The 131,607-nt window shown below is 35.5% G+C and overlaps 1 protein-coding gene across 1 annotated transcript; it reads right to left on the reverse strand.

Moving 5' to 3' along the window:
* Nucleotides 1-2,294: 2,294 nt before the first annotated feature.
* PTPRQ (protein tyrosine phosphatase receptor type Q) lies at nucleotides 2,295-100,797 on the reverse strand. The gene is made up of 45 exons (XM_058023292.1): nucleotides 100,744-100,797; nucleotides 100,175-100,286; nucleotides 99,326-99,552; nucleotides 97,291-97,360; nucleotides 95,057-95,256; nucleotides 93,403-93,652; nucleotides 92,158-92,286; nucleotides 91,274-91,420; nucleotides 89,425-89,597; nucleotides 86,846-87,059; nucleotides 85,034-85,186; nucleotides 84,737-84,916; nucleotides 83,828-83,935; nucleotides 81,147-81,428; nucleotides 80,223-80,405; nucleotides 79,453-79,554; nucleotides 77,066-77,186; nucleotides 73,193-73,353; nucleotides 71,487-71,632; nucleotides 64,444-64,597; nucleotides 63,672-63,962; nucleotides 63,176-63,451; nucleotides 62,259-62,410; nucleotides 60,985-61,126; nucleotides 59,092-59,361; nucleotides 49,773-50,105; nucleotides 43,369-43,490; nucleotides 39,498-39,684; nucleotides 36,927-37,171; nucleotides 36,244-36,310; nucleotides 35,515-35,673; nucleotides 34,111-34,333; nucleotides 33,599-33,672; nucleotides 28,092-28,191; nucleotides 27,171-27,299; nucleotides 19,598-19,624; nucleotides 18,863-18,944; nucleotides 14,423-14,513; nucleotides 12,952-13,028; nucleotides 10,425-10,559; nucleotides 10,183-10,308; nucleotides 7,867-8,015; nucleotides 5,878-6,013; nucleotides 2,620-2,743; nucleotides 2,295-2,332 (listed from the first exon to the last, which is right to left on the reverse strand). The coding sequence occupies exons 1-45, from the start codon at nucleotides 100,795-100,797 to the stop codon at nucleotides 2,295-2,297; spliced, it is 6,921 nt and encodes a 2,306-aa protein (XP_057879275.1).
* Nucleotides 100,798-131,607: the final 30,810 nt, after the last annotated feature.

The following is a 131,607-nucleotide window of genomic DNA, read 5'->3' on the forward strand; positions in this document are numbered from 1 at the left end:
TGATATATGGATGCTCCTCCATCCCTGTAAAGCACTGGCAGACAGACAGGAAGGTTCAAACTACTAAGAACTTGTTCCTGAATGCAGTGTAAGCCACAGTGTAATCATAGGCAGGTCCCCTAAAGGAGTGTATAGAATCTTCACCATTAAGTATTTTATAAAAGCCAGAGGACCCTTTAGCACATTTAGAACTTCTGGAATTGCATCTCTGAGTTGCATAAGGCTTAGCTTTTTCCTGCAGATATTCCACCATTGTGGATATAAGACTATACAAGATTATGACTCTATAATGTCAATTTATCACAGTGCTCCCTGCACTGCTACCAAGTACAACCACAAATCATGAAAAACATCTGTAAGTCCCTATAAGCAATTTGTCAGAATTCTTTAAAGTACATGTATAATAAATGAAGAACACATGTTTCATAGGAACCAAATGAAACTAGAGCTGCACCGAATGCTTTGCCAGAGACCTGAACAGCTGTGGACATCACCTCTCTCTCCCCCTATCAAGCTTTAAAAGGCATTGTTTTCTTTTGAGCCTGACAGGTGATGTTTACAATACCGTTGATCTTCCTAAAAGACAGATTGCCCAAATATCTCTGTAGACCACTTCTACCTCCTTGAATGTTGTCTTTTAATTTTCATTTTAGATATTTGGCACTTTCTGCAAAATTACAAAGGGTCTTCACTGTACCATCCTTGCCAGTTTCTAAAAACACTGTGGTTTGGTTCTGAGAAAATACCACGTTACCTTCTGCATAGCATTTCTCTCTGGAAGCTACAGTGAAGAAATGGAAATGTTTGTTCACTGGATATTCTGTTCAGAGTGTGTGCACACAAGAACAGCCCCTCACATACATATTTCAGGGTTCTAAAGAGTTTTGTCTGACTTCCCTGAGCTTGATGCCTCAACAAGACAGCTTTTGACTTCTTCTGTCTAAACACAATATATAAGATGGCAGTTCCAAAGTCTCTTTGCTACTATGTTTTGCATCTCATATTAAGGTCACAGTTTTGTTGTTATTCAGAATGATGATACATTTCTTTACCTGAGAAAAACTTGGCAATCCACCCTTCCACCCAATAATATCATTTGAATACTGCCACTTTTGTGTAAAACCAGGGCATGCAGTTTCATTATCTCTCTGGTCTTCCTAATCTACAAATTTTTGCTTTCATTCTCAGATACAAGCTTCCTGCCTCTCTCATTTGTGTTTCAGATCTATTTACAATAATACCAATAATCATCATATCATCATCATTGGGAGTGGACGATGTTTTCTCTTATTAAATCTCTAGATATTAACTCCCATAATTTTCAGTGTCTGCAGTGATTTCCCAAATCTGAGAAAGGTGCAAAAACATTTTTACAATCATGTTATAAAATACGTTGATACTAAATTTTGAGCAACCTTTCAAAATGCTGAATAGTGATATATTCAAGAAAGGTGAATGAATTTGAAGCATTCTATTACATAAGTCAATCTAGCATTCACTATAACAGATAATAGATTTATAGTTTTACTTTGTTTTATCTGCTTGAAAAAGTAGCAGGAATGTAAAACACTTTTTTTCTGCCCAGAACATATGCAATCATCATTATGTATTTAAAAAACCCAACCTGCTGATTATAAAATAGTTTAAATAGCCCCAAGTGTCCCTGAAGAGCTACTGTGTGCTGTGTAAAAGCTGAATAATCCTCCCCATGTCAGAAGGTGACTCTTCAGCTGTTCAGGATCATGAGCTGATGTACTACCACTTGTAAAAAAAATATTCAAAACACAAGAACATACAGTTAGGTAAAGATCATTGTGATGGTCTTGGAATTAATCTGCAAGAACTGACAACACTGAAGCCAATCTATCAAGAATGAGTAAAGAAACCTTAACTTTTACTTAAAACCAAAACACACAGAACACAGCAAATTCACTCCAAAGTAGGTTCAATGGAAATATTAAATTTTTACATCCTATTTGGCTCATTTTTCTTTTACAAAGATAGTTTAGAAAAAAGGAATATGTTCAAATACACTTTAAATACATACTGAATGCACTATTTATATAACACCAGAAGTGCAGTTTGTGCAAAAGTACTCCAAACCATTATTCTCAGTGTTCTGAATAAAATACTTTAACTTATTTATGAAGGCACATTGATAGAAGAAAAGATGTCTCAATCATCTGTGTTTCCTTTAATCAACAAAATAGGGGAATTCGCTTTGGCCCCTGTGCTTAGAAAAATATTACTTTGATTTTCAAAATCTCCTTTTCTGTAATATTTACTCCCAGTATTTACATGGTTGTTTCTTCCCATTCAAGCTCCACATCACCTGCAGAAGAAACAGATATATTAAATTAGCCTATGTTGTAAACAAATAGTAACTTATGGCAGATAACTGTTTTTCACTGAATTTAAAAGATCTTGCATGGAAATACGTGGGGAAACTTTAGCAATGACCATTATTGTGAGAGGGAATAAAGAGCAGCAAAAGGCTAGATATTTATACTTTTAAAGCAAAAAATGCATGTCAAAGGACTTTTTTGCTGCTTCTCAGTCTGGAAAAGTCATTGCACCTGCTGTGAAAAAATAATTTGGACACAGTCTGTATCTCCTTACCTTCCATGGCATCCAGAGAGTCCATCTTTTGCAGTGCTGAATAATTTACAAAACATAAGGGCTGACTACTTCCCTTGGTTGTCAACAGATCCAATACACATTGATGCAAAAATATATATTGTGCCTGCAAAATGTGAATTTAAAGGTGCTTGATTAGAAGAAAAATCTACTGCTAATACCAAAAAGGCAATATCTTTTTCTATAACACCTAGAAAAATCTCAAAGTAACTGCAGTTTAACTCAGCAATCTCAGTACTTTGGTGACCATATTGTATATGGCTGATCTGATTTCAATTATTATGAAACATAATGCTTTAAATTTGCCAAAACATATTAATCCTTATGAATAGTAAAATATATTAAATTAGACTGACCATTACTGAGACTAACAGACTACTTCACAATTTTCTGTGGATGTTTTTAATATGAAAAGGCATTTTGCCATGAGATGCAGGCTGAAGAAACTGCACCACATGAATGTAATATCTAGATAAGAAAAATTTCCTCTTTCTACCATAGAGAAAACCAGCAGGGTGCACTCAAATGCAGAAGTTCAAGTAAAACTAAACCTATATGTTCTATGAGATTGCACCAGTGCTAGGAGCAAATCAACCCAGTGTTTTGAGTGATACTTCCCAAGCCCCATTTTTAACATATGACAACACAAAGAGCAGGCAACTAAAGTTAGTTTGATACTTTTAAGGACATAAAGTCTGAAAAGAAGAAAACAAAATAAGGAAATGTAAGAATGAAATAAAGGAATGAAAATAGATAGAAATGTAATAAATTGATTAAACATATATTCACATAGGAAGAGTACTGTATATGTAGATGCAGAAAATAAGCCAGATACATTCAGATTGGAAGACACCTCTTGAGACCACCTGGCGCAATAACCCCCTCCTCAAGCTGGGTCAGCTAAAACATTTTGCCCAGGACCTTGTTGAGACGGATTTGGAATATCTGCACCAAAATCATACTCTTACCCTTGACTTTTGCACGGGTAAAAATATTTATGTAATTTTTTGGCTCAATAATTGCTGTTTTGTTTCAGAACACCCATCAATTTGCAATTCAAGTATCTCAGATATATGAGAGAAATTTGCTTACATAGATAAGAGTTACTGCCACAGCTCCAGAACTGTGGGTAATTAAAACAGCTTTTCACAGGTCCTCTGAAGCATGCAGCACCATTACACCTTTCAATAACTTTCTTAGTGAAATAAATGCATGACATTACTTCAAACCAGCCCTTGTATTTGGCAAGAAGATAAACTTTGAAATGTTTGCTGAACAAGAATGGATTTCTAGAATGAAGGTCTTAAATTTCAGTGGAGTTTAGATTGGTTATTCCAGTTCAGAATGCAGCCTCTGAAAGCTCTGTAATCTCTTGCAGACATACAGCAACTTCTAATGATGTAGAAATAAAAATCTTTCTGGGTTTGCCAGGGGAGAGTGAAGCAGGCTACCTGGGCTATTTATGTCTAACTAGATATTTTCTCAGTTAGAAACAGTCTTAACTATTCTTATCCATTGGTTACAGTAACATATTGTGACTTTGTTAACAAAAGGAATATTATTTATTATTTTGAAACTATAAACAAGCAAAATACAGGTCTAAGAGCAATCAGCTTTTATTTATCTTACTCATAGATCTTAAAGACAGTTTGACTAAGGGATTTCTATACTGAGTTTTGGGAAGGAATTGCTCCTCTCTTTTATATCTTATGTGCTGATCACATAAAAGCTGATTAATAGGCAACTCAACAGTGTTTTATAAGAGAATTCTCAAACAGCTTGACTTTTGAATCTACCATAAAACTTTACAAGATTGATTCCCTTTGGGCAAGTTCTGTTGCTGATCTGACTTTTGTAGTCTTGCAAATATGAGCTAGAAATGACCTGGACAGAGAACAGGCTATCTCAGAATTTTGCAGCTAGCATACAGATGGATACTTGATTTGTTAGAAAATCTGAGCTCTGACGCCATCATCTTGTACTGCATTTTGGCACACCTTTTCCTAGCCCCTGCCAAAACATTCAAATGAAGAGATACAGAAAAATGGTGTATGTTTTAAAAATATAAAATGATATTATTGAATGTCTCACTGTTTCAAGATTTTTTTTTGTGAGTGCTCCCATTAAATTGCCCTCCAGCCTTTGATTTATTTCTTGATGATTCTACTTCTAGTCAAAAATGTAAAACAAGAACGAAAAAGTATTCCCAGAATGCATCATCACAAGAAAGTACTGGCAATTGTTTAGTTGCATCAAACCTTCAAAAGGGAAAATTTAGAGCACATGATATCCAGACTGCACCTTACAAGATACATCATGTCAGAATATCACCAGAATGTTCCATAAAATCTTTTGAAGAAGTATTAACTCAGAATACTGTGTATTCTGACTCACTTTTTGCATATTCTGATGTGACTTGGAGTACCAGAATTTCATTCCAAATGGAGCAAGTCTCCCTATATTAAAATCAATTTAAATCCATCCGCCATGTGGAAGTTCATCCTGAAATTACTCATCCATACTGAGAAGTTGGTAAGTCATGCTGTGGACTCTAAAGCTTCAGGCTGCCCTGGGTTAGATCTGGCCAGCAGGAGACTTATGCCAGAAGCCTTAGCCAAACAAAGCTGCTTTCTGCTCCACTGGGCATTTAGGATCAGCTTTAAATTCTAATATTATTTCTTTACATGTCCTCAGAATTCCAGATGCAGCAGAAGGAAATCTTCCTGACTTCCTTCACTGACTACTGTCCATATAAAATAAGTTCTGGAAATGTACTTTTTCTAGACCCAAAACCCACCATTGATTTTGAACAATTTGAAATCTGTGATTAAATCTATTCATATGTACTATTTTATTTGAAGTGATTGAAAAAGAATCAAGGAATCAATAATGAGATTAATATTTTAAAGTTTGGTGGACTATGCCACATATGCGTACACAAAAAAAAAAAATACACTAAAGAAGTAAATTAAGTCAAATCAAGTAGAGAGTGAGAAATTATAATTTAGGTTTTAAAATAAATAGCACTATTTTCAGCATTTGTCAAGACTTTTCTGGCTAAGTGCACTTAGGTAGATACAGACATTATACTTCCACAGTGCTTAAAATAAATAAAAGCAGGATTTGGTAGAAAATGTATTATACAGAAGATTGTTATTAGCTTTATAGTCCTGTTTTGGAGATCATGTGAAGAGATGACTAATTTTTCAACAACAGAAAAACAGAATGGGTAAGTCTTACCAGGTTTTGTACCATACACATCCTTTCACTTCTTAGCTCAGCTACAAGTCCGTAGATATCCACAAAATCATGGTCATTTACATGTTGGGTTAAATGGTCAAGTGCAATATAAACACCTGTTCTTCCAACACCAGCACTGCAAACATGATAAACAAGATAAAATAAAGCTTTTATGTTAATGCTTTCAGCATTTTCTTAGAATATTCTGGATAAATTGTTTATTGTGAAAAGAAAAACTCTTCAAACAAAACCTAATTTTTTTTTTCAGTATTTACATCTTGTGAATTTCTTTCTGAATTGGATCAAGTGAAATCTGTATTTAAGCCATTTGCTAATTTTGATTTCACATTTTCATAATTTTTGATTTCTCATTTCCATCAGATAAATGAGATATTACTCATTTATATGTTCATATGACCCAAACCTATTTGAGTGGAAAAAGAAAAAAGATCTTACAGCTTTTCTGTGAGTTTACTAGAGCTTATTAAATGAGAGGAAAAAAAATCACAAGATTTTGTGAAATCACACTGGGATTCTGTAATAGTTTTAGTATTTGAGACAAAATAACATGGGATCTAGCAAAAAAAAATTAAAATAAAATGCTTTTAAAAGGAGGATGAGTGTGCAAGACATGCTGGTAGGTAGTGTTTTGTTTCCGGGTCTTATAATGAATAGGATTGTTTCCAAATGACTATCAGACTTCTCTGCAACTGGTGTAATAAATGCAGGGTATATTACTGCAGATAATCAAGAGATGTATAGCAGAATTCTTGAGTTTGCAATGTCTAATGAGGAAAAAGTAATGAATGAGTTTGCTGGATATGAGAATACACAGTAATGCTTTATAACCATCAGGAATTTGAGCACAGGGGGTGTATCAGGACCATGCTGGCCCCTTTACATATCTCCCCTCTGAAAAGAATATAGGGTTCCTGGCAATGAGTCCTCACTATATATAGGTGTCCTGAAAACACGAAGACTGCGTTGTTCTCCACTGTCAGAGTCTCTCTGGCCCTTGCATTAGAGGGAAATGTTCATCAAAGACAGCAATATTAAATGAGTAAGGCTTTACTGCCCTTTGTGGGTGGCACCCTAGGATGCTGAGGACAAATAATAAGAACTCCCATACATGATAAAGTGGAAAAGATTTGTAGCATCAGAGCCATTTTTCCCTTCCACCTATTTCCAGACCCACACCAAGTGAGAATGGGGCAAAGGCTCAGTAGCAGACCTATGAGTTCAGATCCCTTTTATGGAGCATGCCCACACATTCAGTGGGAACACTGACCAGCACAAAATGCAGGTCACACTCCTTGGTTTCCTTAAGACTTAGGCCTCCCCACACACTTACCCTTTGAAACAGAAAGGTGTTAATGAAACCAGTGGAAACTACGACAATTGAACACCTTTAACCACCAGACCATTTATTTAAGAGCTTAAATATAGGTTTTAACTGTTTACAGGCATCCAAGTTTGAAATCTGGCCTATGCAAACCCTTATTTCTATTTGGCATTCTCAGTGGCTTCAAATAGTTTCTTCCTTATGATATGCGACATATACATTTAAAATAAATTTTTAATACTTGCTTCTTAAGAGGAGCTCTAATTATAATTGAAGTAATTTAAACCAATACATGTCATTTGCTATTCCTCTTCTTATGATTAAAGACAAAAATGGAGAAAAATCCAGCAGTACTTTATGGTAAATTTTAGAGGAATTATTTCCCTGACATCACCTCAATGGATTTCCATAAATGCCAGAATAGACACTGGTGTTTTACCTTCTAGAAAGGAGTAAGAAGGACTGCTAGACATTGGTGTTTTACCTTCTATAAAGGACTAAGAAGGACTGCTAGAGAAACGTTCACCTTTGTCCATCCTAGAATCATTACTGTGCACTCAGCCTCCATGGACGTTCTTCTGGCAATTTCCCTGTGCATTATTATTATTATCAAATCTGCCAAATGATGATTTGGTGGATGTACTTACCTGCAGTGCACCACCATCGGTGTGTTATCGTGTGCTCGACTTGCACGGATGAGTTTTACAAAATGGATAAATGGTGCAGTCGTTTCGGGGACTCCATGTTCTGGCCAAGAAGTGAAGTTACACTGCCGCACCATCATGCAGTCTCCATGCTGAAAAATACATAATAATGCAGTTTTTACTGAATAAATGCTATAGAAGGGTCAGTAAGGTACATGTAACCTTCTCAGTATTTTCACATTAAAAATAAAGTTAGAATCACCTAATATTTATAAGATTACTGGCACGAAGGGATAATTTGCTGTGCACAGAAATTCTGGCACATTTTTTGAGGGATGGCATCAAGTCCATCTTTCAGGAAATATTACTATTTTCAGTAGTGACTCTTCATTTTACTTTAGTCATTATATCTACAATTTGTAGATTGCAGGTTGAAATTTCTATGGCTCATTTAGAAATTTAGTGAGTTGGGATGACAAATTTGTTCAGGAAAAAGCAACCACACTAAGAGTGATCCAATGCAATAAAGGCCAACACACAGACTGGGTGAACACAGATATATTTTCTTTCATGCTCTCTCAATGAGAGCAGCAGCAACACTAACCTCAAAAAAGAGGTTATGATTTAATACTTCAAAAGATTACTTTTGAAGGATGTAAAAAATGAAAGAACAGGATCATGCCAAAGGCCTGTCTTCATCAATATGCTCTTTCCAACAGCAGTCAAGAAAAAATGTTAGGGAGCATTATAAAACATGACAACAATGTAGCTGTAGTTCCTTAGAGTATCCCTTCCATTCTTAATAGTTTGTGACTTGTGAACTGCCTCAGTGAGAGGACAGTAAATGGGAATTTAATAGTACTCATCAATATTTTCTTCTAATTTATATAGATTTTTTTAATCCCTGTAAGTTTTTAGCCTTCACAATATCCTGCAGCAAGGAGTACTACAGTTTAATCAACTGTTGTGTAATGAACCAGTTTCTATTTTTTCAAATTGCTTTTGAACCGAGCACTTGCTTCTTTCATATTGTAAGAAATACTGAAAAATGGTGAACAATTATGTGTAGCAACTACTTTGCAGTTGTACTATTATTTTTAAACTGATCAACATAAAAATGCAAGAGAAATTCACAATGGGAATGATTTTGACTTATTTGCCTCACATATGCTTTTTATCTTCACTGGAAGATCATCAAGCATTCACTCATTTGTGAAAGGACGTACAATCTTAAAACCAGCAACACAGCAAATTTAATGACGTGCTTATAAAGGGCATAGCTTCTTGTGCAGGGTGGTTCAGCTACAGTAAATGGATCCCCCAGTCAATTGAGATTATCTTCTTTTCAGCCTCATCCTTGTTAACATGAGTGACTTGGCATTTCACTGGAATTCATTTTTATTCTAAATAGTTCTTTTTCCAGTCTTGCTTATCCATGTTCTATTTTTAGCAGAAAAAAAAAAGGTTTATCTTCTCTGAGTCATTTTTAAATGTTCCATTTCTCTGTACTATGTGCACAGCATATCCCTATGGGGTGACTGCTGAGACCAGCCCTCACCTGCTGTGTGCCCTTTGTCACAAGCATATGCCACAGGATGGTAATGCCTGCATTAGCACAGCCAAATTCAGGTCCTAGGATCTGGCTGCACTACTTTCAACACAGATCAATTCTCGGAGTGCAAAAGAAAACTGACTTAATTTTGGGTCTTTAGTCCCAGATTGCTTTTTGAGCCCACCTCCTGCTCCAAGTTAATACTGGGTTATATTTTTCCAACACATGAAAACTGTAGTTGTGGGGTCATGACAAAGGTGAAGATCTCTGCTGTACCCTGCTCCTCCTTCCCAGCACAAAGAGTAGGAGTAATACTGATGATTCTCATTCTTACTTGGTGAATCTCCTGGGGGTGGAGGCCAATGGCTGGTGGTACAATGCAAAACAGCTGCACCAGAGAATCTTGCCCTTTAATCTGAGAGGGATACATTCAAAGGGATTTGTCTGATCTCAGAATGGTTAAGATTTCTCCTTTCTAGAACAGACACCAATGTGTCCAAGTAGAAACTTCACCTCCCACCAGAAGTTCAGTAACCTTAATAGGCCCTTCATAGCATATTGGATAAATATCTGAGCTCTTTGTGACAAAAATTCTCAGGAAATAAAACATGGATGAAAATAAAATACAGGACAACCAGGCAGTACAATGCATATGCACTAAAAGATTAAAAGAAGAATATTGAGGAAGTAGTTGGGTGGGAAGTAGCATATCTGATGTTCTTTCAGGTGTTGGATGAATTTTTTTCTATCAACTAGTGCTGGCTTACCCTTTCAATTTTTAGGTCTCTGATGGTCCAGTCTATTTGAATATCTTCCATCAATTTAGTAATCACTATATCCCCAAACACAGTCACTGGTTTATTATCTTCTGGCCAGTACTGGTGACATCTTATCTGCAGAGAGATGATTACTAAGTAATTAACAATTATCATGTTATAATCTTGACAGAAACTACATACAGGATTTCCAATTATGTCAAATGCTTTTAATCAGTTCACTGGTAACTTACACGTCCTTTTTCAAAACACTGTGTGAGCATCACAAGTGTTTTAGCTCTTGTCTCCCACACCATTCTCCAGAAATCACCCACTGTTCCTGGTAATGGTCCCTGAGTTGCAATAAACTCGTTTGGACATAAATAGCCCTAAGAAAGAGAAAATGTTTAATACATAATGGTTGGCAAGGAAACAAAAGAGTTTGCATGTGAATCATAGCTGTGCCTATATCTGCCATGCCTAAGGCTAAAATCTTGTCAGACCTGCTAAGCGAATTGGCCTATGCCTCAGTAGTCACTGCACGGCAGGCTGCCTTGGAAAGCTAAAAGAGAAATGGCTTTTTTTGGTAGTCCAGTTATGAACCAATACTCTACTATAGCGTGGGAAGTGCCATGGTAATAGAAATGCATTTAGCAGAGATATTACAGGGACATCAGGTTGTCATTTCCCATTTAAAAGTATCTAAGCCTTCATATTATACTTACTGCAGATCCAGCTAGAGGCCACCAAGAACTGAATCAAGAGGTGGCCAACACAGGAGAATCAAATAGTGCTAAGGAGCACTGGAGCCAGGGAAACAACTAAGGAGCAGTCTGAGAGCCAGTGCAAGTAATACACACACTAATGACCTTGTTCTTTGCTGATTGTCTGGGATCTGCTTGGGGCTGAAGCTCATTGAAATAAATGATCTCCAATTAAAGGTCTTCAAGAAACCTACTGAAGGTGTTGACTTTTATTTTAGTGTTGGCTTTTGCTCTTTGGTTAATTTATAATTTTGTGTAAAACTTGGGAAGAAGGAAGTTTATTGAAAAAATCTATAGATGCTCTGAGTGCATGGTTTGACATGGATCTGGTTCCTCACAGAAGAGAAGTACACCTACAGGAACTATTATGTACTGCACAAACTCTAAAATAACAACAATAGCAATAACAGCAATAAATTTATGGTGTAGAACCTGCAGTTTATAATATCACAGTGTTCTGCTTATTGCTCAAAACAACTGACACAGTGGTTTATAGCACCACCAAAGCTTCTTGTTGGAATTATGGCCCTATAATTCACAGCTGCCTGTTACTTACTCCATCTATAATATAAAGAACAGGTGGCAGTGGGAAAGTATGTTAATCCTCCTTAGTTTAAGAGTGAGGTGAGAAACTGTAATTCAGGGATGCAAAGCTCACAGTTCAGTTACTGACTTTGTTTAACCAATGCAAGTCAAAGTAGCGGCAGAGTTCCCATTTGTACAAGACTTCTCTTTTCCTCTCTTTATGGAGAGAAGTGTGCATATGTAAACGGGCCTAGGTAATTAGATATGTAAATACATATATTGCATGTTTACAGCTATATGCAATCATTTATTTATACATCAACATACATGAAAAGTGAGAGCATATAAAGAGTGAAACTTCAGCCTTGAGAAACCATAACATTGGAATTGTCTATTCACTGATGAATGGTCATCCAAAATGTATGCACACAAGCAAAATCTCAGCAGGGAACACTCTGTAGCTGGGTTTTGCTGCAGCTTTTTGGAAGTTGCTGTTAGTGTTCCCTGCCTAAGGTTTGGCCTGTCAGTAGCAGGAAGAGTAAAGACTAGACCATGTTCCAAGATGCCTCTGCTTTCCTTAGCCATTCTGTGCAGTCCCAGCACCAAGCGGCATGGTTCTTCCTATCTGCTAACTCTCAGAACAAAGACATGGTGGGAATAAATATTGTTTGCTCAAAGAAAGGGAGATCTTCTCAGCTCTACTACTTATTCTCTGTAATATCTCTTAGTTACCTGCAAATAACCATTTCCACTTTCCTTTGTGCTGTCTGTTTTGACTACACTCTGCATGTCTCGCTACATGTTTGAAAAGTCTTTAATATAAATCAAGTCTTGATCTCATGTGAGATCACCAGCCGCTGCTAGAAGAGATTTGATGCATAACTATAATTCACATTTTGAGCTATAACAGGACAAAAGTGAGATTAAAATATAGATGAACAATTTACTGAGCACAAAATAAGAAAATGGGAAAGTCTGTGAAGAAAGATGAGGATGAAAAATATACTATTACTTTCTTCTTCAAGAAGCCTACTTTCATTTTCCTCCATCATAACTTTCACACAATAATAAGGACATGCCAAAACTGTTAGCCATTTCTATGAAAGTTTTCAGTTCAGTTATCTTTGCATTGTCCTATTCATATACAACAACTTTAACTGTTGAATCAAGACACCAAATAACCTATCTAAACAATTTACCTCAGAGGGAGTTCCACTGTTGACTTTTACGAAAATGGTATAAAATAATTTATAAAAAGCAACTTGCTGGACACAGTTTTGATTATTATTGGAAATCATTGCTCAGCAAGGAAAATGAGATATATAATTTTTTAACTTGTAATTTTTAGTGCCGTGGGACTTGAACAATGTCATGGCAACAGTGGCTGTAGTGAATGAAAGAAAAATTAGAATCCTGTTTTTGTTGCAAGTTATTTTTTTAATCTTCTACCAGAAAACAAATACAGTAAAAATATGAGAGACTTTCTACTTACAGACACATAGCTGGCATTAATGTAGTCAGATCCAGGAATACCAGCATCAGGCATCAGCTTTACTCTGTTGTTATTATCTATTATGGAAGTAAAGTCTAGTTAACTAAAAGATTTGTTCAAAAACCATAAACCATGTAAAAAGTGTTCTTGGAGTGCTAAGAAATCAAAAATACTATTATTAGCAGTAACAATATTTGATGGAGTAGAACATTAATTACAAAGGTAATTTAAACATTTTCCATTACTGTATGGTCTTTCTTCAATGTTCCAGACATGCTGCAGATAATACTTTTTAATTTAGTGGTGAATGAGCCAAAACTTCCAATTTGGTGTATGTATGGGAGGATTCTGTACCTAAAAGGAGTCTGTGTACCCCAAGCCATGCTGTCCTAGTACACACAACTTCTGTGTGAATAAGAGGGCAGGGTCAGGGATCTGAGAGTTTTTTCCATTTACTTGCTGCCTAGGTCACTGAGCCAGATTCTGGCACTTTTATATAGTTTTGGGGGTTTTTAAATATAAGGTTAAGTCATTATTTAAAAAAAAAAGTAAAATGTTTAGGGTTTCTGATTTGGTCCCACAGCACATATGCAGAAAATACAAAATCCAAGAAACATATCATGTGTGTAACACCAGAATTTTGGTGTTTGGTCTTCAACTTGGTAAAGAACATTAGAATACAAAGTTAAATATTTATGAAACATATCTGCTTATGCCCTATTGTCTGTCATGAAGATAAATTTTTAGTGACTGTGACTTAGAATACGTCTTGAACAAGGCAGCAGATAGCAGGAACAGCTGCTCTGAAAAGTAAATAGCGCAGAATGTAGCATTATTAACCAAGGAATGCTATGCACTCCATCTCACATCACAGCTAATGCCTAAAATAATAATGACATTTCTTGTCTTATTAACTGAAAAATGAAGCAGTGTTGAGTATAGAGAGACAGACTCCTGTCTCCTGTGATAATATCTAGCCTGGGCTTATAAGTTATCATACAGTCACTCTGATCTTCTGTGGAACCTTTGTAGCACATGTACACATACCCACAAGAAAGCAAATCCAGACTCCTGAGGTAGCTGAATGCACAAACATGTGGATTTTATATGTTTAAAAAATTACTTCTTACTAAAGGGGGGGGGGGGGAAAACCAATGAGGAAGAATTTTAAAGAGTTTGCTACATGGCTTGAATTACAAAGCCAAGAAACTATTGAGGCTACAGTTTCTTGCACCTGCATATTAAAGCTTGTGAGAGCAAGTTAAAAGCTACTTGCAAATAAAACTGTCTTTAAAAAAAAACCCGCAAAGTAAAGACGGATTACTTGACAGAAAATGATTTCATAATGTGGACTTGATTGTGCTGCTATTTCAAAGACAGATCAAACAAAAATACACTTGCATTCCAAATATCTGTTACACTATTGAAAGTAAAGAGCAAAATGGAGGAGTTGGTCAGTAAACACACATACATGGCTTTATGTTTGGGAAACGATTCTTAGACCTGTTCCAAGGCAGATCAGCATCTGTTGAAGCAAGGTCTTCAAGAAACTTGGGAAGTTCCTGCAAAGGAATAAATGTTTGTTGGAAAACTTTTCCACTTAACTTTAAGATATGGCACAATCATCCAGTAAGTAGAAAAACTCCACAGTTTTGCAACAGTGCATTTCTAAGTACAGCTGGAAGCATTACAGAGCTTCCCGCCACACTGTCAACCCCAGTTAAATCAGCAATGTTAGATGCAGCACTGCAGACAATGCTGTCAACTTGAACAATTAAGCTTACATGAACTTTCACCTTTAAAAGCCTGGATAAAGTCAGTCTATCACATCTTGTAGTTTTCTGATTTTTTTTCATGAAGTCACATGCTTGGTTACCATGCCCTACTGATTCAGTCAAATAATGCCTTTTCCTGACTGCTGTAGTTTGGGAGTGTTTGTGGTACAGCATGAGAACTGATAAGAATTCAATTAAGTTGAGACAACTGGCAATTAATTATTGTTCTTGGGACTGTTTGTGAAAGGGGTGGGAAGAGCTATTTTGGGTTGTACTGCAGCTTCATAACTGGCCATTTGTTCTATTACTGGAGAACAGAGATGGATAAATCATTCATGCTGAGGAACTTATTTGATGGGGATGTTTGTGTGCACTAACAGGTATAATTTACAAAGTTGATTAAAAGAGTGGCGACAATTTCAGATCTTGTTAATGAAGAAAATGTGTTAAAGTGATGACTTTGGTGTTAAAAGAATAGAAGGTACAGAAAATCCAGAATTCTAAATACATTGTTAATTTCAATAGAATTTTTCTTTGTTTGACAAATGTTATTCACAAGTCTGTTTTTTATATCTATCTATTTATCTATCTATCTATCTATCTATCTATCTATCTATCTATCTATGGTATAAATTAAGAGGTCTACTTTTTGCTTTGAATGAGAACAATACAAAATTTTGCTGAAATCCCTTCAAATTTGTCTTTTAATATTAGCAGTTACCGTCTGCATGGGCTACTTCCAAAAGTTGGGCAGATAGCCTTACTATGAGGCTCAGTATTAATTATGCCCTTTTGCCAAGGTATTTGAGGCAGTCTGTCTTTTATGAATAAAATTTAATGGGAATCTCCTAGCAAATAAATAAGAGAGGAAATGAAAAATGGAAAACCAGGACTGTTTTATTTCAGTCCTTTTCTCTCATTGTTAATTCAAATATTTTGTCAAATATCCTGGTGTGTAAAACACAGTTAAAGGTGGAGATGTTAAAATTCCTCTAATTCAAAAAGCTGAAACTCTCCCATAAAGTTTCTGTCATTGAATATTTTCAAGAAGGAAGGATATACACTAAATGCCTATTTTGAATAACGTTTTGGGCCATGGAATCCCGTGCCACGTGAACTTTAACTTCCCTCATTTGCCTCACTCCACTGAATTTTAGCTTGCCAGTAAACTACTGTAGAAGTAGCACCCTTATACAGCACTTTGTAGTAGAGAGGAAATAGAGAAGCAGATCTTGTTATTTTCATAAGGATGCTTCTATAACCAAACAAATGCTCAAAGGCCTCATACCAATTCTCTGCATTAATAGGGATTTCAGTCTTATCTATTATTTTCATATTTAGGGGAAGAGTATTTGGGTTCCCAGACTCAGCAACAACTTGTCACAGAAACCGTGTTTCTTTGCAAACTCATAACACTTTGAAATAAAACATTGGCATTTTGTTTACTGTAGTACATTTGTGCCACTGGTGACTCTTTGAAGGACTTCCGTTTTTTTACTCATGAGCAGAACTTATCATAAATCAAATATTATACAAGTATTTCTGTTTCAGTAATTTGCCAGTTATTAGAAAAGCATAAGTTCCCAAATGTATTGAGAGACACAGGAATCAGCCGGAAAGCTGGAAGTAGCTGCAAGTTTGAATAGCAATGAGGTGATGCCCGTCATTAGTTACTTTGGCTCCCTATGGTTTCTTTAAACTTGTCTTTTCTGACAATAAATGGATCCAGGTCCATTCTGAAGTCCAGATTCCCTTCTCATCACATTTACACACAGGTCCTGTCCACCAAGATTGAACCAAGACTGGTCCCTGAAGATGCCCTGGCACTGAAGTTTGGTCAGTCAGGCAAATTAGACAAAACTGGGAATGTCCATGGATTACAAGAGTAAGTGAAATAGAAAGACTCACATTCATGCTGGAAAACTCCAAACCATATTTGTTGTCCACAAACTGCCCATTGTAAATTATCCCTAGTCTACCAAAGCATATCTTGGAATTGTCCAGGAAGACTGTTAGGTGAAACAGTCCAAATCCAACACAGGGAATATACTAGCAGTTTATTGGTGTAAATTATCATATCCTCATATTCCATTCCCAGTAATCTTGAATTAACTCTTCCAAAGACAGACAGAGAGCCCAAGCAAGCTCAGCACTATGCTGTTCATAGAACCATAGATCAATTTGAGTTGCAAGGGACATGAACATAATCTAGCCCAACCCCAGGTCGCCATGGACAACCTTCTTCCAGGTCTGACTGCTCTAAGTCCCCTCTAACCTGGGCTTGGCCACTTCTAGGGATAGGGCATTCACAGCTTCCACAGGAACTTGTTCCAGTTTCACCACTTGTTATGTGCTTCAGATATGAGTTTACATCATGTTCAAGGGTTTATGTCTTAGCTAATCTTTCCTCCACATGTTGCAGGACCCTCAGGTCAAGTCATTTATGTAAAAGTAGAATTATGCATGAGGACAAAAACAACACAGATCATGAGGTCTACTTGTTTATTGCATGCACTGCTTGTTCCTGAGCATTGTCATTACCAATATAATTCCAAGTGTGCTGCCAATCCTATCATTTATCTGTTAAAACATGTGCTACAAAAAACATAGATAGACTAATTTTGAGGGACTGAACATGCCTTCAAATTCTGCCTGCCCTTGGACAAGTCATCTGGGAAGATATCACTACACTCTGAAACATGGCAGCTGAAGGTCAGAGAGTAAAAAGACTGAAAACTTAAATGACATATAAAACTGTCTATTATAGGTTGACTATATACATTATTTTAAGGAGACCTCAGCTTCTTGTATTTCTCTAAATGTTAAGCAGATTGCAGATTGTGGTTTGATAAAACACTGTTGTTTAAGATTTAAGCTGTTGCAATGCAGTAAGGCTTAGCCAACGTGGGTTGCACCTAAAGAAAGTAATACTAGGGACCTTCTAGTAATGAATGTTAATATGTCAAGTGTTACTGATATTGAAACTTTTCATCTGTTCAGTCATGCATAATGTAACTATAATCATTTTTTGGTCAAGTGAAATAACACTTCTACTTTATTGCTCTGAGAATTTTATGGTGCTTTTTATCATTAAATCCAGACAAATTTTACCTAATGAGCATAGCAAAAAACTCTGTAGGTAATACCATTAATATTTATACACTTTTGTTAGTGCTTTCTTGGAAACTGAAATATATCTAAATATATCTAGCAAAAGAAAAGCCAATTGTTAAGTTTTCATTTTTGTTAATCCAACTGGTAAATTATTCATGGTAAATTTATAAAATAATAAAGTCACTGGACACTGACAAATTTTTTTTGGGCAAATGACTGTATGTGTTAAGAAAGATAATGATGATAAAGATTCTGAAATAACAAGAAGTTATTGTTGAGAAAAAAATATGATAGCCATAAAATACTACTTAATGAAAATAGTGAAAACTTTGAGATTTAAATTTGGAATTATACATGTATTATATTATCTGTAATGTATATTTTGAGAATGAGGCCCCTTTCAGAAATGCAGGCTGGCTGTGTTCATCTGCTCATGTAAGGAAATGGAGACTATTCATTTGGAAGCTATTCTCAAGAGCATAAGAAATATGCCCTATTACATGTAGAGGAACAAAAGCCAAAGTACCATGTACAAACCTTTGACTTTCTGCACCAAAATCTATGAAAGAAAAACATCCCTGAGTTTCATGGCAGTATGACTGAGGCCTGAAAATTTTACAGAATGTACATTAACTCTCCTTTTGGAGTCATCAACACTCAGGAAAACAAACATATTTATAGCTGTTAAATACACCTGTATATATGTTAGAAAACTCTTAACTTGTTCTTAGATAACCTACATATGCAAGACTAGATATGTAAAAACATAAATATGGTGGTCTTGAAATGTTGGAGACTAAAGATCATCTTTGGCTGACACTAAGGTGAATAATTCTGACCAGGTTGTAGTATAGGCTGCAGAATCAGTGTACTGTTACTTTCTAAACAATCAACCTGGTAATTGGGTATTGATTATCAAGGCCAGAGTCCTTCATGGCCTTGCCTGCTTAAAATGGACGTGAAATGTGACACATGAAACGACTGAAGGTCTTGCGATGTTGTGACAACTGCTAGCAACATACCGAAAATTCTTCCTGAAACTTTAGGTTGTTGTTTGTGCAAAGCTCTTCAACGTGTTGTAGAAAGGATTTCTTGCTTATTGGCCTGAAAGTAAAGACAGCAGAATTAGAAACCCATAGGGAATATCTTTATCATTCTTTTTATATAACTGTAATTTATTAATAAACAATATTTTCCAGTTCAATGGAAAATGATACTTATAGGCAGAAAATTAGAAATTGCTTACAGCATGCTTATTTGATTTCTTTTCGATCACTTAAAAGAGAAACATTTTATCCCCTTGTTGTTCCCCCTCACAACATTTTTAATTTTGCTAATGTTAACAGTACTGTAGGCTGTGATTGTTTTTATAGGTAACAGCATTTCAAGCGAGGTTTTGACATTAAAGTAAATTTGTTATTGCATCCTAAGGTACATAATACTTCTTTGTCAGACAGAAAACATTTTACACATTGCAAGGTTTTAGACATATAAAATATTGCAGTGACCTCATTCTCATAATGACATGGTTTTTAAATCCTGAGGAGTTTAAATAACCCTGTATTACTTCCCAAGCTAAAACACAGACATGCAGGCTTCACCCCAGAGAGAGAGAAAGCATTTCTCCAGTTACCATGCAATTAGTCATGCTTTTATGATTTATACGCAGCTTGGAGCTTTTTTCTAACATTGAGGAAGGAACCACACATTAAGACTCACCAATGAACACATAACATAAAAATCTTTAGTAAACTTACTTGATGGATTTTCTATAACTAAGCAACCTGAAACAGAGATCTTTGTTAAATGTAGCAAGCTGAGAGTTAACCAATGTTGTGCATTTTAATAGGTTCTAGATTAAATACCATGTACCTAAAGATTGGTTTCTCTTACGGATTCAAATTCAGATACCTTGGGTGATTGTCTTTATTAGTTCTTATCTCAGGTATCAGCAGATATGAATTACATAGTTACAGTTTCTGTCATTTTCTTTAGATCACTTACAGTTCTCTGGCCTCATATGGCCCTGAGAAACCCATACTTGCTGCACACCACTACACACACATTGACAGGCTTCATTTTGCATTCTTGACCCAATGTCATTCTCCTAAAGGCCAGTTCAGAACATCAGGGTAGGATCAATCTGACTGAACACAGACGCCTACTTCTCAGTCACTCTATATTTCTTTTATAATCAATGAGGAGAAATAGGTGTAATTTCATCTCATTTGAAGCAGATATCTAAAATGAGTAAAGATGAGTCATGATACTGGTGTGCCTCTACAGAAACCACAGCTGTGGTTGTTTTCTAAAGATTTTAAAAATTAGTGTCCTGGTTTTATCTTCATTTTTCACATGTTCATGGCTGGTTTTGTATATGCCAATTTTTAAAACTGTGATACATATTAAATCTTTAACTTGATCTCACAGCAGGTTTCATGAAGGTGAAACATGAGCATCTATACTCAGAGGACTTTCAGATGGCCTTGAAACTTGGTCAAAATTGCCTCTGAATGGATTTAGAAACCAAATTTTGAGCACTCAGACTCAGAAAGCTTGTTTAAATGACCAAGTAAAAAGTTTGTAATAATTCAGTTTTAAAGATAACCCACTCCTTCAAAAACTCTGACTACCCGTTTTATATGTCTGTTCCTCTAAATATACATCCTTACAGAAAATATTACAAAAAATGTTCTATAGTACAAAGTCTACTGTATTGCTTCCACAATTTTAGTAGAGAAAGAAAAATTGCTTTAAAAATATTTTATTAAATGATTATTAATTATTTAAATTTTAATTGAGATAAAATGAAATTAATGCAATTGTTGAATAATTTATTCTTAAGCATCAGAAAATTTAATTTCAAAGCTATGAAGAATGCCTTTGTGGTACATATTTTTTTAGAGCAGTTATCCTGAAACAAAGCAAATTGGCTATGAAAACCTCACTAGATCAGTCTCACTGGAGTTAAAAGTATTCACAGAAATAAAGGTGCTTACTAAGAAGGACAACTGAAGGACAGCTTTAGAGTGAAAAAGAAGGCAATAAGATAAGAAAGCATGCCACTCTATTTATTCAGAATGTTTAGACATGTAGCTTGGGCTCATTGTATCACACAAGTTGTTTGCATTATGTGGTAGATGAAACTACCTTCTAGTAATATTGGCAGCATTGTAGAACTAAAGATTCCTAACAAAAATAAGGACTTTCAATAGCTGTACCAAAGTACTGCACACAAATAAATGTTTGTCTTTGACTAGAACAGAAGCATTTGTAGGCTCTTTTGAGGGGTCAAAATTATAAGCTTTATAAGACTTTGAAGGCAAGTTCCACTTCTCTTTCCTTTGAATTCACCTATCTTCACCACAAAACAACAGAAAAAAGTCTTGTCCCAGTTGACATTCCAGTAATTTTTCAAATACTCTCCTCTCACATTTTTAACAATGAGGGGTTTACTGCACATAATTTGCAGTAAAAAAATGCAGTTTGGTCATTAGGAAATTAAAATTATTTCTGTGCTGTGCATAATCAATTCAGGCAGGTAATTCAGTATTTCAGGGCTGAAGGTACATGGATCCAACAGTATAAGTATACTTTTTGTTTATACAGTTTTATACAGTAAAAGTCTAGTTTTTGTTTAAGAAGCAAGGGATCTATGGCTTGACATTTTAACCTATCTGTAGGAATTTAAGTGATTTTTAGAACTACTGAACTGTCAGACTTTTGTCAGTAGCAAGTGCACATAGCAGTAGCTTGGCAGCTCATAAGATGATTTACTTTAAAGGGCTTATAGGAAAGTTAATGTCTAACTTGTCTGACTGTGGCAAAGGTGTTGGCTTTGCTGTGTAAGGACCTTCAGAAGGCATGAATTTTGTGTTCTCACTAAAGACTTCCAGCAATTCCCAATTTCAACATTCTTAGGCCTAAAAAATAGTATTTTTTCTATGTCTCTTGACTTGGAATACATAGTAATAATCTTACAGTATTTTGTCAACGAACAAATACTCATCTGTATGTAATCTTGTCCTCCAGATTTCCCAGTGTTTTGTACAAAACTTAAAATATTAATATCACTAGATCTTTATGAGCACAATTCAGAATCAAGCCATGAAGTTGAAAATGTCCTTATTTCAGCTGGATCATTTCAGATTCCCACTTGCCTGACTTTGATATGAGGAAAGAAAAACATTCTCTAAGATAAAGAATGCTTTATAGCATTAAATCTGATTTTCTTTTAAAACAGTGTATTGTTTCATGTGTGGGGTTTTTTTGAAGACTATCAAAAATCTGAATCCCACTCAGATTACATATGATAGAGCTAGAAAGAAGCCATTTATTTGTGTTGGCAGTGATAACTGAAGACATATTGTCACACAGACTCAGCTTTCTCTCTGGGTCAATCATCTGAAATCCGCAGGGAATTAAAACTTCGTCCAACCAGAAAACTACAGAAATTACTATGTAGGCAAAAGGCTTAACTCATAAGCACCACTGACACTTCCTAGGACCAACAGAGGAACTAATTTTTAACAAGTTAATTGAGAGCAATATTGAGCTTAACCCTTCCTACACATTAAAGGCCTAAGGAAAGAAAACACATGCTCATTTCTTCCATTGAATCAGGACACATAGATCCACAAACCTTGTTCTCCTGGAGCACAAACTTCAGGAAGCCTCTTTTTGATAGCTAATTACTAAAGGGAAACCTGCTAAAGAAAAAGACAAGGCAGAAGCCAAGCCTATTCCTACTCAAAGGAAGACAGGTCTGTCTACACCAAGTATCAAGCTGGTCTATAGGAATAAATGTGTCTGCAAAACTGTTACCTCAAATATAGACACCCATTGAATGCATAGTATATAGGAAAGATGAGATCAGACAATCCTTTTCTTTACAACACTTTGCCATAAGGAGTTCTAATTACCTGGTATTTGCAGGGGCTACAGTGGCTGTCATGCAGAAATATTTCTTCTGACCTCACTTTCTTGACAAGCTGTCTCACACAGAGTGAAACAAAAGCCTAAAATGATCAACCACAAGGTTCAACTTCTCAAGGACAGATTTTTAAAAGTCAGGGATCTAAATGGCTTCATCCTTGCTGTGGAAACCACTGCAAAAGTAGGGTGCCAGAGAAGTTGTCTCCTAGGTAAGCACCTGGAACAGGGAGGAGTAACTTGTATCTCACCAAACCTGGCACACACTGAAAATTTAGGGATAGAGTTTATTCACAGAAGATTAGTGTCTGCCTTGAAGAGTGACTTGGCAAACCCTGTGGACCTGTTCTAAGTCAGGTAAGTGATGAGTGCATCCAGTATATATATATATTCAGTGAGTTTAATGAAACAGTGTTTAATCCAGTTTAGATTGATGGGCTATGTATGTTTTGAACAAAGTTGTTTTTTACTGTTGTCTCACACCATGTCCACCATCATGGAATGCAATGTTTGTCCCAAACATTCAAAGTTGTCATTTGGGATCCATAAAGAAGATCACATTTTCCACTAAATTCTGTAGGACTTAATTCCCTGCATGCCCTCTGAAACTACCTACCATTGGTCAAATGCTTAAGAAAGACTTGTTGAGAGTGAGTGTATATGTGCTAGCTAGAATTAGTAATTTTAGCCACTGAAGTTTGTCAATAATATTTTTAATGATTTTTATTATTTTAAAAGACTAGTATTGATTTTCCTTTAATTTCCTAGTCAAAAAAAAAAAACAGTTACCCACAAAAAAGTTTCAAAATTGTCAAAATGTAATGCTTGGCACTTTTAAATTTCTCTTTCCCTACTCAAATTGACTTTTACAGTGCAAAATACTTCATATTAAAAAATTATAAAAATGTATGAAATATAATGTTTTGATTAACCTATACTGAACATTTGCTGAGCTTCAAGCTGTTGAATTTTTGATCTAAGAATGATGAAAAGTATTTACAGTCATATTCATACAGAAAATAAATTTTTTTCTAATTTATTGTTTTTCTCATGAGATACCAGCTGCAAAATTTTCTGAGAATATGAGCCAAGATCATAAGCTGCAATCCACCAAGTATGAGAGAATGTCTGAGGAGACAATGGATGAGAGACAGGCAAGAGGGATCTCATGGAGCAGTCCAGACTATTTTGATTCTACTCTGTCAGCTGCAAGTGTGTGCCTTTATTGATTTATAGTAGCTGAATAATATAATGTCAGAGTAGTGACAAAAAACCCTGTTTTCCAAAATACCCCCTTCAAATGAGCAGTGAATGGAGTGATTAGTAGCTAGTGAGAATAAATCTATATTGTCCTGTTTTCACCTAGGCTTTTCAAACAAACTCCCCATTGCCCTTTCAGGGTGAAGCTGGACCAGATTTCAGTTGATTTTCTGCTGCCTGAAAAATACAAACTTGCCAGTCTGGAAAAGGAATCTGTCCATCTGTGCCCTCCTCATACACTTGCAAGATGCCACGAACTGCGACACAGCGAGCACTGCAAACACAGCTGAGACAGCTGCCTAAATGCAGCCAATGTAGGGAGTGCAGATGCAGTGATGGCCATCTCAAACACATGGGAAATTTGTGAAGGTTAGACTGCAGTCATCAGCATTAAATACTGTAACTAAACGTGCTGACATGTCACTGCTTTAGCCACAAATCATGAGAATGATCAGGTCAAGATCTGGGACTGTGATTGACTTCAGCATAGCTGTTCCCCAGTTGCAACAGGTACAAAAGTTCTTTTATAATGCAACTGTGGAAGTCTAAAAATGGGAAACAAAAACATTTTAGTCATTAGGTTTTTCAGTAAGCTGCCTTGGTACTGCTGCCATGCTTCTGCCAGCTCCCTGTTACAACTCATCATTACCAGGAAAGATTAACTGTATTAAAGACAGCACTAGAGACACCTAAAATGTCCCTTCTTGTCATTGACTTTACCAGAACAGAATATTACACATAGTGAAAGATTCTTAGAGGCTTAAAAAAACAAAAGCCAAAATAAACTAAAGAATTTTTGATGGATAAAGCACATCCTGCCCCTCATTACTATATGTATGTTATCTAGGAGAGTTCCTCAGGGCACATTTTCTGTCTTCCAGATGAAAAGAAGTCATGAATCCTGTCCTGAGGAGCTCTCAATTAGTGCCTATACTTCATCAGTTTGTCATAATGTTCAGCAAAGGACCTGGGCAAGGAGCCTGCTGTAGGTTCAGTACCAGTGCAGTTTGAAAAATAATAATCCAAAATTTTAACAGCTCCATCCTGTGCCCTACAATGACAGAAGTAGAAAGTCTTTGCTTTTGGCCATTAAAGGACAGTTGGAAAGAGGGAAGAGAAAAATAGAGATGGAAGGACATGGCAAATTGCAAACCAAAAAGTGAGACTGACTCATTAAAATAAGGGTGATGTAACTAAAACTGCTGAAGCACTATCCAGTAAAGGTCTTGCTGTGCATAAATCACATAATGAAGTGTACATAAGTATGAAATATTACAGTTTTCAATTACCCTTTAGAGTGTGAGACTGTAAAAATTTCAAATACAGATAATTCAGACAGAAAAGTGGCAGAATGGTTCTGCAAACCAACAAAGGATTTGACTGTGTGGGTATGTTGCTGAGATTGCAGGAACATAGTATGAAACAGCTGCAGTGTGAGTACAAAAGAAAGTTGAGGGAAAGACCAAATTTCTCTTAAGTATATATATCCTAACTTCCAAAGGAAAGAAGCAGCATGTTTCTTATGTCACATTTACACTGCTTTTGTTTCAAGGATAGGTTGTTTACACCAAGGCTATACTGCCATACTGTGTTATAATTTCCATTTAAAAATTACCCTGATTTATTTGAAAATAGTTGTGGGAGCCCATTAATTCAACATCAGAGACTAACAATATACATGATTTCACTATAAAAAATACCATTGTTTGCCATTAGAATATCTGCAAAGATTGATGCTTCATTCTGATTAGCTATATCATTTCCTATAGTATGATAACACACAGGTGAAGAGAAGAGAATGGAAAGCACACCATGTTGTTTCAATAATACAAAAACTTACTGGATGACAAAAATCTCCTTGCGTCTAAAGAAAAATGAAGAGTATCTGGAAGTAAAATCCATTAACACTTTAGTACATAAACAACATTAGTACTATTCTTATTCAGCTAACAATGTGGAAACAAGGTAATTTTGAAAATCCATGGAGATAATTTATCTGAAGCACAGCTACTGCAGTGCATTGGCAATGGTTCTGCCTTTAGAGGATGCTTTGCACTGTTATTAGCAGTACTAAATTCTGCTATCTGAGCAAGTGCCCCGCACAGGACATACCCCAGCCCTTACATCAATGAGTTCCAGATGATTCCCAGTATGTTTTCTCATCTGTCACCAGCAGCCATTCTTGTGTGCTCTATTTTGAACAGGTTTGTACATGCAATCAACTTACTCTGTACCACACACAGACATACACAAAAACCCCAGGTCAACAGCTACAACCTTTCATCTTCCAGCTATTCCTAGTCTGCAACAGTAGGATATCTGGCTACTAGGACAAGACTATTTTGGGCTTCTCGTCTTTAAGGAGACTGCCTACCACAGTGTTTTGTGAGACAGCAGGGAAAATACAGACAGGTGAAGAACGTTCACCAAATATTTCTAACACAGTTGGATGTCGCATATTATTTATATCACCATTATATTTATATTATAATCATCATTGTATATTTATTTGTTGAATAATATCAACATTTCTGGAACTCAAAAAGCAATTCTTCTAATAAATATCTGTGACAAGATTTCTTGTCAGGTACAAAATGTGAATTGCTGCATGCACCTTAAATGAGTAGATTTTTAGGATAGCCAGTGTGCTGAGCTCCACAGAAACCCAGATGTTATGCCAATCCCTTTTTCAAAAAAGACAAATGTTTTCAAAATGTCAATTAACGATGACAGATTTGCTCTTGAGCTAGTTGATTTGTTCTTGAATTAGTTGTCAGGGACTTCCAGGAGTCTGGCTGTTTCAGAAAGCTTGTGCAATTTTGCAGCCTAAACAAAAAATTGGGCCATTAAAAACACTCAGAAATTCTAAATGTTTAAAACATGTAACCCTTCTTTGGCTAACAATTAAACAGTGATTTGCACTTAGATTTTTATCTTGTTGTAAAAAGGGCTTAAGATTAAGTGATTTTCTAAAAGCTAGTGAGAAGTGTCTTGAGGATGGAGGTCATTCTTTGAAAAAGGATCTCAGTGACCTGTGTAAATAAGAACAGCACAAACACTTCCAAACAAGCAAAGGTCAGAAAGGGGTCATGGCTACAGACCCTTCGGGCTACTGTTTTGCCTAAGGAGTATGCTTACCGTGTAAATCTCTCATCCTTCAGCTCCAGGTCTGCCACTGTGATCAGCTGATCCAGTTTGAATTTTGTGTCAATAATTTCAGCATCTCGTGGGGAGTATGTGCCTCCCTCTTTTTGCTTTTGCCGAATTCTAAATGGAAAATAACAGTGAAAAATACACATGCAAAATATTTAAGGACACATATGTCAATGCTTTGATTTGACAGGCTGAAACTGAAAAATGGTTGCCAAGAATCCTTCCTTGGCTTTTTTTGTTGTCTCCCTCATAACGGTGTAATTTAGTCAAATTTATGTTGCCTAAAATTCAGAGGAAAGAATCTACATGATGTATTCTTTTAGTTTTCCTACATAAATTCTTTGGTAATGCCTGAATAATGCAGCTGAGTAAGAACAGAACTGATGAATGAGGAAACTAGCACCATGTGTGCAGTACACATCCTGCTTCTTTACATGGATATTTTGTTCACTACTTGAATTAAAACTCAATTTGTGTTCCCCATGTGAGAACTCAATGTATTTAACTCATAAATTTATTAGGAAAACAGAAAATATAATTGAAATATTTACTTCATACCCAGCTGTAGATAGTATTAGCCATCATGATAACTACAACCAGCTGACACTCTGATCTGTCAATAGAGAAGTGGCTCTGAAAGGTTAAGAAAGGCCACCACTCTGATTTACCCTCTGGAGAAGTTGAATTTTCTTCATCTATGGAGGTTACCCTCACTAGACTCAATTTTTGTGAGTTCTCTCTCCCTAAAGTTCTACATAAAAAACCAAAACAAAACAACCACCCAACCAAAAAATCAATACATTTTGTAATTACAGATTAGTTGCACTTATAGGACAGTTTCAACTCTTCTTTAAACCATTTTTGAGTGTTTTCAAACCAGCTATGGCAAGAATGTATAAATCTCACCTTGCAAAAGCATATACTGCAGCCACCAAAAGAACAACTGAAATGATACACAAAGTAACAGCAAGGACAACTTCTACAGATCTTCCTGTCAGTCCTTCACCTGCAACAGAAAGCAGAAAGCTAATATATCATAGACTCTTTAGAATTTTTAAATTTCTGACAATATGAAATTAGGGAATAATGAAAGACCCTTTCAGTCTCTGTATAACTGCACCCATGTTATGTTTGTTGAAGAGCTGCTTCAGAAAGAAAAGTATAACAAAACGAGAAAGAGTTTATGTAAGGGTTCCTAAGCATTGCTGATCTATCCAACACATTATTTTAATACAGCTGTATGTGCAGGTGTTGCCTGGTGTTTTTCAGTTTTGCCTGCTGGACAGGTTAAGGTCAGTCTATACTGCAGGAACATCAGTCTGAGCACTGGCCTGAGCTCAGCTCCTGCTTCAGTCTCTGCAGGACTGCTCCAGCTCCTCAAGTGGAAAAGGGAGACACAACTCCAAACAAACAAGACCTGCAGCTGCCACTCACAGACACAAAGAAAAACATACTATTTTTGGAGGTATTTTAAGGGTGCTGAAAGAACTGAACTAATGATGAGATCTCAACTTTCTGGATTAATCTGCCTCACTGACCAATAACTCATGCTCCTGGTTTATGTGAGAATTGGTGATATTGTTAGGAATAACCACCAGTAGTAGATCAAAAGTAATCATAAAGGCCTCTATGATAGCAAAGTAAAGGTGTTAGTATTCTAATCAGTCCTTCCAGGCGAGAATGAAAGCCCATTCAAAAACTGATAAACTATTTAGCTTAGTAGTTTCTAGATCTGAACTTCTATAATGCTAAATTTCTGGGGCTCATTTAACTTCCCACCCTTCCTGTAATCCTGTACCTCAAATGAAACTCACCCTCTTTTTCTCTTAGACAACAGTGAAAATAAGAAAAGTAAGGGAATTCCACTGCTGGTATTGTTCCCTTTTATTGACATTCACCTCCACTTGATGGTCCACTGTAGAAAAACTTAGCTCCTGTTTAGCCTCAGGGAGAAGGAGAAAATGTACTGCTTCCTGCCATATGAAACTATTTCCCAGACAAGGAATGACATCCTCCCAAGGACACACTGTGAAACACCATAGTCTTGGCTTTTTGGATGATTTTTGGATTTGAGAGTATATTGCAAATGATCTGGACTGATGTACACAAGAGAATGTGATTAAAATTCAAAATGATCCTGATTTATCATAAGAAGTCACCTTAAAACAGTAGGATAAACTTTTGTAAGAACAAGTGCATGGTTCTACATGTAGGCAGGAATAATCAGCTACAATAATCAGCTACAGCATAGGAAGCAGTAGGCTAGTTAGAAATTTATCAGAAGAAAGTGCAAGATTATTATAGACTGAGACGGACATTAATAAGCAATATCAGGCCTGTATGAAGTGAGAGACAACAGAATTCAGTATAGTTTGAAAAACACCTGAAACAATACTTCCACTGCATTAGTAAAATTTTAGATGCAACACTGGACATTACAAAGAAAAAGTTTAATATTAGGTTGAGATAATAGGATAGAAAACCAAGTACATACAAAAATATTTCAATGAGAAAAGGAATGAAAAAGTTCCTGCCACTCACTTTTCACAGTGACAGGGCAAAAGTGTTAGCAAAGTGAAAGAAGAGAAGAATATCCAAGAAACCTCTACAAAAGTTATATCTATTTTGCACTGCACATTGAAGTCTATGTTAAAATGTGCAATTAACATTAATCCAAAAAATGCAAATGTTATTAAACAAAACACTGCTGGTAGGATGCCAACCAAGAATTAAAACCCCACATTTTCTCATGCTTCTTTGCAACAAGGGAGAACTAAACATATCTTTATAGGAATGTCTGTAGAGATAATCATGGGCATGGAAAAGGAGACAAAATAGAGAATATCATGATGTATAATTCTGAAGTACTGTACTCAATACATGATGATAAAAAATTGCAATAATAAAATACCTTAAGGTCAGTTTCTACGCAAAAGACAGTGTCAGGAAATCCCATTTTGATTATTTCCTGTCTCATCAGCTTTATATTTAACATGGAAAAGGTGCACTTACACAGAACTACCAGTTGCCCCAGAGTGATCTAAAAAACCATTGGAGTTTACAAAAAGGTTACAAGCTGCCTTAATGTATTACAAGTTTAAACAGTATTTATCACTGTACCTTAATTATCTTATGGAAAAATGCTGACCTTTCATTGTAGCATGGACAATAACTTTGCAATGAGAGTCATGGATTGTGAAGAATAAACTCCCCCTCTCCGGGTCAAAAGAAGGTTGTGGTACAACAAATATGATTGGGTGGGTGGGCGCCCTATTAAAATGCATCCTTTACTATAATTAAAAAACATTTCAGCAGCTGTATATTTCCATGACTTCTGCTTCAGTGTTCCTCCCTAACAAAATTCCTATTATCTACAAGAGCATCTGACATGTCTCACAAAATGATTTCTCATGATTTTCTATATTTTTTTCTGGTTCAAACACATAATATTAAATTGCACCAAAATATTAACTTGCATATTTTCCAAATCAAAGATTTTTTATATCAGTAGATTTAGAAACCAGAGCAATGTAGGATTTTTTGAACTGGTATGAATACATCTGCCAGAATTTAAATTAATGTTTCAGCTCATAAAATGAAAGTATAATGTTGGAAACCTACATTATTATTAAAGATTATTATTAAAGAAGCTATCTGATTTAAAATAAAATTGCAATTTGGATTCCAGGCAGCATAAATTTCTCCTGGAGAGCAGCTGATGTTTTGAGTGCAGTAGAAGTAATTGGGTTGCAAGATTTATAAAAGCTGACTTTTTGGCATTTTTCTGAATTATATTTCTAGAGCAATCTGGAAGTTCCTATAACCAAGCATCTTCTCTAAGGAAACTCTTGGGCAAGGTTCCTCATGCCATGTGTTAAGAGAGTGCTCTATCTTCAGGACCATTCAACTGCAGTAGCTGCATCACTTGTGATATATCAACTTGATGTTGATTTCCCAACACTTGTAAGAAAGCTTTCAAAGAGCTTTTGATTATCTATTCCACATAAGATGGAATTACAATGAAATTTAGAAGCTCTGAAATTTAGAAGCTAAGACCAGACAAAAATATGCTGTAATCTGGCCTTAAAAAGCAGGGCTTGATGTTAAAGTTTAGCATAGAAGGCATTGGATGAGTATGAGGAGACCCATTTCTCCTCATAGCTGGGGAATTTATCCCTGTTTTGGTTTTTTCCCTGCTGCATTTTATTCAGCATACAAACATATCTTGCTTATTTATCATGTACAAGGTAGAAAATGTTGCAAGTTTTCAGTAACAATACATAAGGCAACGAATTACACTATCTCCCTGCCACTAAGTATTGCGGATTTTTCTGTTAGAAAGGAGAAAATTACCCAGAGGATGGGATACAGTTGGACTCATTTCCACTAAATTTGTTTTCCCTGATTGGACACACTATCTTTCCCCTACTGGTAAAAATATTTGCTTCATTTGCTTAAAACTTTTAAACTCAGAACATATAAAGACAACTTTTATGTTGCACTTTCCAAAGCATTCTGGGCTGGAGAAATAGTACCAGATCCTTTCAGATTATTCAGGTAATGAATTAGCATTTCAGGGTCTTCAGTATCAGATCATGTAACAAATTCCTAAAATTGATTAGATGAATAAGGGAGCTCATATCACAGAAGATGAATGCCAAATGAAAAATATGTGCCCACTAAAATTCTTCTGGGTAGTCATCCAGTTGTCTTGATATTCATTTTCAGAAAGTCAGGGCTAAGGCTGAGCTAAGTAAGTTTTTGACTTACAAATATATTAAAAGAACTAACAGATCTTATTGCAATCTGCTACAAGAGATGCCATTCCCAATTTTGGGGGTATATCAACTTGGCCAAGAAGGAATTATGTTTGATTTCCAACCAAATAACTGCTGGCCTATTTGCTAGTGACTTTAGAACCAGATGAATTCTATTAGACAATATTAATTTATTAATTAATATAGAGCTTTTTCTATATCTAAAGGATGAAGGGGCTAAAGGGTCATGCCCTCAAATGACCTGCCATTAAGCTCACTGGAATATAATAATAGAATCATTTAGATTTGAAAAGACCTTTAAGATCATCAAGTCCTACTGCTAACCCAGCACTGCCAAGGCCACCAGAAATCTAGTCTCTAAGTGCCACATCTACACATCTTTGGAATACCTCCAGTGATAGTGACTACCGCTTTCCTTGGCAGCCTGCTCAAATCTTAGCACTATTTCTGTGAAGAAATTTTTCCTTATATCTGACCTAAACGTCCCCTGTCACCACCTTTCCTCTTGTCCTATTGATTGCTACTGGGGAGGAGATTTCGACACCTATCTTGCCACAACCTTCTTTGAGGTAGAGAGTGATAAGGTCTCTCCTGAGCTTCCCTTTCTCCAGCCTAAATGACCCCAGCTCCCTCAGCTGCTCCTCACAGGACTTGTGCTCCAGACCCTTCATCAGCTCCATTACCTTTCCCTGAACATGCTCCAGCACCTCAATGTTTTTTGTACTGAGGAGCTCAGAACTGGGCACAGGACTGAAGGTGTGACCTCACTAGTGCCAAGTACAGGGGGACAATACTTGTACCTGGTCTTGCTGGCCGCACTATTGCTGATCCAGGCCAGGATGCCATTGGCCTTCTCGGCCATGTGGGCACAGCTGGCTCATGTTAGGCTGCTGTTGACCAGCACCCTCAGCTGCTTTATCCCTTGGGCATCATTCTGTACCCAGCCTGCAGCACTGCATGGGGTTGTTGGGACCAAGTGTAGGACCCAGTACTTGGCCTTATTGAACCTCATCCAGTTGGCCTTGGCCTACTGATCCAGCCTGTCCAGAGCCCTCTGCAGAGCCTTCCTGCCCTCCAGCAGATCAACACTCCTGCCAAACTTGTGTTATCTGCAAACTGACTGAGGGTGCCCTAGATCCCCTCAGCCAGGTCATCAACAGGGACATTAAACAGGAGTGGCCAAATACTGAGCCCTGGGGAATTCCACTAGGGACCAGCTGCCAGCCAGATGAACTCCATTCAGCCACCATTCCTTGGTCCAGGGCACCCAGTCAATTTGTCATGCATCCAGTACTTATTCCACATACAACACAGAAGGAAACAGCACAAACAGAACAGCTACTGGCAGTTTGCAAAACAAGATGAACTATCCTGGCAACATTTGTACTGGTATAATTGAATCTCTGCAAACAAACTTTGTCAATAATGCCTCTTCATTTAACAGTCCAGGCTGTAGAATCCCTTGACTACCTCAAAAGGACATACAAGGCAATGGATATATTTCTTCAGTCATTCTAGTTAAACTGCATCCAACAACACAGAGATTACTGACTTAGTGGAAACCACTGTATTAAAAAGAAACATGGAATTGTGTAGACTTTAGAGAAATACTTTAGTAAATTACAGTCTTCTTACCCAATGTTTTGACAGGGTCAGAATAGTCAGAATCTGTAAACTGCCCTTTAATGTTAGTTGCTCTGAACTTAAATCTGTGAAAGAAAACCAGGAGAAGTAATGAAATAAAGTTGATGTGCATTTTCTTAAGTATGGTTTCACTTAAAAACTAAAAAAACATATTTAAGTTTAGTATAACATAATATTAAATCATTTTCCACCTGCAAAAGTGACATTATGACAGACAGCAAGAAGTGTGCCAAAATCTTAAATGTATAAAAAATTCCAGTGTGAATTACTTATCTCAAATTTGGATTTATTTAATTTAAGAACTCAATAAGAATCTTTTTTTGCTTGAAAATTTTGTAAAAAAATTGTCTCACATATCTAGACTCAGGCAAAAATTAAAATTAGATACATATGATGATCAGTTTTCCTCCTTTTCTAATTTAACTATATGTTTTGAGAATTTGCATAAATCTATATTATACTTAAATCTTTTTTTGGACAAACATGAAGACAAATGTACTTACAGGTACTGCCTTCTTGGTTTCAGTGGGCCATTGCATATTTTGTCTTGACTGCCTGGTATCAGACATGTAGTATCAGCACCTATGACATATATCTCTTCTTTCCCACTCAGGTCTTCTTTTCCTTCTATGCATGGTGGGTTTGGAAAACCTTCATTTGTAAAATATGGCCTTGGTCTGTTGAAGTAGGCATCATACCACTTGGTAACATTCCCATCATGCTGAGCTATTGTCAAGAAAAGAAATAATAGATACAATTTACATTCTAACCGGACTGCAATTAAAGAAGTTACATAGGAAATTTATTTTTAAGAGCTTAGCATGCTGTTGGTGCAAGTTACACAAATAAGCCTATAACTGAATTTCCACTTAAACCCAAATTTTCTTACTATCCACACTATCCATGTCTGAGTAAGCCAACTAAATTACAACTAGAAAAACTGAGGGGCATATTCACACAGCAGTTCTGCCTGTAGAGGATATTATTTGCACTCAACTCTGAAACTGAACATGGCTAGCTAGCTAGCAAAGGATTATTTCACAATTAAATTACTAGATATCCATACATGGATAGTACCCAGCAGCTCATGAGAAATATCTTCACAATGTGGCTTAGCATGGTATTCATTTGTCTTTCAGTTCAAGAGACTCTTCACTGCAATAATTATGAACTAAGTGTCATTAGCATTAGTGCTAAAATTCAAAATTCAGAAGGTGAGACACTTAAGGTGTGTTCACTTAATGTGCATACTTTACTTCTATACTTTGAAACCAAGTAAAATAGGGTATTTAAATACCTGGAGTCTGTCCTTCTTAGGTAAAGTAAGCCTGACCATGAGCTGTCCTGTCATAAAACTCCCACTCACATTGGTAAGCAATTACTCAAAAGGTTTCACAGCACTGTTCACACACGTAAATGTTCATCAGCCCATACAAGGGAATAAACATTCTTACCCACAGTGTGCAGAGGGGATTTATATAACTCTCTGCCTCCATAATGAAATGGAAATATCAACTGCACATGGCTGCATTCTTTTACAGGCAACTCTAATAGCAACAGAAGAATAACCTTGCCAAACCCCAAAAGTCTCATATTTATTTATACTCACAAATGTGAAATGCTGGGGTGGTTTTCAACGAAACAGAAAATAAAGAACTGCAGTGATAAAATTAGGGACTGAATAATATCGGTGGCTTCAAACAGCATGGAAGACACTTCACTGGAAAGCATTCCCAGAATCCAATACCCAGCCCACAGGTATTGTGTGCCCTTAGTGCTGTTGCCACAGCAGAAGTGACTTTGTTGTCTGTCCTCTAAAATGAAATTACTGAAATCCAAGAAACAAATTAAAAAGACAAACAGCCTGAACCTGAAAAGAGTTTTCAAGGGAATTTATTAAACTCTACCTCCAGCTTCCACAACAAGAACTTGTATCTTCTTGATAGGGCCATGATCATCACTGTAATAACAAATTGGCATTCTGATTGTAATTGTTGTATCTGTGACAAGTAATGCTCCATTGGTATCATAAACTGGTGCTGGTTTCTTTTTGGGCCTCGGTGGTTCTGTTTTTAAGAAAAGATATACCACAGAGTTCTGTTTTACAATATTTTCATTGGAGGTACGTTGTTAAGGCACACAGCTGAGTTATGCAAAAACAATCTCCAGCATATTTTCAGGGACAACTTAATGTTTCACTTACTATCTTAAGCCTCTAAAAACTATATTCTGATAAATGTCTACATATATAATTTTCAATTAAAAGAAAAAACAATAAAAAGAGTGATTTTAATTTTTCAATTAATATCAATCAATAACTTTGACAACTGTGATACTGCATACTTAGCTATTCCCATGTCATATCCTAAGTTGTTTGATAGTGATTGAAATATTGAACTTGATATGATTATTTCAATGAGTCTGCATGTGTTTGACAGTATGCTTCTGATACAAATAGCAAATGATCAGCAAAACTGAACACTACAATTCAAGGAGATCAATGATACATTCCTGTTCCTACATTATGCATCCCATAAATACTAGCTCAAGGCACACAGCTGTGTAATCACAGGTGGAAGAGCAATTTCTTCAGAATTTATAGAGATTTCAGATACAGCATACTTTATGGGACATACCTTTGATATCCATGGTTATTTTCAATTGAATTTTTGGCCCTGCACCAGCACCATTAATTGCATACACCTTAAAAAAACAAACATTTGTTTTAATGAGTATTGTATTAGCTTCATATTTGACAATTCTGGATATATCTGTAGCAACAAGAAATGCTGAAACACTCCTTTTGTCATTCACACTAGGCTAGAACTTATTTATATTGCTTTGAAATCCTAAGTGTGGTAACACTTCATTGCTTATGACAAAGCTCTTAAAAAAGGAGTAATTAAGTTCACTCAAAGAATGATCATTCTTTGTCTTGTGTCCCAGCCTCTGACTATTTCAAAGTACTTCATGCACATACTTCTAGCAAGCTCTCCTTGCAGAACTGGACCTTCCATGTCCAGTGAGCAATGCCAGTACTGGAATTAAGAGAGACATTTAGTCTTGTGCTTGTGACTATGTGTCACAAATTGCTTTGCTACATGAACTGGTCATCCAAACCAGTGATGCATCCTGCTCCCACTTGCTCTATCCTGTTCATTGCTCCCCTTGTTCCTCACAATTGCCTCTCTTTGCACCCCAGCTAACATTCTTGGCATGAAAATCTCATATTCAGCCAAAGTTTCAAACTAATCTCACGCGTATATCAAAGAAAAAGAGATACTCCCCCCCCTCGCCCAACAAATGTATCAGTTCTTACGCTGACATTATAGGTATGTCCTCCTTTTAGTCCTTCTATCATGGCAGTGACTGACTGATCTTTTTTTTTAATGACACTAAGGTTGTGAATCTGGATGGCAGCAGGGTCATCTTCATTGTAAACCATAGCTTGATACACTTGAATATTTCCATTTGGTTCAGATGGTGGCACAAATGTTACTTGGAATTTTGTTACTTCATCTGGTATCTTCTGAAAAGTTATGTTGTTAGGTGGGTCTTCAGGCACTGAAATAAATATTTCAATGATCCACTTAATCAGTTTACTACTATTACTATTAGAGTAAAACCTGAAAAATTAAAATTATATTTTTTCTATATCAGTATTATTTCATTGATATTTTCTGGTTTGTATTAAAAATTCTCAAATACTTATCGCATATGCAAATATTCATAAACACAATAAAAAGTCAAATATCTACTGAAATCCTTTTCTTAATGATGGCACTGAATGCAACAAACTTTTAAAGTAATGATTAGGTAACTCTCAGTAGTCGCTACTCAGAAAATTTTTTACTGATTATCTATTTAAAAAGCCTGAAAGCATCATTATACCTCAAAACACATCTGGGGTTGACAGATCCTTGCACAAGTTGACAAGCAAGAAGCACGAGTCAGTGAGTATTCCTTTCTGAAAACAGCAGAGTATTCCTCTGTTAACAGCAAGCTCTCTCCCAACATATAAACAAGCCACGGTGCTCCTAAGGGTCTCTGCTTTTCACAACTAAATCTTTGGGAAAATTTTTCCACTAACTGACACCCAGACACAAGCACAACATGCATTTTTCCTGGAGGCAGTATCTTGTCAAATGCTGATTCCAGTAGCTTATTCTTAAGACAGCAGAGGTATAAATCATTTTCCCAATGTCCCTCTCTGAAGGAAAAGGCTGCAACATTCTTTCCAGGCAGCTAAATATTTATTGCTCTACCTGAGAAGACAAGTATGTGGCGTGACCTCTAAATAGTGAAATCAAGCGATGGAAGGTAAACACATTCCCTCAGCCAAGGATTTAGATGCAGTCGTCCTATTTCCCAGGTTTTTTATACCAGCCAACAAATGCTTACTGAGGTTTCTCTGCAGTAAGTCTGTGTCAACTGGTCCTGATTAAGCCATATGCTAAGCTGTACAAACCAGATGAAATGAGGTGGAAAAAAATAAACATGTTCCTCTCCAATTTTACTGCACCTCCTAATGTACCACATATTGATATAAGGAAAAGAGCTACCAGAAAAGGCACCACAGGATGCTGTCTGTCTCAGAATAGACCTAGCTACCACACAGACACACCTTTTTCCACAGCACAAGAGCATATGATCTTCCAGGCATAGAAATAGGTAATGAAATAATTAGAATTTGTCTTATTTAAAGCATTGGAGATTATCTATATCTATATCTATATCTATATCTATATCTATATCTATATCTATATCTATATCTATATCTATATCTATATCTATATCTATGTCTATCTATACACATACATATCATATGCATATAGTATCATTTCAATAGGGACCTTGGATTTTCATACATCAAAGGAAAGATAGATGATAAATAAAGTCACTTTGTAGTACATTTAAATCTGACATTAACCTGAGAATGTAACTAAAAAGCTGTTCTGCATCAGACCCTCTAGAGATAAGGTAATTATGCTTTATACACAGATGATAATTCGTTAAAATGAAACAGAACATCAATACCTCTTGAGAAAATATTTTTAGTGTTTTGCTTGTTTGCTGGTTTAAACAATGGAAAAAATTCAAAAACAGAAAAGAGAGCAGACAGACGATAACCATGATCTATGTATGTAAAGTTAGGACTAAGTTTTCCCCATGTACATATTTATATTTCTGTCCTATTTATAGCTTTCTAAGCAAATGCAAATGCTGTCTACTTTTCTTTAACATCTCATTTCTCAGTTTTATTTCTCTGACTAACTTTACAGCATCATCTACTTTTGTCACCTTAATATCTAGCTCAGTCTCCAGATCATTTAGAATCCATGGAACAGCTAACTCAAGCAGAGTTTCCTATGGGCCTTCACCAGGAACTTCCCTCCACAGAGAATACACAGATAATGTCCTCAAGTCTGCACAGACACCACTTATAAACGGTAGGATTCACTTCACCTAATTTTTAATGTTTAAATTTTGCACCAATACCAAGGATGTTGTGTGAAGTTTTCAGTAGTCTCTTAACAGGTACCTCCACAAAGGAGTCACCCTGACTAAGACAGGTATCTCATATACACTTGGTAATGTGTACATAGAACCTCTCTCTTCATTGCCCATAGAAGTAATCTAGTTGGCTGTGCTCCACAAAGCCAAATTTTACGTGGAGCAAGATAGGATCCAGCATAACTGAAGGTAAATCTTAGTATTTATAACCATTCCTTTTTTGTTGTCTGACAACTTTTTAAATATTAAAGAAAAAATATTGTGAGAACAAATCTGTATTAGAAGCCCACATCGTGTTTAAAGTCCTCATGTATTTGCCAAATTAAAGAAAAACTGTGAATTTTGATCTGTATAAAGTAGAAAAAATATTACAAACCTGCTTCAAAAGTGGAGACAATTACAGGGGAACTAGGCTTGCCTTCTAGGAGTGCAGCATTAACATCCCCTGTGAAGGCAATGATCACTACAGAATACCTTGTAAATGCTTTCAAATCAGAAATTTCTAAGATTTTATCCTCCTCATTTGTCTTCAAAAACTGAGCTTTGTAGTTGTCATTATCCACCTGTAAAAAAACAGTAAAAAAAAAAAAAAAAAAAAAAAAAAAAAAAGTTGTTCCAAGGCTTGAAACAGCAAAAGCAGGAAATTATTATTTTAATATCTTACTAAAGTTTTATTCTTCCACTCCCCTAACTAGTTATATAGAAGGGTTCACAAGGAGTCTCTGGATCCCAAGTGTACAAAGCTGTGCTGGGGAATACACTCCCATCTAACCCATGTGCTCCTTTCTGGCACTTCATGTAGTTTGTGCTTAAGGGAATGGGCTCTTTGGTTGGTGCTGTCTCACACCAAGCAAACGTGAACCAATTTGGAGACACTGGGCCAAGGCAATTATGGTGACCTGAAACAGGCATCAAACTAGGCAAAGATCCAGAAGATGAGCATCTATATATCAGAAGATTGTTTGGAATACAATTAGAAAGTTGGGCAGCAATATATAATATTGATGCAACATTGGAAGGTGCAATTATTCTTTGGATATATTCATAGAAGCTCTTTTTTATGAGACAATTGGGAAGGATTAATTCTCCCAGCAGGAACCTGGAAAGACTTAATGTTCATTCTAAAAATGGGTGGACTATAGGAGACCTAGTAATAACTTTAAAATATAAAAAAAGTATTAATAAACTGAAGATAAGCCACTGTTTACAGTGTTCACGAAAATACAAATAGAAATTTTACTTACCCAAAAACCAAACAGAAATAAAAATTACACAATCTGCATTGATATACCTAAAAATGTAACTAAAGCCATGACTAGGAATCTAGTTATCAGGTAAAATAATATGTTGAGGGTTGCTGAGCAATTTTCAGCACTGGATATTATATGAAAAAGACAATGAATAATTTTGGAGAAATATTTTAGGTACACTTGTTTCTGTGTTAGAGCAGGCTACAGGTTGAATTACACTGTGGATACTTCTGATCTTTACATCTCAAATAATCTGTAGTTCTGTAGAAAAATCTCCTGTGTTGGACTTTATATCCAATTAATCACTTCTAAGGGTATCTTCAAAAACAACAAAAAGGAAAAAATGGGTGCTTTTCTAGTGTTTCATCAAGTATCAATTACAAAATTTTATTTATGTATATTCCCACTGCTTCAGTTAATAATGTTTTTATTATTGTTTCTTCAGTGTGTAATTTGAAAAGGGAATTAGGTAGCTGTACAGTAGTTTTCCCACTGAACAAAATCTGTATTAAATGCAGCTGATAAAACATTAGAACAGCTCAAGCATACCATTTATTTGACAGATAGGCATATATCCCCACTGAGAATTAACCTGAACTAAACTTTCTGATGAATTACACAGACATTCATTTCCTGGGATGGCCATCAAGAGCTGAAACATTTTCTTCTTTCTGACTATCAAGAATCTGGCATATAAATATTTATCCAACAGCTAAAGTACAATCACAGCGCTACATCATTAAATTTATTTCTATTCTTCATGAATTTTAATGGTTAAATTCCATTTTCCTTACCTATTTCCATGAATATTTTATTCAGAAGTACTCATTCAGAATTATAGTATGACAAACTAAAACATGACTATGAGGAAAAATAATGGAGTAGTTTTTAGCTTTTCTGATCCTTAAAGCTGCAAGGCACATCCTAGTAATTTAAGCAGAATCCTAATATTCCTATTCAGTTATGAATACTAATCATTAACTTTTAGTATATAACAGAGGAGAAATCCAAATTATTCTGTTCCATTATGCTATTTTTATAAATATTTAAAGATACTCAGCTGAGAATAAGAACAAGTAAAATTATACATACTGGAAGTTTGTGGAATTTGGAGTCTTCATAGAACTTTCCCACTGGGACAATAAAATATATACTAAAAATTTCACCAAGAAAGAATGGGACAGCTTTACTGGTCTTTAGGAAGGAAGAGGTTTGTCTACTAAAATTCTCCAGAACTGGCACCTGTAGTGCCAGTCATTAGACTGACAACATCTAATTACAGGGAATCCATAAACATAAGCCTGGTTATCTGAAATATACTTTGAAAAAAACCCAAAAAATTCACTTTGTAAACACAGTTTCTCCAAAGTGAAGAATTTTTAAGCTCCTTTCAAATGCTGGCAAGTTCACACGGAACAACAGAACATTTCATAGATCATCTTCCTTCAGGAATTTTATTATAACTTATATTGATAAGGTATTTATAGTATTTTTAGAGTGTAGATTGAGATGATATCATTGGTAACTTTGGAATTATCAGACAGAGAGGAAATTGTTTCAATGCAAATTGATAAAATATTAAATCCCAAAAAATTCAAGCTTTGAAAACTTAATTTTTAAGTTTTATAAAACCCATGAAATGTTCCCCTGCTGATGCACTAAAATGCTGCTTAGTCAAAAATGACAGGAATTCTTTCAAGGAAGAAGTCTTCTCTTACTTTATTAGAGAGGAAATAAAACTTGCTATGTAGTTTTTAGTGACCTACCCGTTGGGCCAAGCAATCATCCCTGTAAGTCCTCCCCTTGTCATACATCCTTCATCCTGCCATTCTATTGCTGCACTAAGCCTGTTCAGAACTGAGCACACTTCTCTCTGCATGTTGTACAATGAACTTAGAGGAAGAGAAGATTACAGGACTACACATTACTCTTTCTTGTAACTTTTCTGAGTAGTTTAAAAATATTTGGTTTTTTTTTTTTTTTACTAATATCCTTAGACATTTTGATAGCAGAAATAGCTCAGCATTAATATATTAGCAGATCAGTACTCCTTATGACAGATTCAGAAAAATTAAATATACACACATAGTCTTACTCTCTTCTCAGAAAACTTAACTTTGTGTTTAAAGGCCTTAAATAGTTTTAAGTAGACTTTAAATTTTTTTTCCTACTATAAAACAGAATGATTAAAAATTTTTGAAGCTGTAAACAGTAACTTTGCTCAGGTAACATCTGGTAAGCTACTTTTTATTTTCACTTACAGCCCTGTCTGTATAATTCCTGGCAGAACATGGAACTTATATTCTACTTCTCATGGGCTTGAACTTAGAAAGATGCCTATCTTGCCACAGGGCAGGAAATGGGATTTATTAATGGTGGGTTTAAGGAGTTTTGTAAGTGCAGTAGAGGATGAAAAGAGAAAAGCCACCAGAGTTTTCCTCTTATGTCAGCTTTTTTGGTTATAAAGATCAAGGAGAAAGAAGTGTTATTACTGTGCTACCAAAATAGGACTAATCTGATGGACAGAGCACCAAGTGCAAAGTGGAAAATCTAGCTTGACTTTAAAGTTTGCCCTCTGGTGCTGTGTAACTTGGTACAAGTAATTTCCTTTTACTAGGCTCTCCATTTTTTTGGTTTGTAAAATCACTGCGATGAACCTTTCCTTCCTCTGAAGAAGAAAAGGTCATTATGGTTAAAAAGAGGTCCACTTCCACTAAGCTCAACTACTATTCTCCTGTGTACATTTACAGGTACACTTTTTTCCCTGCAATCTAAATGTGCTAATCTCTTATTAGCACATTTTCAATATGAACCAATGATTTTATCTCCTATTAATAAATGAATAAATGTACAATTAATTCTTATGAGGAATTTCTGTGGAAATAGACACACTTAAATGGTTTTCAAGCCACTTATGTCTGTCCTGCAATTTCTGTTGCTGTGGTATTGATATCCCCAACCATCTGTACAAGCACTGAGTAAACAGGGTTGCCTTACTGAGGTAACATCTATGAGGTAGCTCGTTGGTCCTGTAATGATGGCAGGTTCACTCCAGCTGACATTAATACTGTGAGGAGATGTAGCTAAAACAGTCACATTTTCTGGAGGACCATCTGGAGCTGTAGGAAAAAAAAGTATATGTGAATGAATCATGGCCAACAAAGTGCGCAAAAAATAACCCAGTATAATTTTAAAGGCCAGTAGAGGTTTGAAAATAAAACTTTATCTCACAATTAAGATTACACACGGCTTAAATAACTATAATTTTTCTCTTTTTTTTCATATGTAAGTCACACCATGTGATTTAGAAATACATCTTTCACTATAACCACTAGAATTTTTCTAGAGTATAGACTGCCTACGACTTCATTTCAAATTGAGACTATGGGGTTATTTAAATACAAGTTCTTTATAAGTATTTCACATGACACAAACATAATATATGCAAATATTTATACAAATAGTCAAGTATAATATATTTGTTTATGTCAAATGAATCATTCCAAGAACAAGAAATTGTGAAAAGACATCAAATTCTGAATGCTAGAAAAAATTTCCAGTAGTATCAGAAAGTAGAAGCAGAAATAATTTTCTGCATTTCCTTTCAATTTATTCTTAGCATGTTGAGAAAATACAGAAAACCCAAACAAAAGAAGTGGTAAGAATTGCAAGTGGGCAAGAATGCTCACATTAAGAAATGAGATTTCCCAAAAATTTCCAATTGTTGAGGTGATATGTGAATTAACCTAGTTATTTCTTATTCATGAACAAGAAAATTATAAAATCATAATAACAACTCAGCAATTCTCAGAAAATTGTATTATTTTTCCATAATAACCATTTAAATTTCAGGGAAATTAAATTTGGAATAGAATGACAACAGATTTGTAGATAATCACCGAACTTGGCTCCAGGGTGCCTTGCTTTTGGATGCACAACAAAAAAAGGACAACTGTGGAAAGTATCACTGAGCAGCCTGGTAAAGAACAAAAAAGTATTTGTGCGTATTTCCACAACTTGCCTTCATTGTGCCTTCTTTTCAATCTACCACAAAAATATCCATATCAGTCAACAGTATATCATAAAAAATTACTAAAGTGATCATAGCTATGCTAATCAGAAGATGCAGCCTCTTTTCTCAAACAAGATTAACACATAAATATGTAGTTTTCCACTATTTAATCATTAGGTAAGAGGGCTAAATGAGGAAAAATGGAGGATGTAAGAAGCTACTTAGTTCTTCAGGAAGAACAGGGTAGGAAAAAGAAAAGAACATGGAAAGAAGTACGTAGCTGTTGCAGTTATGTGTGAAAGATTAATGAGGAAAATAATAAAATTTTGCACTATGAAGGTGAAAATTTGGCACCATCGTTGCAGAATAAAAGAGAAATATTTGGAATTAGGTAAGGTACTAAAATGAATTTGGGATGTTGGATACAGGAATTAGATTCCCGTGCAGGGATTAGCAGGAATATACAAGACTTTATAGGCAGGATCAAATTCAACCATTGGAAGCAGTCCCCAAAAATACTGAAGAGCATGGAACAAATGAATGGAGTGTAACTGAATGAACTGTGAATGCACATGGGGGGTGGCAAAAGAGGAGAGTGCTCAGAGCAGGCTGGCTGTCAAGTGGAGAGCAGCAAAAAATAAAACAAAATACAAGGGAAAGCATTGTCCCTGAAAATTAGAATAAGCACAAATTCTATTTTTCAGGTAATGCATGTCAGGCTTGTTACCAAACACCCTTTCAGTGGAAACAGTGCTTCTAGTAACTATGGCAATGATATTTATCAGCTTTATTGCAAAAGGAAATTTCTGAAAAACAGTATAAAACTATATATATATATATATATATACATATATATACAACGTCTTGGGCCTTAGTTTTCATACAAACCAAGTTTGCAAAGACCATTTTCCATGGTTTTTTATAGAAATAATGGACTCTGCAGTTATGCATTAGATGGTGTGAAATAATTTTAAAGCATAATCTCATCTACAAATTATACAGTCTGCAGTTACTTTTATGGTTAATTTCCATATGAAGTTTATATTTGATGTATTTGTAGATATTTGCAAGAAAATTCTGATTGACTATGCTATATTTAAGTTACTTGTCTAAAGTGCATCTAAATATTAATACATGGTTTATTTTCATTATGCAAAGTAAAATATCAGACATTAACCAAATAATACTGAAATGTAGAAATATTTTCTGAAACTACATGTATAACTGGGGAGAAAACCAGAAAATGAAAGGTATCTGACATGTATTATGCCTTACAAAAACATATTTTTTAATCTGTGTTTGATTCAGTGGATGACTGCCGCATTCTGATTTAGGTTTGTTTGTGAAATGAATCTGGTCAGTATGAAGCCATGATATCACTACCCCCTTTCTCTTATAAATCACAGCAATTTACTCTGGAGAAATGACCTAGTCTTATTCTCTCATTCCCCCATAATCCAATCACTTCCTCTCATAAGCACTTTTCTCCTGGTTTTCACAATAATGCATTTTCTGTAACTAATAACCATCATTTCCTGATTATCATGCTTCTATCCTTGCACAGGAATGTGGGTCTTATGGAGGTCAGGGTCATCTTTCCCATCCATCTGTGTCCTGATGCTAAGGCAGCAGTTAAGTGTGTTGGTTTGAAGATAAGTCTGGATAGCCCATCATTTAGCATAATCTTCAAAAATAAGACTGAATACTCCAGTTTTCTAACAGAAATTCATGCTTGCCAGTTTGGTTAGGATCAGCTCCTTTTTTTCCCTTTCCCAGCAAAAATAAAGTGTGTGCTTCAGTTATTTAATTTTTAATCATCTAGGTTCTTTTTATGTAGTTTTGAACAGTTATATTTTATATTAGCCCATAATTATTTTCAAATGTTTACTTTTGAGGAAATGTAACAAAGAGAAACACATTCTCCCAGGCAAAGCTTTCCAGAAGAAAGAACACATAACAAGACATGAAATCTCGTTGCTTTTCATCACACAGAAACATTTCTTTAATAGTACCAAGCAACTGGGTATCAGCAGGGACTGGGAAAGAAGGCTCTGAAAAGAGAAGCACAACCCTCTGCCCCATGCTTGTATGCCCTGGCCTTCATGGGACATTGGAACATCTGGGATTTTCCTTTGTACCTCAGTGTATCCTGGCATTAGGGGCCTTGGCAGTTTACCAAAAACATTGTATTGTGTAACTGTATGAGATCCAAAATGAGGTCAGTGATCTCACTGTCATTCATTTTCCATCTAACACTGACCCTCCATGATTATTTTTCTCTCAGAAAACCTAAGTTCAGCCAATCTTGTTCTCCTCATAAAAGTGAAACTTGGGGTAAGTGTAGGGGTGAAGGAACAAAGTTTCCATAGCTATGGAAAACATTTCTTGCCCTTTCCCTTACTGTGATACAACACTGTGATCTTCTGTGCTGGTAACTATATAAATCTAAGTTATGATGGAAATATTTAATCTTATAGAATAGATTTGGCTCTTGGGCAATCAATCAGCTAAGCAATAATGGTGCCATCACACTACTTTATGTGAGAGTAAGACAATTCCTGTGAGAGTAATCTGCAGGATGGAAGGCTGAATAGTTTATCTGTGTGATGTGAGAACAGGGCTGCATGAACAATCCACAGTATTTTCACAGAGTAACTCTATGACCACTCTCAGTACAGAACACTGAAATTACTTTTTGTTTGAGACTTGCAAATAAGTTAGAGAATCTTGAAAATAATTCCTATAGCCTTAAATTATTCTTCATAATGAATAACTGAAAAAAAACAGCTAAGATCCTCTCACCCTGGATAGTCAGAATTATTAGGTATTTCTGCTTTAGCACAACAATCAAATCCTCAGAACTTTTAAAAAACATTTAGGAATTATTTTATGTAATTTCTGCTGCTCTTCAGGTTTCTTCTCTTTATATTCTGGGAAATGAGTCTAACAGATTTTACCTTGTATGCTCCTCCTGAATATGATAATAAATAACCTTCTGAATGTGATAGGTGAATATTTTCTTTAGGCTTGAGAGAAACACACATTTCTGAGAACCCAATTAATTATGAAGAAAAAAATCCTTTAACTATTATTTCACAACAAAAGTAACTTTACCTTTGGTAGAAACAATGTCTTACAGAGGCACTTCTTGAAAATCAAGTGAAACAGTGCCTAACTTCTGCCCTCAAATGTGCAAACACAACTCCCATTGATTTTATGGGCTAAGTACTCAGGGTATTTTACATAGCAGCTAAGCACTCTTAAGCCCTAACAGACCAAGTATATTGGCTGTGTATCAGCAGGCTAATCCAGAGGATGCTTGGCCCTGTTCATGAGGGAAAGGAGAGGGAGATCAACACCTGTTTTCTGTTACAAGGCTGCCCAGAGTGCCGATTCTGCTTGGTGCATTCTGAATTGCTCTTTCCTGCTATAGGCTGTAGCCTTTGCAAAAGAAAGAGCAGAACTGAAGAGATTTTTAACAGCAATTCTAAAAACTAGGCTTTGAGAAGTATGGGGTGCCCAGAAACCTGCCCTTGCTAAAGATCAGCCAGTGCTCATGGAGGCTCCTAGCACCGCTGAAGCACGACAGAGCTGCCAGCTGGCTACCCAGATGTGTCATGTCACCTTTGTCTTCATTTTCCTCCTCAGCTGATTGCCATTACCCCAGAAAATGACCAGTGCCCGGACATGACGTTTGGAATAGTGCCATGCTGCCTTGACTCCACAGCGGCGTGTTTTATAGGCAGCTTATCTCCTGATGTGTCACCAGCCTAACTCCCAGGAAATTCATTGCTGCCTACTTCCATCACCACAGATACAGGCCAGCAGCCCCAGACACTGGGCTGGAAGAACTGGTGAAACCTTCATACTTTCCACCCCACCACTTGTAAACCATCTAATAGAACACACAGAGGACCTGCTGCTGAGAATAGCACTGAATTGGAATGGAAAGGGCTCATGCAGTCTATTGAGATGGTTATACTTTGATCTACCATCCTCTCAGTGGGGCTGGATAGGAAAGTAGCTCTCTCTTAAACCAAATCATCACTCTCTGAAGAGGAAATCATAAAAAGCATCCTAACTGTATGCAGTTATATGTGTTTTCATTATCTGCTTCCCCTTCCAGTTTAAATCCCTAATTTTTTTTTTAACTCCGCAACAATTTTTTAAAAGTATTTGCATACATCAGCAGCTGAGTTCTATCATTTTAATAGTAAGAAATCTCCCCAGAGCTGCTGGCTCAAGAGTTGCTCAAGTTGTGGAGAACTTCTGTTATATATTTTCTGCTCCATTTGAGTTTGTTGGGTTTTTCTTTCCCTTAATTTAAAATGTTGCACTGATTTACAGGCAGAGCTTCCCCATGAGATGCCAGACAAAGAGAGTAAGTGCACATGAGAATGACTCTGCAGCTGATTCCAGCACTTCTCAATCCAAAGGACTACTTCTGAGCTTTATAAAAAATCAGGCTTTTATGATGTTTACTATCACAGTGTCCACACATCACATGATTATAAAAACCTGAGTGGGACAAGGCAAATATCTGGACCACTGAGTAGTCCTTGGTAGTACACAGCTCTTTAAGTACCTGGTAGCTATACGTGATTCTCAGTTGTTCTACAGAGGCCAGATCTCAGGTGTTCTCTGTCCTAGGATGGCTGCAAACTGGTAGGGAAGATCATATATTCCCATGACAACTGCCTAAATAATTTATGTTTCATGTCCCCTTCTCTCAAATATTTTGTGCTGACTTATTTATGACAACTACCTCTTCTCTTACTTGGAAATTTAAGTCCTCAGCTGAGGCATGAGAGTTCTAATATATGTCAAGGCAATCCTGTACATGTTTCATGGCTACTCTGATTAGTAAACTCTGTAGGCGGATATGGTTTTAGAAAGAAATCTTAATCCCTCAGAAACTATTGCTTAAATTCCACTGCCAAAAACACACAACAGCATTTCAGGAAAGTTTTACAACTTAATGAACAGACTTTTAGTCAAAGAATTTAAAGAATACTTTTCTTCATTGGCACACCCCGCAGGTGAAATTGTACTGAAAAATGGCCTATCAACTCATACCAGCAAAAATTCAGACTTACCAAGTCTACACATGTAGTACAGCTGAGGATTGAAATACTGTTGGATAAGCAGTAAATATAAAAGAGTACACAAAATACATTGAAATACCAGTCAGTATTAGGTTTGTATACCTACCACACAATTTATATTTTATATATATATATATATAGTAGGTCAAGAGTTGCTATTAATCCTTATTTACTTCACCAGCATTGTAGGTCTATGAAGAAATAATTTCTACAAGATTTCTTGTCATTTAAATGAACATCACAGTGTTATAGCATTATGAGACATGGCAGACATCCTTACTTACAGCCAGGAAGGGTTTGAGTTGAAATCCAGGTTGAAGAACTGCCATAACCAACATTTGTACTGGCAGCAACAGCAAATCTGTACCATCTGTATTTTTTCAGTTCATACACTGTGTCTTCTATCCAGTCATCCATGACATTTTCATATAAATACTGATGCATCTCATATTCAATACATTCCATAGCCTCCCAGTCACTGCAGTGGATGGATTGTAGCTGTGTGGTAATCTTGTAGTTTTGAAAGTAGCCAAGGATAGATTTTGGTGATCTCCAATGCAAGGTCACACTTGTTGATTGCACATTGGAAAATACAATATCTCTGGGTGCACTAGGAACTATAGATTAAAATACTCGTAAGAGACCTTAATTTGAATCAAAAGTGATTGCAACTATATGATTTTATCCACTGTTGAAAACATATTTTAATAAGCATATATAAAGATCAAGATTCAAATTAATATGTTTAATAAGCAATACTTCCAATGGCATAAATCACAGTGTACATATTTAGATAGCATATGTTAACTATAGCTTTTGAAATAAAGAAAAAAATTATTGCAGGCATGGGATGTAGGACCAGTTTAGAGAGATGTTACATTTCTATTTCTACTTTTGGGGCACTGTCTCAACTAATGGAGGGAATATTACACAAAGTTATTTTTCTATGCTAAAAGCCATAGCATGTTTTACTGTGGGTTCTAACTGAGGTTCTTCAGCCCTCATTTAGAAATACTCATGTATCTCCTTCTCTCTTGCTAATATGTGAAATCCTCACACAACACATCAAGGTAAGTTTTGTAAATCTCCTGTTTCACCTTCTGAATGAAAAGTGTCAATACATGCAGTACGTTTATCTGGCATTATAGAAGTGCTTTACAAGAAAATTAAGAGAAAGAAAAGAGCTGAATAAAAGATAAAATAAGCTTCCCACAAACTTTGCTTCCACTTATTTGTATGAAGTTATATTCAGATCCATGAGACAGAAGCAGTGCAGATATGTGCATACATATACATGTACACGCATTTACCCTGTGTATATCGAGTCAGCAGCGTACTCCCAGATTTCACAGACCAGTTGAACATATGGTTTTGTGCTGTATCACATAGTCATAGAGAAAGCTAATATTATCTCTAAGACTCTGTAAGATAATACTAATACTCTCTATGGCAAAAAACTGTGCAGAAAAATCAGCTCAGAAATCATTGTGTGCACATAGCTTTAAAGAGTGCTTTAGAGTCTTTGGGGGAAGAGGTATCACTGGTAAAAGAAAAACACATGATACATCCTCAAACTGAAACTGAAGAAATCCCAAGGCTTACATAAAGAGGAAAAGGATCCCAGACCAATGTTACTGGGGAAGAGAAAACACTCCTTTTTCTTTTCTTTCAGCCCTATGGGAATATCTGATGTTTGATTTTGTCTGCAACAATTTGTTTATTAAAATTATCACAATATAATAAGATAAAACTTCTCCACTAAATATGGATATTTAACAAGAAATATAAATTCTGAATCAGACAAAGATGTGTTGATGAAAAGGTTGAGAAATTAAAATCCCTTCAAATGAACCCAAAACAGGTGGAATATGCAGGAGAAGGAGTAGGCAGAGAACCATAGGCCATCTCTTGTTCTTCCACTGAGCTCTCATGCACAAGTACCCAGCAGCACCCCAACATGCAACAGCCCCATAGGCCCCCATCTCGCTACACACTAACCAGACACAGAACAAAACCAAACCATATTTAAAAAATCTTTGCTAAAGACAACTTCCATCATTATACTCCATGCTATCAAAATTAAAGTTGTTTTCCTCTGCTGCTATTAGCATGAAGATAAGTACAGAAAGTAGAAAAAATATCAAAACATGCAGTACCATTCTTGCTTGCTCAGATTTGGGGATGTAATACTTAATTTATCCCCTTTCAAAAAATAACTGCAATATTGTCATAAAAACTATATAAGCTGTATTAGCTATTTTTGTAAATTACAAGAAATGTCCTAGTTTGACTACTACTTCATGGAAAAAAAGGCAGAGAAATACTACATGGTTAGTAGAAAATACCTGTATTTTTCTTCCATAAATCTTCTAATTTTTGTTGTAATGTATGCTGTTAAGATACTGCAAAAATTTGACTTCTTATACACTCAAATATGATAATGATAAAATGTGGGATATAATAGAAAACTACTCTTAGACTATATTCCAATACAGATACTAGGGTTTGTCATAAAGCAGATAGTAACTGGTTAGTTGCTGGGTGTTAGTAGGAAGGTGGAAATATATACTTTCACTTGCTGAAATGTGCATCTGGTTAAGCCCTGGCTGGCACAACTGCAGTCTCTGCACCTAAACCAAGGCAGGTTAAAGAGGCTGGTCACAGACAAAGGAAGAGCAATGCCCACGATCTAGACACCATGGTGGCCTTTCCTTCTTAAGGAGAGTACCTGGTTCCCTTATTTTCAACATGCATGATGACATCAAAAATAACCAAGTGTTAGCAATTTTGCAGTAAAGAAGGAAAAGACGTTTGGCTTTCACAGAACTAGAGCAGATCAAAGACGTTTGGTCCTAGGGCCCCAGTGAAGAGCAGTGACACCCAGTGGCACAGTGTCTCTTGAACTTGGTGATTGTGTTCAGAGACAATTTCAAGACAGCTATGCTATTGAGTTACAGATATAAAGAGGATTACAATTACTCTAGCACGGAGAATCAGATTTCCATTCCTCAAGAATGACTAAAATTCCCCTAACTTTTTCTCTCCACAGATGGTACTGATTTGAACAAACCATTCCATGCTTCCTAGAGTAATCATGCAGCTTGTCTAAATTTTCTAAACATGACTTAACTATGATGAAGTGATCACTGTTCACACTAAAAATTATGGAAGCCAGAAACTGCATATTTTTCAAATATTATTTCAGGTTACATTGGAGCTGTATAAAGACTTATTATCGATTCTTATACACTGACAATTTGATATGTACCTCACGGGAAGTGTATTATTAATCCAAATTTCCAGAAAGGTGCACTGAAAGAAAGGGCATGAGAAAGGTTATGATTGTGGTATTGTAAGAAACTAATTGCTGAGGACTGTTCTCTGATTGGCTAGTGGAAATTCTCGTCCTAATTCCAAGTTTAAATTTCCCAAGAATCATACATAGGATCCCTTAAGTCTCATCACATATCTCACAGTCTTTCCCTATTGTATTATGTTTACTATAATTCAGCTATCTCTGGGAGTAGGGAGTTTTTCTAAGTCTGAAACATTTGGTGCAATGTACTCCACCTAATTTTCCATTTAATATCTTCTAATTCAGCTTTTGAAAGCCAGCCAGGGAGCTGGCAGAGAGGCTAACCATGAAATGCTGGTGAATTCAGTTTCTGGAATGGAACAGGAATGAGGTATTTTCAGATTCATCTCCCATTATTCATATGATGCCTAAATTTCAATGCAAAGTCAATGAAATCAGATCCGCATGGGATATTAAGCTCCTAAAACCTATTTACATGCCTGAACTCTCACTGAAGTTGACAGAAAGTTAAACACCTAAATAGAAGTTAGTTTGGCAGATCTCAGCCCTATGCTTGTCTGGCTACAATTCTAATCAGTCCTTCCAAAGCTGGTGGACTGCTCTGGAGTAAGTTTTTATTTCATAACATAAATATAAGGAAATTCTTGGTAGAAAAAGCACAGTGGAAAGACTTGTATCAAGTCAAAATTGGCCAGCAGAACCGGTTTAAACTAACAAAAAACACGTGGTAGAAAACACCTTATTCACAATGCAAAGATAACCTGAGGGCAGCAAAGGACACGTACACAAATCTACTGAGAAAAGAGAGGTTATGGCGTTCTGTGGAGACTTTTGTAGAAAGCAACAACTACAGCTGCACAGGCCATGAACAGAAGAAGTAATATGATATTGCATAGTTCCTAACAAAGTTAATAAAAAAAAGCCTGCCTACAGAACAGCTGCTTGTAGCTGGAGTTTGGATTAAAAGGACTGCGGCAGCCTAGAAGTCTGTTGGGCGGAATTAAGAGTGTCAATAGGAGGAAAGTGAAGAACAAAGTAGAACCGACAGCAGTGGGCACACAGCAAAAAAAGTCTTCAGAAAATAGAAATAACTGAAAAGAAATGAAATATTCTTACTGACTATCTCTATTAAATTTTGAAAGCTTAGTTACACAAATGAGTTCCATGGGTTAAGCTGATAACCCTGATCATAATAAATACTAATTGAGTATAGAATGCTAACTTCAGGAGTAGTCATCAGGATACAAAGTCCTGCTCAGTATGAATAAGTACATCATGAATAGGACTCAAATTATTTTGCTAACATAAAAATGTAAAAAACTGTATACTATTTTTCCCATGACTTAGGACTGACATTATCAGACATGCTTTAAAGGAAATTGCACAGTTGAGAGCACATCTTAAAAGAGCCTCTATGGACCATGCTTCTCAGTCCTTAGCACATTAGAAAACTCAGTGTCCAGCCGTGGGATGTAAGTACTGAAAAATAAAATCATGCAAATATAGAGAGAAATGCACTACTTTAAGCTAAAAAGAGTAGTGAAAATCTACCTGTACTCAAGTCTTAAATGTTCAGCTTTCCATTAAACTAAAACATTGTCTGCTATTCAGTAAACATTTGTATTTGACCTGTAGATGGTATACATGTCAGCTTTGTACATATATGTCACCACCATTTCTTATATAGTAATGCAGAGTTGACCTAGTCCCTACAAAAAAATACAGAAATTCCATTATCCTATGCTATATGAATAATCTAATTTATCAACCTTCTTATAAAAATCACACCGGTACAATTTCATTGGCAGCAACCAAGAGATACTGCATTTTTCTAGTGAAGATTTCCCATCAGCCTCAAAGCCATCAACTTAAATTTGGACCAGACAACTAATCATGAGATGTAAAGAAGTCCAAATGTCATAAAGAAAATTACATCTGGGAAAAAAATTAGTCATCTTGGAAAGAAATGTTTCAAAGAATTCACTCTGAAATTTTTGGATGATTTTACTTTAATACAATTTCAAAATGTGAATTTGCAGGAGGGATTGAACACGTGAAACACACTGCCCTTTTCTGCATCAGTGACAGGGGACACTGAAGCTCTGCCATTTCCAACACAGTGGCTCTTCAGCAGGCTGATTCCTCAGGATAACCAGGGCAAACCATCTGCACTGCACATCCTTCTTGCAGCCCTAAGAACCTCTTGAGGGCATGGGTTTAAATATTCTTCCAGTGCATCATGGTCATCTGTCATTTTCTTCACTACTTAATGAGGAAAATCATGTAACTCCAGTTCAGAGCTGTCATGAACTGCCAAATCCTGAGAAAAGGATTTATGGTGAAGGAAACAGCATTTCCTTGGATGTGAAGAAGGCTTTAAGCTCTTGCTATGCTTTGTGCTTCTCAAAGGTCTTGATTAAAAAAGCCCACACTTTCCAGTGGGAACCTGCATACTGGAGATACAAATCCAGAACCTTTCGAGTGCAGAGTGTAAAGACATTTTGTGCACATGTAACAAAAGATGATGCTAATTTGCCACCCCCAGACCAAAAGACCTGAGAAAGTTTCCCATCACCAGTTCCTTTAGGCACTGCTCTTCTTTATTCAGAAGGCATACTTCTGTGTAAAGCTACAAGTTAACGGCCTGGAAAATGAAGCCCAGTTTAAATGAAAAAATGCTTCTTGGGCAAATTTCTAGCCATATTTCTTTTAAATGCAAGTCATCATGAATGCATCTCTGTTTAGCAGAAAACAAATGGTAAGGACTGTCACCAGAGTACAGTGGGGGCCTCAACCTCTTCTTAGACTGTGCTCAGGTATAATATCAGGTATGACTAGCAGTAAGGGGGAGAAGTGGGGAAATTACTCTCTGCGTCTTAGTACTGCAATCAATAGGATTAATATTCTCAGAAAATAGTGAAAAGTCGATAAAGTAAAATCTAAATGAAAAAATTTAAAGCAGAAGGAGGTTTCTTTTCAAGCTTTGCATACCTCAAGTGATTTTTTAATTGTTCTATTTTTATTGTAAACTGAATGACACTTATCCCAGATTTGTGAGTTGCCCAGATTTGTGAGTTAACTGAATATTCACAGCTTTAGTGTGCCTTTTGGAGAAGATTCCTACTGTTTAATGGCTGTATCTTGCTTCTAAAAATTCTTTCAACCTTAATGAAATTTCATTTTAGTAAGTGCATTATCTTGAAAATAATCCAAGGATATATATTCAGTCATAAAATCCTAACTCATTTATGCATGTGTATGTATAGTATATTATCTTTGATATCCCTTATAATGTATTTAATCACAAACTAATACTTTCACTACAAAGCTGACAGCTTTTATGACATACTGCAACCTGACAAAGGTGGTTTGCCATGACAATGGAGCTAGATTAGACAAAAAACACTACTAATCTCCTCATAAATTTAAGTTTTATGATTGTTGTTTAATTGTACCCAGGTATGAACAAATTTACCTCAAAAAAGGCAAACAATCTTGCCAAGAATTTAAAGGTCAAATGCTATGCAGTGAGACACTGAGCCAAATTCGATTTCACTTTATGTCAGAAATAGATGCATTGTCAGTGACTCAGTGCTGGCTACATATTCTGTGACTAATCTTAGACCACCATAAATAAGAAGCTGACAACAGCTATAAAACTGTTTCCATTCCCAACCATGAATCTCCAATTCCTAGTATCCAGTCACTACAAAACAATTCATGCAAACACACAGCTAAAGAAATGTCCTAATAATAACTAGTTTGTTGTAAATATGACTAAGCAACAACGAAGCAAGAAAGGGTCAGTGCAGAGCTTGTGGCAAAAAGCACATGTGTTGTAGTATAAATCCTTCACTTAGGAAAGCTCCTAGTGATAAGACACATGAAACAAATGCTACAAAATAAAGAGTGTAATAAAGTGGGGTTTTTTTCTCCTTGCTAGCACAACTCCTTATAACATGGACCATAGGACACTACCAGTCTTAATCCATAGCTTTCTCAGTCTTTCCTCAAAGACTAATTAATATCCACTCCCAAATTTCTCAGAAATCCCAACAATTAACTTTCTCAGGTGTCAGGCTTCTTTAACACCACTAGAAGCCTTTCCCCCATCCTCCAAGATCAGAGGAAGTCTCCTGTTCTCTTCTGTTACCACAGGGTAACATCCCTCCTAGGCAGCTATCTCCAAGTCTGAACTCCATGCCCAGGTTCAGTCTTGCTCTGGCTATGAGAGTTGGCTCCTCAGCAGCCACAGTGTAAAAGAAAGCTTTGAGTGTTCTGACTGCATTTGTGAAATGTCCAGAAATGCAGGAACACGTATCTAACATTGAGCACAGCAGCTCAACTCACTACATTATTTCCAGCCAACACCGTAAAACGTTGAGTAAGAGTATGCTCATGTCTAATACTTAAACAATGCCTTTGCCTTTTCAAAATTGGATTTTGAGCCCTGCTGATGAACAGAAGTTTCTGAGCAAACCAGAGGACAGATGAACCAGGCATAAGTCTTAAATTGCCAAGGCTCTGGACAGAAGGGGACTATCAGGGATCACAAACTGGGAGCATTTGTAGGGGAGCTGTTGACAAGGAAGCCAATTTAGGCAGAAAATTTTCATCAGAAATGTGTATGAATGTGCCACATCATAGTTCAAATAACAGATGTGGCCAGGCTTTAGTGGGATAGACTGTATCATGAGGAGGGGCAGTCATCAAAGTACAACCCTGGCTATTTTCACAATGCCGGCCAAAATATGCCAGCAAGGGGCTCGTCTTCATTTGGAGCTCATCCATTTGACCTGCAACCAAAGCAGCAGTAGTTCAGCTGACAACACAGACGTGGTCTAGATTCATTCAGACATGCACATCCACAAGTCTAATTTTAAGAAATTTGGAAATCAAAGCTCATAATGGGAGACCAAGGCTTTGTGGAGGGATCCACAGGAGGGATCCAGTGGAGGTGCATGCCACTCAGGAAGCTAGCAACAGGGAATCTAAGAGTAAGGGTAAGTCTGAGCTCCCCCGAGTTCAATGTTTCAGCCGAGCTGCTCCCCTTCATTTGTCATTCTGAACCAAAACCCTGCTCTTGACACAGAGTCTTGTGTTTATTATTTGACAGATCTGAGAAAATTCACTCTTTCTGTTGAAGTATATACAAGTGCTGCAACTCATCTTTAAAGTTATTCAAAAACTTAGTAATAAAGTATTACAAAAGCTAGGTTTGGTTTCTAAGCCTCTGGGGTACAGTAGCGCTCCTCCATCCCACCCCTGTGTTTTCTCGTTACCCAGCTTTTCTGAAATAGAGACCTGCTCAACTCCATTGCATAAATTGATCTCACTTAAGATAACCCAAAAAAAAGAGCTAAATGCAATTATTTCTCCTGTAATTTAGAAGAAACATGAAATCTTACCTGGATGTTTCTTGCCTAATATAATTTTTTTTATTTTTATATTTAACTATCACAAAAGAAGAAAAAAATCCCTAGAAATAGTCCCAAGAGTAACAATTATCCCTGACTGGAGGACTGAAACAGGCCTGTGCTTCCTGGATTCAGATTTGAGCTGCTCTCCACTTTCAGTTTAGAAGATAGGTACACAGCTATTCACATGGAACTAATTCTATTTTGCATAGAATATCATCTCCATGTTTCACATGTCAAGTGAAAGCACTGCCAAGATTAGGTGAAGTGTGAAGTGTGTGTGTGGAGAGAAAAAGGAAGACAGACTTTGGATAACAATTTTTCACTTCAATGCCAGAAAACCTGTCTACATTTTTCTTTGGATTTAGGTCACAATTTTCCTTCTTCCTTTAAAAAATCCTACCCATGATAAGCTATTACAAAGTTTGCTTGTAGAGGCTAAATTCTTCTCAATTTCCTGAATTCTGAACAGCTTTATTGCCATTGAATTCATACCCCTGCAAGTTAGCAAAAGCAAAAAACAAAAATTTCACTCCCAAAAACTTTTTCAGACATAGAGTCTCAAATATGATAAATACTCTAGGAACAAAGCAGATATTATACAGCAACCTAAATGAATAAAGTAACTATTCAAACTCACATAGAAAAAGATGTTCTCACTGTGCTTTTAAAAATGGCAATTTATTCTCATCCCTAGGTGTGTTCTATAACAGGACAAAGAGGAAGCCCTGTTTCTCTTCATTCCTTATTAGCAAGAAATTTAAACAACAGAATGATTTAACTGCCTGTATTGAAGCAGTTTTTCCATGCCTGCTTGTTTCATAGTCATCATTTAAATTAAACAAAAAAATTACTTGAATAATTATTTACCTTTCTCTGGAAGTGTACTGGCATTGCATATCTGTTCTTCACCCTCACCAGCAGACGTTGCAGCTTTTATTTTAATTTGATAAGTAACGTTGGAAAGCAGATTTCTGAAAGTATGCAGTGTACCAGAAGATGAAAAATTTGTAGAATTTCCTTCGACTGCTATGATGTAATGTGTAATTATGCCGTTGGCAGAAGCGGGAGGGTCCCACTGCACTAGGATCGATTGCCAACTCGTGGCGATACAGCGAATGTTCTGTACAGCATCTGGCACTTAAAGGACACACAGGCACCAAAGATTAACATGCACATGCAACTAAAACTGTAATCACACAACAGTATCATTAGAGAAGCAGACACGGTGTTCATAGCAAGAGTCAGACACTGCAGTGTCAGACATTAATAAAAAAACACATCGAAAGAACAAAATTATGACTTTGTCCTCGTTAGATGGTTCCTTTCCAACTACTATGAATGTGACTCATGTTAGTACTTGAGAGAGAAGAGGGCATCTATCTGGCTTCTTCCTAGTTGTGGGCTTCAGTTTTGTTTCCTCAACAAAACCTTTGCTCATATTTCCCCCATGTGTTTTTAAACACAGTGTACTATAACATACACAGTATACATACTCTATGTACCTACTCCATATACATAGCAACAGCATCAACAGTAGAAGTTCCTTATTTGTTTTCTTATATATCTGTCAGCCTTATTTCTTTCAGGCCCTTCTGCACTTTTCTCTGTACAGAAGTCACTGGGCAGATTTCAGAGCTTTCATATCAATTCTTTCAACTTATTGTTTCCCATCTATTTGCTGGTTGTAGCAAAAGAATTTTTTTTAAATGCTCATAAAAATTAATGAAGGTAGAAAATCCTACAATCACTTTGAAAATAGACCAATTATTTATAAACAACTGGTTAAAGATAAATAAAGAAAGTAACACAAGTATGGAATGTCAGTGATGAAATGAAACAACTGGTGGATGACCATGGCTTTTGAGGAGGACCACCTTCAGCTGCCTGAGTCCAACAGACAAACTGAAACAACTCAGTGATGGTCCAGATTTCTGACGGTGTTGTAACTCTTTGGTACAATAAACTTCAAAACTCTTCCCCAGAAACTCTTCTTTACTGGTTCTGGAAAGTGTCTTCACTGGAAGCATGATCCTAGCAGACATGGAGTCATCATATGGGATCTTTTTATTTTGGGATCTGCTCCCTTTGCTAACAGTGTAGAGGACCCTGGGAGCCTCCTAACCCATGCTTGTTCCCTGGCACTGACAGCTCTTACAGAGCCTAGGGGTTGCTCTGACCTGGAAAAGGAGTTTTGTTGTGCAAAACTGGTTTTGCACAACAGCCAGTTTCACAAACCCACAGGTTCTCTTTAGTGAATGTTATGTATTTCAATTTAGTGGCTAGCTTCCTTCCTAAAATAAATTCTAAAAAGAAAAAAAAAAAAAAAGAAGTTTAAAAATTTCTATTTGTCTAATATAATTTCCAGTTCCTTTGCCAATCTTTTATCCAGCTGCTTTTGATACTGCTAATGTTTCAGTTATTTTCACAGGGATCTGAATTATTGCTTTGATCTGCAAAGACTGATACCTATCTAATTTTCTTCCCTTTATCTGTGTTGCTATTAAAAGATTTATAGTAGCCATGTAAGCCTCTCATTTCAGATGAGGACATTTTTAATTCTACACTTCCGAAATCAGACTTCAAACCTAGTCTACAATAGGCATGAGAATCAGTGCTACACAGGCAAGAGACAATGAGTTAGTATTAGGTTATATTTTCTTTGGAGAGAAGAGGAAGACATTTGTTCAATCATACAAGGAAAACAAATAGAAATGTATTTAAAACTGCCAGAACTACAGCTTATAAAAAGTCATATCCAACCTGATTCCATCGTTGTAAAGTGGACAGCATTACTGAACTGATTGCCATTCCCAAGCTTGGTAAACGCAGAGACACTGATGAAATAGGGGCTGTATGGTTCTAATCCAACAATGTTTGCCTCATGGTTTGAACCTGAAATGTTCTTAAGGAAGGAAATATTATTAGTACACAATTAATCTCTAGAAACATTGTAGCCTTCACCTTGAACCTACTGAAATGAACAGAAAATTTACAGCCATAGTTTTGCATCTTCCAATCAGAGTAGCTCTCAAACACTGAAAATTATCTCCAGCTTCACATTAACTCCTTTCACCTTCTGCTTCCTTACAGATCTTTGGTGGTTTCTATGAAACTACCCTAAGAATGTGTTCCCAAAGGTATCTGGCTGTAGAATCCACTGTTTCTCTTTCACATGCTCATAGTGGCCTTCAGCCATTATGGAAGAAACTTCCTCCCACAATGGGGAATAACAGCAGACTTCACTGGAGCATTGTCTTTTCCTGCAGCTTTTACAAGTATCTCAGATGAACAGGGCTCACTATATAGTTTCTAAGCTTGAGATGCAATCCTGACCTCAGCTTGCTGCCTTTGCAGTTCACGGAACATTCCTTGAGGCCACCCAATCAATCAGATTTAAGCCTTTTAAAAATTTTGCATATCATAAAATTATAGATTCATAGAATGGTTTGGGTTGGAAGGTGCCTTTAAAGACCATCCAGTTCCAACCCCCATACTGTGAGCAGGGAATCTTCCATAGGACTGGGTTACTCAGAGCTTCACCCAGCCTGGTCCTGAACATTTATGTAGTATCTACTTCAGTTACAACTTACTCAGTTCTTATTCTTTGATATTTTTTTAAATGAAGACCTCTTAACAGTTTTTTACTATTTTTTAAGATAGTAAAAAATTTTTGGATCTTGAAAGTCCATAGGTACTTAATAGTTAAACAAAGGTAGCCACAAATCAATTAACTTCTGTCATTTTCTAACATCAAGCTTACACTAAAGCACCAAGTAGGAGTAATAAATCTCACTGTCAGTAAAACATTAGAAGCCCAAAGCACGTTAAAACCAAACTATTTTTCCTGTTTAATTTGAAAAATTGAGTTACAGGTACAGTGGGAAGGAAAATAAACTGTCTTAGCAAATAGGAATTTATAGGCACTTCAAAATTCTAGGAGCATAACAGACATTTAAAATATTTTCCATATCTTTTTTCCCCTAAAGCATGAAAAAATACTTTAAAAGATTATACACTCTTAATTATAAACATACCCAAAAAACCAGTTTTTCAGTGTTGTTTTGATAAATCTTAAAATTATATCTCATAATAACACCGTTTGACTGAGGACTTGGATCCCATTTTAGCCACACAGAATCTGCGGTGTAGTTGATAATAGTCAAATTCTGGGGTGGAGCTAATGGCACTGCAAAAGACAAATCACAAATACTTCAGGCAAAACAGTACATGCAGGAGAACATAGGCACTTTTGTTAACATTTGTATCTGAACTCAAGCTAACAGTACTTCATTTCTATTTCAATCTTTTGTCTTCCTCTTTGACATGAAACAAATTCCATTAATCCAGAATACATGTTTAGTCAGCAAGGGATCTTCTTGGAGATCTAACAAATCTATTAATCACTTAAACATCCCTGCTGTCAGAACTAAGACATTTCTCAGAAGTCACATTACATATATAACTGGAATGCAATACACTTTACTTCCTCCGCCCATATATGGACCACAACTCATCATACATTTATAAGATGTGTAATTTACCATGCAGGGGAGAGGAGGTCCATGTACAGGAGAACTGTGTGAATGTGTCAGAAATATTTCCATGTTTTATCATTTTTCAATTACACGGGGGATGAAGAGAAAGGTTCTCTTGTTTGCTTCAAAATCCCTGACATTTTGCAAACCATAACACATTCCAAAGGCAAAAGATATTTCTTCATGGGGTTATTTTTGTATTCCTGTGCAGAATGTGACCTCCTCTTGTGCACTGTGGCAGGAGGAGGAGCACTCAGGAAACACCTGCCTTGCAGTGCTTCCTTCGGCTGAAAGCTCTTCACTCACAGAGCAATGGAATATTAATCCTTCATATCAACAGGTCTGATGCTCAGATCTAAGATGGATGCTGTAATAGAGCTGATATTTTGAAGTTGTTTACAATTGAATTTGCTCACCTGACTCATCTGTGTAGAACTGAAGCACAGCAGAGGGACCAGGTCCTTTTATTGTTCTGGCAGCTGCATAAATGCTGTACAATGTGAATGGCAGAAGATCTTCCAAAATGATAAAATTATTGGTAGTAGAGAATGAGCTATTCCTTTCTGGCCCAAACAAATTTAAATCATAATGTATTATAATACCATTTGGCTTAACAGGAGGGTCCCATGAAAGCATAACTGAGGTAGTTGAGAGATTTGAAAATGTTTTCATTACAGGTGCTAATTCTGGGACTACATGAAGAAATAAGAAAGAGAAAAACAACTATAATCTCAGAAAAATATGAAATGAAAAATTCTATTTCACAGTCTTAAAACAGAAATGTGCAGCAGTTGTTTGTGTCACTGTATTACAAAAACACTCAGTGAAACAAGAAAAATAAACCATTTTTTTCTTTCAGAAAGCTATTTGGGTTTTTTAATAATTTCTTTAGGAATTAATAAAAAGTCTTACCATCTTCATCAGTTCTTATGTGAAGACTCAGAGTATGCCGTTCAGAAGATCCTTTATCAGTGGCTGGTGTGATTTTCAGAATGTAATCAGTGTATTTCTCCAGATCATCAAAAATTATGCTTGTATTGTAAGTAAGGAAAGATAATATCTTACTGGTTCCCAGTTGCATTAAACTTAGAGAAACATGAAAGAAGACTAAGCCATTTGGCTGGGATGGTGGAAGCCAGCTTACATTTACAGAAGATGAGGAAATGTTTTGATAGATCAGATTTTCAACAAAACCTTCTGGGACTATGAGAGATAATAAGCAAAAAATTAAATGCATGGATTACAGTAATAAAACATCCAAACCCCAACCAGAAATAACTACTCAAATATAATTAGTCTGAGTCAGCTGCAACATTTTTTACAACTTTTAAAAATAATTTGTGTTTCAATATCAAAAGCAAAATGGTTGAAGGTATATATGAATAATCATTTCTGTTAAATTTGTTTAGGAAAAGAGTCTTAATGAAAGCTTAAGACAATAATTTTATTGCTTGTATCCACAGAGGCTTGTGCTCCATGTTCTATGTGCTCTAGAGTTTGAAAGACTCAGATCAAAACGCCTTCCTTGCAAAGATAAATATTGCAGCATCAAAAACCACATTTAATGGTATTTTTTAAACTTTGCCATCATAGCAGTAAAATAACTTTTAAGTTAGACAATATTTAATAAATATTTAATAAAAACCCTGATATACAATGAGCTCTAAAAGAGTTATTAACTTACTGTCTTGATCTGTATACACATCTATTTTTTCACTAGTTTTGTTTCCATCTCCAAATGCTGTGCTTGCAGTTAACCACAAAGTGTAATGGCTGTATTTTGCCAAGTCATCCAGCACTACACTGACATTGCTGTCATTACCATAACTTGTGAAATTCTAAAGAGAGAAATAAAAGAAAATGTTACCACATGAAATTATTTTTATTCATTGATTTCTCTTTCTAGTTTCCCATTTAGCCATCACCACCACCACCAGCAGACATGATTCACCATAGCACTCAGAAGACATAAGCCTATGCTTTGACTCCTAATGAGTACTGATTTTTTCTGAGATACTTGATTTTATGATGTCTATTTACACCCCTTGTAAGTACTACAGAGTACATGATTGGCTTCTTCTATTGTTTGTAATTGTTGAATGCCAATTCAGAGATTAAAACTGTAATATTGCAGTATGTTTATCCATATTTCATCAAGAAAATTAACAAAAAACCCAGCATCTGCTAATTGTTTATAGATTACATGAACCACACATGCCTTGGCTGATCATTGATAATCAAATCAAAGGACGTCTCTCTCTTTAATCTATTTTTATGAGAGTAGATTTTGAACTTAAATCTTTCAGTGGCAGAGATCTCATCTCACCCCTTGATAAACTGCTCCTTTTGCTAGTTGTCCCTTGCAGTAACACCATGCCATTATCTCTAAGGAAATGTCTATAGTGAGTGGACTCATGTTAAACTGAAGGCATCAACAGAATTTTTTTCCTCTGTGCAGTTACTTGCTACAGAAAGAATAGGAGAAGATCCCAGTCCCAGGGTCTTTTGAACTATATAAAAAAATTAATACTGTGACTACAACAGCAAGTTAGTGCTCAGATCAGCACCTCTAAGGAGGCCATTCCTATTTAGAATCAACAATTTTGGAACATGAAAAGACAAAATATAAAGGTTATTATTTATGTAAGTTCAGCTACACCACATAAGTTCAAATCAGTTGAAGTTGAATGTGTTGAATCATCCACTGATTTACAGGAACCTGACTTAGATGATCCAACACAGTTTGGTTCATGGTTTGAAAATTGTTGAGAAGTCATTTAGCCCATCAGCATATTCAGCTCAAGCATTGGGTAGCAAGTCAAATCATCAGTGCTGATTCAAAGAGCCAGTAGCATTTCTCTCCAGCAGCCACATTGCCCTATTGAGCAAATGGCATGGGCAGCACTTCTCAGGACCAAAGAAGTCCTAACTTTTCTACACAGAAATATTTTCAGGATGAGATGGATTTTGTCCAACCTCCTGATGAATTCCAGCTATTTCACCTGCCCCCTATTTTTGGTGTTAGATCAAATCCACACCCTCCACTTCTTTAAAAGGCAAGTTAGCTTTCAAGGAATTTTTTTTCTGAAAAAGAGAGGCTGTAAGAGCAAACTTACTAAAGCAAGAGAAAGGCAACAGAAATATTTGGGTATTGAAATTTAGAAATACCTCATATAAGCACAGGAATGCTAAAACTGCACGCTGAAAAATTGATTACCTTTCTCATAAGGAAATTTCTTATTGAAGAAGTCACTGTGATATGCTTTATCACACAGTTGAATCCGTACTGTGCAAACTGATAGTTCAGTATGTAATCTTGATGTCTGTCAGTAATGTCTGTCACATATCAATTTATATATCTCATGCAGCGCTTCACCAATTTTTTGTATGAGCAAAATATTTTTATTTTTGCAGAAAACTATAGGTGACACTCTCATTACTTTCCCTGAGATTTTCATGTCTGTTTTTGAAGACCTAGTTTTGCCTGCAGTCACTAGTACTGACATAACATAAATAAGTAAACAGTTTGTTTTGTCTTTGTTTTGTTAAGCCTTTGTTTTGAATGCAGAACAGAAGCAGCACAAATTTTGAGTATAATTTTTTTTATTTAATGTGTGAGTATCCACTCATTAAATGACTATAAACACACTGTTAGTTTTGCCCAAGAGACTAAGTTAAGTCAAAATCAGTCAAAATACAAAAAAATTCCACCTTAATATAAGACTTTTTTCTAGAAGTAGTTTGAATTTCATACTAGTTGCACACCTAACTGAAAAAGCCTGGAAAGAGCTTTGTGTTATATTTGGTAAGTTAAGATACAGGAAACAGTGGATCAGATACTCAAGCAGGGTATGACAGAAAACATCATCTGGCCCAGAGGAAGCATTCTAATACCCTCTTTTTGTTACTATTGTTATTGTTAGCAAAAGTTAGTTATTTATAACAACATGTAATAATCAGATTTTTTTTAAAATAAGACCTTAAATAATTACCTGAGTTTTAAGGTAAAAATGTCAAGGCTACCACATCAAGCTTTGATCCTAGATTTAATGGGAGTTTATTGATATGAACAGCTGAAAATTCAACTCTTAGTTTAAAAAGGCCTTTACAATTTAGGCAGCTGTCTGGCAGTTAAGGACTCAGTGAACCAACATGAATAACAGGGTTTTGGTGGGTCAACAAAAACTATTTTAAGGTGTAGTTTCTTTACTGTGAGGACCCCAAGGAGATATCTCTAACTACTGATATGACAAAATATTAGGAAAAAATATTAGGTAAATTCCAAAATATCAGGAAAAAAAGGAGCACATAATTAAGAGTAATAGTGAGCAGGAAGAGCTGTGTGGGTACAAACCGAGAAAAGATGAAACTTGCACTAATTGTACCCTGGGGATAGAACACTTTGGGAAGTTTTACAATTAACTGTGGCTGTAGATGAAAGCAAACAGCTTAGGATCTTTGGCTACAGCTGAAGAAATTCTTCCTTCTGTCCCTTTCTTCATCCATACATGAAAGAAGTTTTCACATAGCAAAGTATCAGATTATTAAAAGCAGCTAAGTGTAAGCAATACACTCAAGCCATGAAAGTGTCAGCAGAAACTAGTATCTTCTTCACCTCAGGAAGTGGCAGACATTTCCAGTGACATAAAGCTGTAGTTAGCTGTATAAGGAAAACATGGTGATGCCCTTCTTCACTGTTAAGCTTTTACTTCTGTTCTGTTTTCTTTTTTAGGTTCATTCTATTGCATTCTTGTTTTGAGTCAGAGGATCACGTACTTGCCTCTGGGAATCAGGTGAGAGTGGTGATACTGTGAAGGCTTATCCAAATCATCCTTCAAGGAGTGGAATATTCACTGTTCCATTAAAAAACTAAGTGAAGTTATTTCTTTTTGTCTGCTGTACTATTTTTGAGACCAGCTTTTTAAAAATTTGCAGTGTATTGTAGAGACGTTCCCCTTTTTTATCCCTACTTTAGTCATACAGGTGAAGAAAATGTTTGATTGTTAAGTACTATAGTACATCATTTGCATCCCTTTTCTGGATCCCAGGGGTAGAGCAAGTTGAATTTCACTCTGAACTGTATCCAGTCATATCCATTTTGCTTGGCTTGAGGTAGAGGTTGGATGATTTGGGTCAGATATTCAGTTGCTAGAAGGATCATGGGCTTTTTTTCAGTCCTTGCCCCTGGTTCCCCTTTCTGGTCTGTCAGAGCAGGACAGCTTTCATCTGTACTGAAATTCCTACACTGGGGAAATTTATTGAAGCATATATTTATGTTTGTAATTAGCACCTTTCCACTTTCCTGCTAATCAAAACAGAAATATATAGAGATTGAGTAAGGGAATTCATTCAAGCCAATGATATCTTTCATAGATTCATATTTAGCCATGAGAAAGTTACTTTCATTGAGTCTTTGATTTAGTTTGTGGATAGGACTGAGAATATGGACACTATGATTGCTTCAAGCACCAGGCAAGGCATCGTGGAGCAAAACTTGCAAAGCTGCTATTGCAAACAGTGAAATCTTAAACTGTAGGAACCCGGCAGTGTCACAGAGACGTGAGGTGAAGAAGAGGTACAGTGTCATGTCATCTGTGAAGGAAGCACTCTTTGTCAGCATACATGTCAGATCTTTACTGCACTGGGACAGGGTGTATACACCATGAAGTAGCATTTTCCCTGGACCTATGACAGCAGAAGATGAAAGATAATGCTGAACTGGAACTTAGCCTAATGCAGGTGATGGTTTATTCTAGTTAGCTACCAGCCATTCCTCCCTCTCTGGCACATTTTCTTTTACAACTGTCAGCATCCCCATAGAAACAGTCCACTCATCTACCAAAATCCTTAAATCTAATCTCCATCACTAAATATTTCCTTCTGCTATTCTCGTGTTGAACCTTGGGTCTGAGCATCCCAGGCCTTCTGACTAGACAGCTGCAGTGCTATTTTTCATGTAGACCAGTAAAGCAAAGAAACTATACATTATTTTTCTGACTGAAGAGGGTACATAAATTTTCCCTTTTTGACAGAAAACTCAAATTTCTGCATCATGTCAGGGAATAAACTGTATCTTTTCTCTCAGGTCTTTTTTGTATTTCGTAATTTTTTCCCTAAACAAAATGCTTCACTATGCAACTACTAACTTCCTAGTTTTAACATATTAATAGTCAGTGGTTTATGTTGATTAGGTTTTAATATGCCTGAGCATTTTTAGAATGTGTGAGAAGTGATAAATTGAGACAACAGAATAGCACAGACAGTGATAAATTGAGACAACAGAATAGTTTAGTATGACTTCTGTATCTATTTCAGATTATGAGAGCATTGGGAAATATTAATTTGCTTGATATTCTACAGCAAGGGTGTTTATTCAGGCATCTAGAAGTTATGCTTTAAGACTTGGACCTTTGGCATTATGTCCTGACAAAGACGCAAAGACTGGTAGAGAATGGCTGCCTGCAATGTGAAAATTTGAAATGTGAAAAGATCACCCACTTTTTCAATTCTCCTGTATAATTTCTCCAACTGAAAATACAGTTTGGTTAAATATAATCAGAATGGTGACTTTGACACAGAGTATTTCAGCCAAGGATTCTTTCTTTCCAAATATGTGCAATACAAAACTTAGCAGCAGACCCTGCAATTACATGGTTATAGTTCTAAGTTACAGAAAGCTGTAAGCTATATGTATGCATACTCATGCAGCTTACAACTGTCTGTATGTATCATATACATATATATATATATATAGTCACACATCAGGCTGACTTTCACACATGCATTTCTCTGTTGTAAAAGGAGTAATATAAAATACCTGACAGAAATGAGCTGGCTTTTTTTCACCTGTTTGAAATCTGTCTTGCATCCATAGGAATGCAGATTAGGACTGTAGTGTAGATTTGGTAGTTGCCAAGACAAACAGTGAGCAGACACAATGTGAAGGGCATAAGGAGTTAAAGGGAGTAGACAGATTAAGATTTGATCATGATTCGAGAGATTAATGCTCATATCCCATGGGCAGTAAGAGACAGATGCAACAGCAGCTGAAACTTATCTTCTGAGGGCAGAGGGATGGAATAGTCAAAAGGATGAAAATGGTAGGTTCCACACACAGAGGTAAAACTACTGTCAGCAGTAGCTGACAGAACTACTGTCAGCACTTTTGTCCTGACAACACATAATATGCCGAAGCAGCATTAACTTCCACTTGTGCCACCAACATTTCCTGGCCTAACTACATTACATGATAATAAAACTGGACCCTCACCTTGCTGGGCCAATGCTACTGTGCTCCATCTTCCCTATCTTCCTTCTTTATTTACAGAATCCTGGGCATATCTTGGGGGGTTTTATCTCTCTCTCTCTCTCTCTCTCTCTCTCTCTCTCTCTCTCTCTCTCTCTCTCAGTGTGTCAGCTTTGCCTTACTCATTCATCTCAGAGTTACACCTTCCTAAAGGCAGGAATAGTCCAAGTCCATAGTCCTACTCTAAAATTGCTTGAAGTGTGCTTCATAGGATGAGCTGGTTCAGGTGATGCACTGATGTAAAGTTTTTCCACTTAAATCTTAAATTTGTCCACTTTACATCTTAAATCTCTTAAAGAGATTTAAGAAAAAAGCTGTTGCCATAGCAGTGTGTGCAAACAGAGTCTTTGATCTGAACTGTAGCCCTGATTTTAATCTCATCAGAATGTGAATTCATGGCACAGTCCTGCTTGCACCTGAAACTATGTAGAGCCCAGCAACTACATACTTGCACACAAGTCAGAGACATGTATACACTGAAGTATGTCAGCAATTATTCACTCACAGCTATGTCTAACATTTGTGAATATTTTTTCTAGTTATCCTCAAAAACGTGCATACCTCACCCTAAACATATCTTGATCATAAATTTATGCAGTCAAGGTTGTTTTCCATACATAATTTTCTAAATGAATTTGTATTTCTTGTTTTTCTTCCATATGTGTAAAACTTGTGACCCAAAAACTGTAAAGGAAGCTTATTTCTCTTATTATATTTCTGTACTATAAGATATTCACAGAAAGTAGAATAAAAAGACTATATACAATTAATAAGTGGAGTGCATAACTAAGGATGAAAGCAGCATAAGGAAAAAAAAAACTAAATTAAAATATATCTCCAAAATATTATTTACAGGATTTTGTCTTTTAAGCTTTAACTTCAGAATAACAATCTTTGCTTCAATATACTAAACAGTAATTTCCTTTTGAGAGTAAGAAAAATATGAAAAAAAACATTCCTTACTTTCACATTACCTCCATATTTTCAATACTATACCATTATGTATTCAAAAGTAAAACCAGAAACAGAAATTTACTGAAATTGATAGATTAGACTTAAAGAACACTCTTGGGGGTGTGCCATGCAGGTAGTGGGTCTTGAGTCTATCCACTACATATGCAAAGTGTGTATGTATATTAGGTGTATGTGTACATATATATATATATATATATGTACATATAAACTTTGCATAATGGAATATTACACAAAACCTATTGGCATTAATGCTTATATGATATGAATGCTCAGTGAGATGCACAATGTAAAACATATGATTACAAGATGTACTTCTGTCTTTGTAAGTTTAAAATGAAGGAAATATGAAAAAGCAATTTATTGATAACTATAAAACTGATTTCATCTTTAAGTAATTATTAGAACATTTAATTTACTTCTACAAAATAATATAAAAACACGCTTACCTGTATGAATATTCCTGAGTTGTTTTTGAAATAAACTGAGTAGTACAGTATATTTCCATTAGGCTTTTGAGGAGGAGACCAGAATAGCATTATTGATGTGGAAGAAAGGTTTCTGTATGTAACATCTTTTGGTGGATCACTTGGTGCTGCAAAAATGTTAATTTTAGCATAACTTAAGCTTTTGTACCTCAAGGTTTTTTACACTTAATACCGGAGGTTCATCCACTATAGTAGATTTTACAACATCCTATGGCAAATAAAATGTATTTCTGATTATGGTGTAAAAACTGTTTCACAAAATAATGAACTAAAACTGTATATGTGAAATGAATTTTTAAAACACTTTTTCCATCATATTTGTATTTAGCTGCATTTTTAAAAAGATAAGATTTTTCTTATAGAATTTTTCCTGTACTTACTTCTTTGTGCTCATAGAAAATCTAATTTGTAGACATGGAAGTTGACTGAGTTACGTGTCTATACTCCAAATATAGTTAGTATGGGGAAAAAAAGTGATTTTTTTCACAAAACCTAAATTTAAAGCCTCTTTCTCTCTGATTATAAACAGAATTTAGGCTCCCAACTCATGTAGGTAAACCAGTTACTTAAGCTTGAACAGTATGATAATTTATCTTTTTTCCTCTTTTCTCATCTTATTAAATGTGCAGAAAGACCTCTGTAAGCCTTCTTCCATTAGTCCCTCCTCCTATTTATAAAGAATAGCAGCATATGGTTTCTCTCAGTAACACAGTGATGTAGGAGAGTTAAATTCAATTCCTTAAGTCAGCTTAGGAGGATTTAAATCCATATTTCTCACCATCCAAGAAAGTGCTCTACAGAACTTGCAGTAGAGTACTGAACACTATGAGTTATGTATCTCTCTTGCTTTGTGCTGCTCTAGTTTGTGCAAAATATTAAAATATTAATTGGAGGGGGAACTCCAGCACTAGTTCCTTAAAGTCTGTCCCTATAAAGTAAAATTATATTCCCATACCAGTTTCAACAGCAACTGTGAATATCTACAAGCTGATGATGTAGACAGATTTTGGAGGGATGGTTCAGATAGATGCCATCCTGCCAGTGGTTGTGCATTGGGGAATTGTTGATATCTGTGCAGGATGATTCTGAAGTATGCCTGCATACTATCTGTTTTGCAACAGATTATAGCAATATGATTGATGGAAAACCAGAAACAAAACTTTAACTGAATGACTTCCAAATGACTTCCAGTATATCATATGATCATATAAAAGTCACTTTCCATGTTGGAAGTATAAAATAATTAAAATGAAATATACACTGACAGTGTTCATTTTCAAATTAAAAATATTTCAGACTTAAGAGTGATATTCTAAGAAGTATTTTCCCTATCAGAAATTGTGTCATAGCTGCTTAAAGCAAGGATCTCTTAAAATATATTACAAAAATAATATTAATTATTTCAAAGTTTAGAAAGAAATTATTTGGATCTTGTCTGTCCTAAAGAGAAATATTTTTTTCTCAGTAAATTAGTAGCGATACCTATCATAATTTTATAGAGCCATAGATACATGTATACACAAAGATAGAGGCACAGAGACAGGTAGAATGTCTGTCTTTTACAAGTCAAATGTCACTTCTACTTCAGTGGATTTATTAACTTTAAAAAGGCTGACAGAATTTTAAGGCTGAATGAAAATAAAGGTTCATACTGTATATAAGCTTACCTCCTTCAGAAGTTCTGAATGTTATAGTATCACTTTTTATGTTGCCATCTCCAAATCTTGTACTTGCTGTTAGGTAAGCACTATACTCACAGTTATATTCTAGGTCTGTGAATTCCAGTGATGTTTCTGTTACATTTACACTCATCTTTGACATTTTATTCCTAAAGAAAAATTATTTTATTAATTATATATATACACCATTTCTCTCTCTATATATACACCATTTCTCTCTATATATATAATTACAGCATTTGTAACAAAAATGAAAAATGCAATATTGTGTTAAATACAAGTAATTTAGGTTTTTAAAAGAGGCTAGGATAAATTTTTTTCTTTTATGGTTAAAAGCTAACTTTTGTACCATGGCACACAGTAGGGCTCTTCATGTTGTTTCTTAAAAAAAAAAATAACACCCCAAAACCTCACAGAAATATGTTTGCTAATTACATCAACAAAGACAATGGTTACATGAAATATGAAGGAGAATTATTTCTATCTATTAACTGCTTTCAAATGGTTATGGGGTACCCTTGGGAAGGACACAGTAGGGCATAACTAAACTGTCTCCCTGGACAGGAATAGCGAAATATAAAAAGATTATAGCAGGGAGCATGCCCTACTGTGACTCTGTGAAATTGGTCAGAAGGCTGAAGTTATAAATGGAATAATAGAAGATGATATGGAACAGGAATTAGCTGGTGCTGAGTTAATTCTGGTGGAATGTAGCAGAGGATCAGAATGGAACTCCAGTCAGGTCAAAACCCGCCTAGAAAGACTGCAAGATGTAACATTAATAAAACACTGGTATTAGCATAGGTATGAAATGATTATCAGAAAGTAAAATAAGGTACAGAAAGAGCTAACTTGAATTCAAAAAGTGTTATATTCCTTGTAAAGTTAACATAATCTTTTAAGAAAGAAATAGGAGGAAAATAAAAACCTAACATTCCATTCCTTCAAAGATTTCTTTGAGTAGGTGTAGGTATAGTATGAGTTGGTGTCCTGTGTCTCTAATAGGATTTCATACAGAGATGATAATTTGATAATTAAAAGCAAGTATCTTGCTCCAGAAATCACCGTGAAACTCTTCACAAATGACAATGTGTTCTAATACTAAAAAAAAGAAAAAAGTGATTCAAAATTACTACTTTGATAACTGAATGACTGTCCCATTAGCAAAGATCACCATCTAATATATCTGAAATAAGGTTACGTTAAAAAACCACTGGAATGAGAAAATGTATGAGAATGAAAGAAAAAATCCTTCCTAACCCTCAGATTTTGAGTGGAATGTCACTTGACATGGGAAACACTCTTGGTAGCAGAGAAAGTTTACATTTACATTTTCCCCAAACTTCTGACATTTTTAATAGTCACTAAAATTTACAAGAGATTGCAGCTGCAGTTATCAAACTCTATACAAAGAAAGACATTTTTTCCTGGATCGTTGCCCAATGTATTCTTAGTATGGAAATATGTATCTGGTTATAATTTAAGTGAGAAGAAAATCCACAGCTTAGTGTTGTGAACATTTCTACTCTGAGGAACTGCATTCTTACATATGAGTTGCCAAAAAACATTTCCACAACCAGGCACGGAAAGAAGAGAAAAAACTTGAAGTATTTCAGGGGAAGTTTACTCTGTTTAGAAACTACAAAGATTGCAATAAAAATAAGAAAACATTGATCAAAGTGAGTGCAGCCTTCACAGACAGTGAGGAAGTACCTTGCAGAATAAGTTATGCCAAGAAATTTCACTGAAAAAAATAATATAAGGCTTTAAAACGCTTTTTTTTGTTTTTTAAATGGAGACAACACAGATTCTAAGAAATTGCATAATTCCACTTGACAAAGACAGGTACCATACTGTCTTAAAAATCTATACCTCCAAATAGACCTAGTCAATAAGTATCTTACAAAAATTTGCAGCAAAGGATAATGTCAAAAAAAAAATAGCTACATACAAGTTCAGCAATTTTGTTAATTGCACCTTTAATACTCAAAAATTACATTAAAGGAGTATTAGTTTTTGTGTTCAAGGAAAGAAGAAATTTGCTTTACTATCTACTAGCACCCAAAACCACCTTGTCCTCTGACAAATTCCATGAAATATAACTGAAAACCTTGCAAACATCACCCTTTCTATTCTATTGAATTATGTATTCTTGTTCCAAATCAGCTAAAGAAAGCTTACCAAATTCTCTATAACTGTTGCAAAATATTTAATGAAGTGAAGGAACATTTATTTAACAACTGTAGTAACCTTCTCCTTTCTGCTTCATTGAGAAGCACTGGGATTAACAGTCTCCTCCAAAATATATTGAATACCTCCCAAGAGCAGCAACTATATGGCATGACAAGTTGCCTTGTTAAATCTCCCCCTGCAAGGCATTTGATGAAACTGTATAGACAATTCTTTTAAATACTTAACATTACTCTCCTTCCTCCATACCCCTCGCTCCCTGCCAAGGAAGGAGTGAAGTTGTGACCCCTTTGAAGGCAAAGGGAGTTTTTCTCCAATGTCCTTGCCTTAACATGATACTTAAAGCTAAATTTAGGTATGGCACAGTAAGGAAAGACAAGACAGAGCAAGAAGAATAGGGGCAAGGCTTACAGCAAGAAGTTATGTGGTTGCTTAATTGCAATATTTAGAAATATGGATATTTTAAGAGTTGTTTCTTTTTTAAAAATAATTCTGTCTAAACCTTTTCTTACAGTAATAAAAGCAGTAAGTTATAAGGGAACATAAGGATGCAAAGTTGCATAACCTCAAGTCTTTGAACACAGTGTGCATCAAAACCATAGCCCTTATCATAAAGTAACTTTTCCCTAGCTTGAGGACAGTCATTATTTTAAAGAGCAACAGACGTTCCCAGTAGAGTAGAACTAACAAGAGAAGACAAATTCAACTTTTCTGGAAAGAAGAGCTTTCTTCTCTTCACTTTATCATCAACTTAACTAGAAATTATCATTTAAAAAAAATAGTAGTAACTGAGGCCAAACCCCACCCCAAATAACAATAAAATAATGTAAGCTCAAGAGCAGTACGCCCATAAAAACTGAGGATTTGCTCATCTAGTTCATGTCTTATGCACTTTAGTATTTGCTCCCTGCACCTTAGCAGTGGCAATAAAATGGTAAAACATAAATGCAATATATTAAAACTGATCAATAAAAAACCTTTTCACTTCCAGTAGAAGTTATAGATTTTTGAAGAGATGTCACATTGCTAGACCAAACTATGTTTTGCAAGGAATAGGACAGAAGCTGCAAGTTTTAAAGTAGCAGAATTCCTGTGTAAAGGTGAAAAAATATGACAGGACTAAAAAAATATATAATAGAAATGGTTAGATAGAAAAAACTAGAACACAATAAATGAAAAGTATCTGTTAAAAATATGTGTTTGCTATGAATGGAATAAATACAAAATACAACAGTAGGCATAATTGATAGCACATACAAAAACTCTAAACATGGCTCTTACACACTGTCTATAACAGGAGGCAATATTTCTCTATTTTAAGCCTATTTCAAATCTCCTTGACAATTCAGCATGGGTTTGCACCCTGCCTTGCAGCAGGCCTAATCAGAATATAATGGAAATAAGCACCATGCTCTAGTTTAATTCTGAGTTCACTTACTATAGCATAATCTTTGGAAGAAGATGTTGGAAATTCTTATGAAATGCTGAAATTTTTCCCCCATTTTTTTGCTAGTCTGAATTTTCATATAAAGAAGTCCAGTATTTTAAGTGCTGGATGGATATTTGTTCTCCCAAAACATGTATTCAACATATTGTGTAACAAAAACCTAACATTCCTGATAGGTTACAGATTAACATTTATCCTCAGAAGTACTTCCAGAAAAATCTTACCAGACACAAACTGTGTAATAGAGGATAATTCCATTTGGCTCCAGTGGAGGTTTCCATGACAACTTCACAGTGACACCCAACAAATGTTTTACAGAGAGGGCTTGTGGAGGAGAACTTGGAGCTGTAAAATGAGAGAACAGGACACAACACCTTGTTAAACAGCTAGGATCAGTGGGATACACAGCATCCTTAATTAGGCTTTGAATTATTTGTGATAGGAAGTTAGCCTTGTACCACACTGGTACAGTATCCATCCGCTAATGTTAAGGCACAGCTTCTTTTCCTTTTTCTGACAGATGATAAAAGAAGATTTTGCATGGTGTTGTTAGAACATCTGTTTCTGTGATTCAATGGAAAAAGTACTTCATGAGAAAACAGAGCAATGGCTAGGTCACAGTGATTCACCTACTGCCCAAGTACATTGCTGTAATTTTTTTCCCCTTCTAATAAAAGCAAGAGCTTTATAGATATGAACACATGAAAATACAGCATAATAGTTCCCCTGAGGAAAAGAATGTGCTGTAAAGAATTATACGAAGTGCCAAAAGGTGGAAAAGTGGATAAGCATGGCATTGAGAGATGATAAAATTGTGGGATAGCAGACAGCAGTAAAATCTATTCACTCCATCAAACAAGGACCACATTCATAGATTTAACGTGTCGCAAGGGCAAATGAAAAGATAGGCATTGACTGAGATCCTTAAAATTAATTTTAAGATGATCCCTAGATGACACCATACCCCAGCTCTGCAGGGAAACATTGTAAATAAATTAAAATGTTAGACCACGTTTGTCTTTGTTCTAATGTTCTTATTAATTTTACTGAGGACAAATAACTAAAGCATGCATAAATTATGCTGCTTTATTATCAGCATGTTATTGAGAAATGAATCTTTATCTGCATCTTGATTCATGGACCTATGCATCACCATGAAGTAATATTAGAATTACATTTGTTTTTCTCAAATTAAACCAAAGAGCATCATGCGCTAAAAATTCAGGTCATAGCTGTAGTCATGCATGAAAATTGAAAATATGAGCATAACTATTAGCAAATCTATGAAACATTTGGTCTGAACCTTGGAACACTGTGTTCCTGTGAATACGGAACATGTGGTGTATTATAAATATTGTTGTTTTTCACTACTTGTTCCTTTCACTATCTTGAAAGTTGGCATAAAGGTTTTATAACTCCTTATATTATAGAAAAACTATTTTATATTTTTTCATGGACAAAGGTTTACTGCATTCCGTGAATGTATTTACTGGTGAAAAATGTTGACAGCTGTATTTTGTGTTTTACTTGTTATATTATCCTCAGTGACTACACAATAAAAGATCTGTCATACGGCAAGTGTCATCTTTTTGACATGTCTAGTTAATTCTACAATTCTTATTCATGGAATTATTTTTTTTTCTAAAGAATAGAAACTACATTGGTCTAAATAAAAATAATCTCTGCTAAAAGAATTGATTTATCCAATCTAGCTCTTTTCAGTCTGCTCCAGAAAAATAACTCTTGAGCAAAGTTTTTTTACTGACAGTGTGGCTTATGAGTTGCTTGCGTCAATGCCCCTTTAGATATGTTCCCAGAGATCTCCAACTGAAGCAAAGGAGAGGAACAGACACAGCCTTTTCCAAAATGTCACTCACAGCACCTAAATTAGGATTTTTGCCATGAATTTTTTTTCAGGATTCCCCTGCAGAAACTCGAAAGGTGACCAATGATAACTTTGCACTACAACATTGTGTTCTGAAAGTACAAGCATAATTTTAAGGTTCCTCTGCTGGTTTGTGACCCACTGTAAAAATTAGCAGGGTTTGCAACAACTGTGTTCTACCCTCAGCCTGCACACACCCCAGCTCAATTTGGAAGTCCAGTGCTACAGATGATGGACTTTGGGCATTTTCTTATTATTAATAATTTCATACCTATCTATGTGTACCTGTATGTGCATCTGCTTAGAATAATACAAGAAACCTCACAGAAATGTCCCTGGACCATCCAAACTACCTTTTTGTGGTTTTCCCTGTCCCCAGGTCTCACATGACTGAAAAACCAAGTACAATAATTCTACCATGTCATGTATTAGATTAAAATAGTATGAGTAAATTAAGATACTTCAGATTCATAAGTTATTGTTAAGATCAAAAGTCAGGCACAGCAATTGCAGCATTTCATACAGCTTGTCCTGATAAATATATTGGTAGATAGATGGATAGGTAGATAAATATGTTTGTGTGTAGATACGTAGGCACAGATAGAAATGGAGAGATATAACTTACAACAAAAATGCATAAGACTTAAAAATACCTGACATGAAGTTTAAGAGTAAATTAAGAATACAGGTAGAAAATTATGCACTGAAACTTCTGTTCTGACTTACCATCTTCATCAGTTAGTACATGCAGAGGTGAACTACGAATGCCCTCTCCCATTGTGGTACTAGCAGACACTTCTACAGTATATTCTGTATACTTATTTAAATCTAAACAAACAAAAAAGAATAATTCAATAAAACAACTATTCAATGGAACAAATTAGTTTTTAAATGGATTGCAAGTATTTTTGAAGTGGTGAATAAGCCTATCACACTGATCTGTGTCATTAGAGAATGAAATAAGCATTGGGAAATCTTGGAACACCAAAACCTTGGCAAAAGAAGGGTCAAAGCCCTAATTACCAGTTTATACTTCATATTCCTAGAAATCTTTGCAGTTTGTCCTTGGCTGTAGTCTGAAAATGTAGCCGTGAGGGTACTGAGCTCCCAGCATTAATTGCTGTGCCACATCTCAGAAATAATGACAGAACTTAGGAAAAGATTCAAAGGTGAATGGAAAAGGAATTTTTTTATCCAGAATATGATCAGAAAGATATGCAGGTGACTTAAGGGTTTCCTTTGTTACAATGATATTGAAGTTCCTTGTACTTTAATCATCTAAAATACAATGAAATTTTTGTTAGACTCCACCATTTGAGGCCCATTTCACCACATTATGACAGGACACAAATTATTTTTTCAGGACAGGGAGCAAAAAACTTTCTGTAAGGGCAAGAAGGATCAGGTCCAACCAATGAACTAACATATCTCTGTCTGTTGCACATTTCCCAGAAAAACTGACAGTTGCCCTAAGTTCCAGATCATTATATACTGGCCTGCAATACGTAGTGTCAGAAGGGTAGTGTTTATAACTCTTTGCTCAGTCCCATTAGTCCTCATGAGATATATTGTGTAGGTCTGTATGATTCCATTGGGAATGGTTGGTGGAAAAAATGATAATTCAATTTCCATGGATGAGATGTTCCTATAGGTTATGTTTTCTGGTGCAGAAGCAGGAACTAGAAGAAAAAAAAATAGAAGATTTCAGTCAGTTTCATTGATTTGGAAAGAATTCTTATAAACCAGTTTCAATTAAACACATTGTAAATATTCAGATTTGTATCCTATTTTTTTAATGAAATACATTTTTAAAGAGGCTGAATTTGAAGATCAAAAACACTTAGACACACACAATACCAACAAAGTCTTTTAAAAAAATATAGAAATCATCTTAATTCATATTCATCGCTGTTATGGCTGCGCTTGGCCATGGTCCCACTGATCCAGTCCCTGCCTGACACGGCAGCCCAGCCTCAGCTTGGCTCCCCCACTGCAGGCCTGCCCCACTGTCACTGGGCTCTGTCTGCCTTGGTTATTGTCACTGAACCTGTGAAATTTCTTTCCTGGCTTGATCTCAGACCCGCTGCATCAGCAGGAGGTGTTTGGCACTCCAGACTGGCCCTGGCTGCCGCACCTTGCCTGCTCCATGTGCTTTGCAGTAGGGTGGTGAGACAAGTCCTGGCTAGTGACGCCTCTGCTCATCTGGCCCAGGAACCCTGGGGCTCTTGCTCCCCATCCCTTACCAAGCACCTGGCCTTGCTCTTTTGCTTTGTATAGAAAAGAGAAAAATGGGATTCAAACTCACTGCCTGGCAAAGTAAGAAAATACTTTTTAAATTATTGAAACTTATCTCCTGGACATCAAAGGTTATCATGAAGCAACTTTTTGTCAAAATTTTTCATTCTTTAAAAAGTACTCACCAGTTTCAGAAGTTCTGACCAGAAGCGGAAAAGATGACTGATTCCCATAGCCAAGTCTGGTGAATGCTCTTACTGAGATGTTGTAGAGAGTATATGGCTTCATTTCACTTAGTGATACACTTGTAGATGAGGCATTTTTAATAAAAAAATTGTTGGAATCGCTGTACAGAACTTCATAGTGAGTTATGAGACCATTAGGCTGCACAGGTGGTAACCATCTCAAATTTATTTCTGTTGCAGTTACATTTATTAATTCTAAGTTTTGAGGTGGGGAATCTGGTTCTGCAACACAGAAATCAGAAAAAAACCTTTTCAAATAAAGAATACAGAGCTGAGATCATAAACCTATTGGATCCTGGCGTTGGATCCTAACTGTAACAAAAGGGCTATGCTCATTTTCTCAATCTTGTTCTCAAAGCCTTTTCACTTTTTACCTTAGTTAATTTGGATATGGTTCTTTTTTACCCATAAAATTAGGCATCTTTTTGCATCTTTTTGCATTATGACACTTTAGCTTTTCTGGACTTTCTTTTCTCATCCACTTCTATCTATCTGAAACTGCACTTATTATGAAAAAAATTTCTTCTCTCTATTAGTCTCATGCAGACTGGTCCTTCAAATCCTCTCATTGTCTTCCTCATATTCAGTTCTTTAAACTTGGATTAATGTCCTCTGCTTTTTTTGAAAATAACCACCCTTACTACTTAATCAACTATTGAACCAAGAGAGGGCCTGCATGCAGAGTAACTAAATTCCATTTAGAGAACCCTGTGTAAATCTTGCACACTCTGGTGTGAAGGTCATGCACAAAGCAAGTCCAGCTCCAGGGTGGTGTGTGGTTAAATCCATTGGCACTGTATGAGCTCATGTGACTCCAGTGTGCTAATAAGGCATGGAAGTGCTGAAGAAGTGAGTGGGCTACACTTATGAATAAAATCAGCTCTGAATGTCAACTTTGATTCCTCTGAAGGCTTCACCAATTTACCCCTGAAATAATCTGTAAAATCAATATGAAAATATACTACCTACTCAGGATCATAGAATTCAGTTTGTGTACAAATATCCATTTGAAGATATTTCAGAATTCATTATGAATATTTTTGCCTAAAAGGTCCCACAAATAATTTTCATTCCTGATTTCTGAGCACATGAAAGTGTTAACAGATCACTGCTCTCTGGATGACAAGAGTGCCCACATGAATATTTCCCATGTGAAGAAGATTAATTTTTAATTTAAATGTATTTTGCCATTTATCTGGCATGGTAAAATATTTAAATGCAACAGCCTAGTTTCTTCCATCCTAATGCAAGTTATCTAAGACAGTTGTAGTGAAACTTTTATTTGGAGGCATCTCTCTTTTCAACAGTCAAACAAATTTCTGTTTCTGGGCTAAAATTAGGACACATGAATCTCAGCCTGAATTACTTCAGGAAAGCTAAACAAGAAGAAGAAGATAAACAATTATGGATAGCCTTATAAAAAGGCAAGAATTCTCGGTGGGTTTCTCACTAGTTTCCTCAAGCTGTGCATGGCTCTTTCATGAGTGAATGAACAGTTGGCTGTTGGCTCTGAACAGAGAAACTCTACCACAAAAAATTTCTTTAACACTCTCAGGCAAGGGACTGTAAGCTTTCAGAGAGAAAAATACCGATATAAGTAATTTTCTTCTCTTGTGATATGCCTTTCCTCTGTAAAAATACTGAAAGTATAGGAGAATATAATTTTTTAAAAGATTTGCAACTATTTTAAGTTTCAGCATTTAATCTGATAATTTGTGTGGTTATTCAAGTCACCTAAGATACCACAATACCCATGATTTTTAATCCTGTAGTTGTTTTCTCTCCTTTATTGACACTCAATTATTTTTCTTGTATTATAGTACATTTGAAAATGATAGAGATAAATGAAAATTGGGCAACCACCCTCTGGATTACTTCAGTAAACCTGGAAATAACTGCTGAAACCAGTGAAAATACAGACTTGATGCAAACAAGAAAAGACTAACATTCATGGCTCTGCTCTGCAAATCAAATTCCCATGTTTTCTTTGCAGAAGCCAATGACAACTCCAGCTCTTGCTCCAGTGCCTTCATGGGTTGAAACTGCCTTGCAAGTAAGAAAGGAAGATTCAAAAATCTTTATAATGTAGTATTATACCTGACATTGAAATTATTGAGCAGTCCTAAAATTATTAAAACCTATACAAAAACAACTGCTTATTATATTCAGCATTAAAAAATCATCACTTTATCAGCATCTTTGCCTACAAATAGAAATATGGTCTCTGAATTGTTGAAATGCCCATATGCTTCAAACCAACCTAATTTACACATGATAAAAAGAAAAAGACAATAAAATGGAATCACAAAGATTATTATTTAGATGAGTGCTAGGGACATTGTTTTGAGAGAGGGAGCCTCAGCTCTGCAGCTTTCCTTCCATTTGTCTATCACATTTGAAATTAGTTGATTGCAGGTCATGCTGCAGCTTTCATTACTATTTTTTTAGCACTTACCTAAAAATTATCTGAATGAAGTCACTGCCTGATAGAAGACTAATAATTTCAACATTGGTTTTATCTATACACTTTGTTCCCCCTTTTTTGTGTGTACTAGTCTTCTTTTTGAACAGACACAAACGTCAGTACAGAAAATAAATCATCATTGCAAACAGTGTATTACCGTCCTCAGGGGTTCGCACAAACACCTCATTCTCTTCAGACAAAGCACTTTCTCCAACTGCGGTGGAGGCTGTGACTCTCATTTTATAATCTGTGTACTTTTTTAAACCTGAAAAGATTAATTTAAAACATCTTGATTCTTAACTTCATAGCAAGACTGTTGACTTCTTTTGTCATAGCTGCCTATAAAACTATAGTACTGGATACTGTTCTGAGAGTTTTTGATACATGCTAAAAGAATATGTACAATACTGTTTATTTGGTGACAGTCAAACAGGCATGCAATTAAATCAGCAGATTTTGAAGTAAGTCAGGCAGCTTCAACCCTGTAAATAGCTTAAAGAATTTGTGAAGTATGTCAAAGGATGCATATATGAACATCCAAATATGGGGGTTTAATCAGTATGCATTATTCTGATTAACATCAATGATAAGTGAAACTCTATTAGAATGTGTTTGCTTCAATTACTATAAAGAATACTACCTTAAAATAAGAAAATTGTTATTGATGTCAGATAAATACTGTGAAAAAAAATGCAAATCTGAAAAAGACTTGATGATTTAGGAATATTTTCCTATGGGGAAACAGGAGACTGAGGCAAATATTCCAAGGAGAAATCCATTTCACAGATTACTGCTTGTACCATTTAAAAAATTACTGTTTATCTTAACCAGCCCTCTTCTCCCACCTCACATACCCTACATATTCCTCCACAGTAGACAAGTCTGAGTAGTGTCCCAGCCTTGGTTTTATATGCAGTTTTGTTGTGTGTGTGTGGACGTGTGTGAATGTGTGAGATTTGATCCACATATATTTCAAATGGCTACAAAATAAAATTAGAAAAAATAAGTTTGTAAAATTTACTTGTAAGTTTAAATTTTTATATTTTTTAATTAAATGACACCGTACCTGTCATAAGTAAGCTGTTGTTTGAAGTTGTTTCATGAAATGCTCTTTTTGTATCCAGTTCCATGGCATAAACAGTATAATGAGTGATTTTCCCATTAGGATTTGCTGGAGGATCCCAATACAGCAAGACAGAGGAGGAGCTAATATTCTTGTAAAATATATTTTGTACTGAGCTTGGGACTTAAACAAAAACACAAGAACATACCGTAAGTAAACAAATAAGTAAAAAAAATTCAAACATTCAGTGAAATAAGTAATTAATATATGTCAACTTTGATAATACCAGTTTCAATTTACCTTGTTCACTTGTCCTGACTGTAAGAACTGATGGTGGTCCTTCTCCAACAGCAGTGAAAGCAGACACACTAATTGTGTAATCTGTGAAAGGTGTGAGGCCCTTTATAACATATGACAGTTCTTCAGCCAAAATGTCGATGTTATATTGAATATCTATGAGTCAATAGAGAGAAATTGTTGCTTACTCATAAAGTCATTTTATTTCTTATTCATTCTAAACTCACTTTGGCATGGCAACCTGGAACTATTTTATTCTCAAAGAATTAATTTATATGTCAATTATAAAAATAAAAAGAAAAGTCTGCATTCAACCTTTTAACTTCCCCAAAGGAGAGTCCCTTTTCAGTGTACAATAGATAGGTAGGCTTAGGTAAAAGGAGTAGAATTGTGAGGTTTTGTGAGTAATCCTCTAGAAGCTAGGAGAGGGTACTTTTGTATAAGGTCTAGTCTCTCCAGTGATTTCAGAGCAATGGCTCCTAGACTGATGGAGCTTTTGAGGGGTTTTAAATAGTTTCAATCAAGAAAGACAAATTCCATCTTCCTTGCCCTCCCAATGGTGCTAGAACAACAATACTTGGAAAGGCTGCCTTCACAGATCCCTTCACGCTGGTATTTTTACCAGAAGAGTTGTGGTCAGTAGAATGATGAAGCCATGCATGCCCACAAAGAGAGTGGTGCACTCAAAATAAAGTTCAAAGTCAGCCACAATCCAACTGTGTTAACCAAAACCATCTGCTAAAAAATAGTCATTATGCCAGTGCAACATGAAAAGGTGTGGGCACCTCACATACCTGAATATCAGGCTCAGAATTCAGTGAGAAGGGCATTAAAATAAGGGCATTGAAAAAAACATTAGGCCCTGTTGAAAATTTGGCTGTCAACAGCTTTAACTACTATAATAAGTCCTATAAAACAATACTTGGATGGTAGATCACAAGAGACACTGGCTGAAATAAATTTTCAGCGGCACAGACATCTTTTAGCAACTCAATACCTCAAACTGAATGAGGCCATAAAAAGAAGATTTACATTTAAATGCTGTGCATTTCCTGTGTATGACAAAGAAGATTCTTCAGGATTAACATAGCACAGAAAATATCCACTGTCGTTTAAAATAAAGGATTAAATTCTGGTTTTAGATACTGATGCATGTAGATGAATTCAGTGACTTAATTAAATCATTTTTTAAAAAACAAAACCTGTATTTTCTCCCCACTGTTCAAAACAGCGTAAAAATTTTGAGTGATATTTGAAATCCCTGCCTGTCAGCTGAGGGCTGCTTAATGATTTGTAAATATCCATACTTGGTAAAGAAACAGTGGTCCATTGATAATACAGAACAAGTGTACTCACTAACGACATCACCATGTCATGGGGTCATCTCCACCTGTTTGTAACCCATACAGCAAAGTTGTAACTTTTTGACCTATTTACCTTCACTGACATTTGAAAACCTATTAGTCAAAAGGCTTAGAAAAATCAAGGTCTCTGAAGGGCTTGGAGATATGTTAATCCCTGACAATCACACCTGCTTTGGCAACTGTAATAACTGATTGTCTATGCAGCTTGGCTGGTGGCTCTCGGGTGCTCCTTTCACTAGGAAGAAGGTCAGCTGGGTGACAAGGGGCTAGTTCCTGCCTGTGTGGCATTCCCATTTGCTTCAGAAGGTTATTTGGTAGTAAAAAAATCTGACTCCAGCAAATGACCCATTTATAATTTGCTTGAACCATGTGCTAAAGATCATATCTGGGACAGTGATGAGGGTCCTTCAGCACAAAGAAGCAGGTAGAAAAATATCCTAAAATATCTTACCCAAAGCAGAATGTAGTTCTGTAGCTCCATTTATATCAGGCAAATTATCACCAGATACACTTGTAAATATTACTGGGGAAGTTGTCTGAATGCTGGAAAACATTTCAGCTGAACCTTCATATAAATCATTGTCTGCTTCCATTGAATTCCAAGGGGTAGAAGAAAGTTTGATATTTTCATTTATTGTGTATGGTTCCAAAGAGTCAATCAGATACTATAAATTAGAAATACAAAAGTAAAGCACAAACCTAGTCATCATTAAATTATATAATTGAATTTATATATAATATAGAAGTGATGCTTGTATGTTTGTACATGCAGATAAATACTATATAAATTTTAGCATACAAACATTATTGGTCATTAGAATAATTTTTAAAATATAAGCTTTGTCATAAAAATGTTCAGCTGCCAGTAGCCTACAACATTTCATTCTCGTTATTGTTTAATCAAACACCACCAATGTTTTTTTATTAAAAACAATTCTTAAAATACATATTTTATAATAATGTGACAATTTTAAAGTAAGGCCTTTAATTTTACAGCTATAAATTTAGAGCTATATTGAACACATACACATTTGAACTTGGGAGATTTTATTTGTACTTTCTCCTGAAAGAAGGCAGCAGGCATTGAAAACACAAGGACTTCAGATGGTCCTTCCAGTCCCTCAGGGAAAGGATTAGCAGGCTGACTAAATCTCTGAGGGGGAATAAGAGGAGAGGGAGAAAACCAGAAGCTGATGAAATAAAGGAGAAAGAAAAATAAGGGTGTATATATATGAAAAGGGAGAGTGTAGGGGAGGTAACGTGATATAGGGGCCCGTAAGACAGAAGATGCAAAGAAAAAATTTTGGAAAGGGATGGCAGCAGATATAAGTGGAGCAAGAACAACAAAGAGAGGAGAAACAAAAGCAGAAAAGAGAGAGAGGCTAAAGCATAGGTACAAAATGGTGTGTTAGTACCAGATCTTCATGCCCCTTCAAAATCTGGGACCAGATCCAGGACTCAAGTATCTCCGAATTGTTCTGCTGTCATCTGGAACCCTCCCCACTCACACATATGGCCCACCTCATTGCCAGAAAGACATATTTTTACAGCAATGTAACTAATACACATTAGTCCTTTCCCTATGGACCCTGGGCAGAGAAAGGGCAAAGCCACATTTTTATTCCTTTAACGTGAGGTACATTAGCTGCAGGCACAGACAGAGCATCAATCTCACCTAAGTACCAGGAGGTAAAAACTATCTATGATTCATCTTCACCAGCATTTTATAGCAAAATAGTAGGCAACATAGAAATATTTTGTAGTTCTGAGGATTTTTCACATATAAGACAACAGCTTTTTATTGCTATTCGTTTTTGAGTACCATTAGCACAGTGAGTCTGTCAGTTCAAGCCCTGTAGCCGCTCTAAGCTGTGGTCAATGCAGTTCTAGATAAAGCAAGGTTATTTATGACTTGCTTTGGGTTTTAATTAGAAAAATACATTCTATAAATTATAATAAAGCAGCAATGATACTGCACTGAGAACTCAAAAATTAGGAAATTCCATCACCAAAACATTTTTGCGCAGAACATTTTAATTTTTTGTGTCTGGACTATGATACAATCTATAATTATAGAGTTACATGCTTTCCTTTTCCAAGGATGCCTGTCTGGTTTAATGAATGGATCTTTATCCTAATTCTTTTTCCCCTTGCTCCTTATTTAACATTTGACTCCAGGGCTCTATTTAATGTTTATCATTCAGCTTGAAAGTGAACTCCTTCCTTGAGCCCTACATCAAAAAATTAGATCCAAATCCAGTGAAAGACATCACTGCCTGGAAAAATAAGGAATTATGCAGACTTTGGGCACCTGTTTCCAAAATTCAGCCCAAAAAGCCCTACGCAGAAAGAATTAAATCCTGAGCTGAATGTTTGCCAGGGGTCTGCAGTTCTGTGCTGCATACTCAGAGATGCTCTAAGCACATAAAGCACATCAGCACCCAAAATCCAGAAGCTAGACTGATTGACAGCCTAAGTCCCCTCAGAGATATGATCCCATAGATGTGCACAGACATCCTTAGTATGCAACCACAGCATGGAGTTAAGCATGTAGCATCACACATGTGAATTTAAGGATACAAAAGGAGGCAGAAATGTCTAAGCCTGTCTGCCTTGCTAGTAAAACACTTAGCTAGCATTTGGACACTTTTGCTGAATTCAGAGGGTTCATACCCACGTCTTCTGGAGGTTTGACTGAATGGCTGTGTATCAGTGTAGGCACCCAATTCTTTACTCTTAACAGTCTGGCCACCCTGGCCTGCAAAGAACCCAAGGACTGTGGGCTGTGGCTTCCTGCCTTCAGCAGCTGGATCATTTTACCAGAATGATTTAATTTTTCATGTTGTGGAAACAGTATTACTGGAATCGTTTTGAAAGCCAGTCAGAGAAAGACAGTGGACTGAGGAAGATGGCTTTTAAAAAAACTGACAACTTATCAGTGGGAGCTAGCTCATTCTGTAAATGTCAGATAAGGCAGAGAGCAAATTTAATCTAACATAAAATCCATATTAAAAAAAAAGAAAATAATACCTTATTTTTGTCTCCAAGAACAGTGTTTTCCAGAGTGGCAAGTGTTGCCTGCACATGTACTTTAACTCTGTACTGGGTAATGATTCCATTTGGTTGTTGTGGTTTTCTCCAAGTAATTTTTATATATGTGGCTTCCACTTCTGCTAGTTGTAAATCTGATACAGCACCTGGGACTAAATTTCCAAGAAGAAATTTCAGTTCATTAAACACTTGGGATTTTTACAAGGTTTTTCAGCACTGTATAAAAAGTACAATAGACAGTCCAATTTCACATCCTTATCTTTTGAGTTGATCCTATGCAGAGTAGAGAGTTACTTCATGTGTTCTCTCAGCAAACAAGTTACAGTTCTAAAAATAGGCAGACTTTTTTGAACACATAAGACAACTATGAGTATGGTCAGAGACTAATGAGATGTAAACCAGGATTGCTCTACTGAGATCTACTTGGTTGGAATCAAGCAGGCCTTTGCTATTTTCCTATATGGACTCTTAAGTATTCTTGAAAATAAAAGGTTAGCTCTAAAATCATCAAAGCCATAGAGGAAGGAAGTAAAAAAGCTGTGGAAAAATTAATGTGATACAGCTTGTTAATTTCCCTTTTACAAAAGGTTTATATAATTTTATTTAGGTTTATATAATTTTATTTATATTATATATTTCATAGATGTGTGTAAATATATATATATATATATAATAGATATAAATTACATAATTTCTATAATTTTTTCATTAAAATTTCAGTCTAAATTATATTGTAACTTCCATAGGACTGCCAGAGGTAAAATACATTTATATTCACTAGAATGATATTCAGATTTGATACAAAAAGAATTTTTTTTTCTTAATACACATCAATAAAAGACAATTTTGAAATTACTTGTATAAGGAGGATTTTTAGATTTGGCATTAAAATAAGACACTCTGTGTTATGTTAAAATTACCCCAAACCCACCAAAATTCCCTTTGGTTTCTGTCAGTGCATTTCAACAAAAGACGAACACCTGTACTCAGGTAGGTAATCTCTGGAAATTGTCTCTGAGAGCTACCTGAAGAAGACCGTTCAGGAAAAAATATGATAAATAAATAAAGATAAGTTTTCCTCCCAGTGTTACATCTTAACAAGAAACACTGCCAGCAATCCCTGAGGCAGAGACTTTCTAAATTTTTGTTGTGCAGCATAAAAGTAAGACAGAAATAACCCTCTTGAAGCTCTCAATTTTTCCTCCATGCATCCTCAAATGCTGACCAAGAGTCCTGCACAATCTCACATATAGGTGAGATAAATCTGCATTTCCGTGCAGCCAAGGGTTCCAAGCTGGTGAGTTGGCCATTTGGGACCACAATTCCACAGGACCGAGGGCTCAGAGGCAGAACCAGCCACTTGTACTGGGACAAGCCCTCCATGTGGGGCCTGTCTCACTGCTGAGGGTGGCTCCATCACAGACGGGTCCTGGATTTGGTGAGGATGAGTCAAAGGGGAGATTTCATAAGGAACAGGGGGCTGAACGAGCCAGCAGCAGGAATCTGGGCTGCGCTTTCTTTTCCTCTTGCTGCCATCTAACGGGGCAGAGGGGGCCCTGCAACTTAATTACTGTACCTAAAATTAACTACTTTTGTTAGAAAGACACTACATTTCTTTCACAATCTCTGAAGGCCTTTGATAGCGGATAAATGTACTGACAGAGTATGAACTTAACAAAAACAAAGAAATAAATGTCATTATTTCTTTTCCTCTCTTGTAGGGCTCTTACATCCATTCTCTCCTTTGCAAAGTACCTTAAAGGCTCTGAAGGGAAAACTGAAACCCTTTATCGCGTTCAATCAGGTTTTTTTTCCTCTCTGTGCTTACCATCTGCAGGAGTGAAAACTGTGAGGTTGGTCTTTGGCCCCACCCCAGCGCTTGTCTCAGCACTGACATACACGTCGTAGGTTGTAAACGGCACAAGGTTACTAAACACAAACTTCAGGTCTTTTGTACTGTTATCCAGAACATGACCTGGAATTAAAAACAAAGAGATTTTAGGTCTAAAAGAGAAACAGCCCATGAGTACTTTCTGGTATGATGAACAAATGAAAGGACAAATTTGTTCAGGGAAACGCTAATCAAGAATCAACTTTAGTGGAATAATGCTGAATATATGGGGAATAAAACAACAAACCAATCAATCCACCAATCAACCAAACAAGCCACTTCAAGGAGGTGTGAGTTTTAAGAGATTTTTAAAAATGCATCTTACTTTTCCTGTGTGGTCCCATAAAAACATTAGAATGCAGCTTATGCTTATGTCTTACTTAACTACAGACAGTTCTATAACTTCTGTATTTATATATGTCTGAGTTTTTAAAAAATGCAAAAACATCAAAACAGACTTAAAGTGTTGATTGCATACTGCATGAGAATGAACATTCTCAAGAAATCTTTAACAGAAAGAGAAAAAAGTAAAGATTTAGATATATAAGCACAGCGATTCAGCTATGCTTAACCTGTGCATCTCCTGAAAGATTGTGGAGAAGTTGATTTTTTCTATTCCTAGGAATATCTAATGTGAATTTAACTTTATACTCTTCCTTTTCCCTTAAAATTAATCTACAAACCATTAAAACATATAATACCATAAAGGGATCTATAAGACTGATTTTGACCATCCACTTTTGATTGGCAGGCCCAGAAGAATGTGTAAGGAAATAATCACAAAAAAATCAAAAGAAATGGTAACATCAACTCTGGCTTACCAGATGGTCCATACAGCTCAACTCTGTAACTGAATTTCCCTGTTACTATGGTCGGTGGGTCCCACATCACTGAGAAAGACTTTGCTGTAATGTTGCTCTTGGCAAAATTCTGTGGTGGGTCTTCTGGAACTTAAACAATATTGGGAAAAGTTTTTGAACATAAAATACTTTATATTAGGATGTCCAAGAACCCCATAACAGACAACTCATTTCTAACATAAACATGAAATATTCTGAAGGGCAGCCATAAAAGCATATCATTAAAATAATTTAATTTATGATTTAAGGTAATTCTCAGGGAAGGTATCAAGAGAGTTGATAGCATGGAAACAATCTCTAAAAGACAAAGGTGAAAAATAAACTGGAAAATAGCCCTGAAATCATTAGAAGAGAAACTGACAAAAATTTCATTAACCCTTGAGAGAGCAGCAAACTAAGGCTATTGAAATTCCATCAAAGCAATTCAACTGAACATTTCTAGGAGGAAATAAAATTTCTTCTTCTGAACAGTGCTATCTATTTTGTATGTATGAAAGGGAACTGAGTAACATCAAATCATGTCAAGCAAAAGAATGATAAAGAAAAGAATACCGCTCCTTTGGAATGCTTTTTTTGTATAGCTCTGCTAACAGTGCTCCCACTACCTAAGCCATTATAAAAGTGCTGCTCATGGACCATTGCTTCCAATTCCAGCTTCTCAGTGCATTGCAAGTAATCAAAAATCAACTTCACCTGGTGCTTAAAGATTTCTTCAGCCCTGAACAACTTTCTGCAATAGGTGCAGATTGGCAACAAAAGTACAGGAGTTTTCTTCATTAATGTATTTCTCAACAAAGGCAAAGAAGCCTAAAGTGCATTTCTATGTACACAAAACACATCCTTTTACAATATTATGCCTGACAGTTATGACCCTTCATCTTTATTTTCAATTCTTCTACCATTATTCTATTATTAGCAGTTCTTAAATTGTCCTCAGTTTTTCATAAAATTTGATCTGTCCTGAGTTTCTTGGTATCTTTGACTCCTAACAACAAGTGAACTCTCACTCACCGAACATTATTAGATACATAAATATATATGCATTTTAAATTGTTTCCATCAGGTAAAATTAAGTAATCACGAAAATACAAAAGCATGATACAGATAAAGACAGATTAGGACAGAAGTATCTTGCAGCAGAAAGAAGTTTTTCACACAAATCTGAGAACTTTATTGCCATTTTAGAGCCATATGTATTTAACATACCTGATTCTGGTGTCCGGACAATTGCACTGTCAATGTAGCCTGCTTCAGTGGTAACTGCAGAGACTTCAAAAAGATAGGTGGTGTATGGCCTGAGGTTAGTTACAACAAAGCTGATTGGTTCACTCCAAACAGAGCTCATCTGACTTGCTGCCTCTGCACTTGGTGTCACTGTAGTCTGTGAAAGACTTGTGGATTTCCCAAAAGTAGTTGAAGGAGTGGTAGTACTCCACAAAAAAGATTCACTCTTATCCTATAAGTAAAAATAACAAACATAATAAAGTGCATCTATAACCAATAATTGTAAATAAATGTAAAATAAGGTTGACCATCTTTGAAAGAAATTACCCTGAACTGGTTCTCCTTTTTGTACTTTAGTTTCCAAATTTAGGCAGACTTTGCTAGTGCATCCTCTTAGTGACAGTGTTAGAATTTCCTGCCTTATTCTAGAAGATCTCAAATCTGAATAAACAGAAGCTTCTCTCTAGGATTCATTTAATTATTCCCAGTTTCCATTTTCAGCATTCAGTCTGTCTCTTGAAAAACGTTCCCTAGAGAGGTCCTTTTGCATCACATATATGTTGTATGTGTGTATGTGCACACAGATGCATAACATACATATATGCACACATCATGGATAAAACCAGACAGGAGTTTCTTAATCCATTATATCAGGAGACAACTCTGAAAAATTGCTAGGCATTGTGGTGACCAATGCTTATGGTTCAGTAGGTGGCAGCCTGCTTTCTCAGAGCTGAATTAAACCAGCCTGGTGTTAGGAACCTTTGCAATGTCTAAAACGATCTTTCAAATAAAAACTGAAACCAAATTTATGTTAACTTATGCAATTTAAAATTGTACTTTTCTTTAAAGCGCTAAGTGTAGGAAATTTTTAAAAAAGGTCAAAGGAAAAAAAGTTTGGTTGCTTGACGTTTTGACATTTCTGTAACTGCTAAACTTTGCTCAAAGTAAGAAGGAAAAAGAGAAAAAAAATTCTAGAAGAGAGAATTTTCTTCAAGAAATTCCAAAAGGATTCAATGGTTACAGGTCTGCATTCAACAATAAGAACAATTCTTATTGTTGAACAAAACAGACTGCAACCATATTTTTGAAAATCACTCTGCCAATCATGTTCAGTTTTTATTTTGGTATAAGAAGTATTTTAAATATACTGAAATGTGCAACACAGAATAAAGCATACTTCTAAAATACAAAAATATCACACTATATAAAAAATATCATACTATATAGAAAATAAGATATTAACAGTATGTCTTCATGGACCAAAAAATCCATGTAAATTCTTGGGTTTTTTCTAATTGAATTGTGTGTAAAATAAAAAGATAAAAATTGAAAGCTGAAAAAACCAGAAATTTTCTATTTCATGATTTTCTGTTAAAAGGATGCCAAACTTAACCTTTCATAACATTTTTACTTTGATTAAACTGAACTTTTCAAGCAAAAGTATTCAATTTAAACTACTTTGAACAGAAAGGCTTTTCTTCATCTATTTTAGCCTGCCTTGGGACTAAATCTGTAAGGTTTTTGAATCTTTCTGAAAAGTAAGGCTCTACATTTTTAAGTCTCAAATTTTAAATGTAAAACTATATTCTGTGGGTTGAGTCTACTTCTAATTTAGAAGGTTTATAGCACTTACATTACATTCTGGTAACCTCCCAGACAGAAGGTCCTCTACTTTAACCAAGACATCTTTCACTACAATTCCACTTCTTGCATGTTTCACACTAATCTTGAAACTAGTTATCTTTCCATTTGGTTGCCGAGGGAGAAACCAGATCAGATTTACAGCTGAAGAATTTAAGGCTTCAACTGTGAGATTCACTACTTTACCTGGAGCTTGAAAACAAAACAAACAAAAGCAGTGAGATAAACTTTTCTTCTCAGCACTGAAAATTAGCAAATACTTCTTTTTTGTAAATGCCATTTCTAGCTTCCAAATTCTGAAGCAAACACATAAAAAAACATTCACAAACACATGTAATGTAGCTGATCTACAACCAGCTATTTTTCAATATGGTTTAAGTGAGAAATATAAGTATTTCAATCTCATTATATATGCAGTAATTGGTTTGGTCAACTAAGAAATTTTCTTCTTAGAAGAAAGGTATCTATTGTTCCAGAAATAGAAAAACATTGCCTTTTTTTCTGGTTAAGAGCATTTGATAACACTGTGTTTTATTTCACTTTACCTGTGTCATCTTTTCTGCTGCACATAGCTTTAAGTAACTCAATTAAGTTGGAATATTCACTATTGCTGCATAAATGCTGCTCTTTGTATCAGTGACAGTCTCTGTGGCCTTTTTCAGAGCATCAGTATTAATCACAGCACAAAGGAATGAGATGCAGCATTGAAATCAGATTTTTACGTGCTATTTTACATGCTGAAATCTCCTGGGAATTAAAGCCCTGTGGCCCTGTCTTAGTGCTGCCTACATGTGGCAGAGTCAGCAGCAGGTTCTGCTATAGCTGTCTTAGTACCAAGGAGAAAAGGCTTTTCACAGTCTTTTTAAAAAAAGGCATTCCACAATTACACACCTTCCACAGGTGAACTGAGACAGCTCCTCCAAGCCTCATATTTAGTGCTTTCAGTCCTGCTAAATCTCTTCCGCATCTTTCACCTCTTTTCCCCTCCTCCCAAAATTCAACCTTTATATTTAAATTATTTTATCTTCAGGCTAATTTTCTCCCTTTAAACTTCCCATCTTTATGTTGATTAAGATGTCTGGCTTTCCTTAGCCAAAGCAAGAATTAGAACAAAAAAACAGTTGAGAAAGAAAAATACAAATGTTATACCAGTGACACACAACTCACCTATAATTTGAAGAAACCTTCCAATTACATCTATAGTAAGGCATTTTAGGTTTAATAAAAATGTAGACAGAAATGCTTCCAAAAATAAAAAGCTTATGTTCTCATATGGAAAAATGCCAGTGCTGTCCTCTGTCAAACATGAGTAAATAATAAAGCTCACAGAAATAAGGTTTTTTACCAGCAATAATGCACAAATACTGAAGAATAAGGATCTCACACATATCCATGTGGCAAGTTTACTACTCCTCCTTATATTGGGTTCATAAATTATTGCATTATTAGTTCAGAGTGATGATTTCTGCCATTAACTAAGATATCTCGCTCTGCAGTTTGCACAGAAAGAGAAAGCAGCCTAAACCCAGATGGGCAGTCACTGCCTTGGCAGCACAAGCTCTGTTTTCCATTGAGACTGCTTCACAGGTGCACTGCTGCAAGCTCATCAGCCAAGGCACAACTGCTCCTGGAGCACAAGCAAGACCACAAACACTAAATTAGTAAAAATTGTGCAAACTCAGCTTGTGTTTGAGTTTGCACAATCAAACTTTCTAAATCAAACCACCAAATCAAATTTTCATTTCAGATTTTTTTTTACCTTCAGAATCAATGCCTCAAAATTTAATAAAATACATTCTGTGCTGAAGTTCTGAGAACCCATCACTAAACAAACACAGATTGACTTAGCAGACAATGGCAGAGATGATCCCACAACAAAGTCTGTCTCCTAGAATTGTTGCAGGCAACAACAGATGGATCCACTTGATAGGTAGTTGTGCTCTGCTAAGACCTTGCTTTCTGGAAGCTGCCTACCTAGAAACTGGCATAGGAAAACTCCAAGAAAAACGGACTTTGTGTACAACAAACACCCCTATGGGCACACCCTAAATGGCATTGTTAGCAAATAGAACTAAATGAAACCTTGTCACTGAGTGGCAGAATAAGAATAAGGATTTTGTTCTAAATGCATTGGAATTTGTTCAAGTATGAAATTCATAATGGAAATTTATTTGAACAAATTAGAGCAAATTTAATCAAAATAATTGACAGCTTTATTAAATTTACCACTTTCTGCAGTCTGGAAAAGGAAAGGATCACTAAACACTCCAATACCAGCACTGTTCTCAGCAGCAACCTACAGGAAAAAACAGAAAGGATCTACATTAGAAAATATACAGTATATACAGTTTCAGGGAATATGAAAATCCTAAGGATACACAGAGATAGAGCTTTTAGCTTTTAAACCATAAATATACAGGTGAACATGCCCTTTATATTTGTGTTGTATAGTTTATACTCAATGTTTAAATATAAAAAAATAAAAGGGAAAAAGTATGTAACAGCATAAGAATTTGAGAAAACCACATGTGAATATCCACACATGAAGAGAGGATCCCTATTTTATTAGTCCCTATTTTATGCAAAAATCCACAACAAGAATAACATCAGTAACACTCCTTTTTCTTACCACAATACACTTACTCCAGGTTCTGCATTCCTATTTTACTTACTATAATTTAAAGGGGTAAAAAGGAGAACAAGCTGCCTTTTATTTCTCTGTCTCCTGTAGGCTAGTGAGAGCAGGTCAATCTTACTCAAAGCAGAACCCAAGGAAAGCATAACTTTTTGCAGAAAGGCAATAGGTCAGGGAGAGTGTAGATGCACTTTATGATGAAAATGCTTCAGTGCTCACAATCATGGACAAGTCTTCCCACAGAAGAGCAATATATCAAAACTTTGGTAAAATTGGGTTTGGTGACAATTCAACTCAGTAATGGGCCATGGCATCCAGTATTTACAAAGAAAGAGAAAGGAAGTCTAACTTATTTTTTTGAAAATAAGTAAAAGGGACAACAAAAGGTAAATATGAGTAAAATTGCAACAGTGATGGTGAGTGGTGAGCACACAAAGGGTAGCAAAGGACAAAAGAAAACAGAAGGCCTCAGGCCAGGAAAGGAAACTTGCTCTAATCACTTCTTGGCACTAAACAGTGTGCTTTTCAAACGCTGTAAAGATTAAATGAAAGGACAAAGCTACAACAGACAAACACAGTAAAGGAATACAAGGTAGCATCAAAGACAATCTAGGATGACAAGAAGAACCTGTGTCACTGGCTAGCTCCTTCCTAAGCCATACAAACACATGCACACCCACCTCATGACTACAGCCAACCCCACCTACTTGTGCTTCACAGGAACAATCTTGAAACATCCTTAGAAATTGATGAAGTAATTGCAATAGCTGAGGAAATTGACTGGAGATCTTCACAGGTTGACATGCAGTCAAGAAATTCTGACAGTACTTAAATTACACCATATAGATCTTAAACTATGTCCTCACCTAAACATTGTTTTTATCACCTCATCTCAAGGTAGCTCTTGTAGAAAGAGGTCAGAAACAAAACTAGCATTCAGACAGATGTGGAAACCCCTATCTCATATGTGCAGCTTCAAGGCAACAGAATGGAATGAAGCAAATCAACACATAATTTCATTAAATTCTTGGTATTGAAAAGAGGAACCTCTCCAAGGTTCTCATGAAAGAGTAAAGCATACAAATAATTGCTTGGCAAATACTGCCAAGAGAGAAAAAATTAATTTCTGCCCACCTGAAGTCATCTATTGTTGAAGAGTTCAGAGATGTATCAGAAGTGCCTATTCTTAGAGCAAACAAGTTCTATATATGGAAGACATGCTTTTTTTGATCTGGCTGAGATGATTTAGTAATCTACATGTAATATGCAAAGTACACCAGTAATTTGAAAGATTAAATCTCAATGAAGATAAAGAAGGATTTAAATGTGCTCAAAAATTCTACCCTTTGCTTCTTATGGTTTACCACATAATGCCATATATTAATTCAAATATCAGTAGAAGCAGGTATATTTCAGTGCAAGTTTGACTGGGACATTTTAAAGTAGATTTTAAAAACACTACTCAAATAAACTCAACTAAACAAATATCTGGCTAATATATTTTGTTATATGGCAACAGTAAATAACATGGTCCCTCAGAAAACTTTACAGGAACCTACTATAAACTCACACAATTTACAATAAATCAGAATTCAAAATACTGAAAGGTGTTTGTCAAGCCTTTACCATAATTTCATAAGTTGTTCCAGGGTTAAGACTGGTGAGAAGGACTTCCAAACTGTCTGGCTTTGTTGTGACCTGTGTATAAGCTGTTTGCATCCATGGGCAGACTTCTTTATATTTAACAATATAGGATAGAATTCTCCCATTTGGATAGAGTGGTGTGTTCCATGAGAGCAAAATCCCAGCAGAACCCACTCTTTCACCTGCAAGGAACACAGGTGGCCCAGGATCTAAAAATAAATTAAAAAAAAAATTATATATGTGTGCCCACATACACATATGCACACACACAAGCACACACATGTAAACCAATTTTTAATTAAGATTCATGAGAGTGGAGACACATTCACAGATTCTACAGAGAAATTAAATCATCTGCCAGCTACAATCCTGTTAGAAATTATTAGGTCAATTTTGAAACACCAGAAACATTATTCTGTAAGAATGTAAAAAATGTATTGGTCAAGAACTTTGTTTAAAAACAGAGTTTAATGCCAATTTAATATCTCACAAATTCTAGCATTCAATTAAAGTGTGCTCTCTTAAAAAGCACATCTGCTTTGGCTACATTTTGTTGGAAATAGCTCTGAACATTTCTTTATGTACCACTATAGGTGTAAATCAGAGTCTGGATATTACTACATGACACAATAGAAAATTTTTCAAAAGCTTGTAAATTTTTAAGCTCTCATAGAGCACTTCCAATTCAGCGTATTTTTAAATAGTAAAAGAAGATGAAAAATTTTAATGGCTGTTGAAAACTGATTATAATTTTTTGTACATTACTGTGGACATAAAAAAATATAAGAAAGCATAGTTTAAAAAATGAACAAAATTTCATTTTTAACTCACTTGTCACATTTGTTGTCACAGTTCTACTTGCAGGTGAGCTATAGACTGATGAAGAAACTGCAGAAACTGTAACATTGTATGTTGTTCCAGGAAGAGTATTGGAAAAATCAGCCTGAAATAGGACATCATTTTATTTAAGCCTTTTATAAAGAATCACAAAAATGAATCCCTCTCTCCTCCAAAAAACCCCAAAACAAACAAACAGAAAATATCCCTACAAAAAAAAAAGCACAAAAAACCACAGGAAATTTTGATCAAATCATAACTAAATTTCTACATCTGTTAGATACAGTATTTTGCTGGCAACTACCCTTCATAATATGTGTGCAACATTCAATATAGAAGAACAATAAAATTAATAGTTAATTTTATCCCAGAGTCTCCTATCAATGTATCTATAGATGTTTCTGTATTATCATTATCAAAGTAAATATGAAGCATTATAAAACTCATTTTTGAAAGAATGAACAAAAAAATCCCTGAAAAACAAGTTTTTGACCCTTAAACTAGCCCATCCTTTTCAGTAAGCATAATTATTAACTTTTTTAGCAAGAAATTATATAAAATACCTGTGTCTTTGCAGTTCCAATGAAAAACAAAAGCAAAACATCCAGAACAACCATTATTTCTGTTAATATTATATGTTCCAGAGAGCAGAATCAAAAAGTGCTCCTATATCTTTTTGATGGCTTAGCAGTGAAATGTTGCCTGCATTAATGATTTAAGCAGAGATCCTCCTGGCAAGTACACAATTAATGAGTCTGTACTACTCAATAGCTCTGCCCTTCCCTTGTTAAACTATTAATGAATCCTTGGATGACGGTCTGTGTACTTCTAGTAGACTTTAAAACAACAGTAAGTTCACTACCTGTTGTTAGGCAGCAAACTGTGGGTGCTGAAATTTGCTCCCATCCCACCAATTTTTCATTAATACTTTCACATTCATATATGCATTAAACAGCTAAGGAGGAAAGCTTGAATTCCTCATCAGCACAGCACAGAAGGAAAAGCCAGCCCTGCAAGTCCTGTAATAAAAGCACTTACTTGATACTCCCTAACTCCCAGATCTAGGATAACAACAGAAGCATGATCAGGAGCAAGAGCCACATGAAATCTGTCTACAAGTCCATACGGTAGTCTCCAATACAGTGAAAAATAATGTGATGAAACATTGAAGAATTTAAGACTTTCTGGTTTTGGAGGTTCTGAAAGAGAATTGTGGAATAAATGACATTCGCTTAAATAACTCCATTTAAAGTATATTAGTAGTTACAACTGAATAGAAAAGCACCAAAGAAGAGTTTACTTGCTATGCAAGGGATTAGTGTGGATATGGCAGCATGTGATCTTACGGTTGCTACACTACCCCTGGGATTTGGTCGATGGCCTCTCAGCTGTGCTGGGTGCCCGTTCACAGAGAGCAAGCTCAAGTGTCTCTGCACAGTGTTCAGTTAACAACAAAATCTCTGCACAGTCCTGGGCTTTCTGCTGCCCTCAGCCTTAAACTTAGCACTACTGCTGACATAACTACTGCTACAGTTGAAATTCAAGATATAGCTAGTGTTTGCCCTGCTGCTTGCCACAGGGCTGATAACTATTTTATACATTTCATGTATTTGGAATCCCAGTAATTCCATGAACTCTACTCAGTTAAGATCCCAAAATGTGGATAGTTTACTCCTTTTATTAAAGCCAAATATCCACCTGCTCATGTCACAACATCACATTTTCTTCTGCTTTTAAATGCACCTTTAAATTACCGTATTTAAATTTAGCGTATTATTCACTCTAAGCCTCATAATCAATAATGAATGAAAAATTAGGAATTTAAATTCTTCAGGAGATCATTAAAATGTCATCTACATATAAGACTGTATAATTTGTTCATCTCTACAATCTCTGGCCATGTTCATCTGTTTTCTTTCTACTTTAGAATTCACATATAACTATCAGCTTTCTCCATGCTCATCTCTCAGAGCAAGCCCAGTCAGTGATGCTCTTCGCCTCATTTCAGATTCACCCTTGCACTCAGTCCTCTGTCTGCCTTTCTAACATGGTACTTCTGAATTCAGACTAAATCTTCTAGTAGTTTATACATTGGTATCCTACTGTACAGCCTGAGTAATGTATAGCTTCAACTCTGAAAGACTCCATTCCTTTCTTATTTGCTGTAAGTCTGCTAAGATTATATGTCTTTGATGAACCCTTTATACAGACTATACAAAGTTGCATAATTGTTTCAAACAGATAACTCCAGTTCATCAAATAATCAGAAATATTAATATATCCAAGTACTAACTTCAGATTTTACATTCCATCTGTATTTTTCTTATATGTATGGGTTTTTTTACTCATGGTTTTAACACTAACAGAACAAAAAAAATCTTAACAATATATGTGGAGTTGTGCAAGTTTAACTGAGAGCATAAGTTCTTCCTTTTAATATACTCTAATAAGTTTTGAGTCCTACGGCTTTCATCAGTCCTATTATTTGCATGGATCTCAACTTCCATTAAAGCTGGATTTTAGGCATATAGAGGTCTCTTTGAACAGACCCACAATAAATTTCTGAATGTAGTTTACAATCTAAAATCTTAATTCTACAAACATTTCTAAATGCATTTAACTTCACCCATTGTAAAAACAAACTACTGAAATAATTGTAAGGTAAAATTCAGCTTCTGTGTATCTCTTTGCAGGATGAGATCCAAAATACTAAAAATGGTCAAAAGAAATTCAGCACAGCTAAAGACATTATGTTTCTAACAGGTATCCCTACGTGCAGCTTGAATTGGGTACAAATAATATGCTTAGGAAGTTATGCCCACAAAAACAGCAGATTATTACACCTAATCTCTCCTGAAATTTTGAGCGAGATGCAAAATGATAAACATGCACTGTTAGGGACAGGTACCATTCTCTGGCAGAGGAAGCAGGAAACCATACAGACCTGTTACAAATTCAAGGAAAGCAGAAGATCCTTCAGTATTTCCTTTTAGTCTTCTCAGTGTGAAATTGTAAATGCCCCCAGCTGTGAGGTCTGTAACACTGAAGTCTGTCACTGTTCCTGGGATCCTGAACTTTTCTATAAAGGTGTTGTTGGATAAAGATGCTTTATAAGAAGTGAAGTTACTCTTGGTTGGATTCCACATTACAGTTGCAGAGGAAGTAGTTACCATTTTTAATCTCAGACCACATATCCCAGCAGGTTCTATGGTAAAAATTATTGAGATTAATAAAGAAAAGATTAATCCTTAGTACTTAAAACATAAGACAATAACAGCTTTTAAAAATAAATATTTTTTACCTAAAGTAATGTTTTGAGACTTCAAAACATCATGAAATATGTATATAAATTTTAGAGCTCCTTGTATGGATATATAGAAAACAGTGCCACTATGTTGCACAGGGTAAATAAAACCTGGGGATGTACCTCCTGTGTGCATTATGAAATTTATGGAAGAAAATTTCAATTTTATGAGGTCTTCTCTAAGTACAGTAACATTTCCCACTGGTACAACAGGATGAGAATGGAACACTTCGTAAGCACAAGTAGAGATTTTGGTCATTCTGAAGTTTTCTAATACATTATATGCCACATAATTTTAGAAAACTGTTCATCTGTTCACTTAGAGACAGAGTAAATAGCACAGTCTCAGGGATTATCCCTTTTTTCTTTCTTAAATAGTATTTTTTATGATATGAAGATTCCTAAAATCACAGATAATTCACTAATAAGATCTCCATTTATCTGTGTAGCACAGCTGCTTGGGAAAGAAAAATGTTTCCATTCTCCCTAAAAAGTGAATCTCCCACATAATTAGTTTATCTTGCTTGAAGCTTTATGAAAAATAATAATTAACATATGCCTATTACTCAGCATGAAAAAAATCCTGAGGGTTTACCAATAAAATTACACTTTCTATAATCTAGGCATACTCAGGACTCATCCACAATTCTCTTGAAAATATTTATCTGAGGAACAACGGCATCTTCAGGAACATGATAATGAATATTCTGTTGCATGTTTCATTCACAAGAATCTGCAGGACTTGTTCTGGTTTTTTTTTCAGAGATTCACTTATCTTTGAATAACTAAGTGCAGAGCCTCCTTGACTATTAACTGAGTTAAGGAGTTATAGTCCAAACACGCCACAGAACATCCATCAAAGAGAAGAGGTCTGTGACATGCATATTTATAAATCTTAGAGTTGATTAATTTTCTGATTACAACTAGCCTCTTTTTATCTGCTTTTGAAGCCCAGAATTCAATGTAAATCTTTTCTAAATTTATGCCACAAATATATTTCCCTCTTTTTTATGTTGTATCACAGGAGCATTGGAAAATAAATGTTTGCTCAGAGACAGAAAATGAGTGCAAGGTACTGGTTTCTGGACTTTGTTAAGCTCTCTGAGGCACAATTCCTCTTACTGTCTTGAACATTCTGTGTCCTTGCACAGGAGCAGTACTGCAATCTGAGACCATGGACTCGCAAGAAATTAGGAGATACAGAAACAATTGTAAACAAAATTCAAGGTAATTATAAAAGTATAGGAAGCTATTCTGGCAAGATATTACTTTGTTAAACTGGAAGCTTTTTTCAAAGAGCTATTTCCAGCCATGTCTAGACTCCTCAACCTCAATTCAGCAAGTCATGTACAAGGCTCCTATTTAAACAACTATCACAAGAAGAAGCACAACTTTCCTCCCAAATTTGAAGTCTCATTTTGAGCTCTGTGATCTTTTTCAGTTACAAATGATGATTTAAATATCTCTGAACATTTACTGGTTTTCAAAAGGACAATTTATATTTCCTTACTTGTGATGACTTTTTTCTCCACAACCACAGAGGAATCCAAACCTTTAACTGTCCATAACTGAAAAATGTATTCTGTCCCAGGGGTCAGATTTTTCACTACAGCTCTGCTGTCATAAATAGTTCTGGTAAGCAGCTTTTCATTATTCATCAGAGAATATGAAAGCTATCAAAGCAAAAGAATTCTTTATATTAGACCATTTAAGTTCATAAAGGTAATGATTAAAGATTGCAACTACCTGTTAGTACAAAAACATTTAGAATATTTTTCACATTTTAAATACAAAAAGAATCAAGGAGCTTTATATTATGTTCCACCAACATAAAACTCCATCATTCCTTAATAGCCCAGAAGTGCAAGCAATGACTTTAATATTAAAAAGTAGATGGAGTAAGCAAAGTGAAGTTGAGGCTTACAGGTTTTTGCTCTTAGAGGAAGGACAATAAAGTGTACCCTGACTCTTCAGTCTCACAGCTGTACTAATGAACTGCACAATTAATTACTCTATCTTTCTGGCAAAAAACCTCAAAACAAAACAAAAAAGCAAAACAAAGCAAAAAAAGGAAAACACCCAAACACCTAAAACCATTCAACCAAAAAACACCCCCATGAGCTGTTAAGAGCTGAGATTCTGAAAAGACTCCCAAGGGATCAGTCACTGAACTCCGTTCACTGTTATCCCTTGAAAATTCATCTGTTAAGAGCCACTGCAGAAAACAGAAGGGTTGGAGATATAAAGTCATTGAAATCTAGGGACTTAACTCCTAGAGGCTAGGCTTAACTCCTAGATTCCTTCTGACCTTCCAGGCAATTCTAAGGTAACAAAAATTCCTGCACCAGTTCTTTCTGTGGACCTAGAAGAGTGTCCCTGCAGACTCATTCCCATATGCATAGCGAGAGGCAAGATGCAGACCATGCCTGCCCTGCAGAGGAGGGCGCTGGACAAGCACCTCCAACAAAAAACACACATATCTCAGGAATGGCTCTTAATGCTGAGACCAAGTAGGGCTGCAGCTGCCTGCACAGTGAGTCCTGTCCTGCCACTAGTTGTTTCTTCCAGCAGAAAGGGGATGTTGTACACATGGCAGTGACCGGAAAGCACTGGGGTTAGCTGCTATTCATCTGGGGGGCAATGATCCATTTCCCCTCTGTCTATTTTACCAGTACAGTGTCTGTTTATGCAAACAAAATCTTGGAAACTGTCATCACCTTATTAGAATTACAGCACTGCAAGACGCTAGAAGCAAAGCTATAGATTAAAGATTTACATCTAGTATAAAGAAGTTAGGAAAGTACCTTTTGTGCACTCTTCACTTTACAAACTACAATATATTGCATAGAAAGTTGGTGAGCAGGGATGATTAATTTTAAATGATTAGTAAAGCGATCCCTTTTATGCAGGTGCACCTTACTAAGCAACCAGTCTACGAAAGCCTTTCTCATTAAAGATTTAAAGAAAAGCTCATTTATACAGACAAAGCACTGTCTAATGTGGCTGCTTGCTTTATGAGATGCTGAACAACAGTACCGTGACATAAAGATCAATATTACAGATGACAATTTTTTTCCACAGAGTGGTGAAAATAGCATTATCATTTTCAGAAGTCTATCTGAACTGGCTCAAAACATGAACAAGATCATTAAATTTAATTTTAAAATTCGTAAATATGCTTCAGACTGCACCAGCAAATAGTGTGAGAGGTTAACTGTCTGCTCTTATCCATTGAGATCAATGCAGCTTTACACTAATGAAGAGAGAAGAAATGTCCAGGAACTATCCTAAGGATACTAAGATTTCAGGTTTAGGTAGGGATATAATTGAAGCCACAGGAGAGCAGAAGGAAAAGAATTGGGCACTGCTATAGTGGGGTAAAAACCGTGTAGATCATTAAAACAAAGTACTTTGACTCATGGTAGAGCTGTATACCAAAGAATATCCCATTCAAGTTAACTGTGAAAGATCATTGAAACCTATATTGATTCAAGTGATGTGTTAAAACAGCAATATACTAAGTTTTGTTCACCATAAGCTGGTTAGTGGCTACAAAATGTTAAGGCTAATACAAGACAGACTGCAAAAGCCAGGATACAAAAGAGAGACGGGCTGCATGTCTTAGTAAAATGTGATCCATGCTACTTAGATGCTATTGTGGATCATATTTGACAGAGAACTGAAATAAGGAATGATGAGAAATTGAAAAAATTGAAGTTTATGAATCATGAAAGTTATGGTGAACAGGGAAGTACTAGTTTTTTTAAACAAGGCATAACAAATCTGTGAAGTATAACTAACAAAAAAAAAATCAGGAATAGTCCCTGTTTTTCTTTATGTATATTTAATTTCACTCAGGAAATCCCTAAACTACTTACTGCCCAAGGCCAGAAGGGTATGGCAGGTGTTCAAGGTTTGCATTTTTGTCTATTAAATTACGATATTAAAAAATACTCTATAATTATTCTTTAACTTTCTAAAAAACACATTCTTCTGTAAGGAAGGAATTTTTTTATTTTTGACTTCAGTTAGATTAATTTGCATTACAAACTTGAAAAGGTAAGAAAAAATATTACATTGCAGTTACATTCAACCCATGACCTGCGATCTTTTATACTTCAGACTAGTTGAAAAATCAGTTTTTGAGAGCTATTAAAAGTATAATTTTTTAATAATTTTTAATTGTTATGTAATAGGAGGTACATATTTAGCTGACCTTTTTGAATAGAATTATTTCCTCCCAATACTTACATGGATTATCAAAATAAATATTTATTACTGGTTTTGCATCACAGACAGAATGATAATCTAATTGAGAAATTGCAAGAAAAAAATTTCATTGTTTCTTCTCATTCTCCTCTCACCTGAAACATATCAAATCCTCCTCTTGGTAGTTTCCAAGAAAAATAGACTGTATTTTCTTCTTGTCCAAACACTTGTAAATCTGATGGTGGATCAGGATCTGAGGATGTAAAATTTAGATTTAAAATAATCTATATTTATTTTAAATAAGTTGACATCTACAGAATGTATAGTTTTAATTCATTATTTTATAGTACTTTATAGAAAGAGATTTCATTTTGTACTTAAAAAGAATTTCAAATAAATGAAAATCACCTCAAATATTAGAAACAGAATCAGAAATAAATTCAACTTTTGTCAATTTTTATGGACGATTTTTATCATGTTAACACTACTGCTGATTCAGTTAGTGGCAATGTCCCCCTTAATGCAGAGGAAACTGTGTTTAAAAAGCTTTTATATACTTAGTCACTTTCAAAGATGTTTAGATTGAACAGAAAAACTTAAAAGAGTTCGTTCAGTAATTGTTAAGATGCATGGATATAAGGAATAGCTTTTCTTAGAAAACACCTGAAAACACCTGAATTATCTGAAACAATGAAAAGTCATTAATAAACTGAACCTACAGGTGCTAATCTTGAGGACAGTAGGGTGACTTCTTTTTAATCCATTGGTTGTCACAATATTGATTAAGAAATCAGTGCCTGGCAGAAGATGCTCAAATTTGTGCATTCTACAAAGATCAAAAGAAAAGATTATGTCCTTTGGGATTATAAAAACAAAATGTATGTTCAAATGTTAATTATTTGTAGTTGTATGGATATTATTTACACATGATGTGTGTATCTTGTGAGTCAAAAAACATTTTAGCACTATAAAACCTTAAGTAGGGTGTATTACTCTATGGTTCAAAGCAAGTTCCAGTACTAGAAAACTTTAAAATATTGAATTAAATATCCAGAGTGGCACATAAGTTCTACTGGTGCTCACCCCAATGCAGTATTTTGTTTGCTCTTCTTTGCATAAACACAACATAAGAGAATTACAATTTGATTTAAAAATGCAGTTCTTAAAATACAAGAACATAGTAATGTATATCAACTAAGCCATCAAATACATATAACATATGGATAACAGCACAGGCTACTTATTTTAAATATCAAGGGAAACAGCTGCTTTGAGTTCATGTCAGTTATTTTAAAAATGTAATCATCATACCTCACACCAGAAGGTAACATTTTCTTCTCATTGAAGACCTTACTGTTTATTGAAAGAGCATATCCATCAAACATGCTTTGGGCTGGGGGCCAGGTAACAGTTATTGATTCAGAGTCTCTGCTACAGTTCAGGTATTTGACTGCACTTGGTGCTGTGTGACAATAAAACAGAATGCACTGATTCAAAAATACATCTTAAAGACGTTTCTTTACGACAGGTCTCTCATCATCAGAAAGCAATAAAAACTCTATGTAAATGAACTCATGTTCTTCCTTATCTCAAGGACATACAGAATACTACCACTACAGAAACATGTAGAGTGACTTTGTTATCCAGGAAATCCAGACCCAAGCCGGCTGTAATGCTGCTTAGAGCAGTTCTGACATCACTGATGTAGAGTTCCTCCAAAATTGTCAAAATTTTAAGAAAGGAAATGCCAGTGGAGGAGGTAACATACTGTGCAGACTGCTAAGTCCCAACTAGCACAGCACCTTTTATTCAACAGTGGCCAAAAGGATATGTCTGCAGAAAAAGCAAGAGTTGCATAGAGTGATAATTCCTTTCAGTAGTCCCCCAGACTGCAGTTTGCAGCCCAAGGATTTCAGGAACCAAAGTAATAAATCTCAGCAGATTTTTCTTTTATATCTTTGCTTACCTCTTGAACCTATGATCACAATCATCAGACAAAATGCCTTGTAGCAAGAAGTTCTGCAATTAATATACAAATTTTGCTTCTTTCCTACTTTCTGTTTTCTAATTTCAAGTTCTTAGTTCTTGAAAAGGAAGTATCAGAGAAACATCATTTGCTTTCTCCAAAATTGCTTCTCCATGATTTGTTCTCTCAAAAATTTTACATTGTTCCTGTACCAGTTTTAACTCAGTGGTTCCTTAAGTGCAAAACATTGCATATCTTTGATCACATATGCTGAATCTTTTCAATCACATCTACTATACTTGATTTTTTCGCATTAGTGATATTTTAGAGGAAACTGTAACATACCAGATCTAATAGCCTGAAAGGCTGTGTCAACCAGCCAGAGGTACTGGAATGGAGGAGAACTACACTACTGAGAATTAAATGTCCTAACCCAAAGTAAAACCTAATGTAGTAAATCCCAAATTTAATTGTGATGTAAGGGGAGGCAATGAGAAAACACAATAAAACTAATTTAGTTCTGGTCATTTAAGTGTGTGTTCAAAGTCACAGCAGAAGAGAAAAATTAAAGCATTAAAGAGAAGTATAAGAAAAAAAATTGTTTTTTCTAATATTGGTAGCCAGCCACTGGACTGTAGAGCTGCTTGAATCAACATGAAGTTAGCATTGGTATCTCATTGTACACAGCAGCTATATTGAGATTCTTAATGGCCCCTTGCAGTCAAAGAATGAGAAAAATATTAATGAAAGAGAATAAGGAGAAAATTACCAAGATAGTTGAGTTACTCTTCTTTGTTTGAAACAAAAATAAAATTTAAGAAGAAAACAAGAGATATGGATGGAGTAAAACAAACTGAATTTGACAACCTTGTGCTCTTACCTGTGTCTATGTCTTTTGTTACAAAAACACTGTCTCTGAAACCCTCCTTCTCTGTTCGAATTGCAAAACTGTACAGCTTACCAGGAATGAGGTTGGAAAATGTTGCTGCTTCTTTCTTGACCTTCTGGACCTAGAAAACCAAGTACAGTTTTCACAGAACTGCTTACAAAATTCGCTTACCTTATATAAACCACGCATCCAACTTTTTAATGGGAAATAAAGCCCTTCATTTAGCCTCTGACTACTTATTAGAAGATTGAAAAATAGCTGCAGTGTGTAGGCACAGGTGGTGCTCCACACAGCCTACCTTGAAAGCACTTGCACAGTTAGTACAGGTAACCTCGTACTGCTCGAAATCTCCGTCAGCGCGGTCCCAGCAGACCTGGATGGAAGTGTCAGTGACATCACCCTCTCGGACATTCAGGGGAGCTGCCAGACCTAGAGATGAACATAAAACACCTCTGTTCAATCCCAGGCATTGCTCAATCTAACACTTTCATATCTCCTGGGGAGACATAAAAGTGAAGATAATCAGTAACAGACTAACAGAGGGCAAAATCTGATCTCAGGCGTGCAGACACACAGCAATTCCAAAATAGAGAAGGAAAAAAAAATAGAGAAAGATACAGTAATGCCACTATTTATGAAAAAATGCTTGTGTTTTTATCTTAAAATTAATTGAGGTTGAAATTACATTTCTCCCTGAGGACAGAGCTGGCACTCCTGGGGGGGAAAGTTGTTAGGATGAAGTTAATCCCTCCAATAGCACTACCGTAGTGGTCAGAATGCACCTCAATTTTGCCAAAAGACTCAGCAAAACTGGGTACATCAGGCAAGACATATACAATTAATCCCTTATCAGTATAGTCTTGTTAGGTACAATTCAGATCACATTACTGGAGAATTTCCTCTCCTCTACATCTCTTTCATCCCCATCACAGCCATTTCTCTCTGGAATATACAAAAATTTACACTTTTTCTAAGAGAAAGCTGTATACATATGAGGTGTCAGGATTTTTATTTCTTCCAAATTTTTGAGGCCCCAGAAGAGTCAGAACAAGAAAAAGTTTTGTAAGGCAGCTTCCCACTAAATTTAGGAAATGCTGTCAGAAGATTGATTAAACCCCAAGTTTTTATTAAAACTGTGTTTTAAGAAATATCAGCTTTCAAGGCTTTCTTTTTTTGGGGACAATTTTTTCTGTCTTGCCCTCATTCTCCTTGTCTTTCTTACTTCTTTAGATCCCATCTTACCTTTTCCTTTTATAACATTATTAATCTGAGAGAAACAGAGCAGAAGAAGAATTTTAAAGGAAAATGATAAAATGAGAAAAGAAAAATTTATGGGGAAAAAAAAGTATAAATACAATAAAAAATAGGAAAGTAAACCCACAGATTTTCAGCAGATATTTTTAAACTTTTTCAAATTTTCTATTAAAATTCTCTTTTTAACGGACTTGCTAGAAGGTGTCTTGTCCTCTACAATTCTTTTAGTGTCCTTGTAAATGAATTTATTACCTTGGAGAATCTGAACACTTTTATTATTTGCTTAAAGATGCACCAGAAGGAATAAACTTAATAATTTCAAGGCACAGAAGTAACCCCTTTGATACTCATCTACTTGTTTAAAATAAGTGGTCAAAATGTGTCCTGTCTCCCACAAGGATAATAATTTAATACCGCCGTTACTGAAATGCATGCTAGACATTTTATACACAATACAAAAAACACAATTTAGTAAGTTTAGAAATTATGAGGGATTCCTATAGTATTGTTTAAAAAACAGTACAACTGCAAATTGCTTACATAAATATATCAAGATGATTTTTGAATAGCATGTCTTTTCTATTCCACTAAAATAAAAATAAAGTTTAAAAGATTTTATATTTTGCAGTTTTATAAGAACTTAAAACACTCACATGTTTTTACACCATTTATATGGTAAAAGGAGCTCAACATTTTTCCACTTTTTGTGGACACACAGAAATCATATTCTCTTCCTGCAGTAAGGTTCTCAATTGTTATTTTACCATCACTTTTTAAAATGAATGTTGCATTAAGTCCTTCTTTACTTGTAACATATACGCCATCAAATACTCCGAGATCAGGCATGCGAACGAACAGTACCACAGCATTGCTGTAGAGCTCATAAGGAACTACAATTTGAACAGGCTTGGGCTCTAGAAGGAAAAAAAATTGCCACATGTTAAACCAGCTGAAAATAAATTAAGTGAAAACACATAATACATCTGAAGCAACTGCCCTGAGAAATACTCTTGCTTATTGCAAATTAATAGCTACCATAGCATGTCAGTGACCTTAAGTAATAACCTGATTTTTTAACTATTTATTACTGGAATTTCCTTCTCAAACACAACTGCACCAAGAAATTAAGCAGGATAACTGGAAAACTATACAGAAATGTAGTTGTGGACAGGGAGATAACCATGGAGAATGAGATGCACTTGATGGATACAACATTGACGTGTTTAGTTTTCTTCCCTTACAGTTGGCTCTGACAGCTGTGAAATATCCTATATAGAATTTTGTCATCTGTGCTGTGAATGAGGTATTAAATATAGTCCTATATAAAAAATTCTGGGAAAGAATTAAGACTGTTACCCTCCAAAATAGTGTAATCATTTAGGAAGAAATTACAATGCAGTGTTTCATGAATCTATACCCTGACAGCTGCAGCCTTTATATATTACATGTATAAGTGAATTCTGCCCAGTTCTTTCACATATTCAAGAAATTTATACCTCACCAAAAGCATTTCAACATTTTGATAAAGCAAGACCCTTCAATAAACCCTTCTCTATCAATGGGAAGGATGCTTTGAGAAACAATACAAAATTTTTATTTCAGCTTTTATTACTTCTAATTATTTCTTAGCGGCCTCTCACTAATGATAGGGCATTTGTTTCTCACAGTTCTCAGAACAACTAAAGTACTTCCAAAAATCAATAATCTCTTTCAACCATTCCAATAATTTCAGATTTCAATGCAAATCAATGATTGACCCAGCTTCTTTTGCCAGTGGGAGCAGGATTTCCAGCTGTGGTCCCCATCACAGCTATCGCTAGCACCAATATGCTTTCCAAGGCTGCACTGTGTTTACAAAAATTGTTAACTTTGCTGTTAATACAAAAATTGTTAACTTTGCTGTTAAAGTTAGGATTGGATCTCTACATTTCATATTTAAGTTTTGATCCTTGGCTATTTAGCAAATCGACTTGATCTACAAAATTTATTAGATGACAGCAGCAATGGTGAGACTAACATATGTATTGCAGTCTGTAGTTTCCACCATAAATAATCTCTTACTTAAAGTGCATTGAATGGTCTTCAGTTCACTCATAGTTCCATTTTTCACACTTGCCACTGCTATTTGATAAGCCATTCCAGGAGTTAGGTCATCAACCTTTAATTCTTCTTTATTAGTTAATAAAAACTTTTTCATTTCACCGATGCCTGCACTAGGTTTCACTTGAATGTAGGATTCCTGACACTCTTGTGGCAGCTTCCAGTGAAGGATTACACTCTCTTCTTCTACATCCTCAGGGTGAATATAAACAGCTGTAGGTGGACTGACAGCTTAATCAAAGAAAAATGTGTCAGTATAAAACCACACATCAAACTTACTATCATTTTACAATCACTTTCGAATAATGTCTCTGGGTTTATTTTTTCTTCTAAAATGTCACCACTTCAAACCTACTGTTTCATTTAATTATTTTGTAAAATAATTTGCAGGCAACTATCTGTTAAATGCATATTCTATTTTCTGTATTCTCATAACAAATAAGGACTCATTTTGCAAGCATATTCCGTTGCACTGGATATATATGGAGTGAAAGGTGACAGAGTCGGCCCTAAACCATTTGAGGAATCATGGTAATGTTTTAGCTTTGCTGAAATTAGAGACTCAAACTATAAATCAGAATTTCTCAAGCAGAATATCACTTCTTTAGTTCATACTAATGTGCTGTAAGTAGGCAAATTAATAAATAAATAAAGGGATTGGTACTTTCACAATTTTGGAAGGTTCTGAAGAATATCCCAACAACCACAATCTGACTGACATGGCTTTAAAAATAGCTTTATGCCTTTTATTTCCAATTTAGACTCTGTCTAGCGAAATAAAACAACTAGAAAATGGATACATCACCTGTTGTGATTAATATAGGCTTCTCGTGGCAGCTTAGAGTTCCTTTCTCTGCTACGTTCTGTAAGTATAACTGATACTGACGAAAAGGTTTTCTATTTTGTATGACTATTGAAGTCTTGCTTTTTTCAACTGGCAACTGTTCCCAGATGTTGGTTTCAGTATCCAATATGTTGACCAGGTAGTGATGAAAAGAAATGCTGTATGAATGCTGGGGAGACTTCCATTTTAAATGTATTTCTGTAGATGAAACATATGTAGCCTCTAACTTCTGGGAGTGCAAGGGCCCTGTTGAATAAGATTAGGAACAGAAATAAGAGAATAGTTTCTCATGCCTTTCATCAATAACTGTGGGGTGTTTTATTGCACCTGTTTGTTTGTTTGTTTGTTCCCAATAGAGTCTGAAAACCTAACAATGCACACTTACATGCAGGCTAAATACGCTAGAGCAAATCCAGCAAAGCAACCTTGACAGTGTATCAGTGACCGTGAATATTGATGAACAGAGAATACAGGAAACAGTAAAATTAAAGATAAAATATAAAATATATGTGGTTATCTGGTTGTTACTGCTATTTATTTTTGTAACTTACTTGTTTCTACCTTCAGAATTGGACTTAAGCTAGTCTGTGCTCCTTCTGGGTTCCTTGCTGCTAATAAGAAACTATAGTGAAGGCCTGGAGACAGATGCCCAATTTTTGTTTGAGTTGTATTCACAGGCAACTTCAGAATGTATGGTTTCCACTGATCAAAGTAGTACTTAAGTGTAAGCGTAAAGTCTGACTTAAGCCACATGTCCATACTGCTCCACACAAATACAGTTTCCGTTGTCTTGACATCATTCGCATCAAACATGAAGTTTTCTGGTACCACAGGTACTGAAAAAAGGCATCAAAAAATGAAAAAAATTGAAAATCATTAACCCTTTTATTTTTATATTTGTATTTTAAAATATAAATTCAATCAGGGCAAGGCATTTACGAATAAATGAAAAATATTTTTAAAATATAGTTACATTCATATTCACAAATATATGGTAGCTGGACATAGCAGAAAAATCCTGTGAAGAAATAGTCTGGGCCAGTGGGATCTCTCTGAAGGGCATAGCAGTCAGTTTGATTTTCTGGTATCATTGATAGAGATGAGATATCATCTTTTAGAAGGTAAGGAGATCCATCTGTCCACACAAGCTGACCTTCTTCCTAGATTGAAATACATGAAATTAAAACCCAGACATTTTTAGATTATTTTATAAATTATTAAGGTTTCCCTCATTGCAAGCGTTTTCCTAAATATTCAAAACTTATGTACTTAATTTATACAAGTTAAATATATAGGTCTATTTTTAATAAAGTTTCCAATCTAAAATTCCATCCCTTCTATCACAAGAGATTACAAGATAATAATATAACATAGCATAATATAATATAAGCCATATGACTATGCTTTATCTGTACAAACAATGCTTTAAAAATGATTATTAATCTAACAACTTAAAAATCTTGTATGGATAATTTTCTAAAAGGGGTATTCACTTAAAAAAATCACTCAGTCAAAAATACTCATAAATTGAGTCTGAAAACAAAAATATTTAGCTGAAAAACCATGGCTAGATAAGGTCAGATGAGGAAATGCTATCTATCTTCCCCTTCTCCTCTTTGCTGGTTTCTCAGCTGTTAGGACACTCATTCTCACCTCGCTCCAGGTTTCTGGAGTACCTTTCTCAAAGTACCTTTGAGGTACTATCAGTTTTCTCAGCAGAGGAAGCAAACACTAGGGTGGCACAACATGACATTTTGGAGGAAAGATGCTTGCAGGATCTGCTTGCAGCATGTCAAGGCAGAGCCCTCCTGTGGGACACAGGCTTCAATCTGCACAACAGTAACGTATTCTAACATACTCTAACATCTCCAGGGGATTAATGGATAACCCAGAACATTTAGGCATGGCACTGGGGCACTCCCCAGAGCTGAAAGAGCATGACTGCTTTCAGACATAGCAAGTCTGTGGTCCTACAGGCTAAGTGAAGGCTTTAAGTACTCCAATGGAAAAAAGTTGAGGTACCACCATGATTTTAAGACTTCTGTTGTTTATTCTTTTAATAAAGATGCTCAGAAGAGGGGAGAGGGAGGAAAAACCCATTTTTTTCATTTCTCTGAGAAATTGAAAAATTATATTTGTTGAGAATAATCCTATTTTTCAATTAACTTGTTGTGTTGAAAAAATGAAATAAAATATTGTGGTATTTTTCACTTCCCAAGAGAGAAAAGAACATCTTCAATGGTATGAAATACTTGAATTTGTCCTTCAGGAGGAGTTATGCATATAGTCTACCATTTCAAACATGCTACACAGATCAATGAATATCTTTTTTTGTTTTTTATGTACTGGTCTTCCTAGACACTAGATTTAATGACAAGCACAGGAGACCACAAACCTCTGCAGCAAGGCTTGCAAGAGAAAGCAAAGCAAACAGTGTTTGGCTACCTTTTGCACTTCCTAACTGAAGAACTGCACCATGTCAGGACAGACATGAGGGTGCCCCCGGGGCACTCCATCCATTCCTGCTCTAACCTGCACCTCCAGGGCCTCTGTTGCATTCCACAGAGTGATCGCCCTCATCAGAGAGGGTTTGATTTCAGATACAGATCAGAGTAGGGTTAAAGAAGAAGAAATTGTGAGAACACAAATGCTACAGAACTAATCCTGCTCACAGTGCTGCTAATTCTTATCAGTGTCAGAGTGCTCGGCAGTTTTCCTAAGGCTGCTGAAATCTTCTGAGTAGGTTATAGCCCCAGCTTCTTCTCAGCAAGTATTTCAAGTTCTGGGGCTCTTGCAGAAAAAATAGAAATTTTGAAATTTCTTTTTGAAAACAGAGATTCAACTTCCTAATAATTCAAATACAAATGAGAGAGCAAAAAATAATTGAATCTGCAATCCAAATTTCAAATTTTAAAGAGAGCCTGCAATTTGTACTGTATGTCCCATGATATTTGAACTCCAGAGGTAAGTGCAATTTGGTGCAAGTACAAGTCAGAGTTCTCATAGGATGAGAACAGATGACAACAATGACATTTCAGACTGAAACATGTTCAGACAGCACTTGAATATATTAATTAAGTACAAATATTTAGGAAAGAAGTTCTTGTAAAACAAGCATTTTGTTATTACAGCTTGTTATTCCTAAAACACGGTTCTCATCTAGTTCATTTAACTGACTGACTCCCACGAATATAAAAATGCATGCAATGATTAAACAGTTAACCAATAGTCAAATTCCAAACTGGCAATCAACTTTTTTCTGTGTAATCAGAGCTTAAAAAACCAACTTTCTAGTACTCTTTCCAACTTGAAAAATTATAACGCTTCTGACAGCCTCTTACAAATACTACCTCATTTCTAAAATACCCAGGTGGTTACAAGGAATATCACCATGGTGTAAAACTTACAGCAATCTGAGAAGTGACTTTGGAGTCATATTAACAAAATATTATTACATGTTAAGTGCATATGTTCTGGTGCTTTACTAACCAGGATGGTTACAGTGCTTCTCTAACCTAGACAGATTTGTGTTTGCTCAGTCTGCATGCTATCCCACTCTGACTTCTTTGTGTAGGTCCATTATTTAACAGAGTCTGCAAAAAGGAATTTTTCTATCTCTATGATGTGTGGTGTGGCACTTACCACTCCTGCTCTTACGCATTAAGTTTCCTTTGGCTTTACTATTTTCACAGGAAAATAATTTTAAAATAATTTTGCCAAACCAATATTAAAATTAAATTTCAGATTGCAGATTTTTTAAAACAAAAACCACTGGCTTTCATCCAATCTTCTACACTTAGCACAAAGTAAGTTTTCATTGAACCAAATCACAGAAGCCTGGGTCCCACATTTCTGGCACCATGCCTCCATCTTTCCAAGAGCTTTCCCAATACTTTCATTTATGTCTGTACTTCCTCCCAAACCACACACCGGATCATTTTGTAACAGCAGATGTGGCATTGAGAACTTTCATGTCCCAAATACAAGGAACAGGAAATATTTTACAGGAACCACCTTGCTCCATCTATACTGGACAAATTCACTAAGCTCAACACTCAACACTTCAGACCTGCATCAAAACACAGAAAGTCAACCCCAGACTTCGACATCCGTAATAACAAGTGAGTAGACTGAGGTGTGAAATCTGGTAATGCAGCACCACCTGCAGGCAAAACAGTATCCCTGGCACAGACACGCACACACACGCGCACACACACACACACACACACACACACAATATTACAGGTTAAGTATACACAATGGGGTTGTTTTCCCCCCAGGTATGGCCTTCTAAATATTTTCAGTATTTCTAAATAGGAAGAAACAATGATTCTTCATCTAATTGCTAATAACTATATGAAAAAATAACCAATGTACTGTTTACTTTTATTATAAAATAAATTATAAATATATTGTAGATATATTTAAATTATATCTATATATATAAATTAAATATTATTTAATTTAAAAATTTAAAAACTAAATATATTATGAAATAATGTAATTTACAATAATGTATAAATGTACTGTTTATTTTTATTTAAAAGGATTGGCTCCTCTGTTTCAAAATTCTTCTGCTGCCATATCTGTAATAACAAAGATGATAAAATATACTGACCTTTAGGTCGTTAAGGCCTGTCCATAACATGATTATTCGACTAATTTTCTGGAGATATGACAACACAAACCCATGTTCTTCTTCATTCCCTATGTCAAGAAGATGTGCCCCTTGTGAGGAGGTTTCACAGGTTTGTTGTGCCACCTTCCATGGCTTGCTCTCCTTACCCATTTGGTAGCAGCTGCTCTGGAATGCCACCCACCCTTGGGAACAGGTGCCTACAGGAGAACAAGGACGGGATTTTAAAGGTATGCTGTATTACTCATGGAAGCGGGGCTGATTTCTTACAATTACACCAACATTTTGAGGACAATAGCCTTTAATTAAGTCATTATTTCAACCCTCAAAACATTCAGTGTTTATAAACCAACACTCCTTCAAAGTCCTGAGCGTTTTAAAAAATCTGACTGACAGAATTAAAAGCTACAACTGCAGGCCAGTGAAGAAAAAAAAAATGGAGGAGATCCCCTAATCACTGTCATACTCTAGAAAATGAATTAATTTTTAAGTTTAGTTTCTGATTACTTAATTGTTTTAATTATAAAAATAAATTCAACAAATAATTTGCTTTTAATATCTTCTTGCATCTAGGAAAATAATTATTTTCTTGAATTTGATTGTATATAATTCCTTCTTTTGTGTATCTAATTGTAAAGATTCTAAGTTGCATTATGAGAGTAGCACTTTTAAAGGAATCGGGATACACATCCAAGATATAACATCCTCAGACTCTTGTCTCCCTCACAGCACTTCTAAAATACTGCACAGCTAAGCTTGCCACTCAACAATAAAAATTCCACCATTTTGAATGCTTCAGAAAGTGTTCCAAATTCTTACCAAACTCAGGATTTTCTTTGCCTTTTCATGGAAACTAACCAAATTCACCCATCCACTCCAATAATTACAAGGCCTAACTTCAACATTGACTTCACTCTATTTTAGACTGCAAAGATATAGTTAAAATATTTACACATGCAAATTTGAATTATTGCTCTTAAAATACTAAGTATTGACTAGAAATAACCTTCCTATGTCATTAACATTCAATTTATTTCTTCTTTCTAGAAATAACATGCATATCTACAAAAATACATTACATTCAATACAGGATTTTACGATTTAGTCTTAACCCATCCAGAAAATATGCATTACTAACTTACATTCACTGTGACTATAGGAAACTCTAATATATACCTGTTTCAGCTTGAATATCCAGTGATTGAGACACATTCACAAATTCAGGATTTAATTGCTCAAATATAAACTTAAATGTATAAATGGTTGCAGGTGTCAAATTTCTCCATACAAAGAATCCACTGGGTCTTTTTATAAACTGAGAAGTACCATTCAGGAAAAGAGAAACTGAAAATTCTTTGATCATCCTACTCCAATTAAAAGACACTGTAGTAGTTGTCACAAATATTTTGATGTCGTTTTCTGAAATTCCACCTGGTAGACAATGAAAAAATAAATACTGTGTTTGCCACAAAGAAAAAATTAACTTAAAGTTTTATTTCATCATTATTACTTTTTTTCTTTTGAGAAGGGATGAGGGATAGCCTCAATAGAGAAGGAAATGTAGCATCATTTAAGAAAGTCGTGTTTTCCTTTATTTTCTTGGTACATTAACTTGTGTCTGAAGCAAGCAGAGATAACAGTGCACACTTTCAGGAGTGTTTTAACTGTAAAACTACATATTTAGGTAGAATATCAGTTAAGTAATAGATGCTAAGTGCAGTAACACATTAGCAGCATAACCATGTTTTGTGGCTTGCTGAATGTTCTTTCATCCATTGATGGCTCCTGCAGTGGCTTTACTATTTTTTTTTTTTCCCAACTATGTTGTTTGAATTCAGATACAAGTCTGTATTCCAAAGATATGCAATAGTACAAGCTTGGAATGTGTACAAAGGTAATGTTATAAACGATTCTCACTGACCAAGTTAAGATTGGAAAGCCCCTTCATTCTGGAAAGCAGTGGGACTTGTGGTCCTGAACAGACTTACAGCTATAAATAATGTTTTTACAAATTCAGTGGCTAAACTCATACAATCTAGTGCTGAAAGTCTGCTCCCAGTTAGTCACAATGCTAAGATCTTCAAGATACTTATTAACCCTTTTTAAGGAGGGATTCTTATAAAGTTGAAACAAAAATTGGTTTTTTTAAATTTATATAAGACAATGGCCCTATGAAATTGCCAGGCTTTAAGTAAGCTTTTTCCATGGTCCTCTTTTATAAATTTCTTCTTCTACAATTACTGTAGTACAGCTAAACCTGTAATATTTAAAAATCTCAGAAACTTTTATGTGAGTCTCATAATTTAGAATTGTTACATGAACCAAACATATTATATAAAATTATGTCTTCAACAACTCATGGTTGAAAAAATACATCAATGAACAGTTTCTAAATACATTAATAATCTTGGGATCTGAACCCCCACTTTTTAATCTTCAGCGTTAGACTAACTATAAAGATACCAAAAATTTTTGGTGCTATTTGACTTACGTGTTTGAAATGATTTTACACTTAAGATTTGGCCATTCTTCAGGGATTCTATTGTAATATCATACTTCCTATTCTGCTCAAGCAGAACTGCAGTACTGACAGGTTTCTGTTCAACTTTGGAAATGTTTCTTACATTCTGTAAGTTAAAAGAATTTCTGAATATAGTGAGAGTAATAAAAATACAGTTTATAAGTGATCTAAGAAGCTTTTTGAAGGAGAGCTTATATTGCTGCATGTCAAACTTGAGGCGGCAGTTACACAGCAAAATATTCAAGGCACGTGAAACAAAGCCTTTTAGAAATCACAGTAATAACAAACACCTTCATATTAAAATCCCCATATTTTCTTTAAATTCCAGGATATCCTGCACTGAAAATAAGAATAATGCCTTCCTGCTGAGATCTAGGGATAGCATCTGTGCATCTCCTGGAGAAGTTAAACTCCTCCTTCAAACCACAGTACCTTGAAGAATTTGCATGTTCTTAACTTTGAGCACGTAAGTATCCAGCAGTATACTCAAGAGTCATTTGAGTCCCACTGGCTCCAGCATGACTCTCTAAGAGTACACATAAATGACATGAATGAAAACAATCCAGTACATTTTGTCCAAACTTTCGCTCTATTTGCTATTTTACTTTTTTTTAATTAGAAAAAACCAACAAATCAAACCAACCCACTATTAATTACTGATACGTCCAACTTAAATAACATAGAACAACTCATTGCTTAGATTGATAAAATATACTTTTTGACTCAAAGCATCGGCTCGCTGGTATGTCAGAATATAATAGTCTGGATCCTCTCCTTTGGCCAGTTCAGTCCACTCCATCAAAACTATTCTAGGAGGCTTTTTCACTTGGTCACAGTCTACACACTGTGCACCCTGTAACACAAACATACATGAATGCAACTTAGTAGAAAATGCAGCAAACATACCTCCAACTAAATAATTAAACTCTGTCAATTTTAATTAATTTTACACAGAACTTGTCAGCTAGCAGCAGTTTTTACATGGATCAGTATCACCAGCTCTACTGTGTGACATACAGAGACTTCCTAATATTTTACATGTTCTGCAGATACAGGTTCTAGTTTTCTTTCTCTCTCCAGAGGTGGAAAAATCATGTCAACTGGCCCAAATATGACAGAAACCTGTCATCATTTTATATTAGAAACAATGTCAGAGATTTCACTTGCAATGTTCATACTGCAACCACAGTTACAGGCAGACAGGAGTTAGAGATCTCAGTCCTGCTCTTACATAACATGTCAAAAACTTTAGTGGCATCACTTTCAAAATTTTCAACTATTTCAGAATAATAAACAACCACTTTCAAGAGATAAAGAAAGAATTTATTAAACATCTCCCTAGCAATCTAGTTTAGCCATGGCAATGCAAATTTCATTCAGTGCTTCAGCTTCCTGCAGAAGGGAGCTCATTCTAGACACAAGACTTCTGCTTTTTTTACACTATTTTTTTGACAATTTTGCCTGCCTTCGAAGGACTTTGGCTCAACACCTCAGATAAACAGCTTCCTTCTCTAAATTTCATTTTGAATCAGAAACTTATGGGCTGCTTTGATCTAATTTAAGATAAACTGGAATCGCATGTAACATTCAAAGGAATCGATGTGGGTGATGTCCATCCTTATCAGAAAATATTTATAAAATGCTGAAGTTCTGTCTTTTGTGGTCCATTTTTGATTTCTTAATGAATTGAGATGACAAACAAATGCCATCTTGGTAATTAACTTAAAATCTAGTTTAAAAAGTAAACCAAAATAAAAAATCAAATACGAACCCCTAGGACACTAAAATAAAACTTAGGAGTTTTATTTTATTATTATATTACTTTCTGTTGTCCTGTAAAGCAATCTACTATGCAAAACAAAACAAAACAAAACAAAAACAAAAACAAAAAAACAAAAAAAAGAAAAACCACCAAATCCAAACCATAAAAAACAAAAACCTCCATTATTTATATTTTTAAAGTATGACTTACTCTGGAATTCCGCTTGCCCTAACATAACTTCCTTTAAATAATGAATAACTAACATAACTATATCAATATCTGAATGTTCAGAGTTCACATTTTACATTGTGAAGTATAAACTTTGTAAAGCTTATAAAGCCTTTAAAGTCTATAAATCCTTTACAAGACGGTATATACCCCACCTCTGGAATAAACTGACACAATGGACTTATAGTATGGCATACACAAAAGTGTTTAAGGAATATTTTTCCAGGAAAATTTAAGATTTTTAATTCAGTGTATTGGTTGTATAGCTGGATTGCATTCCCTGAAAACACAATCTGTCTAGCCCAGACAATTCAAAGGGTAGCAAAATCTTATTTTGAAGATAAAGAAATATATATTTGCCAATAATTGAATTGACCATTTTTGATAATTTTCCACCAGCAGCAATTGTATGCCATTTTACTATACATAAATACATCCTACTTAGACCTAAAAATCAAGAAATGCATTTTCAAGTGTGCACAAAAATTCTTCCATACTTATACCTAATGAGAGGGATTTAGAATGTTCCTTTTTGTTGCCAGCACCTTGTCATCACATTTTAGGCCCTTATCTAAAGACTGAAACAATTTTAATAAAAATAAAATTATTAGATTGTCCAAAAATACCTAAGGTTCAGATCCATCCCCAGGCTAGCTATACAGGAACCAGGAGAGCTAAACAACAAACAACAACTTATTGACTTCTGCTATCAATTGTGTCTCAACATAACACCCAAGGAGGCTTCTCAGTCTGAAAAAGAAGCACTTGAGGGGAAATACAGCAGAGATCAATAAAATCTTAAGTAGCCAAAATGTGCAGAAATTGATTTTCATTTCTCTTCAAGTACAAGCACTGTGATGGATCAAATACAGCTGGTATGCTCCAGATTTAAAGAAGAGGGGGAAAAAAGACAGTTATTCACAAAATAAGTAGTTTATCTGAGAGGAGTACTAAAATGAGTACTAGAAGTTTTAAGGGGTGTCAGAGGAAGCCCATTCATGTTTGCAGAAGTTCATGTTCATAGAAAAAAACCACAATGAAGCTCACAAATGGCACTACAAATGTACCCATCTCAAGAAGTCCTTAAGCTGCAAATGGTGAAAACAGACACAATATATGTAATTTTCTTATGCTATTCTTACAGTCCTCCCCAAGGGTCTGTTTTTTACACTGCCAGAGGTATGATAATTAACTCATTAAAACTTTTAATTCACACCATACCTGTCTAAGAGGTGACTTAAAGATGCTGGGATCTCTTACTTCTTCTGAGGAACAACATTAAACCCAAAGCAGCAGGCAACAAAGCAGATTAAAGATCTCAAAAGAGCTTCCAACTACTTAAGTAGAAACAAGACTGGGAATGTTCAGTAGCACTAAATGAGAGCTCCCTGTGAACAGAGAGCTAGAACACTGGGGAAAAGAACAGTCCAAATCACAAACCATCAACTTTGACTAGTTATCCACCCCCAAAAAACAGAGTATTTTCCTTACCTTAAATAAATATTTTAATAAAAGCAGAAGAAGAATTGGTTGATCCATAGAGAAAGAAATATTATAATCCCAGTATCTCTTAAGTGCTTGTATCACCACAGCTTCAAAGCAAAATCATGTCAGAATATCCTAAGAAAGGAAAAACTAATACACACATTTATACTTCACATGGATACAGAGGTAGCCAATGGTGCAGCTGAGATGTGTCTTCGCTTTGGCCCTGCCTCTTCCCAAGGCTCATCTCAAGTTTCCTGAGATCCTTTCATTTCAGTGACCTGTGGATATGCCTGTTGTTCACTCATCATTTAAAAATCCCTCAGTATAAAAAATTATTTTTAGTTTCTGTGCAATTACCAGATCAAAGTTCATTGCAATCAGTGCTACCCCTCTCTTATTTCCCTTTACACTCTGGTTGCTTTCTACACTACACCTTTCCATCCAGATGTCCTGTGCTAAGTGTACAAAATAAGCCTGAAAACACTTTTCTGCAGAAACACTAAGCACAGCTGCAGAACCATTAGTGTGCCTTATGACCTTAGAAAGGTCCCACACAAAGTCACCAGTATAAGCAACTATAAATAAGAATAGACAAGAACTCATAGCAGTAAGACCACTGAACTATTTCCCAAAGGCTGCTGAACAAGAACTTGGCTCAGAAAATATGTACTGGGTGACATTCATCTTTGGCTAGATCTCAAGCAACAATTTCAGAGTTGAACTTACCTCAATATAATTCCCAGTGCCTTAATATTCCCTTAAATAACATTTTTAATAAAAAAATATTTTCCACTGTGATCTTTGAAATTAAATTGACTTACTAAGCTGATAAAAATTGTTTACTGATTATAAAATTAATTAAAAATCAATGTCATGGTATACATGTACCATATAAAAGAGCAACAATCATATTATATACTTTGTATTTTCTTAGGTGCTCTCATCACATCATCCTTCTTTCTTGAGATACTATCTTGTTTTTCAGTGTGCTGTTCCTAATTTTTACTTAAAAATTAGGAATTATGGATTGTGAAATACGGAATAAAATTTTCAACTAAAGCTTTATTTAGAAATTGTAGTAAACAAGGCAGGCTTACTCTCACCAAAAAAAATACCATTTTGGAGCTTTTATGTTATCCAGACTCAAAGACACACATAGTAAAACAAAAGCTGCTGCAATGAAACCCCTGATCTCAAAACACTGAGTCAATCCCCTGTCAGAGCAGCAGAGCACATGGATCTAATCAACTGAATGCTATTTTAGCTACCAATGACAAAAGTAAGCTACTGCCTATTCAGCTGTTTTGCAAAGCAGACGTGCTCTTTTTTTTTTTTTCCCCAGAGCAATTTGTAATCATCAGGCACACAGGGAGACTTTATTAACAGAGTGATTTTCAAAACACCAGCAGGAGCCCTCTCTGTGTTAACCCCAATAAATTAAGTGTGCATGGCACATTCCACTTTAATCAAAAGAGCACTCCCCAAAACATAAATACATTCCTTTTATTCAGCATTTCTAGTGATAAGTCATGACACCATTCACTACTGGTGTTCTCCAGAGTGTGAGTACATCAGTACAGAAGCAGCTTTTCAAGCTCCTCCACAAAATGTGCTCATAAAATTATGAACTACACATAGAAGACATTTTTTTCAGACTATCTCCTTGGAGCAAGACTCTCAAACCTCTCATCTTAGGGAATCATTTACCACTGATTCCATCTAATATAGGACTACCTAATTGGTCTATATGTAGAATTTTTTTCCAAATAGACAAAAATGGCAGTTCCTAAATGATCAGTACATTGCTGCCAAGATCTAATCAATGTATCTTGTTACAGTCCATTGTCCTTCAGCTCTGAATATGTCTTTCCTCCCTAAAATCTGGTGACCTGTTAATGGAGAGATAATTTTTAAAGTTTTCTTATTCTATAGACTGGTTGCACATTCCACTTGGCATTTAAAGAAAGTTTAGACAAAATTTAGTACACACTGTTGTGCAGAAACCATCTCCAACCATAACCTTTTCTCAAAAAAAACCCTTTTTGTCTCTTGCAATAATGTGCTGAAGTCTACCCTTCAAAAGATTTTTTAACTACATTTTGTGATTTTTTAAAAATATATTCCAGAGAATAGTTGGGAGTGTGTAACTGTACAAATTTTCTGCTAATGTTCTGGCCTTCATGCTTTGTCCTCCATGATGGTTGCATTTCTGTGGTCACATGTGACAACTCATTTCTGTTTTGTTCCCTAGAACACATTTATGTGGGATTTTTCCTTTGGACATACACCCATACATGATTACAGCAGCAGCAGCATCTCAAGGTAACATCTAAAAAAGGTTTTGAAGAGACAGAACTTGAAAAAATTGGTTCAAGTCACTGTTTTCCATTGCCACAGTGTTCCTGAGCGGCGTCTATGTGTTTATTTGGCAGTAAGTTTTTACACAAAGGTGAATCTCTGTAGTTTATGGAAATTGCAGTTGTCCTTTAAATTCTTGCAAAAGGCAAGATGGAAGAAAAAGAGATGGGAAGAATTATGCAGAACTAACGCATAATAATAAAATAATTATAAAAAAATAATTACAGTTGCTATAAGCTAAATTTCTGTAAGCTAAGTTTATCAGCAGGGCAGAAGTTCAAGAGAAAAAAATAGTGTCAGGAAAAATGGATTGTGAAAGAAGGAGGAAAGGAGCCACATCTGAAACAGAACTTTGTCACTGCTGAACAACACAGTGGCCATTTGTAATCCCAGAGGGGGCTGCTGTAAATGCCTCTGCCTCTCAGTACATTGTGTGGCTTGTTACTGTGCTTTTAACTGTGTTCAAACACCAAACCTCAGGCCTGATCCTGCCCTAAAATTTCACCAGTATCAGGTGAAATATACTTGGGAAGAGCACTGTCTGCAATGTGGAAATAAATCATGCAAATGAATTATGTTTTACTGCTAATTTTTAGTATACAGATTTGGCTAGCTAAAAATGGGAATATTAGCTGCCTGTATAGCTGTACTCCCAGATTTTATTAATGAAACCACACAGTAAGTGCCTTATATCTAATATTAAAATCTGTGCTTCAAATTCTAAATGTATATTGGGGCTGTAGTTGGTCTTAACAAATTATGTGGTAAAAAAGGCAATGGAATTATAAAAGTCTAAAATAAATAACATGGCAGAGACTTACCATTTTATAGAAGAACATTCAGTTACAATCTGATTCTAACTGTAGAGATACTTTCATGTTAATCCCTAAAATATCTGTATAGTTTTATGGCTAGGCCTTTATACTGTAGGTTTTCTTTTCAAGCACAGGTAGAACAGAACTGTAGGAACGAAGGGCCCCTGGAAGCAGTTACAAATGGGACAAATGACAAAGCATGGTGGCACTGCAGCACAAGGCCTCCACTGCATGGTGCACAGCTCCTTGCATTTCTCAATGGCAGTGTGGGAGTTCAGGAGCATGCCTTCCCAGCCTTCCTTTTAGGGTAGTAGAAATTATGCTAGCCTTAATTTCAGAGCAGGAAGAAGGGAGGGAACTCTGTGGCTGTTAAAGCTCTTTTGGTCAATAATAAACAACTAATTAATTTTGGTATTTGACTAAATAAGATTTGAGTTGGATCCAACTCAAAAAAAAAAAAAAAAGCTACTTTCCAAAGCAGCTCACAAGACGCCTGTGCAGACAGAGTTAACAAAATTTGAGGATAGGGCAGAGTTGAAGAGACACGAGAAAGCCAAGACAGAACGAAACTGCATATGTGGTTACATGTAGGTTGCAGACAGAAGAAATGTGGAGCAGAAGAGTCCTGCCACACTGCAGGCTCATTCAAGCCTTGCCTCTGGTGCGAGGCCTGCAAGGGCTCATTCGCATTACACAAAACACATCACATTCTGCCAGTGCCACCTTCCTGGAGGCAAAAGGGCTGGGTGGCCCTCCAGGAAATGGTTCCTGGGTTTTAACAGATGTTCATTTTCTGACAGAGCCAAAGCAGCCTAAGTTTGAAGTTTAACTGTAAAATGAAAGACAATCTTAGAGCCCTCCCCTACCCAGCTCCACTGAAGATGTGAGATTTTGCTGTAGGCTCCAGGGGCAATCCTGACACAGTCCCTACTGATTGTTTTATCTAAAAAAACCCAAATTATCTTAGTGAGAACAAAAAAAGTTTAATAGCATTTATCTTATTTCAGGTTTCATGAAGTTAATTTTAAACATAACTTCTTTTATAATTTCCAGGCTTTCCTAAGGTTTTGCATTAGCATTCATCTTAGTGGCAAAGCTTAATTAATTGCATCAACATTGACTTATTATTACTCTGCAAAATAATGTTTATTAAATTATTTTCAATCACAAACACAGTTCTAAATCTTAGAAAAGCAAATGGTCTGCATGGTTTATAAAATACCAGAGCTGTTCAATTAAAATGTTTGATGATGACATTGAAAAACTATATTTTGAGAACTTTCTTTTTATTAAATACTAAATTCGTTAAGTAGATTTGGGCCAAAATGTTTCAATGCAAGTACAGGATACCTACTTCTATCCCAAAAAATCAAAAGTATGGTTTTTTTAAAGTTGTCCTTTATTTTGCTGTACAAGTACACCAACATCACAGCTATGACTATGATTTAACTTTTATTTCTTGCCTGCATGAAAAGTTTCTATGCACAAATTCTGACAGGAGTATCAGAGAATATTTTGGTTCTCGGCCCTGGTACGTAATACAACTTGAAATATCTGCCTTACAAATATAAAAACATGCAGATGAAGCATAGGCTTCCTCCAAGTGTCAGTGTAAGATCACTAGTTGATCATTATTTAATCATTATTTCTTTATAATGGTTAAATGTTTTGCTGATATTTTACAATGGATTGCTATTTAATTTTTAAACCAAGTAAATATTTTTAATGATAGGGATGTGTAGACGGATCTAGTTAATAACAGATTTCTCTGTACAAGCTATTTGTCTTTATTAGCCATCAGACTGAATGGAGCAAATAATTAAAATTTGTCACACAAAGTAGAAAAATAGCCTTGGACTTTAAGGCAGTTTTATTGCTTATATTTCACTGTAATAACCCATGTGATAATCCAACCTTTTCATCATTAAATTATGACAGCTTGAAATCAAAACTGTCAGAATATTTTCAAACTTATAGACAAGAATTTCGATTTTGACACAGTTAAAAGGAAAATTGATAAGGAAAATACTGTCATAATTAATATAATTTTCATTCAGTGAGTTTATAAAGCAAAGTAATCTTCTAAAAACAAGTTTAAACTTGTACCCTTTATTTTTAAAAGCAGGTTATGTAGTATGTTGAGTAAAAGGAAGATGATATTCACCTTAAGGTACTGAATCATCGATATTTACAGCTTGATTGAGCATGAATAACTCACCTAAGTCCTTTAAAACATTTATTTTATCTGAATTTTTTTCCTGGACTCAAAAATTATGAATCCTGAATTCAGGCAATAGTCTAAATATCTGTATTGAAAAAAAATTAAAAATACATTGAACACAATCTTCAGACTGGAAAACAAAGACAAAACGCATTATGAATATTTAAAATGTGCAGTATTGTGGGGGTTTTTAAATAAATATATATACATATAATCTTATTCTATACTAGCAAACAGCCAATTTCTTTTCTGTGAAAAGGGAAAAAATGGATATAAAATGGAAACCTTCATAGCAGAAATGGCTTTCAGATATTTTTAACGCACAAAAGCTATCACTCTTCAGCCTTTGCCTATTCATAATTAATATTTATAATATGCATAAAAATTAAACATATCTAAGTTTCAAGATATTATGATTCTGCTATATACTCTGGAGGTTTCCATCAAGTACTTACAGATCACAGTCGAGTTGTATCTCAGTGGCTTACAGTGTAAGCAGAATCCAATCATTGACAATAGCTTACTGGACAAAGGATAGATTTTTGAGCAAGGTAAAAATGTTACAGTTGAACCCACTATTTTTAAAATAAATTAATTCAGTAATTTTCAAAATCCTAATATGCTTCTTTCCAAATTTAAACATAGGACTGGTGATGGTTTTCAGCTGGAGGCCTCCAAGTAAATGAACTAATGAGAAATTGTTTGAGAAATTCTCTACTTTGATAGGTATCCATGATCCAAAATTTTAAAATACTGGAAATACTAACCAGCTTTTTTCACCACCTCAACAGAAAGCCACTGAGTAGAAATAAATGATGGATAAACTACACCT

The sequence above is a fragment of the Melospiza georgiana genome, chromosome 4, assembly GCF_028018845.1.
Source record: "Melospiza georgiana isolate bMelGeo1 chromosome 4, bMelGeo1.pri, whole genome shotgun sequence".
Classification (NCBI taxonomy): Eukaryota; Metazoa; Chordata; class Aves; order Passeriformes; family Passerellidae; genus Melospiza; species Melospiza georgiana.

Bases quoted from the DNA above. Each gene is read 5' to 3' on its own strand.
- PTPRQ (XM_058023292.1), bottom strand. From the start codon at position 100,797: ATGGTTGTTCTGGATGTTTTGCTTTTGTTTTTCATTGGAACTGCAAAG. The intron at 97,361-99,325 runs GTAAAGGCTTGA...TTTTTCCTGTAG, and splicing joins GAACAACTTATGAAATTATG to GTTGCTGCTGAGAACAGTGC. The intron at 62,411-63,175 runs GTGAGCAAATTC...TGTCTTTTGCAG, and splicing joins GTTCTACACAGATGAGTCAG to TGCCATTAGCTCCACCCCAG.